Source organism: Oreochromis aureus, linkage group 7 (genome assembly GCF_013358895.1).
Source record: "Oreochromis aureus strain Israel breed Guangdong linkage group 7, ZZ_aureus, whole genome shotgun sequence".
Lineage (NCBI taxonomy): Eukaryota > Metazoa > Chordata > Actinopteri > Cichliformes > Cichlidae > Oreochromis > Oreochromis aureus.
Genome location: NC_052948.1, coordinates 17,289,106 through 17,432,237, shown reverse-complemented (window position 1 = coordinate 17,432,237; position 143,132 = coordinate 17,289,106). Strand labels below are relative to the sequence as shown.

At 40.4% G+C, this 143,132-nt stretch overlaps 7 protein-coding genes across 10 annotated transcripts in view; 6 read left to right on the top strand and 1 right to left on the bottom strand.

Annotated features, from left to right (window-relative positions):
- LOC116332717 overlaps positions 1–294 on the top strand; it is a 3,881-nt gene extending 3,587 nt beyond the window's left edge. The window contains exon 3 of the mRNA XM_031755764.2: positions 1–294. This exon is cut by the window's left edge and continues 869 nt beyond it. The gene's annotated coding sequence lies outside the window, so the exon portion shown is untranslated.
- An 8,077-nt stretch (positions 295–8,371) lies between these two features.
- Positions 8,372–17,870, top strand: LOC116332711 (neuroepithelial cell-transforming gene 1 protein-like). The gene is made up of 12 exons (XM_031755759.2): positions 8,372–8,704; positions 10,194–10,260; positions 11,112–11,171; positions 13,158–13,265; positions 13,345–13,509; positions 13,600–13,662; positions 13,759–13,855; positions 13,946–14,022; positions 15,354–15,611; positions 15,702–15,872; positions 15,964–16,150; positions 17,359–17,870. The coding sequence occupies exons 1-12, from the start codon at positions 8,541–8,543 to the stop codon at positions 17,688–17,690; spliced, it is 1,749 nt and encodes a 582-aa protein (XP_031611619.1). The 5' UTR covers positions 8,372–8,540; the 3' UTR covers positions 17,691–17,870.
- A 4,290-nt stretch (positions 17,871–22,160) lies between these two features.
- asb13b (ankyrin repeat and SOCS box containing 13b) lies at positions 22,161–30,445 on the bottom strand. The gene is made up of 6 exons (XM_031755717.2): positions 30,167–30,445; positions 29,292–29,491; positions 29,019–29,169; positions 26,622–26,756; positions 23,518–23,709; positions 22,161–23,428 (listed from the first exon to the last, which is right to left on the bottom strand). Exons 1-6 carry the CDS (start codon positions 30,207–30,209, stop codon positions 23,280–23,282), a joined length of 870 nt encoding a protein of 289 aa, XP_031611577.1. The 5' UTR covers positions 30,210–30,445; the 3' UTR covers positions 22,161–23,279.
- Positions 30,446–35,865: 5,420 nt separating this feature from the next.
- Positions 35,866–64,999, top strand: tasor2 (transcription activation suppressor family member 2). 2 transcript variants are annotated; one of them, XM_031755642.2, is made up of 22 exons: positions 35,866–36,608; positions 36,926–37,074; positions 37,364–37,459; positions 37,547–37,619; positions 38,880–38,971; positions 39,062–39,199; positions 40,493–40,626; positions 40,747–40,763; positions 42,088–42,187; positions 42,295–42,389; positions 42,477–42,583; positions 42,839–42,911; positions 43,018–43,089; positions 43,228–45,318; positions 46,459–46,750; positions 46,904–47,363; positions 48,382–53,157; positions 54,943–55,065; positions 55,144–55,297; positions 55,394–55,499; positions 63,511–63,692; positions 63,896–64,999. In XM_031755642.2, the coding sequence occupies exons 1-22, from the start codon at positions 36,575–36,577 to the stop codon at positions 63,991–63,993; spliced, it is 9,462 nt and encodes a 3,153-aa protein (XP_031611502.1). In that variant the 5' UTR covers positions 35,866–36,574; the 3' UTR covers positions 63,994–64,999. The 2 variants fall into 2 exon arrangements, with proteins under 2 accessions (XP_031611502.1, XP_031611501.1); XM_031755641.2 differs by having other exon boundaries at positions 46,027–46,750.
- Positions 65,000–74,718: 9,719 nt separating this feature from the next.
- taf3 (TAF3 RNA polymerase II, TATA box binding protein (TBP)-associated facto) lies at positions 74,719–83,316 on the top strand. Its single transcript, XM_031755665.2, has 7 exons — positions 74,719–75,090; positions 75,464–75,706; positions 77,301–79,135; positions 79,240–79,322; positions 80,091–80,364; positions 80,894–81,000; positions 82,278–83,316. The coding sequence occupies exons 1-7, from the start codon at positions 74,925–74,927 to the stop codon at positions 82,390–82,392; spliced, it is 2,823 nt and encodes a 940-aa protein (XP_031611525.2). The 5' UTR covers positions 74,719–74,924; the 3' UTR covers positions 82,393–83,316.
- Positions 83,317–90,131: 6,815 nt separating this feature from the next.
- Positions 90,132–119,540, top strand: LOC116332657 (CUGBP Elav-like family member 2). Of its 3 annotated transcripts, none has more exons than XM_031755692.2 (14): positions 90,132–90,460; positions 101,375–101,571; positions 104,992–105,074; positions 106,804–106,852; positions 107,279–107,413; positions 108,346–108,425; positions 109,649–109,810; positions 110,718–110,781; positions 111,813–111,950; positions 112,520–112,648; positions 112,767–112,943; positions 113,098–113,241; positions 114,540–114,719; positions 115,657–119,540. In XM_031755692.2, exons 1-13 carry the CDS (start codon positions 90,390–90,392, stop codon positions 114,665–114,667), a joined length of 1,557 nt encoding a protein of 518 aa, XP_031611552.1. In that variant the 5' UTR covers positions 90,132–90,389; the 3' UTR covers positions 114,668–114,719; positions 115,657–119,540. The 3 variants fall into 3 exon arrangements, with proteins under 3 accessions (XP_031611552.1, XP_031611551.1, XP_039471032.1); XM_039615098.1 differs by having other exon boundaries at positions 90,133–90,460; positions 113,095–113,241; XM_031755691.2 differs by having other exon boundaries at positions 113,095–113,241; positions 114,540–119,540.
- Positions 119,541–122,944: 3,404 nt separating this feature from the next.
- On the top strand, positions 122,945–139,429 carry dhtkd1 (dehydrogenase E1 and transketolase domain containing 1). The gene is made up of 17 exons (XM_031755666.2): positions 122,945–123,426; positions 123,689–123,841; positions 125,665–125,876; positions 125,963–126,157; positions 126,325–126,594; positions 127,486–127,657; positions 128,508–128,706; positions 130,721–131,033; positions 131,122–131,206; positions 131,313–131,452; positions 131,532–131,682; positions 131,773–131,879; positions 133,769–133,933; positions 134,491–134,573; positions 134,734–134,900; positions 138,457–138,542; positions 138,631–139,429. Exons 1-17 carry the CDS (start codon positions 123,255–123,257, stop codon positions 138,730–138,732), a joined length of 2,772 nt encoding a protein of 923 aa, XP_031611526.1. The 5' UTR covers positions 122,945–123,254; the 3' UTR covers positions 138,733–139,429.
- Positions 139,430–143,132: the final 3,703 nt, after the last annotated feature.

Genomic DNA, 143,132 nt, shown 5'->3' with positions numbered 1-143,132 from the left:
TTCAAAATACATGAAAAATATAGCAATATTGAACTTTTAATGTGTTTCTAAGCCTTTTGCTAATCAAATCAGTTATTAATATTTAATTTAATGCCATTAGCATACTTGTTTGGCCTCCTGTCTGAATATCTGTAATCTGCATTAGTTTAATGTTTGCACCTTCAGGCATGCATTCAAGTAGTGTATGTCAACATGGACTTTCACAGAGAGACAGACAGTATGTAAAGGATGTTTCTTTGAATTTCAAATAAATGTGATTTCATTTATGATACTCTTAATAAAGGAAACCTGTTTGACTCCTTTTTAATCTTGTAGAGTAGCTTTGCGAGTTATCAAAGTGATTTTCAAGTTTTCTAGTACTGGGTCATTGAATCAAATCTTGGGGTACAGCAACAGAGAGGCACGAGCCTTTGGAGAAACTGCTTTGTATTTTCTTATGATAAGCTGACCACAGACTCTGATTGTTGCAGTGAGCGTTGTTCTTGAGCCTGTGAACAACCATCCTGTAAAACGACTCTTCTAAACATATTCTTTGCTGTCTGTGATAATATACAAAACCAATCACAACGAGGCAATTAACAAATAAAGACCTGGAAGTAGAGATAGAGACCCGGAGGCCATCACACACACACGTGATGTAAACATATGTACGACTAAACAGTAAAAGTCAGCGCAGACAGCTGTTCATCACATTACTTTTTTAAGTCCACTTGTACATATGTTTAGAATGAGGTGGGAATAAAACCTTTAAAGACTTTAATCAGCCCACTCCTGCACCCTGTAAAGCATGAAGGTCTAAATATCTATCAAAGAGGCTCATTGAAGATCAGCTGATTTCTACGGGTTAAAGAGTGCTGAAACTACTTATATCAGCCACTGTGACCATTGCTCCAGTGCAGAATGAACTAGAGTGATGGCGGCTATGAGGTTACTTTGCAGGATCAGTGAGTGTCTATTTAAAGATAAACATCATCAACAGAGTTATGTTGATGATGTTTATCTTTAAATTGACATCGCCATGGAGCAGAAGCTTAATGCATCTACAGGAGCACAGAATTCTGATCGCAGATCTTCATCCACCTTTGGAAAGGTAAGACCATAAAATTGTTTTTACCTATCTTTTTATCTTTTTTCTTTTTAAGTCTTCCTTTATCATGCTAGGTAAAGACTAAAATTACTTTCCCAACATTAATTCTTCAGTAACATGATTTTTTTCTTTTAGTTACTCCCCAAAAAACATATGAGATATTTTCAGAGACTTGTCAGTTTTTTTTTCAAATCAGTTTTTTTTCTTACACTAAATAGCTTTAATTTGTAAATCATTTTTTTTTAAAACTTGGTACATGTTATATGTCTACATAGTGCAATTAAAAGGGTTTCCTTTGTAGTACTCAGGCTAGTATTTTAACTGAAGGGTTGATGTTGATACTTTTGTGGGTAAGTAAAAGAAAAAAATTGTTTGCACACAGTGCATTTTGTTAATATGTGAAAAAGTGTGTTAGGCTTTTGTTTACAGTTTCCTGATTTATCTGACCTTTGTGATTTTTGCTAATACAACTTGAAGCAGAAGAAAGGCAGCTGGTGGAACTGCATCAGAAGACCGGACGTGTGGAGGTGCATGATGAGGGGAGAGAAGACAGCAGAAAGATGGAGCAGAGCTAACTGTGTATCAAGTAAGAGTACGAGAGGGCAGCTTAAAAACCGTGAGTACAGAAAGACATAACACACTGCTGTGAAAAAGGCTAATCTGTCATTAGAAACATCTTTTCAGTAAGTGCATTGGCAAGACAAAACTATTGTGCTGATAAAAAGAAGAATTCATTTAGTTATTTTAACGCCCTTAAAATAGGATGATCCCGATACTAATGTTGACAAAAGTGATTGTTTCTTACTCAGCACAATACTTTTGGCCAATACTACCGAAATTTGAAGAGAGGTTTCTTGTTTCTTCTCAATACTTAGTGTGTTATATGTTTAGTAACTCCTCAGCTTCCTTCAGTACTAATAGGACTGTTAATGCTGTAATGTGTTCGTCAATTTAAACGTCAGCTTTAATTAATGGAAGACACAGCTGTGCTATTGAAAATTAATCAACAGGTTGCCAGGCCCTTGTAGCCATTCCAGATGAAAATAGCATAGCTCAGGTTTTGCAATTGCATTTCAGAAACTGAAAAACATTGTTCTCATCAGAAGAAGCCTTAAATTTAGAAAGATTGGGGTCCTGATAAGAGAAGATAAGATAAGATAAGATAGGATAAGACTTTATTGATCCCACGGCGTGTAAATTTTTGTGTTACCTCAGCTCAGGTACAGATAGCAGAAGGAAAATACAAAAACATACAAATAAAATACAAACAAATATAAAGTAAGTAAGATAATACATTATATACACAGAGTTTATCTGGACTTAGCGTTTTCAGTGTCATCCAAGTGACTTCTTCGGCCTGAGTGACTGAAGAAGTCACTTGGATGAGTGACGAAACGTTTCTCCCATTGCAAACACTACATCCAGATGGGTCCAGTTAGATTAGGAAGAGAAAATCTGATGATTCAGACGCCATTGATGCAAAACTGATTCTTTCTTTCATCACTATAGTCATTTTAATCTGTGCTAATATCTTTGTAAAAAGGTTTTTTGACTGAGAAGTTGGGCTGTACACATGAAAAACTGACATTAGATAAGATAATGTACCGCTGTAACACAGGAGCTATTACTGCTGAAAATGGGCCTCGGGACACCTGTGTAGATATTCCATTCAAACTCATTCATGATTTATGATCAATGTTACTGTTAAACATTTACATTTCTTGACATAATTAGGAGCGACTAAACATCAAACCAAATTGGACTGTATTTAGCAAACAAGACGTTTCTGATTCACCTCAAACTTTTGAGCTGTATGGTTTTTGATGACAGCAGATGGTATCAGAGTATCAGGACAGGGAGAGACTGTTAAAAAGTTATGAGCTGTCTTGCTGCAGAGAAAGTGGAGTCGGTCATCCTGGAAATGCTACCAGGATAGGCAGCTGGCAGGATGAATGATGCTCTGCCTCTGTGGTCAAGTGCAGACATAGGCTTTAAGCAACCATGAGCCACTAATAAGAGAAAATTCATCAACACACAATAAAGTGGACTTGTTAGGGAGAGTTTACCTTTAGCGTTGGAACAGTTCAACTCAATATTTCTTAACAAATGCTCTTAAAAATTCAGTCTTTGTTATAAACTGGTGACAAAATCCTGATCAGACACAGTTACATACATGCATACAATACACACTACTGCTCAAAAGTTTGGGGTCAGTCAGAAAACTTCTTGATTTTAATGTCAAATTTGCTTTTATTGTTGAACTTTATCAGTAACATTTTTTCACAGATAGTTTTGATCAAATCATTCATTGTAAATTACTTCTGATGTTTAAGGAAATATCTACACAGGTATGCTGAAACCCACTTTTACTAACAATCACTCCTGTATATTGTAATCTTAGATTGTGATTCTTTATCCAAGTTTATCAGGTCAGATGGATAATATATGAGTAGAAAAACCTTTCTACAAAGAATAAGCCATTCCAGATGAAAATAGCATAGCTCAGGTTTTCTGCAATTGCATTTCAGAAGCTGAAAAACATTGTTCTCATCAAAGGAAGCATTACATTTAGAAAGTTTGGGGTCCTGAGCAATGACTTTTGGCTTCAAGAGGATGGAAACCTATTGGTGTGTGTGCTAATGTCTATAGAAAAAGGTTTTATACAACTGGATGTGTCACTCTCTTTTCAGGACAGAGCAAATTTGATCTAATCATATTAGAAATGTTGTGTTTCAGACACAGATGTTGCTACATTTACTATTTTTGGAACGAGTATAATATTTTGTATAAGGATAAGGGTTTTTATGTATGAAACTTGGAAGACAAAGTGAAGATTTCTTACACTGTGGTGTGTAACTCGCTTTAAACAAAAGTGCAAACTGGGTCCAGTTATGTCTTGATGCATGCTCAATCATCCAGGTACCTAAATCCTAAAAGGTTGATTCTGTTACATATGATAAGATAAGATAAGATAAGATAGGATAAGACTTTATTGATCCCACGGCGTGTAAATTTTTGTGTTACCTCAGCTCAGGTACAGATAGCAGAAGGAAAATACAAAAAATACAAATTAAATACAAACAAATATAAAATAAGTAAGATAATACACTATATACACAGAGTTTATCTGGACGTAGCGTTTTCAGTGTCATCCGAGTGACTTCTTCGGCCTGAGTGACTGAAGAAGTCACTTGGATGAGTGACGAAACGTTTCTCCCATTGCAAACGCTACATCCAGATGGCTCCAGTCAGATTAGGAAGAGAAAATCTGATGATTCAGACGCCATTGATGCAAAACTGATTCTTTCTTTCATCACTATAGTCATTTTAATCTGTGCTAATGTCTTTGTAAAAAGGTTTTTTGACTGAGAAGTTGGGCTGTACACATGAAAAACTGACATTAGATAAGATAATGTACCGCTGTAACACAGGAGCTATTACTGCTGAAAATGGGCCTCGGGACACCTGTGTAGATATTCCATTCAAACTCATTCATGATTTATGATCAATGTTACTGTTAAACATTTACATTTCTTGACATAATTAGGAGTGACTAAACATCAAATCAAATTGGACTGTATTTAGCAAACAAGACGTTTCTGATTCACCTCAAACTTTTGAGCTGTATGGTTTTTGATGACAGCAGATGGTATCAGAGTATCAGGACAGGGAGAGACTGTTAAAAAGTTATGAGCTGTCTTGCTGCAGAGAAAGTGGAGTCGGTCATCCTGGAAATGCTACCAGGATAGGCAGCTGGCAGGATGAATGATGCTCTGCCTCTGTGGTCAAGTGCAGACATAGGCTTTAAGCAACCATGAGCCACTAATAAGAGAAAATTCATCAACACACAATAAAGTGGACTTGTTAGGGAGAGTTTACCTTTAGCGTTGGAATAGCTCAACTCAATATTTCTTAACAAATGCTCTTACAAATTCAGTCTTTGTTATAAACTGGTGACAAAATCCTGATCAGACACAGTTACATACATGCATACAGTGTTGGGAAGGTTACTTTTAAAATGTATTCCACTACAGAATACTGAATACATGCCCCAAAATGTATTCTGTAACGTATTCCGTTACGTTACTCAATGAGAGTAACGTATTCTGAATACTTTGGAATACTTAATATATTATCATGCTGTTTACAACTACATGAATGTCCTATTGCTGTGATTTATTACTGTTACTGAAGGTCCGCGGCTCCGAAACGTAGTAAAGGGACCTCTGGCTAATACGTCGGGTTCGTGTCGGGCTGGTAGCCGAAAACTAGCTTTACTTTGTTGTCTGGGTCAACTTTGCTTGCGGGAGACAGAGAGAGGCGTTGAAAGGCTTCTCCAACGGAACTTATTTTTTCCGGAGGAAAACACGAACACAGTGTACAGTTGAGTCTTAATAGCTTACTTACAGCTGGGCTCCTCAGGCACTCTTCTTGGTTGCTGTGGTTATTATTATATTTACATGCTTCCAGCTCCCGTTTTTGCTCCGTGACAGCTCTGACTTTTCCTTTCTCTCCCTCCCTCGCTCACAGACACATAACGGGTATGGTAGTCCATTCTCCCTGCAGCACGGACTACACTGCCCATCAGGCTACATGCTTTAGGGCCATGCCTGTAGCATTCTGCCTTTTAGCTTAGCACAACAACAACAAAAAAGCGCTCTCTCACCCAGGAAACACGCAGAGAGAGAGCGTCACCCTGTAACCATGGCAACCGTAACGCTGCCGCCTGGAACAACAGAACGTAGCTGTCAAACAAACCCAAACAGTCCTGACCATGACAATATGAAACAGGGAAGTACCGCCGTGTATTCCATTTATTTCAACAAAGTAACTGTATTCTGAATACCACCTTTTTAAACGGTAACTGTAACGGAATACAGTTACTCATATTTTGTATTCTGAATACGTAACGGCGGTACATGTATTCCGTTACTCCCCAACACTGCATGCATACAATACACACTACTGCTCAAAAGTTTGGGGTCAGTCAGAAAACTTCTTGATTTTAATGTCAAATTTGCTTTTATTGTTGAACTTTATCAGTAACATTTTTTCACAGATAGTTTTGATCAAATCATTCATTGTAAATTACTTCTGATGTTTAAGGAAATATCTACACAGGTATGCAGAAACCCACTTTTACTAACAATCACTCCTGTATATTGTAATCTTAGATTGTGATTCTTTATCCAAGTTTATCAGGTCAGATGGATAATATATGAGTAGAAAAACCTTTCTACAAAGAATAAGCCATTCCAGATGAAAATAGCATAGCTCAGGTTTTCTGCAATTGCATTTCAGAAGCTGAAAAACATTGTTCTCATCAAAGGAAGCATTACATTTAGAAAGTTTGGGGTCCTGAGCAATGACTTTTGGCTTCAAGAGGATGGAAACCTTTGTCCATACTTTGTTGTGTTCATCGTTTCACTGTAAATAAAACTCAGTGTACATCATCTTCAGAGTCCTGCGTTTGGGGGCCTACTTTCCAGCAAATCCACGGTCTGCCATCGCAGCTGTGACAATTTTTGGAATAAGTACAAGAGTTTTTATGTATGAAAATTGGAACAAAAACTGAAGATTTCTTACACAGTGGTGTGTAACTCCCTTTAAACAAAAGTGCAAACTGGGTCCAGTTATGTCTTGATGCATCCAGGTAACTAAATCCCAAAAAGTTGATTCTGTTCATCTGGATGTAGCGTTTTCAATGGGAGAAACATTTTGTCACTCATCCAAGTGACTTCTTCAGCCTTGGTTCCTCCTCAATTGGACTATTCTGAATAAAAAATGTTTTTTTTATGCTGCTAGATGAGTTTTCATAGTTTAAATCAAATTCATCATCTCTCGTGATGTCCCAACTTTTCTGCTGTTTATTGTATTACAGTAATAGCATCAAAGGATTGTCTTGTAGGTGAGACCAGCATCACTGAATAGTATTTCAAGTTTAAAAACTTTTATTTGAGTGTAAAATGAAACAAAACTAGTCTTTTGTAAACTTATTTGGATCCAAATAAAGTATATCTGTGCAAATAAAATCTATTTTTGTGGGACTTTATTTTGTGAGAAGATCATATCTGAAGCATACCTGCTAGGTCAATGAATAATGAAAATAACTTTAGTCGCTACCCTTTTGTTAGTAACAGTGCAGAAATTTGATTGCGCCAAATGGTTTAATTCTCCCTTCACAGCTAATGTTTTTATCTTGAACTATAAAAAAGAACAGAGATCATCCTTCGGTTAAGATGCTCTTTTTCTAGTCATGTGGCTGAGTCACATCACTTGTGTCAGTATGATCAGAACAATGGTCACCTGATTCATGCATATGTGCCAGTTTGAGTCAAAACGCTAATCTGAATCAAAGTGAATGTGGTCGCTTTTGAAAAGTAAATTAAAATCAGCAATCTACAAGTCCAAAAGGCCCGTGACTTAAAAGAAAAAAAAACACGCTGCCATTCATACTACACTAAAGAAGTTAAGTAATAGATAAAAACTGAAAGGACAGAAAAGTTCCTGTTTTTCACTGTACTAAAGATATTTACATTCGGGGGTCGAGGGCCATTTCCAGGTGTCCAAAACTCAATTTATTTTCAAAGGTGGTTGAAAATTCAGTCAGTTCTACTGATTTTATTTGCACACAGACATCCTGACACCATAAACGTGGATTAGGAAAAGAGAGTCCTGTGTAATAATATATGTTGATATGATTAACTCTACTTAACAGTCAAATTTGTTCTGCCTGAAGACGATAAAAATCTACATCTCTGCTTTCGTTCTGAAACTGTTCTGAGAATACTTAATGTTGGTAATGTTTTCAGTGGCAAGTTTTCAATTTTCCCTAAGTGTCATTTCTGATAGTGTAAAGTTTGTCAGAAATGACGCCATACAAGGTTGTAGGGTCAATGGAGGTTATCTGAGCTGACCACACCCCAGACACTTTGCCGGTCCATCACAGAGCTAACACAGAGAGTCAGACAAGCATTCACCTTTGGCCAATTTGGAATAACCAGCTAATCGTCTTTGGACTGCGTGAGTAGGCTTTCTGCCTTGCACAGAGTGGACAGTCAAACAAACTAAATTAGCATAAATCAGTATTGATGGATTAGTATGGATCAGTATTGTCTTGTCCCCAGTCAATTCATACAGCAGGTTTTGTGCACCCCGCTAACTCTGATAGGCTGGTTTTCATTATCTTTCATTATGAAACGTATTCGGACGAGCTCAGACTGGCCCCTCCCACCTAGTCTAGCAGCGGAGCTCCGAGACGTATCCTGATTGGTCCATTTCCAAGAATCCGCCATATTCAAACTTCCGCCGTGCTGTGTGTTCTGTTGTCATCGATCTTCTGTTTTCTTTATACGTATAGGGCCAGTTTTATTACGTTTGGTTTTTCTATCTTCTTCGCTTAGTCATAAACAATTTCGGGTATAACTCATCTCACAACGTACAGCCACGGGAAATGGACGAAAACGAAGAATTTAGCGGTAGCGCGACGGAAAACAAAAGACACAAACTTCGCAGGGTGTCATCGAGGACGTCTACGACCAGTATAATCAGCGCTGCGGAGCCCTCGCCTCAAACCTTACGAAGAAACAGCTCCAAGAAGCACATAACTGCGAAAAGGTGATAGCATAATTATTTATTCGACAGCCCTTTTGCAATATAGTCCGACTATAGCAAACATTTTATCCATTACCCGGTCGGCCAACTGTGACGGGCAGGGCTGGTATTGTAACTGGCAAAAGGTGCTTTCAAGTGCACCTCGGAAGCCAACCAATCGACTGAAAATACCCATATGTCTGCTTATCTTGTTTTAATAAAGAGAGAATTAATTTAATTTTTACATGCATATGTGTGTGATTTAGAATTTGTACAGTTTCCTGCGCAGTAGACATCTTCATATTAGGGCTGTAATAATGTTATCCTCTGTAAAATACATCTTTATTGGTTGTGGGGAGGGAAAAAAAGAACTTTGTTTACTGTATGTTCCTTTCTTTTATTGCAAATGAATTACTGTCAAAATACAAAAGGTGGAGAGACATTGTAATGAGACCTGTGCAAAAGTTTGCAAAAAGAAAAATATTTGTTATATCATTTAGGGTTGAATAATTTTTTCAAGTTGAAATTGCAATTTGTGCATTTGGTAGACGGGAAAAGCTGCAGTTAGTCTACGCTTTATACAGCAAATCTCATCCAGGCTTGCAACATGCACTTTTCTGTGAATCTCCAAATTCTTGACCTTTTTCCTTATGTGAGAGTCATGTTCGCTAATCAGAAGTGACCCAAAACAACTGCATATACACCCACCAACAACATACATGTGGGTTAAGGTTAGCCCACATGAGTTCATGAGATTACATCTTTTTGGTCATAGCATTACATTCTAAATATTAAACTGAGCTTAACTTAAAAAACATAATATTATATGTGCATTATAAACACTATATAGATGTTTACGTTATAAAACACTGTTATTTGATCACCCTGCTTTGTAATGCTTCATTTTGATTAGTGTACTGTGGCTTTAATTTGGTGGCCATGCACTGTAACTGTATTTGTACTTGCAGACTTTCAAAAGAATGCAAACAGCATAATATCAGATATGGATTACAAAAAATGTGATTGGCTCCAACTGAGTTTTCCCAGAAAGTGGTGACTGTTAACAATGGTTAACGTGACGTCAGTAAATCAGATCCCATGACTCTCAACAAAATACAACTTTTACAGTACTGGTTGTACTCATGCCTCGGAGTCATGAGCACTGTTAGTGGGGTTTTGCAGTAGTGGGTGCAGCTGCCCCTTGGCCTCGACCCTGACAGAAACTGTGTAGTTTCATTGTTTTGTCGCCATAATTGACAAGTAGCACAACAGAACCCCACAGCTCCTTAAATGGCTTCAATGTGCTTCGGTCATCCCAGAGCACATATTTGAAAAATAACTGCAACGTACAGGGTCACAAAAATGCTTCCATGTAATACTGTAAGCCTTGCATATTGTTGCTGACCATGTTGATAAGATACCAGAAAATGAAAAGCTGCCATTGTGTAACGACCATGCTATAAATGTGTTTTCATTGTGCAAGGCCAAACATGATTTGTTTAATTTCCCACAGACCACCACTGCAGAGAGGCAGCTCCTTCACCTTCCTCACTCCTGGGACTCCGTGGGATTTCAGCCTAGTGAGTTCATGTTAAATATGCAACAGCATCATGTTTTATTACAGTGATCAGGCCCTCACACAATTATCTCTTTGTAAACTGAACAACTCTCTTGATCCATTTCTTATATGGCTTGTATATCATAGTTTTCCAAAAACTTTCCCAGAGAGGTTTTTGGTGATTTTATCCAGCATTAAAAATCACAAGCATCACAGTAATAACATTTTAAGAAGAAAAAAATCAAGCACACAGTGTGCGTCAGCCCCCCTGGCTTTGTCCACACCTGCACATTTTACACAGACACCAGATCAGCCAACCACCCTGCAGTGTTTTGATTCTGAAAGGGTTAAACTTTTGTACTGTCTGCGGTTTGAATGCTCAGAAGTAAATGCTCTAGGAGATAAAAGGGAGTGTTACATCCAGAGGGAGAAGGGGGAAATTCTGTACCAATATACACTGGTGGAAAAAAGCCAAACTGTGTTTTTGACATTCAAGAATGTGAAATCAGTTCTAGTAGTTCTCCAAAAGGTTTGAGCCTTTAAACGGTTAGTTCAATTTTTAATAAAGTTGTGCTGCGGCTTATTTTTACACCTGTCACAAACAATGGGGAAATGCATAATTTTCAGCCAAATAATAACACAACATGGACTCATTGTGTGTCGACAGAGAACACTGCCATGGGTAGTCTCCCCTCAAAGTCCCAGTCTGAGCCAGGAAACCCCCGTATATGTACTGCATCTGGTCATGGGTAGCAGGATAACTTTTCGGACTGTTGTTGTTATGTTCATATAAGAGATGCTGCTTCTGATCTGTTGTTTAAACACTCATCGGGCTTTTAAAAGTAAACACTGTCTTATGTTTTGTTGCTGCAGAAAAGAAAGCGCAAAGAGAAGGAGGATGATACTGTCAGCCTGTCCAGCTTTGACCTCAAGGTGAGAGTTAGAAAGCCTCCTTTCTGTACAACCCACTTGAATGCATCCCTACAGTAAACTTTAATCCTTCTGCATGACTCAGGTTGTCATCACAGACAGCCTGAATCATGCAGGCTGAGGATAATCCTGCTATGCCTCAGACCGACTGAGGAAATAACTATGAAAGAGTATACAAGCAGTGCGTCTCTTAGTGCTGTGATTGTCATAAATTCAGGGTTCAGTTCAGCACATCAGAGTAGCATTTACACTCTCTATACAACATCAGCAACTAATATTACATTTGATCAGATAACATTAAAAAGTACGTGTGTTAAAGAACAGTCAACCCCTTTAAGTAGGTTTTATGAGACACTTGTTTGAATTTTGTGATATAATTAAGCAACAATAAAGTCAATCAGTCATGCCCGTTTTTGGTAAGCAATCGTGTTGTTATTTTTAAAACCCTTATTACTATTGTTAGCCTTGCTTTTATTGTTGTTTTTAATACTAGTATGTAAGGTTATTAAAATGTTTCAAAATACAGTCTAGCTAGAGTTTTCTTGAGATATAAATCTTCTCCGTCTTATTTTAGACAAGTAACAAACGTGATAAAGAGCTGTCCCAGAAGCTAAGAGGAAAAATAGATCAAACCACCAAGTGGTTAATAAAAAACACATGTGCTCCATATTATCATCATCACGTTCATGATACAGCAGCAAATGTTTCTGTGCTGTAGAAGCAAGAGCAAAGTTCCTCTACTCGGATATTTGAAAGGAAGATCTGAGAAAGCTGAAATTCTCCCTCAAATGTGTAGGAGAACCGTATGAAGTACAAGAAGAAATCTAACCAAGCAAACACTTTGTTCATGGATATAACTTCGCAGTGTGTGTTTCACTGGAGATCACATAGTCAGACTGTAGATCTAAATGTAACACAAATACATCTGCACAGTAAACAGTCCAGAGACTAAACTGAAACTGTTAAGAGAGGAGATCAGTTTCATTTCATCCAGGTGTTTTACTGCTCTGGGAACTGTTAGGCTATGTTCACACTGCAGGCGAAAGCGCATCAAATCCGATTTTTTCGCCCCTATGCGACCCGTATCCGATCTTGGTATGACAGTGTGAACGGCACAAATCCGATATTTTCAAATCCGATCTGGGTCACTTTCGTATGTGGTACTGAATCTGATACGTATCCGATGTTTTAGAAAGCGACTGCTGTGTGAACGGTCAAGTCGCATTAAATCCGTCTTTTACGTCACTGACACAAGACAGACGCCAATTATCAGCGCCGGAGAAGCGCCCGATAGGACATCGCGAACGATTTCCTACCATCCGGTGAAACTGTTGGGAAGACAACGTTGGAGAAATGTGAACATTTTATTTTTACTGTATTTTCTGCAGATTCTGACAGAAATCTGCAACTATCCTTTGAAGCACCGCTCCTCTAAAACAGCAAAAAGGATCATTATTAGGTCATCTACATTATTATGTAAATAACAAAATAACTTAAAGCAAAAATCTGGAAACATAAAGTCCGAAGTCTTTATATTAAGGGCAATCAGTCAAACAATATTGTTTGCTCTGGGTCTAAACAGAGCGAGTTGTGTGTGACATCTTCTTTTGCGCATGCGGGCCGCTTTGAGCGTTCACACTAGAGCGCGTTTGATGTCGCATTTTATGTGTAGTGTGAACAAGCAGACAAAAAAATCGGATTTGATCAAAAAATCGGAATTGAGCATTAAGACCTGCAGTGTGAACGTAGCCTTAGATTTGACCATATAACTTCAATCTATGATGTCCATGGTGTACCCTGCCTCTTGTCAGATGACAGCCGGCATACACTTCAGTACCCCATGTTGCTAAATAGACTAAGCATTTAAGAAAATAGATGAAAGGAATGTGAGTAAATTGTGTGTGAGGCTATTTAAAAATGCCAATAGCTTCAATTATAAACAAATCCTACAGTTTTAGTTAATTATAATTGTTTTGGGGGTTTTTTTAGGAGCCCAGTAACAAGCGTGTCAGATCACTTGCCAAAGTTTCATCCCTCGTCAACTTGATATCTCCTTCGAAGAATGGAGCAGTGCGGCGCTTTGGTCAGACCATCCAGGTGAGCGCTGTGCTGTGACACTTAAAAACAACACTTACACTATACAAAATTCAATAACAACAGTCTTTGTGTTTCGTAGTCAATGTCATCACGTGATACCAAGTCACCAGGGATGTCCCTCAAAGCTGGCAGCAAAGCTTCAGGCCCGACTCCCACGAAACGGAGAAACAGCACGCTGTGGTCGGAGACGCTGGACGTCCATCAGAAGAGCACGTTCTCAACAAAAGAGATCAAGAGACAAGAGGTCGTGCAGCTCAGCCTTAAGTCAGGAGCAGCATCTTAAATGTGCTGAGAGCTGAGAAAGTAACCCCTCCGGCTTTTGTTTTATTCTCAGGCAATTTATGAACTGTACAGGGGAGAGCAGGACCTCATCGAAGATCTTCAACTTGCCCGAAAGGTTAGTAGAATATTTGAGTAAAAATAGAGGAATCCAACATTTGTCCTCGTTTAATTTCAGCTTCCTTATTACTCAAACTGCTGCTTTTGCGTTTAGGCGTATCACGATCCGATGCTAAAGCTTTCCATCATGACTGAGGAGGAGCTGGCTCACATCTTTGGCGACTTGGATGCATATATCCCTCTACACGAAGGTGAGCTCTCACTAACTTGGATATAAAACTGGAAGCTGTTTGTTTTTCGCTAACAAATGTCTCTCTCTTTTTTTTTTTTACATTCTGCAGAGTTATTGATAAAGCTGACGGAGGGAACTGGCCCTGATGGAACAGTAGCACAGATTGGGCAGATAGTGATAGACTGGGTATGAATACAGTAACGTTATCCTGAGAATATACACTCACCTGTTACAGTGTCAGGTACATCTGTTCAGCTGCTTGATAACACAGATATTTAATCGGCCACTCATCTCAGTGCATTTAGCCAAGTAGACATGGTCAAGACAATTTTCAGAAACACTCCCTTGATCACCCAGGTGTGACCACTCTGGAGAAGTTCAGAGGTCAGAGGAGAGGGCCAGACTGCTTTGAGCTTATAGGAAGGCAAAAGTAACTTAGCTTCATTGTAGCTACAGTAAAATCTTGAAGCAGATGGTCTACAACAGCAGAAGACCACACTAGGTGCCAGTCCTGTCGGCTAAGAGCAGACAACTGATCCCACAGTTCACATGGCTTACCAAAATTAGACAACAGAAGATTGGAAAAATATTGACCGGTCTGACGAGTCTCAATTTCAATATAAAAGCATGGATCCATCCTGCCTTGTATCACCGGTTTAAGCTAGTGGTGTTGGAATATTTTTGTGGCACACTTTGGTTGCCTTAGTATCAACTGAACATTGTTTAAACACCACAGCCTACTTGAGTATTGTTGCTGACCATGGCTATCCTTTTATGACCATAAACCCATCTTCTGATGACTGGTTCCAGCAGGATAACATGTCAAGTCACACCACAAAGCTCAGATCGGCTTAGATTGGATGTGTTTGAACAGGAGATTATTGTTGTGGATGTGTAGCCAACAAATCTGCAGCAACTGTATGATTGTTATCATAAGTGTTTCCAGCATCTTACTAAATCTGTGCTACAAAAGGGGGTCCGATCCCATAATTTGTACGTCATTAATACAGCAGTGAGTGTATTTAGTGGATGTTTATTCTGTACAGGCTTTGCCAAGTTAGGATATTTTAATACAAATATTATATTATAAAAATTCTTGCTAAACTCACTAAAGTTAAAATATTATTTGCTAGAATTGGTACTTATTATATCATTTTTTAATAGTTGTTGGCTGTACATGACAATAATTTGCCATTTTTAATGTTGCAGATTCTTATTTAATTTATTCTCTCACTCTAATTTTAGCTTTTGTTGAACAATAATCTTCATAGCTACTCAGGGTGGCAGTAGAGATCGCGTTTACTTCAGAACTGATGATGCTGACTGAAACTTCACAGCCTGCCATCAGCTAATATTCATATTTAAGATGCTTTTGAGGAAACTGAAAATCCTTTTTAAAAACCTGAAACTAATCCGACAAGCAGCCTTTGGATATTTTCTTTCTTTTTCTTTTCTTTTTTTAAAGACATGAAAAGTGCACCGTGTAAATGTTTTGCCTCCAACTGTTTTTCTCTCAGCTGCCCGGTCTGAACGCCTACAAAAACTACTGCAGCAACCAGCTTGCCGCCAAAGCCCTGCTGGACCAGAAAAAGCAGGACAGGCGGGTGCAGGATTTCCTGCAGCGCTGTTTGGAGTCACCCTTCAGCAGGAAGTTGGACCTCTGGAGCTTCCTTGACATCCCTCGTTCACGTCTGGTGAAATACCCGCTGCTGCTGCGAGAGATCCTCAGACACACTCCTCCCGATCACCCAGATGTGACCAGTCTGGAGACAGCAGTACGTTACCTGCATGCCACATAACTTTCCATCAAACCTGGCAATTTGCAAATAAAATCCTTCATTTTATGATAACTTTTTATTATCCAGATTACTATAATCCAGGAGATCCTGTCCGATATCAACGTGAGAAAGGGGGAGTCTGAGTGCCAGTATTACATTGACAAACTGGAGTTTCTGGACGATAAGCAGCGGGACCCCCTCATAGATAACTGTAAGACACTTCTGTGTCACGGCGAGCTGAGGAACAAGAGCGGCTCGGTAAGAATGGATGCTTCTTCTCGTTGTTACAGTATCTGCACGCCGTTTGTGTCGTTTTGAAGTTTCACGCTCTGTTACTGTGCCGCCTCAGAGGCTGCACGTGTTCCTCTTCTCTGAGCTGCTCGTTCTGACTCGGCCGGTGACGCGCAACGAGAGGAGCTGCTTCCAGGTGTATCGACAGCCCATTCCTGTTCGGGACTTGACCCTGGAGGACCTGCAGGATGGAGAGATCCGCATGGGCGGGTCCTTCAGAGGGGCTTTCACCAATGGAGAGAAAGGTGGGTTGACTTCTGATGGCTTCAATAATAGACGGGAGTTCATATCAGTGTAAACTTGCAGAGTTTGGGGGTTTTAGACCATCAGTCAGACAAAACAATTATAAGATGTCACTTTGGGCACTTTCTTTTTCTGTGCTTTAACTTTTTGTAGACTAAATTATTAGAAATGCATCTTTTATAGTAAAAATAATACTTTTATAACTGAAAATGTCTTAGTTGTAACTCCACAAATATTCAGTATGCATGGATGCATGAATCCAGTAAGTAGCTGGGTCTTCCTTCCTCCCTCGCCAACTTGCATTCACAAACCTCAGTCATATTTTCCTGCTAGAAGGAGGGGGGACTTAGTAGTGGTCCACTTCCAAAGTATGCTTTTCGCTAAAATGGTGAAGCCGAGAGAAATACACAGTCACACTAACCTGATATGACAAACTACACATGTTCATCCTTACGTCACGCTTTTACCCATTGGCCAGAAGGGCCGATGGCGCGATATGGCAGCCTCGCTTCTGTCAGTCTGCCCCAGGGCAGCTGTGGCTACAACTGTAGCTTGCCTCCACCAGTGTGTGAATGTGTGTGTGAATGGGTGGATGACTGGGTATGTAAAGCGCTTTGGGGTCCTTAGGCGGGGCTAGTAAAAGCGCTATACAAATACAGGCCATTTACCATTTACCAGTTTTTGATGGTAAATTTTGGACTGATATGTTAAACCCACTCCGAAAACATCCATTGATGGGTGTTCCTTATTTTTAATTGATATTCTTTTTCATAATTATTAGTAATGTTAATTAATATTTATTTAAAAAATAAATTAACTGGTCTGTAGGTTCAATAAACACTAGAATTCTCTGGTAATATTTAATAGTTTGGGCTTTACAGGGTTAAAGTACACTGCACACCAGAGTGAACCTGCTGAGTCATGTTTTAATTCACACTTGGCTTGCCACGATTGGCAGCCCTTTTTGTATTTGCTCACAAGTTGTCTGTACCATTGTGTTGACACACGCTTTAGAAGAAACATGCAGAGGAGGTTGGGTGGAGTGGGAGATTATGGATTCTTATAGGACTGGTGTTTATAATGCTGAATGGACTGGCGAAGAATTCTTTTCTTTTTTTAAGTGTCATTAAAAAGGATTTTCCAGAATCCTGTAGCTTCAAAGCATCAGTATTATTTTTCTGACTGCCGCTTTTATTCTCTTCCTCTCTAGCTAAGAATGTTTTCCGCGTGAGCTCTCTGGATCCTTCTCACGGCCAGTCCCACACGCTGCATGTGAGTGACGTCTACCACAAGCAGCAGTGGCTCAACTGCCTCCGCACCGCCATGTCCCAACAGCAGGGGGCTCCAGCTAGAGTTCAGCGGGGGCAAAACATCCCAGCCAAAAGCCACTCCTCTGTTTCCTCAGCCACAGTCTGTGAGGAAGAGGAAAATGAGAACTGTCCTCCTGTCTCTGGCCCCAAACTGAGGCCCCAGACGCTCTCCAAAACCAGACTGGACCAGAAGTTACAGGGATCACTGAAGAGGAAGGAAACTGGAGTGTAGATATTTAGAGGGTTCCTCTTACATGAATTTGACGTGTGTCCTGTTTAGCCACATTTGCCAGCTTTTTTTTTTTTTTAATCCATCTGCACTGAAAAGGCTTCCCCAATCATCACCGTCCAAATGTTAATCCAACTGTAGCCCTTAAAATGTGTAATTAGTTTACAAAAAAAAAAAAAAAAAGCGTGCTATTTGCATATGTGTTTACAGCAGCTACATGTTGATGTAGAGTTTTCTGTCTTGTTGCTTTGAAAACTTTTTCAGCTTTGGTTTTTGGTTAAGGCTTTTTTTTTTTTTTAACCGTCTCTGTCTTGTGTTATGATCAGGATGTGACTGTGTGTCTATAGAACGAGCAGCAAGTGTCAAGCTGTCCGTTTTAAGTGTTATCTGTGCCAAGATAAGGGACCAAGAAACTGTCTACCGAGGAAACAAGGCTCAAAGTGTTTCAGATCAGTGTCAAGATAGGGAGCAGAACATGAGTGACAGCACTGACCACAGATGTATTAAGATTTTTTAGGGGGGGAAGGGGGGACATCAAGAATTCATCAAATATTCAGAGGAAATTTGTTAATCAAAAAGGAAAAAAATAAAACATTTACTAAAACTGAGTTTGAGACTTGTTATTGCAGGTTACTAAGATCCTCTCGATTGTACTTTGAGTTCTCAGTCACTTCCTTTTACTGTTAACGGGGCAGTTCAACAGTGTCGCAACACTTTTAAAGCAAACAGAAGCTGGAAAAAAAACTAGACACTGGTTTCTTTCCACTTAGTGTTCAAAAAACGACTCTCTTAGCAAACGTGCTAAGAGAGTGTTTGTGTCATGTGTTTTCAGAAATGTCAAACTGGAAAAGGCGAAATGTAAAAAAAGACAGGTTATTGGTAAAAATCCTTTTGAGTTCAGAGGCAAGTTTGACTTTTGTTTTATTTTAATTGCTGTGAAATGCCCATAGTAGCTCTTCAAATCCAAAATGATTTGCATTGAAAATGACATATTTACACACCTGCAAAGCCTGATTTACATGTAGGAAAATTTTACCTCAATATCTGTTGTTGCGTTTGTTTGTTTTCACTGTAAAACATACAACTGACAGAGTGTGCATCAACAGATACGTCAATATTCGGTATTAAGCAGTCATCGAAAAGAGCGTCACTGCAAAACTTACAGATGTACTCAAAGGATTTAGGGAAACAAGCGTCAGTACAAAGTACATTTCAAATGTATTGTCACAAAGAGTCAGAGAACAGCTCATTGCTTTGCCAACTTCCTCTCTCTCGTTAAACACAGATTCTTTACTCCCTATTTAAAAACAGGAATCTGTTCTTTTTCATTTTTATATGCTCGAAGGATCATTAGAATTTCAGTTGATGGATGTTTTGCTTAAATCAGTCATCGATTCGATTACACGGCCACACAGCAGCTTTAGCACATTTTACTTCCACTAAAACCTTGGGGGGGCCTCTTATACAGCTTTTGATCAGTAGTATTTATAGTTGATGATGCGTGAGATGCTTCACCACAGCCTAACCGAAACCCTCTTCCTCAAAGATGCTTACAACTGCCAATGTTGAGCATCATGTATTATTTCTGGAAGACTTATAAAAGCAGTAGTCGGCGTAAAGCTTAAGGGTAAGCTGCCACACCTCCTTTTATTTGACTTGACCGTTGCCCTGATAACACAAGCCTACACGGCGAACACCTGCTTCCCCTAGAACACAGCTGCTGAGGTCTAGGTAGGATCAAATGGCCAGCTTGGGGAAGTGGAAAAAGTTTTGAATTCTCAGGACTTGACTTTCCATTAAATAATGACTCACTGTTAAGTGTCTGCTGAAGGTAAAAGGATATCCACAGCTTCAGGAGTTAGAGCAGGTCGTTGTTTTAATCTTTGTTTTCTTAAGTGCGACTTCACACTGTCTGACTGAACTAACACTCAAATGTTTGTTCAAATCTTTATTAGGCACACAGACTGAATATTAACAGCCCAGGTTGGAAAAAAAATGTACAGCGAGAACAGGGGATGTTTCCTGCAACCGTTTATAACTTGCACATTTCCTCCTAAAAATGCATCAGTTTCAGTTTATGACCTGATTCACAAGCCCTCTTCTGATCGCACTACAACATTACAAATTGGGTTGAGGTTAGGACTCTGGTTTGTTCATTCCAAAACATGAATTTCTTCTTTTGCAACCGTTCTGCTGTCCATTCATTTGTGTGCTCCGAGGGTTTTATATCAGGTATTGCTGCCCTTATAGTCACCATTCATTGTTCCCCCAGTTTCAGTGCATTCATGCATCTGGAAAGCAAAGAAGCTCAAACCCTGATGGTTCCTCTGCCGTGCTTCCAAGTAAGTATAACGTACATCTGTTCACAGAATACCTGATGTTTCGCAGACCATCCAGTTAGCCTTTGACAATCTTAGGCAGCACCGTTTTGGTTTATGTTTTCTTCTCAATGTCATTCTATTACCACCATTATTATTTGATAATTTTTGTTATTGCAGTGTTCTCCTGTCACTTTGGCTGCTTCATCACCTTTTTCAGGACTACGGGTCTTTCTGTTGGTATAATCTTTGCAAGATGTCAGTTCCCAGGGAGAGCAGTAACACCTTGTAACACCACATTGTATCTTAATGCAGACTGATGAACATCCTGGACTGGTCTCTAGAATTGCTTTTGTAGTCTTTTCTGAGCTTTATGAACCTCTAAAATGGTTCTTCTGAGGTCCTGTGAAAGTTGTGCTTGAGGCAAGGTTCCAACCAATTCATCTTTTGGTGAGAAAATCACTAAGAGTCAATAATAAGCAACACTTCCAATTTCATCTCCTTAATTGTAACCAGCCCTTAGATGATTCATTCATATGCACTTTCAAATCCAGACTGAGTAATTATTCAGCGTGGTAAAAAAAAAACAACAAAAAACCCAAACACATCTATTAATGTGTCTTGGATAAAGATCAGACTACATTTATTAATAATCAGAGTAGAAATGCAGATGATTCCAAAGGGTTCACAAACACGTTTCTTCTAATCCTATCGCTTAACTTTGGAACTATCAGTTCTGGATACAGAAGACACTGACAGCTCGCTAAATCTCATCACCATCATGCAGTTGTTGGTGTGCGTTGAGGTTCTCCAGAGTGAAGAACATGCTGGTATTGTTGAGTAGAAAGAAACCAGTTTTCAGGCTACTGTATTCTCTTAAGTTAGAGAGTAAATTTACAAAAACAAGGCGCGTCCAGCCTGGAAGAAGCTGTGGTGTCATGGCGAGCTTAAAATACTCAAACTGTGGGTAATGACATTAATTCGCTTTGACACTTTGGCACTAGCTGAGCTGTCTCCAGGTGCACTGAGGTTACATTTAACGTTTTGGTTTTTCTTTTCACTTCCTGCTCACTGTTTGCATGTTTGGTTGCTAACATCTCCCCATCTCAGGGCAATTGTTCTAGTTTTGACACGTTCTGGTTTTAACATCCTCCAGATGAACGTTCACATGTCATCTTTGTTGTTGGCAATATAAATTTGTTTATCACTGACGACCAAACTTTCAGCAAGTTGTGATTATACCAGCTGAGTTTTTGGCTCAGTCCACAGACAACATACTTTGTATTTGTACTTATCTTTGCTGTAAAAACAGTTGGTTAAAAAAAATATGGATTTTACAGTGAATATTAGCCGCTTTGTGGTTGTTACCCATGATGCTCTGTAACACAAGCTCATGTTCAGTCATGCTTTAGTGCAAGTCGGGCACAATGAATGCTTTTATTGTCTGAGTGTAGGTGTAGGTTTCAGGTTCATTTCAGGCATTTGCTGCTTCCTTAGTCTTGAACAGAATGAAAACCATGTTATCAGAGCGACCCTTCAAAAGGGCTGCAGAGAGGACTTTTCCTTTGTGCTTTATGGTCACATTTAGTCATTCACTTTTTGTCTCACCCTAGAGTCTGACTGACTTAAAGGGATAGGGTGCTATTCGAACGACTGCTGTCCAACCACCTACAAGTTGTTTATTTGCAGCTGTGCCATTTTGAAAGGACAACGTGTTTTGGTTGAGCCCATTTTAAACAGTTTTGCACAGAAACCAATAAACTGCCATTAAGATAATACTTGTCTTTCAAAAAGTTTCCATGTTAAGATACCAATGATGTACTTGAGCTTGCTTTGTGACTGAAAGATGCAATCTATATATATATACCCTTTCACAATATTAGTTCCTGAAAATGTAATTTCAGATCATTTCCAGCTAAGCATTGCCAACTGGTGTAGCTTGGTTTCCAAACCCATTAGGGAACTATAGGGGTTTTTTGTTGTTGTTGTTGTTGATGTTAATGTTTCTTTTTAAGTGGATGTGTCTTCCAGTGGAACTTTCCATTCATTTTCAAGCAGTCTGTCAATTCCAAAGGAAGTATCTTGTAAATCTAAAACAGTTTTGAGGAGGGTGTTTTAAAAAAGACGCTTGAAATCCAATTAAAACAACAACAAGTTATTTTTAAATTCATCTGGTAGTCATCTGGTATTTATTTACACAGATTTGATAGAGGTAGAACTATCTGTATTATGTACAAATTTACATTAAAAATAAATACTTACAGAATATACACAAATTCATATAATGATGCAGTCCTAGTAATCAAACCACATGTTCCCAAAACAGTTAATGTAGTATTACAGAGTATTGCAGGGTTTTAGGTTTTTTTTGGTTTTCAAACTTACATCCACACATACTTGTTCAAGTATGTGTGAGTCAAGAACAAGACAAGTATTTTCTTACTATGTCAAACTCCACAAAACAAACGGTGTTATATCAACAGCGACACAAATTATTCCAAGAAATGTGAAATGATGAGTGGTGCTGCCAAAGCCTCTGGTGCGTTCCGATACGGATACCAATTCACAACTTCTGCTTAAGTGGACCCAATATTAGGAGGGGGAAGTACATGAAATCAAAACTACTAATAATGGATATTAAAGGTGGAACTTGGCCTGTTGCAACAAATGCACACCGGGAGCTTACCAGACAAGTCGGCACACACCCCCACAGTTCTGAAAGGAGATCTAAAATATGGAAACCCCCTGTGTGAGGTTGACACTTGCTGCGCATGGCCTTAAAAGGCAAAAATTCATCTTTCGGTCTTCCCATATGGCAGCAAATCGCTTGCCAAAATTGTGCACAACCTGGCAAGGACCAAAGCCCTGAGCAATAGAAGGTGCGGAGATTTTTCTCGGTATTGGGTGGAGGAAATTAGAGGAAAAGGGCATTTAAAAAAAAACAAAAAACATTGGACCTAACATTCATTTGATGCAGAGGCTGCAGTTTGCCAACTACGTCGAACATCAAGGCTAAATACTGCAGGGTTTTCTTGCAGTTTGTCAAAATAATTTGTTGCTGTAGCTATGACCTTAAAAAAAAAAAAAAATCCCATTTTCAGCATGCTTTGACAAAAAGTCATCGTATTTAACTGAAAAAAATAAAATAAAAATCTATACACCCATCTAGTTTGGGAAATGTTAAGACATCTGTGTGGTATCGCTGCCAGCTCCAGCATCCTGTCACATGACTTTCAGAAGAAAGGGCCACAGGAACAGCCGATGCAACCAGCGATTAAATTTCAATTACTGGAGCCGGAATGTAAGAGAGGAAGCTTATGATACGATTGGGCAAGTCCAGCCTAGAAACAACTTTATGCGCTCTTCTGCCGAGAATCCTCCTCACTGCCACCCTGCTGAGCTGCTGTAAACTCAGGGGGTTATCTAAGACAGAAAAAGCCATCTCAAGTTATGCGTCACTAGTGTTCTTAATGGACTAAAATAAACAGGATGTACTCTAGGTGGATACTCACTCTCAAAGAACTCGAGGCAGAGATACGATGGGGATCCCAGAGTGGTGTAGTGGATAGGTTTCTTGTTCAGGTTATCCCTGGCGTACACATTCCCCCCAAACTCCACAAGCAACTCAATCAAATCTGTGTTTTTTGCCTTGGCTGCGTGATGAAGAGCTGTCTCGTGGAGCTTGGCTGCGTTCACGTTTGCCCCTTTCAAGAAGGAAAACAAACTTCTAAGAGTGAGGAAAGTGCTGCTGATGCCCAAGGTTGTGTTTTTTTATAGAAATTATCAACATCATAATCAAGCAAGAAATATATTTGACACCAATTATTACAGTAAAAAAAAAAATATATATATATAATAATAATAATAATAATATCTATATATATCTATCTATATCTATCTATCTATATATATATATATATCTCTATCTATCTATATCTATCTATATATATCTCTATCTATATCTATCTATCTATCTCTATCTCTCTATCTCTCTCTATCTCTCTAGGTCATGGCTGCAGGTCCTTTTCAGTAAGTCCATTACTATCAATGTTGTTTGCTGGTCTTTTTAGCCTAAATGTATTACAAAAAACACATCAGAAGCTATAATTTGCTGCAAAATTGTTTTAACCTTCCTTTAAACTGAAATCATAAAAACAGACTGAGCTAGCTCTCTGTACAGACAAGAGAGGAAGCTTCAGATGCAGTGGGGTATGCTTGTAGCTGCTGACAGACGTTGGAACAGTGAAACTGTGGATGGATCCACTAATACAATTATTATTATAGGATCCATACTGAAAGACAAGGTCCACGCTCAAAGTCTAAAGTGCTGCGCATAACAACGAAGAGAAGTCAACTTCCTGTGTTTAGATGTTTAGATGATGTGTCCTGTTTGTGGTTAAGCTGTGATGATAAAACTTGACTGTACCGAAAATTATTTTTCAGCTTATTCAAAAAAAAATGTGAACTTTCATTAGGATTCTTTGCTGGTACCCTGCATGCCATGCCATTTTAAGTTTTAGATTAAGAGTTACCTACATGCCATTAACATGTTATATGTACAGCAGATTTTATTATGGAACAAGCTATGATATCATGGTTATAATGATGCCATGTTTTGTTTCTGCTCTAAAAACAGCTGATTAGTCTTTTTTTGTGTGTGTGTGTGTGTGTGTGTGTGTGTGTGTGTGTGTGTGTGTGTGTTAGCATAGTGTGATATGCTGTCTTATCTCTAATCCATGATGACTGAATAGTACATCATAACTGTAAATTTCATAAGCCCTGGTGCGCAGAGGAAACGACAGAGTCGAATGAGATCATTTTCAGTGATTTGAATTCACTTAATCTTAATATCGACAACACATGCAGTCACACGAACCTTGTTATGAACTGGCAGCCAGGCGGTTCATTTTTACAGAGAGGCAACTATACTAAAGTAAAAACATCAAGATCAAACAAAGTAGCTGAGTGAGCAGAAAAATTACCATACAGTAGTTTAGTACTAAAAGTCCCATATGAATGCATGAGTACTGTGCAAAAGTCTCAAACCACTCCTCAATTCTTCATATTTTGCTAGAAAAATGGGGTAAAGTGAGGCAAGTAGTAGGTGGAGTAATTTAAGCAGTCTTCAAGAATAGTTTCCAGATTTGTGAAGGACATTCAAAGCTCTTCTTTGGATGTCTATGCCTTTTGTTCCAAATTCTGTTGAGGTGATCCCACATTGTTTCAATATTGTTGATGTCCGGGCTCTGGGGAGGCCAATCCATGACCATGGCCGTACTCCATTGCGTGTCTTTCTGTCGAGGTATGTTTTACTGCATCGGCAGTGTATTAGGGGTCATTGTCATGTTATCAAGCAGCTGCCAATCAAATGTTTCCCAGATGGTATTGCATGGTGGATCAAAATCTGATGGTAATTTATTGCATTGATAAATCCATCAAGTTCAAAACAATCTCCAACAACACAGGCTGAAATGCAAACCCAAACCGTGACACAGCCTCCACCGTGTTTTACAGATGGCTGTGGACACTGTTATGCCTCTCTCCTGACCTCCTCTGTATATGTTGATGATTCAAACCAAAAATTACCAATTTGGAATTGTCACTCCATGAGACTTGTTGCCCCCAGTTTGAAAAAATTGATCACCTGAAAGGCCAGATCCATCTCTCATATCCAAAATACTATATTATGTCTATCAAACTGTTATCTTTAGCATTTGACACAGATTCATATAAAGAAATATAAAGAAATTATGTGTTTTACCCAACAAGGTGCTGGTAACAAAGTCCTTAAAGATACCAAAGTTTTCAGGGCTAACAGGACACTGGACACTGTTTCGTCTTTTTTATGCTTGAATGATTCATAGTGTTCAGTGGTTTAAGCAAGAAAATATTCCCATGAAAAAGGTCAGAAACAAGGACTGGGCTGAAAATGAGTGAAAAAGCAACCAATATCCAAAGAAAAACTTTGAAAGGTCTTCGGCAAGCCTGGAGAACTATTGTTTAAGACCACTTTACAAAAAGATAGTACAAGAATATCTGCCTAATTGGCAGAAAAATATAAAGAAATAAGGAGTAGCCCAAGACTTAGTCCCATTAATGTATTTCATTAAACTATTGTGTAAGAGAGAGTTGCAGTCCCAGTGGTGTTTAATGGTCTGACAGTAAAGAATAAATATAAAAATAGAATCCAAACGCTGGCCTAATCTATGTAAACGTGATATAAAACCATAAGTACAAAGAGGTGCTCTGTTTTAGAACAACAGATTATTACTAAAGCTACAGAACCTTAAAAATAACTGGAAAAATGTCAAGAAATAAAGTCGCATTCAATAATCTATAGTCATTATAGATTTTGTGAATGCAATTTATTATGCTCATCAGGGAAACAAAAAAAACGATATAACATCAAATAAAAAATAAAAAAAATTACAAAATTTAGAACCTTCTACTATGTGAGCACACAGGTCTGATCTTCCACTAATGTGATGCTATTCTCAGAGAATTCAGGTTCACAGGTTAAGTTAGCATGGCGACATAAGCAGGTAATAAGTGAACCACCCTGAAGTTACCCTGATAAGCCCAAATCCTGCTTTGTGGTACAGGCCTCTGGACTCACCTGCATTGAGGAGAACTTTGGCGCAGTCATAATGTTGCCTGGCACAGGCTACATGGAGCGGTGTCCCATAGTGGCAGTCATGGGCCTCCATGTGAGCTCCTTGATCGATCATGAGCTGAACACAATCTGAATTCCCTGATATTTACAAAAAAAAAGAAACACAGAAAATAACTAATTCCAGTTGTAGAAACCTAAAAGGTTCGGCAGTTGAGCGAATTTTGGCAATGGAGGTAGGTACATTTGGGATTTTAGCAGCAATAATTATTAGTATCAGAAGAAATAGTCCTTTTCGGTGTCCCTCTCAATGCATTTGTAGAATAGAATAGAATAGAATTCAACTTTATTGTCATTGCACATGCACAGGTACAGGGCAACGAAATGCAGTTTGCATCCATCCAGAAGTGCTTTAGTGATATAGATATATTACAATATATATTAGCAATAATATAGATATGCAAGTATATTACAGAAATGGGTCTATTGTGGTATGTTATAATGTACACGGTATGAAGTATGTTGTGAATATTCTATAACTATAGGTATGTACAGGCTGTAGTGAGTACAAGCTATGTGCAGGATATGAACAGGATATAAATATGAAAAACTATACAGAGTATGAAATAAATAACTTTACAGAAATATGAGATATACAGTTATACAGAAATGGGAACTATGCAAGTTGTAAACAGTTGTAAGGTTAAAAATTATTGTATGTACAGAATGATTATTTACACAGAGCTATACAGTAGTGCAGTTAAGATAAGTGAGGGTGTGGATAATTTCTACAGAGGCTGTCAGATGTCAGGAGGCAGATGTAACGATGTGTAACACCATTAAGAGAGTCACAGCTGGACTTTGAGTACTTATCCTCTAGCTTGAAAATCCTTTATAAATATTAAGCTGAAAATAGTTGTGAAACTCAAGGCGACACAGTCTGTAAGCGGTTTGTTCTGCATCCTTCCATCTTTCTACAGAGAACATGAAGGTCACAAAGACTTTTTCCCCAGGACTACTTTCCAATTTTGTCCTACATCTTGTAGTCGTTCTGATCCATATGAACTACATACCTTTAACAGGTGCATGCATACAGTTCTCTTTTTGACTTGGGCTGTGTGGTGAGCTATCTGAAGCTTTGGTGATTCTATGACAGATGGATTGGGAACAGTAAATTCCACAAGAGCAAAAAAAAAATAAAATAAACAAACAAACAAACAAACATCTCTGTGTCACTTTTGTAGTTATTATTGTAAAATGAGTATGTCACAAACCAAGCACCAAGCCTCAGGCCTTGGATGCAGTTTCAGTCACGTTGACAAGTTACATCATTGCAAAGCTGCGCCCACAATCACCGTCTGTCTTAACACTGGTCAGCGAGAGAGTCGGTGAACCTGCTCGTCTAGTTTTTGTTTTTTTTTATAAATACAATGGAGTGGATTTGTGCAGGTGGAGCTACAGCTTTAAGAACACTGATTCCCATTGTATTCACCACCGGAGCCATAAAGGCCTCTGTTACAATACAGCTGCACCGTTTCTCCACTAGAGAGACCATCTTGCCAAAAGTGTTTGCTCATCCGCCTGCACACCCAATTTGAATTCGAGTTACATCCCGTTCTTAGTCCATAGGATTTAATATAATGTCAGCCTACCCTTTGCAGCTATAACGGTTCGACTCTTCTGGGAAGGCTTTCCATAAGGTTTAGGTGTTTATGGGAACTTTTGACTATTCTTCCAGAAGTGCATTTGTGAGAGACACGTAAGGCCTGGTTCACAGTCTCCACTCGAATTCTTCCCAAATGCCTTTTATCATGTTGAGGTCAGGACTCTGTACAGACCAGTCAAGTTCTTTCACAACAAACTGGCTCATTCATGTCTTTATGGACCTTGCTTTGCGCACTGGTGCGCAGTCATGTTGTAACGGGAAGGGCCGACCCCCAACTGGGGTCGAAAACCATTGCATGAAGCTCTCTACACCATGTTCTTGAGCTAATCTGAAGGTCACAGCATCCGCTGACCCTGCTCTGTGATTTTTACAACTCCTACCACTTTGTGGCTGAGCTGCTTCCACTTTTTTATTATACCACTAACAGTTGACTGCTGAATATTTAGTAGCGAGGATATTTCACGACTGGACTTGTTGCACAGGTGGCATCCTCTCAGGGATATCACACCAATTCACTGAGCTCCTGAGAGTGACCCATTCTTTCACAAATGTTTATAGAAGCAGTCTGCATGCCTAGCTTCTGGATTTTATGAACCTGTGACGATGGAAGTGATTGGAACACCTGAATTCAATGATTTGGAATTGTGACTGAATACCTTTGGCAATATAGTGTATTTTAATCAACTGACATGGCTTAAAATATGATTATGCACAATGTTGTGTTGTACAACACACACCTCCCATGCAGGCTTCATGAAGAGGTGAGAAGGTGAACAGTGGGGGATTTACAGTTGCTCCATACTCCAGCAGCAGCTTGACACAATCCAGACTGCCAGCTGCACAAGCATCACACAGTGGCGTGCTACCATCGATGTTACGAGCGTCCACCTGAAGGACAGGGCCGTAATGACAGCACACATGCACCATGTTGAACTACCACCTAAGCCACCAACTGTGCTTGATTCTCTAGTGACGCGCCAAAGTCAGGTAGCACCACAAAACCTCCTCACCTGTGCGCCAGCATCCAGCAGCAGTCTAACACACTGGGCCTGTCCCTGTATACAGGCCTCATGCAGGGGAGTGATGGAGTCCACAGCCACTATGTTAACTGCGGCACCTCCCTCGATCAGCTGCTGCAACTGGAAGGCCCTGCCTTGTGCAGCAGCCTCGTGCACTGCTGACCGGTCTGTCCAGAATCCAAGGCCGTGTGCTGCAAAGATGTGAAACCAAACAAAACCTAAGAGCGTCTATTCACAGTCAAGGGAAGGGGGTTGGGGGGGTGTATGAGTGTTTATACTACTTCTTTCTAAAAGAAGAGCCAGAGTGTTTCTTCTCCTCATAAAACATGCAGCTCTTAATCCCATGTCGATACAACTTTGTATAGAGTTACACACTAAATAACATAAAGTGATGACAAACGCACAGGAAAGGAGAAGAGGTTTGGGAACGTGACAAAGTGGGAGAAAGTGTTTTCTCACAACCTAAATACAAATCACACAGATAATACTAATGCTCTGCACGTGTGCAGCAGGGCCCAACCCATCTGAATAGCACATGTATTTGTCTTACATGGTGTGAGGTTTGCGTTATAATAGATCCACTGCTGAACCAGTTGCACAATAAGAGAGTTCAATGCCTGCTGGTTTCAGCAACGAGCTTAAAGTGCGACGTCATGTTCTCAGATGAACGTCAACCAGTTTAAGATACCATGCTGGTTTAATGCTAGCCTTGGTCAGCATCGTCAAAGGAAGCTGAAAGGGGGTCTCCACGAAATGAAAAGCTAATAAATCGAGGATCTGCTGGCATCATCGGGCTAATAACCGGCAGACTCCTTATTGAAACTGCTGTCTTGGTTACTGTTAGTCACCAACTCTAAGCTACTTACCGATTTCTCCATACAAAGACGGTCTGGCCCGTGTGATCTCCATTTCATGTTCCTGTTTTTGTCTCTGTCAGCAACGCAGATTCAGCCGAGCATGGTTTTCATTTTAAAGCAAAGCAACAAAAATCGAAAGGACTGCATTACTACGAGTACTACCACACACACCGTGCAGCCCCGTGCAGAGTCTGAGCAGCTGAGGTTTAGCCTAAATAAACAACGCCGGGGAATTCTGGGATATGTAGGCGAAGGGTTATGATTATTACAGATAGATAAAAATAATAAAGGACACACACACACATTTATATAATTATATACATTTGTAGATGTTGTGGTTCTTTAGTAATGCAGAATAATAGGACATATGTATTTATTTGCGTAGCACATTTTTAAAATCCATTTTGTGGATTCTAAGCATAGACTGTATGTAAAAGATGGACAGAGCAATGGGAAGCCTTGGTGTTTTTCATTTTTGGAAGCATAAGTTGCTATTTGTGATGCAACATGGAAAAAAACCCACCAAAGATGTAGACCAAATCCCAGTGTCATCATAGAAAGTGTATTCTGGTTTTTGTCAAAAAAAACCCCCAAAAAACAAAGAACCCGTAAATATTGAAAATGTTGGTCTATATTCTGTCAAACCTATCTTATGAGATACTTATGAGTCTTATGATTCATTTTGAGCCAGAAAGAACATTCCTGACACACTGTAGAAGCTGCACTCAGTTTTTTGATTGTAGCTTTTGACTGACTATAATGTAGAACACAGAGAACAAAAAACATATAATTTCTTTATCTTCTTTTTTTATACAACCCCTTCACAACTCCTGTTGACTGCAGCCTATAAGCAAAGATTAAAAAAAACAACAACACGGAAACATTGGAAATCACTTTTTGGACACCACCGGCTGAGCACAAAAGCAATAATGCAATCAGGAACAAGATGTTTGTCATCTTAGTGTCACTTAGTGTCACTGTCTGCAAATATCTCTCCACACACTATATCCCAAAAAATGTAATTTATTGAACTGTGTCTTATGCACAAATTGTTAATAAACAGTGTACTGTTCTGCCTCGGTTCCTCATCCGGGAAACCTTTGGCTGACACTGTGTCTGATCAGGGGTTTCTTAAAAGTAAGAAACAGTTTACAAACAGGAGACTAATATCTGTTTACACAATAACGTGATATCTATCAATCCATTATCCTGTTGGATGACCTATAAAAATGTGTAAATTGTTTTTTGTACTAAAGTGTAAACATGTTTTGTAATCCTTTAAAAATGGTGCATTAACATAGCGTGAATTGCCTCACTTCTGGAGTCAACCGCAGTTTTTCGCACTTCCATGTTAGCTTCCTTTTTCAGTTTCTCTACTTTATCTAATGACTTTACCTAGTGAATAACAAAGGTTTACATCGCTGTCCATAATGTGGCATGTAAAGAACTGTTTTTTATTCATTTATGGCATGTGCCTGTTTAGAGCTAGCTTGGCGAGCTTTAGCTAGCATGACACATTAACTCATGATTTCACTTAAGTGTTATGGTGGTTGTACTATTTTATATTTCAATTGCAACTCCTAGGTTGGATAAGGTTAAGTAAACAGGTTACCTGTGGGATGGATTGCACCCTATACTTCATGGTTGATGGTAACAGTGGTTATTAGTGGGTTCATTCTGGTAGCTATTTGTATGGCCACAGAACTTACCATTAGCCACCCAATTACCACTTCCCCACAATGGAAAGGGAAAAGTCATTTAACCAATTTTTTTAGATTTTAGTTTTTTTGTTTGTTTGTTTTTCTGGAGACACCCTCTTGAAGCATTAAAAATTAAACTTCCTCTTTCAGCTTTCATCTCTCTCGATCCTATCGTATCCCCAGCATCGTCTTCTGTCACACCAACCTTCTGCGTGTCCTCATTTGCTGTAGTCTTCCTCTTTTTGTCATGCCTAGAAACTCCATATTTGACTGCTGAGTTGAGCATTAATAACTAAGCACTGCACTATAGTAAATCTTTTACACAGGAGGTTGTAGTAAAGGTGGAACATGTAAGATTTTTGGCCTTCACAGTTAAACAAAAATTATCAACAAAATGTGAAGAAAGATCAGACTCCAGGTGAACTGTGTTGGAAAGATTTTTGCTGAAGTGAGCACGCTTGCTAGCTTCTCATACTTACACGTTATATCTAAAGGCAGAGCTTTTATAGAAATATAAAATTAGCGATCAGGTTGTGTTTTCCATTGCCAGACAATGTCACACCACTGCAATCATTCACCAACCATCATGAATGACGATGTGACGGAGAAGCTACGTTGTATCAGCTTGCAGTGACAAGGCCTCCAGTTCTTGTCTTCTTTAAGACCGTGAGCACACAGACACGCACTGTAGCAATGTATGTTTGTCAGCGCTTGTTGTTCCTTAAACAAGCAAACCATAAGCATCAATCAGCAACCACACAGCAGCGTGTTTTGAAGCCGTTTATCAGACATGTACACTTCTCACCATCGTGTGACTCTTCTTCAGAACACTTGTCACCTCCTCTCAGGCTTAATGGATCACATTTCCCAAATGCCTGTGAGACTCTGCTTATTTCATATCTGTTTTTAGATGCATGTCATTATGCTGTTTGTGCAGCCATGTCCTGTGATTATGACACTGCATGTCGTTCTTCAGAACGAGCTGAAAAACTTCTGATATCACTCTTCTTCTTCTTCTTTTTTTTCATCTCCGTGCTGTGCATTCATTTTTACTTTATTATTTTCTGTGAACAAAAACACAATTTCACTTATCAAAAGTTTCTCATTTTGTTTCATCTATCCAAAAGATTTTCTTCTAGAAGCATTGTTATTTGTCAATATATCTTTAATATCTTTTGACTTTGTTAGCGTCTGTTTTTCCAAAGTTAGGGTTTCCAAGGCTTTTTCTATAGAAATCACTTACCTTTACAGAGTGCTGTAATCAGACACCAGTGCATCTTGATCATGGAGGTCAGCTTTTATACTGTGGTTCAAGCATTTCTTTATTTGTCATTTCACAATTAGCTTAGCCGAACAAGCTACAAGTGACAGCCATAACAAAGGCATAGCTTCTCCAATTGTGTCATTCTCCCATCCACTCACAGGCTGGGTTCATCATGTAACTTCTGTTTGTTCCTTGTAGCCATGTAGATTCCGTCATGGTTACTTACCTGGAAAAACGTGCATACATGCTTTTCTGCACATCACTAGCCATAGCTCTGCCTTTGCTGGCCGCTTTCAAGCCATTTGTCATGTCTAAGAAGACAAGCAGAACACAAAGAATAAATTAACACAAGAGAGGAAGTCAATGTGACTGTTTATTTCCTGTAAAACCCTTGAATCAAAAATGTTGCAAGGTGGGGGAAGATTATTCTTAAAGACCTTCTTTTTAAACATTTAAACATTTGCAATCAACAGTAGCTTGACTTGAAACTCTAAGCCCAAGATCAAGAATCACCAAAAATTCAGATTTTCAATGTGGGAAAACGAGGTACAGAGACCAAAACTGTGCTTGTATCAGGCTGTAAACAGGTATTTCTGTAGTAATGTCAGCACTACAGCAGAGTTTCTGTAAGTATGGGGAGCTAGCAACCTAGTGGTCAAAAAGAACTGTAGCTTTGGCCATTTTAACATTAGCTTCATATTTTAGCCTTGGAAGTTTCCATCTGGTTAATACAGCTTCTCTGCTTTTTATTTTCAATATCTAACAATGAAACTTTTGCAACATCTTCCTACTACTAGGGTGTAATGTAATACTATGTAGGTTGACATATGACATTGTGGTAAATAAAATAGAGGGCTAGGCAACCAAAGCCTTGAATGCCCGCTAGCAGTGAACCCTCTGTGACAAAGTGATGCATGGCAACCAAATTGCTTTCTGTGTAAAAACCCATTTACACACTTAGTGATACAAGCTGCTAGCCAATATATTAACCAGACTATAAAATATTTGCTTGTATGTTGATCATAGACAGTATAAAAGACATAGCTACTCCTGCAGTTGCCAACTGGTTTGTGAAGTCTTGTTTTGAAGCCTTGTGATGAGCATTTTTGCCATTTTGGTGTTTTGAAACCCTTTGCTATGAAGAGGGGCAGATCAGACTGAAATGGAATTGGCTAACGACTTGTCAATCACAAATCATTAGCTCGTGACATTATTCTGGACAATATACTTTCTGGCACTTCAAATGGCAAAATTATTCATGTTTTATACAGTACAACCCAAAATGAGTGAGTAACATAACCGTGGTTGCCATTAATTTTTCATGTACTACAAATATTTGAAAAAAAAAAGAAAACTACTGAAAAACTACTAGTCCAGTGATAGTAAAACCTGAAAAAGTTTAACGCAAACCTGAAATTTAAAAGGTTCACCTTCAGAGTAAAAGCTGTGCCTCAGTGCTGCCACCAGTTTTTTTTCAAAAGGCACAACTGGTTTACAACGTGTCCGTAGACGCGTCTGTCACTCCCATGCAAACTGGGACAACAGCAATATGCTAACAAGGAGGATTTCTTCCAGCCAGTTGGGAAATACTCATTCTTCCCTCATGAGTGGGTGCTGCCAGAAAGTCACAGATAGGCCTCTAGGCCTGTGTTCATATTTACTTGATTGACGTCACATCCACTGTCACAAGCCACCACTTCTGCCAGTGCTGCATATCTCAATTTTTGCAACCTGGCATGTTGTGTTGCTGCCACCAAAGGTTGGCTGAAGACACGGCTGTAAAATTGTGTCATTGTTTATCACTGTTTTAATTCTATATCAGAACAGAAGCTCAGAGATTTACAGATTATAAAGAGGGAGATGTTGCAATGGTCAGATGTGGGAAGTCAGAATTTCTGAGTTTCCAATCAAAATTTGAACTTGACGTTAACAATCCAACATGGTGGCACGGACCATAAACAGTAGCAAAACTGTAAAACCAGGCTTTATCCATGGATAGGTGTAGCAGTGTTTTTAGGGAAAGTAAGTATTATGCCATATTTATTGTGATATCTGAAAAAGCAAATACTGTTTTTTCTTGCTTTTTCTGGAATACGCTAACTCAGGAGTGATGCCATTCCCGAGTTCCGACATCCAAGATCTAAGTTATTTTGAATGCAGCATAAGTGTTTTTGGAACCACAGCTACCACCCCAGGTGGCCATTAAAAAGAATGCAGGTTCGAAGCACTTCTGCACTGGCTTCACTTTTCAAACTAGGAAGCTGTGCCTTTATCCAATATGCAGAAAGGCTATTTCGAGATAAAGGCAGATATCAAATATTTGTTTTTGTTCAGCTCACAGCGTGAACTTGCACTACACATGCTCTTAGTATAATGAGAGGAACAAACAGATGGGCAGAGGAACTAGGCTGTCATGTGTCTCAAAGGGTGAACTATGGACTTGCAATGTCCCACATGTAAAAAAAACCAATCACAATGAAGTAGGGTACTCAAACCAGGTTACTAGTTAGGTGCTGTAACCTTTGATAGTGATATAGGCAAAGATGGCCAACATAACATAGCAGTCAGAGAAAACCTTTTAAATAGAGTCATGCAGACCATGACCCCCCTCCCTTTTTTTTTTTTTTTTACTAAACAGGCAGCTACACATTTCCACTAGTTTACGGAACAGTTCGTGTAGTTTTTATAGTGATTAGTTAAGTTACCTTGAGTTTGCCTGTGCATTTGGTAAACAGGTTTTTCCGGGAAACTAAATTTCATGGGAACGTGCTAAAGACGTGTTATCACTAATCTCCATAACTACCACCGCACCTCATGTAGTTTATCTAAACTGTGCTACGGTGTTCAATCAGTCATATAACCCATCAAACCGGTTGATAACGAGTTAGCGTTCAAACATAACCCCACGGTGTTAGCTTGTTTGTTGTTATAAATCAGTATTTCTTCGCGAAGAGGAGGGAAAGGGACAGGAAAAAAACGGACACGCACACACACAGGAGAAGTGAGCCGCAGGCGCAAACTAGCTTCAGCATAGCTTCAGCAGCTGCCTCGCCAACACAGTTCGGTGTAGACTTTCAAGATGGATGCTTCACCTCGATAGGTTTCTGTTTCCTTTTCGAAACCGACGAGAGTAACACCGAGTCCCCACGCGAGGAGGCATATGGAGGACTGAGGGGCTTTCATGAGTAAACAGACGCGTTGTTTATGAAACGATAAACGTGAACCTACGTGGATATTTTTGCTTCTACGTGCTGTGGACAAACAGCTATTTTCTAACTTCCTGGTTTTCGCGTTAATATGTGTATTGAAACTGCGGCGACAGGAGCTCGGGTGACTTTGAAAGGTTTATCTGACGTGGGATACATGGGATTTAATCACCGAGTTGGGATGTTTGAATCCGGGGAGAGCAGTTTTCAGCGAAAGGAAAAGGGAGGCCGACAGATTTCATAAGCAATGGAAAGTGGGAATGGTGGTGCCTCGAGTAAAGGTGATGAGCCCTTTTTCCACACCAGCACCACTTATACGACTTCCACTTCAAGATTACAAAAAAAAAAAGTCGTGTGGTGGGAGATTTTTCTCCTGCTTTACTCGACACCTGCTAATGTTATGTGTTAAAACTGAAAATAAATGCGTAGACAAGGGTATCAAATGGGGACGGGCTGTTCCAGGATTGAGAAACAGCTCGGAGAGTTTTTTTTTTTTTTTTTTTTCCCCCTTGGTTGAAATCCATCACGCAGTTGCCTGTAATTTTCCAGTGTCTCGTGGATTTTGCGCTCATGTTTGCATTTTGTCCACTTTCTTTAGGTGTCTTGATACCTGTGCCAGACTCTTCTGACATCTTTAAAAACAGTATCTTGGCTCCACTTCAACGTGCATACTTGTATGATGAGTCGAAGCAGTTTTTCAGATACAAGTCTGCTGTTTTGATAAAGAATCCAACTTTGGAAGAAAAGGTTAGTCTAAGTCTTGACCTAGCATTTAAGTAGATTTTTATATAGCCCCAGTATAACCACATTTAAACAACATGCGGTTGTTAAACCCCACCAGATGGTATCTTATACATATGCAGTGGGTTTTGTTTTTCTTTTATACATATAATATTGAAGATTTCTATTCTTTTGAGCTCATAAGAAATCCCACATGGGTAAAACCTCTCATGCCTGAAACAGGAACTGCTCTTACATGAAGCACAGCCTTTATTCTGATTTCCTTATTTCTTTTTTTAAATTTGTTTTGTATCAGTACAATACCTTCCGAGCAAAAAGGAGAGACGTTGGGTATTCAGACGAGGATCTAGAGGAGTCCTATGGCTTTTTGCTCTTTGACGATGTCAACAAGGTACAGACTAGAGGTCACAGACACAGCTGAGAAAACAAACACAATCAACCGAATCCTCATACCGTGCTCCTTTTTTTTGTTTTAAAGGCTAACGCACTCCGAGAAACCGGTGTGCTCACTGGAAATAGCACATGTACAACTCTGGGAGATCCTTCTAAAGGTATATATATATATATATATATATGTTTTTTATCCTCCGCCCTGTCCTTCCCTCCCTCACTCTGAGCCTGATATCATATGATATCTGTGTGTAAAAACTCAACGTTAAAATCTTATTCTAATAGATTCCTTAGCTGTAAACCTATAAAAATATTTATTTTAAAGCAGGATTTTACCTTAAAGGCCGGATATAAGTTGTCCTTCATGTTTGCAGATCAAGCTAAAGAATAGTCCATGTTGTTTGTCCGGTGCTGCCTTGTCTTTGAAAGTGAAAGCAAATTAAAGCACTGAATGTATACAAATGAAAGTGAAAGAATGTGTGAAACAGAAACTATACGTTACATGAGGTTTTCGGGATATTGGTGTTTAAGGAAGACTGTGGCATTTCTTTCTGTTTTGCACTGTGAATTGTATTCTTGTTAGCTCTGTTTAGCCTTAAAACTCCCAGTTTAAAATGCTGCTGTGACACCCGAGGGCCCCAGTACGGACTGTGATAAGGAGTAGCAGTTATCAAGAGCAAACTTTGGTCAAAGTCAGTTTTTATGGAGCTGTTTTGCAGTGAACTGTAGGAGAAAATGGCACCGGCGTGACACTTTAAAACAACAGCTTCAGTGTGTCACATGTTATCGACTCAGCCAGTGTTTTTTTTTTTTGCTTCGCTTCACATCCGTTCCTGTGCAGACTTGCAGTTGTGCAATAGGTTTTTTTCATGACCTTTCTCTCATAAATGTTGTAACTCTTCACATTATGTTTGTTACTTGATACTCCTAATTTAAAAAAAAAAAGTCTAAAAAGTACAAGACGCAACAGACTTGTTAGACTAGTTTGTGGCTGTCACTATTTTTCAAGTATTTTCTATGAAGTTTTCTTCTTTTCTTTTTTCAAAACTGACTCAGTTACTTGTACCATAAGCAGGAAAACACATGTTATTGAAAGTTCATTGCATTTTAACTATATAACTAGATTTTATTTTATTCTAAACTGATACATGTCACCGTTATGGTCTGTTGAAATTTAGTGTTTACTGCAGTAACTAAGGTAATTCAGTCAGTGTTGCTCAATGCGAGGTGTGCTCTTGGAAGTGTGAGACATTCATTTTCCTAGATGTGGTTGTATTACTCTGGGAGTGGCAGACAGTGGCTTCAGAGTTATGACTTCAACATGAGAGTTGTCTATGAAGTCCTGTTACAAATAATTGAACTTCACTCTGTTTATTTTTGCCTGAAAACATATTAAGTTTAAATTTTCTGTGTATTTAAAGGTGTTTACATATCAATGTACTCGGATTGTTTGGATCTGAATCGTTGGTATCATGGGAAATCTGGTTACATCGCCATCATCAGGCTGACAAAGGTACTGAAAAAAGAAATGTGGGATGATTCTAGAAGGATTGCTCTTGCTGTTATAAACACAAAAATATTTGTTATTTTCTGTTATTAACAGGGTAAAGTTAAAAGGGTTTTTGAAAACTATACCCAGAATTTCACTGCACCCACTGTGGGGTTTGACTGCCATGTGTCCGAACAGTTCCCTTCAGTATCTGCACAAACCAGCTCCTTCCTTGCGTTTGAGAGAACCCAGGTAAACAAGTTTCTGTCTGTATACATATATATATATGTGTGTATATGTGTGTGTGTGTGTGTGTGTGTGTGTGTGTGTACTGAAGGATATATATTATATTTTAATTAGAATATAGCATCAAGTCAATTAAACTATTGATCTGGGTTGTTAATCAGTTTCAGCTGCTTTGGTGTTAATGAAATCAACCACAGGTGCACTAGAGGGGCAACTACGAGACAATCCGCAAAGAGGAATGTTTTACACATGGAGGCCACTGATGTTTTTCCCTCCTCATCTTTTTTGACTGTCTTTTTTCCACCAGTTTTGGGTTAGGATAGGTCAGTGGCACTACTGGCAGCATGAGGTGATACTTGGATCCCACAGCAGTTGCACAAGTAGTCCAGCTCCTTCAGGATGGCACATCAATACATGCCATTACCATTTGCTTTTTCCTCCAGCACAATCCCAAGAAGGACCAAAGTTTCTCTAGTGGGCCTTGTGCTCACAGTGTTGGTATTGTATGCCAATTGGGCTCACCGATTGGCATTTTCCATAGTGCAGGACAATGCCTGGCCTCATGTTCCAAAAGTATGTGGGCAGCTTTTGGATGATGAAGGAATTGATACCATTAGGTGGCCCACAGGGTTGCCTGACCTAAGTCCAATTGAACATGGACATTTGGAGCATTTTGTTTCGGTTGATCCAAAGCTGCCAGGTTGCATCTCAGATTGTCAAGGAGCTCAGTGATGCCTTGGTCCAGATCTGGGAGGACATCCTCCAAGATACCACCCATCTTCTCATTAGTAGCATGCCCCAACATTGTCAGGCATGCATACAAGCGTGTGGGGGTCATACAAAGTATAGAGTAGCATTTTGATTTTGCTGCAATGAAATTTTAGCACAATAGACCAGTGCGTTGCATCAGTTTTTCACTTTGATTTTTGGGGTGTCCTTGAATTTAGCAGTCTGTTGGTTGATAATTTTCATTTCCATCAAAGGATGTGGCATTCCTTTGTTCCTTACACATTACCCAATCCATATCTATATAGATATTCATTTAATGTTTTTTTTATGGCGCACATTCCAAAAAATGTTTAATTTGCTAACTGGTTTGCCTGAGGTATATCATTGATAAATGTCAACTTAACAAGTCCTCTATTATTAGTATTGTAGCATGGGGTGTTTGTTGTTTTTTTTTTGTTTTCTTTTTTCTTTTTTTAACCTTGTTTAGTTACTTCCTTTTATGCATCAGTTCAAAAAGAAAAATGAAAGCATACCAGGCTGTTCAAGTACCTGTTTTGTTTTGTCTTGCAGTGTTACATGTATGAGCTGCTAGATGGTGGAAGCAATGCTACAGCACAGTCTCCCAGTGCTGCTTGTCTGTTTGCTATTGTATCTTTTTCATATACGGATACCAAAGCAGCAATAGCATCACCTCAGGAGAAATGGTATTTTATTATCACATATATACATTTGTTTTTTAAATCTTTATGTTCTAGTCTGATACCATTCCATGCAATATGAGATTATTAAAGTCATACTGACTTTTTTCTTTTTCTTCTTTTCAGCGAGGAGAAAAAATTATGTAAGTAAAGGCTGGGATTATGATTACTCATAATTTATATTCTTAAGGAGCTGAAGGGTCACTTTTATGAAGGTTCTGTTTAGTTTTTGTAGAATATGTTTTGTTACATATATGTTACATTTATGTAGTTCCCCTACCCCATTTATATCCCCATATAAATCACCTATGAAAACCAACCTTAAGAGCACATTTAAACAACAGAGTTGACCAAAGTGCTGGACATAAAATAGGAGGGTCACAGAATAAGAAGATTAAAAAAACTGTAAGATCCAGTGTATACAGACACACCCACAAAAGACCAAAAATAAGAACATAAATGCAATCGCATCATAAGTCTTGACATTAGGACAAGAAAGGGTACTAGTCTTTTGACCTTTTGATGTTAAAGGGACCAAAGGTGTTAAAGCATTAAAAAAATATTTAAATGTGTCTTAACCTAATGCAGAGAAGATATCGGCAATGATTATTATTTGCTTCCCATCTTTCTGGGAAGGGATTTAAGGTGATTTCCAATTGTACATTAAGAAAGATTATTCAAAAGTGGGAAGCATTCAAGACAATGAGCAGTCATTCCAGTGGTGGAATCTTTCCACCAAATTCACATCAAGGTCAGACAATGCAATGATCAGAGAGACTGCAAAAAACAGAAGAGCTACATCGCAGACCCTACAGGCCTCAGATAGCAAGTTAAATGTTATTAAGGTTGTGACAGTGTAATTAGAAAAAAACAAGTAGTGGCTTGTTTGGAAGAGTTGCCAGTATAACCTCTTTCAAAAGAACATGGTAGCATAGCTTAGGTTTGCAAAGTTGCATTTGAACAAACTACAAGACTTCTGGAACGTTGTCCTTGGAACGTACATAAAAATGGAGATGTTAAGCCATAATAAAATGGGGGGGAAAAAACAAACATAGTGTCTCAGTACAAATACCTCATTAGCAATCATCAGGGATGGTGGTGGCAGGATTATGATTTTTGAGTCAGCTGTGAGGCCAATTCTCTGACAGCTAAAGCTTGACCACAATTAGGTCAATCAACAGGACAGTGACTCCAAGCACAACAGTAAATCTACAACAGGGTGGCGGAAAAACACCTCAACTTAATTAGCTAAGCTAGATAATATTTCTATTATGATATGTAAAACCTTATAATTGACGGAGGGTGAATATTTTTAGTTTTTTTATATTTTTTTCATACATGACTAAATAACAACAGATATGTATTGCAATTTTCAAGTGAACGTGTTTTTGTTGTTTTGTTATCATTACTGAAAATATGCACTTTTTTCATGCATAACATTTTTGCTGTTGTATTAAATCATTTCAGTTTTTCATTACTTGCCTTGGAGAGGTGAGCTTCAGATCGGCAGCCAGTTATACAGCGTTGGGCTGAGGTCTAAAGCAAGGGCCTTACTACCTGCCAAGCTGTAAGTTCAATATGCACATAGAAAAGGGAGATTTTCTTCTTATTTGGCTTTGAACATTTAGATTTCATAAGCTATTTTATTTGCTTGCCCTTTTTTTTCTGTTGAAGACCACCAGTGGTGAAAGTTGACTGGGTGATTTCCATGTTAGATCTACGACAGCTATTACCAAGGGCTGTTTTTGAAACCTGCTTCACTGGTGAAGGTGTGCTGTTGTTATTTTTTTATTTTTAAAGGTTAAATCTTGGGGAAGTAAACATATTAATAAATGTGGCATTTTGCTGTCTTTCAGTCTTTCTGGATGGCTTATACTGTAGTCTGTATGAGTTGGTTTCTACTGAGGCAGAAGAAATCAACTCACTTGTTCAGCTTCTGTGGGACATCAAAGAGAAAGATCTTGTGAGTTTTTGTTTACTATCAATCTAATATGAAACACAGAAGACCAAGCAAACTTTTTATGAAATTACTAAAGCAATTAATTGAGCGCTAAACTGTACACAAACTATTTTATTGTTGATAGACTAAACTGTGAATGATTTCAGCGGTGGAAATTTCCAGTGCAATAAAATATTGGGCTCTCTTATATGCAGCTGACAGTATGTTGTTGAGTTTGACTTACCTAACACCCAAAAACCATTACTCATTTACACATAGGCTCTCGTTGTTTTGCTGCAAGATGGTGGATTTTTTATCCTCCTGCACTCGTCCCATTTTCTCTCATATGATGGTAAGACTGAAAATGGTTTCAGTATACTGTTTTGTCAGTTGTATAACAAAATTTTGTCTTTGTCTAGAAAGCTACATATCATCCACGAATTTCTTTTCTTCCCTAGATGCTTGGTCCTGTGCAAGTGAAGTCCTGCAGGGCTTGTTTGTGTTTCCAGATTCTCGAGTTGTAATGAGAGGTCATTGTAACATTTATTAAACACTGAATATAAATCATAAATTTTGTCACTAGCATTGATTAGAGCTTAATTTTCCATTAATGCAGTTTAATTAAAAGAGCAGATACTAAACAAATACTCTGGCTTGATTTCTCATAGATACCAAATTCGGACAGAAGAACCCTTCTAAGACATCAGAAATCCTCCGGATTCTGCCTGTACTAAGCTATGCAGAGGGTGAAGCTGAGAAGACGCCCATTGACCCAAGTGAAGAACTGTGTGAAGTCTTGGCTCAGCATATGCAGAGTTACACTGCACTGATAAATCCTGGGCTGGCATCAAGTCCTTCTCGGGAAGTCAGCATGTTTCCGTTTCAGTATGATGTGCCAGATACCCACCTGTACTCATCCCCTGAATGGACTGATGGGGCAATGCAGAGCTTCAGGTCATATCTGAGCAGACCAACCTCATTCCAACTGCCAGTATCTAGAGCTTCAGAAATTCTTGCAGCTGGACAAGAGGAGCGGAGGAGAGAAGATCTTGATGATGATGTCTATATCTGTATATCGTCTCCTGAGGAGGCACCTCAGGAGTTCACAGACCCTGTTAATACAGTGTTGGAAGACACATTATCAGACCTGAACTCTTCTGAAAATGTTGAGACATCTGTAGAGAATGTTACAAGTACCGGGGCACAAGATGATTTAGGAGTTGTGCCTCATAATGTGGTACCAAATGATTTGCAACTGGGACCTTCCTCCAAAGACAATGAAAAATCCAGTGACCTCAGTGAACTGAACAAAACTGATGATGTGGTGGCAAATAATCTCACTCCTACATCAGATGACCTTCCTGCAGAGCTGATTGTCAGCATCACTTCTGCGGAACAAAGTGTCAGCAATGAGACTCTAAATCTAAGAGCAAAATTACAAGCAGCAGAAGTAAACTCTCTCTGTGATGAGACTGGCTATACTCAAAAGCTTTTGAATATCCCTCAGGTCACTAGCTTCACAGAAACCAAACTTAAACTACACACAGGATGTTCCGGGGGATCGAAAAAAGCATCTAAAGCTTCTGTTGTGCCGTCTACTTTACAGACCGTCAAAACACCAGTGGAGAATGACAGTGTAAACAGTCTGAAGGATGAACACACCAAGGAAATACCAGATCACCCACAGCTGAGTAATCCTTCAAATTGGAGGAAATTACAACGGCGTAGGCGCAAATGTGGAAAAATATCTGCAAAAAATAGAAAACTAAGATCAGCTATGGTTGCTTTACCCATAGCAGAAGAGAAAAAAACAGATCCTGAGCATTGCCCTTTAAGAAGGAAAACCGAGCGCTGGGACCTTAAACCAATCATCAGTGAATGTGGAAAGATTTTGGTGCCTCACGGCTCTACAGACTTTGCTGATCAAATTAAATCTTTGAAGGATAAGCTCCAGTCTAACAAAAATGAAGAGTGCTCTGAAAAAATGTTGCTTGATGCCCCAGTGAATGCTGATGACGCAATCAAATCGGATCCAGAGTCTTGCACTGCTCCAGAGACAGCAGTGGAAGACATGCAGGCTGCTAACATAGTGGAGGGTGGGAATGATCTTCAAACCGTCACTGTTAGTGATGTTAATCCTGAGCAGAAAATTTCAAGGGAGTCAAATGATGGTAATAGTTCATTGCCTTTGAATCCAGAAAGTAATTCCTCAAATAATGAACCCACAGACAGTGTTTCGTCACAAGAAGTTCAGGAAAAACACTCTGAGAACCTCTCCCATGAAAAGTGCCCAACTAAGAGTGAATTTCTGTTGAGGAAACTAAAATCAGTACTTTTAAGAGGAAAGAGAAAAACTGATCTTGTGACAGAGAACACAGCTCCAAATACTCCTCAAGACACTGAGCCTTGTCTCAAGAAGAGCAAAGAAGTGGACACTAAGTCTGAGGCGCTGAAATGTAATAATAAAAATACCCCGAGCACCAATCCTGGGGTCACGGAAGATCAAAAGATGCAGCCAGTTGACCCTTTGTTTGCGTTTGCCCTTGGGCTGACCCCTAAAGTGATACCGGAGAACTTGAAAAAAGCAGAGGATCAGGACTCCAAGCAAAAGATGGACACCGCAAAGACACAGGAACAAATGATTCAAGACAAGCAACCTCAAATCGTGCATAGGGCTCCATCAATTTTTACAAGACGGGGCAGGATAAAAACACTCAAAAAGCACCAAAGTATCTCTGCAGAATGTATTAAAAAGAAATGTAAGTTATGTTTTGTAATTTTAAAGTTTGGAATGCTTGTTTTTTGTCTGATATGTGCAATCTCTTCTGTCATGTGCAGGACAAACTAACCCCTTTCCTGACTCTGTCATTCCCATAACTGTCCTCTGCACGCTACTTCTGCACTTTGCAAAGCCTTTGCTAACTTGTGAGCTGTTTTCACACATGCACAGCAACCTTGAACTTTTGTCACAATTACCTAGTTGAAATGCATGTGAGAACACAAATGCGTAATGTAACAAAACATGAAACAATCTTTAACCTGCCAGGTGCCTCATGCGATATCTGTATATAATAATATGGTGAATTTAAAGCTAGCAAGTGGTCACCCGGTGTTTTATCTCCTGTACATTGTACTTGGGCACCTCATTGTATAAACCACAGTAGTGAGAATGCAGCTGATGCGAATGTTTCCTCCTTTGTGCTTTGTTTAATAGAGGATTTGTGTGAAAACAGCTAGTTTGCTTTTGCTCCTTTTTGCTTGTGCTGCATTTGTGCTAGTCCTATCAATCTCCAGAGGGTTGACATTATTGGCTAAATAAACCAACACCTTTGTTCTAAACAATGGCATACTTAATATGTTGGTGACAAATTCGTAATGATAATAGACGTATATTTCAAGTGCTTTCAATGTGCTACGTTTTATTTTCATGCTGTTTCTCTTGTTTCTTCTCTGTTTTGTCTTCACAGGGTGGTTGCATTTTCAAACTCCAGCTTGTTTTGCCAGTGAAAAACTCAAAAACAAAGACTGTACTAGCGATAATTCTGTCAGGAAGACTGAAAAAATGAACAGTGCTTACTCACCTGCAGATGCTTTGAACTTACTTGCTGACTTGGCACTCAGTGCCGATAATGACCAGGCCCCTCCACAACCAAACCCATCATTTGAGAGAAAACCTGAGACAAGTTTGAAGAAGTCTGACCTTAAAAAAGACCTTACCAGTGCTGAACAAGAGTCAGTTCTTCATGCTCTGCTTAGACAGCCTGCTGATAGATCCACTCAGCCACATGAGTCTCCTGCACCAAGCCACCTTGTAGTAAACCGTGAACTCATTGGTTTGGTATCTAAAGAACATGCTTACTCATTGCCCCCATCTTCCTCTCTACTATTGGGTTTGCCAGGTACATCCCCTGTAAGTGATTCTTCTAGACTGCACCATGACCAGACAATGTATGGATTTCAAACACTACAGCCCTCTGTTGGTCAAGAAGACGGAAGTGAATATGACAAGACACCAGAATATCTGAAAAGGCGCATGGCTCGCAGACAAAAGTTCAGATACTCCCGTACTTTTGTTAACACGGAAGGATGTATAAAGGTCACAAGACACTGGCAAGAAAACTATGACTTTAATCTGGACAGCAAGTTTACAAGCGATCCAAAAGACAAAACTATTGTTCGAGCTTTGCATGGGTATGTACAGAGTTATTTATCCAGTAATATATCAGCATAAAATTAAACATGTTGACAAGATTCAGAGTTATTCTTGTTTATTTTGATAGCGCTGACATTTACTTCAGATGTCATTATGTAGCTAACCTTTGTACAATTTGATATCTTCAACAGGCCATGGGATTTCTCCATTCAAGACACTAATGAAGAGGTGCGGCTAATTGTACACATGTGGATAGGCTTGTTTTACAGTCGGTCAACACCACGCTTTTTTCACGTTGAGTCAAATTTTGCGTACTCCTGCTCAGAAGAGAATGATTCATTGGAAATGACGAGTGGAGTTGTATCTGGCTTAACTATATTTGAGCATAAAGACACTGCTGCTTCTTGCCCAAGTGTACCAGACACTTCAGACCCTTTGTTGTCAAAAGCTTTGGACCTCAGCAAAAACGATGACACCATATTGGATCAAGATTCTGTGGTTTTGGATTTGTCACTGAAAAATTCCAGCGCCTGTCTACAGTCAGTCACTTCACATCCACAAGTCCACAAAAAGGGGTCGCTTGATTCCAGTGAACAGAAAGAACCCAGTGAAACACTGAATTCTTTAAAGCCACTGGGAGAGCTTTGTGAGGCAAGTACATTTAAGGTTTGGTTCTAACATCACTATTACTTCAAACATACAAAATGAATAATATATGAATTGATTTCTTTTAATATTAAATGGTTTTCCAGTTTCAGCAACACCTCAGAAATTATAGGTCTAGACAGCTAGGATGTTTGGATTAGGGATCTGTGTGACTAGTTGACTAGCTGATTAATTGTCACTGTTGTCACTAATCAGTGTCAGACTTACTAGTCATTTAGTCTAATTGTTAGAATTTTAATTAATGCCCAATGCCAGTAAATTCTGTCCTAAATGTTAAGAGGCTATCTGTCACCAGATGGTGCATTGTTGTTGACAAAGGCCATACATCTGTTAATCTAAGCATAATTTGTTACTAACACTATGAGAATGAGATCACAGACACAAAAGAAATAAGCTTTCTCCAAAAGGTAAATGGGCGCTTCCTTAGCGATAGTGTGAGGAATTAGGTCATTCAGGAGAGGTTCAGAGTAGTATTCCTCCATGTCAAAAGTAGATGGCTAGGGCTGTCGCCGCTTGGGCAAGGTTTTTGGCCAGGCATATCCTACTGGGAGCAGGTCCCTGGTACATCTTTCGGATGGCCTGGGAAAGACTCTAATCATTTAGTCTAAATTTTTCCTCCTCGTTTAGTCAGCTAGGGAATTAGTCTGCAGGAACATCCCTAGTTTGGATGCCAAACTGTCATGACGTTATAATTCCTTATGTTGCTGAATTCAAAATACAACCAAGTATATACATCATGAAGTGGTATTTGTGTTCATTCTCTTTGGAAGCTTCCAAATATCTTTACACTCCTAAAGCTCAATAACCTGGATGATGCGAAACAAGGACATTTCAGCTCTTACCTTGGAGCAACAAAGAAAAAGGCTAACAGTAGCTGCTGTGTTGTATAAAATGTTTTACCATTAAATGCAAAGCACTCAGTCAGAAATGAACATATTGCATGAATTAAATTGATATTTTAGTGTGAGTTGTTTATATTTTCTGTTAACTCTTTCTTTTTCAGCCTTCTGAAAACATGGTTAATTCCAAAATGATTGTCACTGATGTGAAAAATTTCATAAAGCCTCATGAAGCTAAGCAGACCAGTCCTCACGGTAAAACTATCTGCCTGGAGAAGATTGACGTTCCATCTTTTAAAGGTGATGGGACAGGCGTTCCTCTTCAAAAAGTGGCACAAAGTGCATCTGTCAAGGTCACCACTGCTATGGCAGCATTTGGAATTGGTCAAGTGGTACTTGGATGCGGTGAAGAGGGGAAAAATATGCAAGAGAGCACTGAAAATCTAGGAGCTAAAGAGATGGGCTTAGTAAAACAAGGTACAGTGGATTCCTTTTCATTTGTGACACCTGAAAAAGGAGACCTCAGTATGGAAGTAGAAGGCGTGGTTCAGACAGATGAGCATGAAAAAAACAAATTGAAAAAACTGGCAATATGTGAAATGAAGGAACACCCAAGCCAAGAAGGTAATGCAGAGCCATCTCAAAAGGTCAGTCATGCAGGTGATGATTCTGGAAAGAAATCAGATATTATTGTCTGCAATGGAAATTGTTTAGAAAGTGAGAAGCTGTTATCAAAGGAGGAGAATAAAGGAGTCTCACAAGAACAGCGCGGACATTTTAAAGGGTTTCTGGCCTGTGATCTAAGGCATAAGGCTAAAGTGATGAAAGAATATGGTCACTTGAAAGAAGATGGACTATATGAGAAAGAAAACTCTATTTCTGCTGGAAAAGCTGGAAAAGATTTGACTGATCAGCCATTACCTGTAATGTGTAATGGTCCAGACTTGGTAAACGACAACAACATTACACGCAGTAATCATCAAGCAGAAATGAATGAGCAACCACCAGTAGTGAACAACACCAACAATGTCTGCCATGACTTGCCTCCGATGCTTCGTGCAGATGGTATTGCATTGGCAGATGGCTATTTCATTTCAGAAAATAATTCTCACACTCCATTGGGAATTAAATCCATATATAGGGAACCTGCAACTAAGAAATTTCCCCCCAAAAAAAATTATTTGAGAGATGAGGCATTTAAATCAGCAGTATTACTTGTATCTGATGTAAGCTCGTCTATGCCTCAGGTAAATGACAATGTTGAAATGGAGAGCCAAAACAAAGAAATAACGGACTGCAATAGTGTTCAAAGTAATAATGATCAAGAAGATCAGAAAATTAAGTCAACAGAGGAAAAGGTAAAGGATGACAAAGAGCAATTTCAGCACCAGGTTCATTCACTACTGTGTGAGGCTCCAAAAACATTTGATGGACAAGTGGCATTAACTGAAGAAGCAGATTTCAGGACTAATAAAACAAATGAGGGTCTGAACAAAGGTTGCATTGCATTTGAAAGTCCTTTTACTGGAATGAACCCTTCAGAAAAGGTCATAGTACTGGTAAAGGATGACAGTGCAAGTCACAAAAACACATTTGGTCAAAGTAACAATGATCATGAAGATCAGAAAACTAAGTCAACAGAGGAAGAGGTAAAGGATGAGGAAGAGCAATTTCAACACCAGGTTCATTCACCTCCATGTGAGGTTCCAAACACAAGTGAGGTAAAAGTGGCACTTACTGAAGAAACAGATTTGAGGACAGATGAAACAAACGAGGGATTGAACAAAAGTTGCATCTCAGATGAAAGTTCTTTTACTGAAATAGATCCTTTAGAAAAGGTAGAGCCAATGGATGACAACTTACATAACACATTTGAACCCCAGCCTCATTCACCCCAGTGTGAGTTTCCAAAACTATGTGAGACAGAAGTGGCATTTACTGAAGAAGCAGATTTTAGGACTAGCGAAACAAATGAGGAACTAGACAAAAGTTCCATTGCTATTGATATTCCTTTTGCTGGAAGAGACCCTTCAGAAAGGGTAACAGTACAAGTAAAGGATGACAATGCAATCCACAAAAACACATTTGGTAAAAGTAACAATGATCATGAAGATCAGGAAACTGTGTCAACAGAGGAGGTTAAGGATCTCAAACAACAATTCCAACACGAGGTTCATTCACCTCCTTGTGAGGTTCCGAAAATATGTGAGGCACAAGTGGCATTTACTAAGGAAACAGACCTCAGAACAAATGAGGGATTGAACAAAAGTTGCACTGGGGTTGAAATTCCTTTTATTGGAATAGATAGATCAGAAGAACTTGTAGTACAGGTAAAGGATAACACAGCAACATTTCAACGCCAACTTCGGTGGAAGATTCCAAAAGTGTGTGAGGCAAATGTGGCATTTGCAGAAAAAACAGATGTTGGAAGAGACAAAAAAAATGAGAGACTGGACAAACGTTGCACTGAGGATGAAATTCCTTTTATTGGAATAGATGCCTCAGGAAAGGATGCAGTACTGGCGAAAGTTGATAATGCAACTGGCAAAGAACAAATTCAATGCCAGCCTCAGTCACTTCTGTCTGAAGTTCCAAAAATATTTGAGGCACAAGTTACATTCACTAAAGAAATAGATCTCAGAGCAGAGTGCAAAACAAATGAGGGATTGGATAAAAATTGCACTGGTGTTGAAATTCCTCTTATTGGAATAGATTCCTCAGAAAAGGTTAGTGTACACTTACATGGCTCACACCCCCAAGGCAAGTCTGGAGAAGTGGTACAAGGCCAGGAACAAATTCCATTCATCAGTGACTCTAGCTACTCTAAAGCTGCCCTGACCAGTGAGATATGTAGTACAACTCAAGCATGTAGTGAAAAAGAAGAACCTTGCAAAATGTTACTTCTTGATATAAATGAAAGCTACGGGCCAGTAGACTTGGATATTGAGTCAGATGACAGATGCCCTACTCCAACTATAGATGAAAAACCATATGGGTACCCATCTTGTTCTAGCCCAGGCAGAAGCAATTCTGCATTAAGTAGTAGTATAACTGGCAAAAACTTGAAACGTAAACGCCTCAACACAAGCTCAGCACCTGTACATGGTAAGCTGCCTTGTAAGAAAAAACCCTGTCAGAGTTCCATTGTTAAGACTGATTCTAGCCTTCACCAGATTCTCCATCCTGATCTTGAAGCAAGGACTCTAAGAGTTCTACAAAGTATAGACAAGTTCCTGTCCAAATCAAACCACATTGACAAATCCTGTCAGATCGAAACACTTAAAATGAAAGAGTCTGTAGCTCAATCCCCTGAACCTAGTAGCAAATGTACCCCAAGTTCTTTAGCCTTTGACCAACCTACAGTTGACTTTAAGGATAACAATGAAAAGTCAGCTCTTGTGTCATCTTCCACCTCACAGGATCTGCACACAGAATCATCAGATAACCTCCTTGTATCACCTTTTAAAAGTAAATTGGAAGAAGTGCTTGGTGTCAAATTGAATCTAAAGAAAACTGACTCGGTTCCTCAGGAATATTTTGAAAGAGTCAGTATACAAGAAACCTCGATAGGGCAGAATGGCCAGTTCCCCAGAACTTGTCCATCTGAGTTGTTGCAAGTCATTAAACCAAGTTTAGACCAGGAGAGACCTAAACCAACACTGCAGTCCAATGTAAATCAGGAATCCCGTGCATACAATCATCGTCCTGTCTTGGCTGTCAAACCATCGAAGAATGATGAAAGTCCAGCAGATTACTTCTTAGTAGATACAGAAATTGAAAAGTCTCTCAAAAACAACCCACCTAAAACCCCTAAACTAGAATATAGTAAGCCAACATCTGTGCTCTCAGAAAAGAGGACAAATGCAAAATCTAAGGGATGTTCTGAAAGACTAAATGATAACCAGGAGGCCAGTCAGCTTTCCTTCAAAACTACTTGGCTTCCAGATGTTGGTAATAGTAGATCAAATTCGTTTCCCTCATATCAGTACCAGAGAAAGGATATTTCAAAATTTGACATGAATCCATCATCGCCACCACCTATGGAGTGTTTTGAATCTGCAAAAAGTTCCTCAAAACGTGTTGATGAAATCCAAGATTTCTTAACAAATGGTTTAGCTGAGAAAGTTGAGCAAACTGTTAAAAAAAATATTGAGATGGATCTCAAAGACCCCTCCAGTGCAGCAGCTTCATTTATAGATCAAAGAAATAGTGACAGCATAGATAAAAGTCTGGTCTTGGGGCCTCGAAGCTCACTTGTATGCACAGTCTATAACAATAGTCAGAAGAGATCTTATTCGTTTCTGGAACAAGTTTCTCGGAGGTGCATACAAGATGATCTCACTCAGGCGTCAGTTGAACAAGAATCCCTCATTTTCTCAGAACAAATGAAACAAGTTTTGAAAAAGAGTGAGAGGAGACCCACCCACCAAGAAGACAGTCATGACAAAATAAGGCTGTCTTGCACTAGTCCTTTGACTATCAACTTCTCTAATCTAGACGAGCAAGAGGATTCACTGGATTACTTGGGCGCCTCTCTTATTGGACAAAAAATTAAGGTAGACCTGTCCAACAGGAAGGATCCAACTGACAAAAATGAAGAAAAGATGATTTGTCCTGGAGAACTTTCTGAAGGCAAATGTGTGAACACTGTGGAACATGACTGGGTTTCTGATGTGACTGTGGAATGTGCCAGACTGTATGAAGCAAAAATGCAAGATGTTTGTGCTTTCAAAAAAGTCTCAGCTAGAGCCAGACGCTTCCGAAGGAGTTGCACTAAGACTGAACCAAGTAACCATTTTGACTTCTGTGAACAAATGAAGAAAGAAATGGATAAAACGTTCCGGACTAGTCTAAATTCAGTTGTGAAGAAGTCCTGTAGAACAAAGTATAGGTTCTACATACTAGCAACGTCAGAAGATGTCTTCTTTGAACAAACCAAGGTAAAACACTTTTTTAAATAGTGTCCTCAGCCATATAGTGTTTATAAGCTATATCTCAGACATGTCTGATCAAATTAATGTGATACACAAGATGCTTGTATATGAAAGGTACAAGAAAAAAGTTACTCATTGGTCAGAAATGGATATTGAATACAATAGTCAAGACAGATGTTGATGTAAACTACTGGGCCTACTCCCTCAGTATAATCAGTTAATATGATTTCCATTAGTATGTTCAGTATGCTGATTACCATCCTAACCCTAACCCATTCAAAACGATCTAGAACCACCAGAAGGATTGTTTTGAACCTGGCTTGGAACAATAGCAGCAATGGGAAAGAAATCCTTTCTTACAGAACTTTTTTTTTTTTTGTAATGATTGACTATTCCCTGACTGGTTTTAAGTGGTTGCTGGCTGTTGCTCTAAAATTGATTGCTAAGGACCAGTGGGATTTACTTACCTGGATGATTGAGCATGCATCAAGACATCTGAACCAAAACCACTTGTGATTGCTTCTGGTGTAGCAGGTTGTCTGTAGTATGTGTGGAACTTGCTTAACGTTTGTGAAACTGTGAAGTGTGAAGCAAACACAACAAAAACAGGTTGCCTTCAAAGTAAAAGTTGGGCCTTTTGAAATGTCTTGGGTTTTAGCATTAAGGTTTCCTGTTTGTGTCACACTTTTTCAAGTTTCACTACTTGTCAGTGGTTAGTTAGCAAATGTTTGCTGACAAGTCAGCATCTTCTGTGAAGACTTCAGGCAACTTTGGCATTCTGCTAACAGCCAAATCAATCACAAGAGTTTGAGAGTTTCTGATGTAGCACTGTTTGTTTGCAAGAAATTTAGCCTAGCAACAGCTGTAACCACTCACCAACCTATCAGGGAATAAACGTAGTGACCGGAGGCAGATATCTTCTCTTCACCGTATCTTCCTCTCTCTCATCCAGCATCTACACTGATCCACCCCAGTATACAGCCCCTTACCTATTCTGGACTGAAACCCATCCAATTTGGATTTTGCTCTTTATTTGCTAGGATTTGTTTTCACACACTCTGGACTCAGTTCAGCTAAGGTTTTCCATTGCCATGCACCAACATCAAACTGCCGGGTTCTCAAACATTCATTATGCACTCTGCTCCACTCTGCCTAATATCTCATCACTGTTTTACCCTGCCTTGTCTTTAATCTAACTATAGTCCCCTATATACTCATCCAGCCATTTCATGTAGCTGTCTCTGATTCATGAAACACATGCCTTCATATCAAAAAGTGTGTACCCTCCATACAGTGATTGTTGACTGCACCATATTACATTGTTTTCTTTGGACATCAACATTGTGTTGATTGTGTAGATAACTATCGTTGATTGTGTAGATAACTATCGATAGTTCCAGGTATGAATGGTGGTAATTTTTTTCCCTTTAAACCCCCAAATTTATTATATGAGGAATAAGTCAATTTAGAAAAAGTAATGAAATAAGAGATTGTGGGGTTTGAGCCACAATCATGTAACAGAGTTACATGATTTTAAAATGCCAAATGGTTCAAAATAAACCTTCTGGTGGTTCATTTTGGTTCTAAGTTAAGGGTCAGATTCAAATGTAACAAAAAATATATACAACTTAAAATGAATTGTTTATTTCTCACAAGCTTGTGCTTATAGTAGCCGTTATTGAGGTGTGACAGTAAAGGATATCAACTTTTTTCATAACCCTTGTACATATAAAATATAAACTTGCCATATATTTATAACTTCTCATTGAGTAATTATTTTTATTTCAATAGGCACAGTTAGAGGCAGAGGGCCACACTTCTGTACAGCCATCTGAGTTCTTCCCTGGTGATGATTGTTCTTCATCTTTGATCATCATCCTCAAGAATGAAGACATTGCTGAGCATATTTGTGAGGTAATGGTTCTATTGGTGCAAAAGATCACAACAAAACTTAAATAAAAGTTTTTAAAGACTCAACTTTCTGCTTTTCAGGTCCCACAGTTGCTTGAGCTGAAGAAGTCACGGCATGTGCAGTTTGCTGGAATTGATGAACCAGATGATGTTTTGAATCTCACACATCAGGAACTCTTCATGCAGGGTGGTTTTATAATGTTTGACAGAACAGCGCTGGATGCTCTCAGCCTTTGTATGTGCACTTCTATTGGGCACTACTTTTCTGTGTTTGGAGTATTTTCATGAACACTAATTTAACTAATTGCTTGAACCTTTAATGAATTTATAGGTAACATGAAAAAAGTGTCTGAAATCTTGCTAGAGCTAAGCAAAATGGGAAAATGGAAATGGATGTTGCATTACAGAGACAGCCGTCGACTAAAGGAAAATGCAAGGTAAGGACCAGCCCACAAAGAATAACTACAATAAAACTTTCCAATTTGATATATTTCACCTGCACAAGATGAAATTTTTTCTTTTTCACTCTTTGTTTGAAATTTATGATATTATTTTTTTATATAGTTCTTCTAAAAAAGATAAAATGTAGTAATGCACCACAAAATGGCATAAAACAGGAAATTAATGAAGAAAACATGAGAACAAATAAACATGGGCACATAGAAGTAGTACTAGTAATATAACACAAACCAGTAAACTAATAGAATTACGAACTCTACCAGAGACCTGGGTGCTTGAGGGTTCTGCACAGTATCTTTGCTGTTCTTAGGATTCTTAGGACTGTTCTCTTGACAGAGATCCTGGGTGTTGTTCCTGGGATCTGCTGGAGCAACTTCCTCAGCTTAGGGGGTCACTGCACTGAGTTCTCGAATTACTACTGCAGGGCTCTAGACTAACTTTTTGACATGGGCGCACCGGTACGCCTAACTTTAAAAATTTAGGTGTACCGGCACAAAAGTTAGGCGCACTCAAATTTTTCAACCGCATCGCTTAACACCGCAGTTTTACATGTGCACTTTATTTGGGGGAGAAGTCCATACAGACAATATTCATTTCTAAATTATTAACTAACAAACTTGTGCTTAAATTGCTTTGTCAATATTGTAGAAAATGTTAAACTTAATCATCATCTTGGCCTCCTCTGACGACCTGTTTGCTGCTGCCTGCTGCTGAAAGGCAGTGGGGAGAGGGGACACTTGGGCAGTGCATTTATTGCAGCATATAATGTGTTTTCTGGATACACTGCTGTTTTTTCAGCATTCAAAGATTGATGGCACCGTGTCAGAGCTGGCTATGAATTTCAGACGGATCAGGCCTTAACTTAACACAAAAGTTATCAATAGTTCTTTTCTTATTACCCACAGCTACATCCACTTCTGTCAGGCCTAGGCTGCTCACTAGGGCTGGGTATCATCACTGATTTCTATAATCCATTCGATTCCGGTTCTCAAAGTCCTGATTCGATTCAATTTAGCCTCAGACAGTCAGAAATATTATAATTCTGATCATTTATCAGTACTGATACACATGAGACTTCATCAGAATTGTGAACATCACAGCAGATGCCTTTGTGTCAAAGTAACTGAGAATAAAACAGAAAAACATGAAGGAGATTTTCCTGGTCTGGCGTTTTATAGCAGATAACCTTAAAAATACTCTGCAATATTCTGCAATATTCTGCAATTTTGCATAATTTTAAGAAGTTTAAATTTCTTCAGTATTGAACAGCAGAAATTAGGCTTTCTTGTCCGAGGTCATTTAAGTGAAAAAAAGAAAAAGAAAAGAAAAAGACAGCGGCCGACAGCGCTGTAAACAACGGTAGACTGGTGGGTAATAAGCGAATGGATAATGCAGAAAACAGAGATTTGAGATGGGAAACTGTTCTTGATGTACAGAGAGAGAGAGAGAGAGAGCTGTGCATGAAGTGTGATTTTTATCGTGGTGGAAGCAAAACAGCAAAAGTCAGAGGGAGTTCATGACGACGTTGATCAAATGTGAAGCGTAGTTTGCTGCTTCTTTTGCTGCTGGCTCGGTGAATTTTGGTTGGAGAGACAAAACCTGCAGCTCAGAATCTAGCGCAAAAAAGACGGAAACACAGCGCGGACCCGACGCATCAGAATCGCTAAGCTCCGACAGCGTGTCCGTGTTCGGGCCGTGGGGTGAGAAAGCCGAGAAAGACAAAGCTGATTCTGATGCGTCGGGTCCGCTCTGTGTTTACGTCTTTGTGTGGAATCCGTTAATGAATTGATATCGCTTTATTCAAGCTACTCACCTCTCTCTTCCACCTGCACTTTCAACTGGACCACGGCCAATCAGAGAGGTCCCGTCCCTGACTATCTCTGATTGGTTTAGTCCACGATAGGGGCATAATGTGTGTCTGTTGTTGACCACACGGAGAGTTGCAGAGATTTTTTTTTTGTTGTTGTTACCTGAAAATATTTGGTCGCACTGGTGCGACCAAATATTTTTTTTAGTCGCACCACTGAAAAATTTGGTCGCATTTGCGACCAAATTGGTCGCACTCTAGAGCCCTGTATTGGGACCACTGTTGTGTTCACCTTCTACATCGGGGTCCCCAACTAAAATAGCAGGAGGTCTACTACCTCCATCATCCAATCAATGTGGGGTCTAAACATGAACCAACAAAATATATTTTCTTTTATTTTTATTTAACATTTAATTAACAATATAGATTTTGTCTTGTAACTACTGACTAATTATTCATGCTCATTAAATCATCTTCTGAACAGAAAAGTGCAATCCAGTTCAAGTACTAATATTAAATAATTTAACAATGAAATTATGCAATAATCTTTATTACATCTATTGCACAAAAACCAACATTGAGCATGCATCAAGACACCTTAATCATCCAGATAAGTAAATCCCAAAAAGCAGATTTTTCTCATCTGAATGTAGCGTTTTCAGTGGGAGAAACATTTCATTACTCATCAAAGTGACTTCTGAATTAGTAGGTGAAAAGGGAAAGACTATCTCTGAATTGAGGAGCAGGACTAATGGTACATCTTTCAACATTTTACAGTGCTGCGATTGCAGCCGTTCCCTAACTCTTTGTGAATGGTACTCATAGGCATTGATCAATGGTCTTTGATCAATGGTCAATGGGCTTTGATCAGTGGTTGTTGGTTAATGGTCATGAGAGTTTGCATATTAATGATCAAGAAACTGATCCTCACAGCCCATTTTTCAGTCAGTGGGCTAGTTTCAGTCATTATGCAAAAGTGCTGTTCATAAGGTTGGGAAAACCTGCACTCAGCTGAGACAGAAGAAGTCACTTGGATAAATAAAAACACTACATCCAGATGAACAGAATCAACCTTTTGGGACAACATTAAGGTGTAAACACCAAAACCCCCCTCAATATTCAGGAAAATTAAGAACCGCTTTAAACTGTTCAGTAAATATGTTTGACAAACTCAACACAATGCAACTTAAAACAGACTGGAAGTCAAACAGGATCTTAAGTAGGTCAATCTCGACCACCCTAGGGGGCATGTTCCACTTTGACCTTTTTGATACTTGGCACAGATATTCCTGTATACTGTGCCAGACACTTGGTCCCATGTATGTCCTACCTGCTAGCATCTTTCACCTTGCTGTTAAGTGCTGGATTTTCTCAGGGGAGTCTTTATATAGGTCGTGTCCAAATTCATGGGCTGCATCCTCCTGAGGCCGCATTTGTAGACCGATTACGTCACAGCGACGCGCCGAAGGCTGTCCAAATTCATAGACTTCTCCGAATGCAGCCGACAAATGCGTCCTCCTTTTCCCCAAATTTGAAGGATGGGTCGGGTGTGTCCTTCTTGGCCCACCATATCCCAGAATTCATAGCGCGGCCCAGCCAAACTCCAGTTTCCTGCAATGGCGGCCGCTACTAAGTTTTAAAATTACTTTTATTAATCTTTCTGGGTCACAAAATAAACTTTTAACATATTTTCAGGCGAGAATGTAGCTGTGTAAACTTCAAATATCTGCTCGGTTTATCAAGGTATTGCATATTTGCAAAAGTGCTTCGACGTTTTCGGAGACGTCTGTTACCCACCAGCTTGATAGCTAACCGATAGTTAACCGAGAGCTCGAGGGTCACTGAAGCCGCCGAGAACGGCACAAGTCCCGGCACATCATTTTCAGATCACCGCGGACTTTCACTACTGAGGTTAAACGTAATATATAAGTCACTTAGACAACCTAAAAATGATATTGTTTGGCTTTTTTCAGTGTTTTATTTGTTCATGAGTAAATCGGTTTGGCTGAGATTAAAGATATTAGATTAGATTAGATAAAATAAAACTTTATTAATCCCCTGGGTGGTTTTCACACAGCTGAATAAACGTCAAACAGAAAACCGATTAAACAGAAGTGTGAGATGGTCGAGAGTTTACGCCAGTGTCCTGTTATATTTTAGATAGCAAGGAGCAGACGGCTGAGTTTATTAAACTCCACCGAGACGGCGGTGACGTTACTCAGAAGGCTAGACCTTCCAATTTCACAGCCGTTTACTTCCGGCCTACCCGACCTTCTGAGGACCCGGCCCACGTAGACCGCGAAGGCCGGGTCCTCAGGAGGATGCAGCCCATGAATTTGGACACGACCATAGCCTACACATGGGATTTTACCTGGTGTGGTAGACACCAGCCTCTATGGACCTCTATGAGCTTGTTCCTGTGCTGCCATGATTAGTTACTCTGTGCTGTCTTTCGGTCCAGCTTTTTCCAGCCACTGGTAGGATTTCTGGATGTCAGCTATTACTTCTATCTGCTGGTGATACATACATGGAGGGGCCTGTCCTTCCATTATGGTTCTTCTCCTGGCTCATCTTCTTTCTCAGGTTTGTGCTGCCTGAGGTATTCAACAAGTACACGATTACTTGTGGCTATCTTCCTGATGTACTCATGGATGTTTATCGTCTCATCCTGGACAGTGGTACTGACACTCTCTAGTCCTTGGCCTCCTTCCTTTCACTTAGCGTACAGTCTCAGTGTGCATCTCTCAATGCATGGTAAGGCGCTTTCTTGTATTGATGTCAGTGACTTCTATCGCCTCCTTTTGCCAGCTTATTATCCCAGCAGGGTATTTGATCACCGACAGGGCATAGGTGTTAATTGCCTGGCTCTTGTTCATCCCATTCAGCTGACTCCTCAGGACTTGCCTTACTCTCTGCAGTATTTGGTGGTTGCAGCTTTCCTAGCGATTCCCGGTTACTTGTAGCTGTCCTTGATGTCTGCAATGTTGCCTTCTGGAAGTACAATCCCCTCAGTTCTGACTACCTTCCCTGTCTTTGTTACCATCCGACTATTCTTCTTCAGTCCGAATGACATTCCAATGATGTTACTGTAGATCCCAGTGGTATGGATCAGTGAATCGATGTCTCGCTCACTTTTGGCATACAACTTGATGTCATTTATGTAGAGGAGGTGGCTTTTCTTTATTCTTTTGTGCCTAGATGGTGGTCAGCAGGGGAGGTTGTCCACAAAGCCAGTACGTCGCTGTGGATGCCGTAGGGTTTCCATCTTGGTCAACTGTGCATTTCCAGGTCTTGCAATTTGTAGCCTTGACCTACGCATCACACTGTTGCTGAGGAGTGATGAGGGTGATGTTTGTCTTCTTCCAGACGCACCACTGGAGTTAGGCGAACGCCGCCGCTTGACCGATTCTTGAGTGTATTTCCTCCATTGATGCTACTTTGTTTTCTTGCACCAGAGAGCCGAGGTATGGTTGAGCATATTGGGAGATTTCGTGTAGGATGCCTGTAGCCTCTCCGAACATCAAGTCAGTTGCAGATTGGTCATCTGGACTCCCCTGCGGGTCCTGCGCATAATTGCATCAATCACTATGTTGAAGAGCAGGGGGATACCGCATCACCTTGTCTAACGCCAGTTCTGATTTTGAATTCTTCGGATGCGCAGAATCCAAAGACCAGCCTACCACTGCTGGTTGAGCCGTTGTAGGTCGATTTGAGGAGGGTAATGATCTTCTTGGGGACATGTTCGGCTTCTAACGTTCTCCACAGGATGGTCCAGTCGATGCAATCAAACACAAACTTGAAATCAATGAAGGTAATCACTGTATGCTGTCTACATCGAACTCTTCGCTCGTTCAGCTGGCGAAGAACAATGATCTGACTGCAGCATCAAAGGCTGGCTTGCTCTTCTCTATTTGACTGCTCGCGATGCTTTTGTAGGCACGACTGAATGATTTTCATGAAGACCTTACCAGTGATGGAAAGGAGGCTAAATCCATGGTAGTTCTTGTATTCACAGGTAGGGCTGGTCGATATAACGATGTATATTGGATGACAATATAAAAACATCTATTGTTTCCTATTACGCTATCGTTTGTTTCATGGTGTCGTAAAATAAACTGTTTACAGCAATATTTTTTCATTGTTTTGATGGTCACTATAGTGGCTATATTAATTTCTTAAAGTTCTTTCTCCTATATTTAATATAACCACACTATGGACGGACAAGCACCTGTTTTTACGTGTTGTCGTTAGCAACAATGATGGTAAAACCATTGCGTGGCTCTGCTGTCCGCTTGTTTGTTTTCCACTTTCACAATGAAGCTCAAGACTTTTCAAAATAAACTGAATCACGTGAAAGAGTATGCAGAGAGTTGAGGATGAGAAGCAAAAAGAGCCGTCAGGTACTAAAAAATAAACGTTAGACTCAAACTTTGAAAGAAAATGGTGGCCGTTACAACTTGTGTCTAAAAATGTATAGTTTCATGCATCAGTTAAAATTTTGGGAGGCACAGCTGTTGGGCCCTGTGGCACATCATGTAGAGGCCATCAAATAATTCATTCCAACAATGCAGGCATTCAGTTGTTGAGCGCACGAAGGTACTATCAGCTTTCTTGATGTTGTCATTGGTTGACTTTTGCCACTTAGACAACGCAATGTGCAGTAGAGTCTGTAGTATTCATGTCTCGACAATGCTTGTTCAGGATCTTCAGCCACTTGGTCCCAGTAAGCTTCGTGGTCCCTCTTTATCATCCTGCATACTACTTCATCCACATTGTCTGGATCATCCAGCAGGGCAAAATGATTCAACAAGACGAGATGGAATTCTTGGCGATGTCCATCATCTGTGAGCAGCTTCCAGTCCAGCCGGGGCGACTTAAGTGACATCCGCTTGGCGTGCTGGAGTTTCAGTTGTAGTCGTGTGCGAACAGTCTGGGCCCCTCATTTCATGCTCATCTTGAAGAGATGATGGGAATCTGGCGTTTATTATTACATAATCCAGCATCGCCAAGTCCTTTCCACTAGGATTTCTTCAGGTGAGCTGGTGGTTGGTGGGGTGCTGGAAGATGGTATTCCTGGTGACCTTATTGTTGGTTGCAGCAAAGGACGGAAGACGAAGTCCATTGTTGTTGATCTCTCCATGGCTGAAACACCCTAGGGTGGCCTCCTATCCCGAGTCATTCGGATCCAGCGTGGGAGTTCAGATCGCTGGCAATAATGATGAGGTTGGTCTTTGGAGTTGTGTCCAAGATAAGCTCAAGGCAGTTGTAGAATTTATCCTTGGCTGCATCCAAGCCTGTCTCTGTTGCTACGTTGGCAGAGAGGATGTGCGTTGTGATCATTCCATCAATTGTGAGGATGGCAAGGCGTTCTGAGATGGGTTGAAAGGTGCGGACACTGGTTGAGATTCTGCGGTCGACCATGATGCCAACGTGTGCTTCTTGCTTATCTCCCCCAGAATAATAGTGTCATCAGTTTGTTAGTGGAAGAGGGCTTGACGTTGGTGGTACCTGATCCCGTTAGATGAAGTTCGGAAAAGGTGGCAATTTGGATATTGCAGCGCTGGATCTCTTGCACGATGATCTCAGCCTGGCCAATGTGATGTCTCATGTAGAAGTTCCATACACTGGTGTTGATCGCCACTTGATCTGTGAAATTCTAATGTTACCTTGGCCAGTAGTCCACTTCTCACCAGCATTCTGGGTCCCCAGTGCTGGTGCATCGGCTCCCCTGGGTGCAGTAGCTTCAACGTGCAACATTGATCAGTTTGGATCCATATGTGTGGATCCAGAAGGAGGGCGACTACCCTCCTTCTTTTGCTCCCAGGCTTGGGACCGTCCTTGGCGGACATAGATGCACTAGTTTGCCACAGCCAATAACAGTTCCAGTTTATGACTTACTGAGCTTACTATATTCCACAGAGTGCTACAGTCATGAGCCATGCCAGTTGTTTTGATGGCATCCAAAGGGCCAACAACATATTTGGTTGGGATGCAGAATGAAACTGTGCTTTTCAATTTATTATCATTATTATTATTATTTTAACAAGGAAACGGAGACCAGATTTCATCAGACAGAATTTGCTAATTTGTATTTTTTTTTTTTTTTTCAACCATTTGCAACATCTGTTTTTATTTTAGAGTCTTAACTTTCTGAACATCAAGTTTGTTCCTCTCAAATCCAGGTTGAGTGCAGAGGCAAAGGAAAAGAAACACTTTCTATACTGGGGCCAGGAGGCTGGAATCCTGGAGGTTTTACCTTACCATGACTGTGACCAGATGTCAAAAGATCAGCCTGACTATCTCACATGTTTGGTCCGCCTGCAGGTTCAGAAAATATCATCTCGCTTCCTTGTTTTTATAACTGGTGAGACATGAATATACTAATACCTATGTTCATTGCGACATTCACTGAGTGCTGTTGCATTATATTCTTGTTTTGAAGTTGTACTCTGGAGGATTTTATAAATATAATATTCATTAAGATGCTAAAATGGCCTCAAACAATGTCCAGGTTAAATGGACAGAAGTCCATTTGTAAAGGAATAACGTAGTGTTCTCTTTTTACAGATACAGCAACAGACGGCGCCTTTGAGAGTAATGGGATCTTGACAATGACTACGGAGTCTTTCTTAACAAAGCCTTTAAGTGAAATGTTTACAGTGTGACCTAAAAAAAGTCAGCTGGACGAACTGATGTTTTGCTCATTAAAGGATGTATTAATAAACTCACTAAATGTGAGGAGAACCCAGTAATACACCAGTAATTGCTATTTAAAGTGTACTACATTGTGTTATTCTTCAGTCCCACCAGTTTTTTTTCTTCTTCTTTTTTGTATCCAACAATAATTATTGATTTTTTTTTTTCCCCACATTGTTCAAATGTAAACCTAGTTCTCATTCAGTTTATGGATAGAGGTGGCAGTAATGCCAGTATACCAGCAGCTGTGCTGTGTGTTGATTTTGTATCATATTTTTATTGTAAAGTGTGTTGTAAACCTGGTTAACAAGTGAGTTTTACATTGTGAATATTTTATCTTTTTCCTCACACTTCTGGCCTTATACATTTGCAGCACAATCAGCATAGTGTTTGTTTGTTGATGGCTTCAGGCAAAAAAGTTGACCAGCCGTCGTCATGCTCTGGGGCTTCAGACGAAGCTAAATTAGGCTGTTTTCAAGTGCTATGTTACATATTTATAGTACACACATGTACAGCAGTTGAATGTTATTAGTTAATGCTAAGTAAATTATCTTTAGTTTTGGTTGTATTCTGTACAGCAAACTGACTGAAAATAAAGAGATTTCATTCACAAATTTTCTTTAAACAACTAACATGGTTGATGGTCCTGAGTACCTACACTACATTAATGTGTTTCACACAGCAATAAGACCCTCGGCACTGTGCTCATGTTGAGGAAGAGTTTGGCCTCTATTTTCCTGTAAACAGAGTCATCTCAAATGAGCAAATGCACTGTCTGTACTAAACATGAATAAAAAATATTTAGTTTTCTAATGAGAATCAACCATTGAATGAAGTGCTTTAAAATGTTGGTTTCCCATCTCCACCTCATCATTTCAAACTGTTCCATACATAGTGCAATTTCTTCTATTGTGGATTTTCTACTGCCTTGTTTTCTGTTCAGCCTTGTTCCCAAAAATTAAAACTGACATGAGAGAAAACTGGAAGGCTCGGGTTTATTCATATGTTCTTGATTTGGGAATCTAAGAGGACATGGATGGAGGTATGACTGTTAAACGAAGAGAGGACCAAACCTAAGGAAAGGGTCTTAAGACAGAGACAGCAGTGACGCCAACCTCAGGTTACAAATTGCTGAATTAAGCGGATATTAAACATGTTGAACAGATCAAGGAAAGACTGCACATTTGGTGAAGCAACAACATCAAATTTGTTGAAACATGATTCATTTGCTTGGCTGCTTATCCAGGTGGAGTTCCACAGGCACTGGAGCCTGTTCCAGCCTGAAGTATTTCAAAACAATCCACCCATTTTCTCTGTCCTCTCCAGCCTTTCCCAGCTGTTAAAAGGCAAATGGTGCTTTGTCCTATGAGGAAACCAGGTGCATGGTATCCCATGGCAGACCCTCCCCAATTCACTGGTGTTCAATAGGTCTCCCAGCAGGGTGGAAACTGGGAAGTCTGAGCTGTCTGCATCACCTTTTTGTAGGAAAACACAATCTGCAAGAGTAAATATAATTATATAATGATAACAGCATGATCATATGCAGTGAAAGGTCTCACAATTATAGATGTGAAACAATATGTTAAAGTTCTGGAAAGTTGGTCTCCCTTCATATCCCTCGTAGTGTCTTAGTCCCACACTTTTCAAAAGATAACTTTACAGAGTGTGTAAGAGATTTTTTTTTTTTTATATCTGCTACTCAATGAGAGAATATTATTTTTCAAAGTTATGTTGTAACCAGATTGCATGCTCTTTGCTCAGTAATTGAGCAGTTGAATTTTGTGCTTTAATGTCGTTATGGGAAGCCAAGCTCCCTAAAGCATAATTAAGGAGAACAGTGGCCTGTCAACAATTAACATTATTAAATCTTGCAGAACGTTTAGCCAGTTTTCAAATGATTTTAATTGGTACTTGTTTCAGATTGAACATTTGGGATTGACAAGCGATTAACTGGGCGATAAACACAACAGGAAGGTGTTGACAGTGACAAGTCCCAGAGCTGGTTTCCTGTAGACCAGGGGTGTCAAAGTCAATTGCACAGGGGGCCAAAACTCAAGGTACACTTTAGGTTGCGGGCCAAACAAGATAAACATTTATTGAACACACTACAACAATGTTTTTTAAACATAAATATGAATTAAAACAGACAGGAATATTATTCCAGATTAAATTAACTTAAAAAAAACCCAAAAACTTTAACTTTAAATATTTTGCTCCTCATAAAAATATATCCTGTCAAAATTATGTAAGTTAGAAATATGAACATGCTGCCAAAACCCCCAGAAAAAATACAGGGAGTGCAGAATTATTAGGCAAGTTGTATTTTTGAGGAATAATTTTATTATTGAACAACAATCATGTTCTCAATGAACCCAAAAAAACTCAATATCAAAGCTGAATGTTTTTGGAAGTAGTTTTTAGTTTGTTTTTAGTTTTAGCTATTTTAGGGGGATATCTGTGTGTGCAGGTGACTATTACTGTGCATAATTATTAGGCAACTTAACAAAAAACAAATATATACCCATTTCAATTATTTATTTTTACCAGTGAAACCAATATAACATCTCCACATTCACAAATATACATTTCTGACATTCAAAAACAAAACAAAAACAAATCAGCGACCAATATAGCCACCTTTCTTTGCAAGGACACTCAAAAGCCTGCCATCCATGGATTCTGTCAGTGTTTTGATCTGTTCACCATCAACATTCCGTGCAGCAGCAACCACAGCCTCCCAGACACTGTTCAGAGAGGTGTACTGTTTTCCCTCCTTGTAAATCTCACATTTGATGATGGACCACAGGTTCTCAATGGGGTTCAGATCAGGTGAACAAGGAGGCCATGTCATTAGTTTTTCTTCTTTTATACCCTTTCTTGCCAGCCATGCTGTGGAGTACTTGGATGCGTGTGATGGAGCATTGTCCTGCATGAAAATCATGTTTTTCTTGAATGTATCATTACACTGCAGCTCCATCTGAATCTGCACAGGTGCAGTTCAGCAAAGTCCGCTGACTTGGTTCAACATTACTTAGCAACAGGGAAAGTGAGGCAGGTTGCACTGGTGCATTTGTGACAGCTTCACTTGAAATGCCTTCACCGCATCATACATGCCATGTCCATGAACTGACAGATTTCCTTGCTGAGCTCAAAAACTCAATTGAGAATTTTTATCCCAACTCAGCCAACGGACCTCTGTATGATATGGAATGTCGGCAAACTCTGAATCTATTTCCCACATAAAAGACTGAAATTGACGTTGATTTAAACTTTTAGCTCAGATAAAATTTCGGTTTGCGTTACGGTGATCATTACATGCTCCATTTTTAGGACTTTACCACACAGCGTTTCCTGGTGTATGATGCAGTGATATGCTGATAACTCACCGTTACAGTTCTCCTCCTGCATCTTTACTCGCATCCTGCTGACTAGTCCGCTTTTTTCACCGCACAACACCGGCACTCCATCTGTTCTAAGTCCAACAAGTTTGTCCCAGGGCAGTTTCATGTCGGTTACACTTTGACATACGTTTTAAAAAATATCTTTTCCTGTCATTGTGCATCGATTTAATGTTCAATATTTCCTCTCCACGGATGAAGATGGCCAGCTGTGCAATGTCCATCATGTCTATACTTTCATCCACAGCAAGAGAGTATGCAATAAAGTTTTTGCTTTTTTAACACAACTGTGTTCTTAAATCAGTGGCCATCTCACAAACCCGATCAGCAATCGTATTTCTCCTCAGGCTCACATTTGCCAAAATCTGGTTTTGTCTGGACACAAGACGTCACACACCTTCATCATGCAGCTCTTAACTTGCTTTCACAACAGCTTCACTTTGTGATTTTGCTCTGGTTAAAAACGTCTGCTGAAATGTCAGATTCTTCTTTAGCTCTTCTACTTTCTGTAGTTTCTGCATTTAGGTTTTTCAGCTTATCCTGACGTTTTGTCTCGTAGTGCACGTCTTAAATTAAATTCCTTAATTACAGCCACATTAGCTCCACTAATAAGACACACGGGTTTACCAGCAATGTCTGTAAACATATATTCAGTCACCCACTGGCACTGAAAGGCTCTGCTTTCAGAATCAACTTTTCTGTCCACCATTGTGAGCAGCTAGCTTCGCAATAACAGAAGTTTGAGTTGAGCAGGAATGTTCCCAGTTAGCCTAGCGTTCAGCAAGGAGGCTGCAGCGCTGCATTATGGGATCTGTAGTTCGTATATTATTAGCGCCTCATATCGCCGGACCATGCATAACAATAATAGTACATCTATATAAAATGATCTCGCGGGCCGGATATAAATGTACGCCGGGCCGGATGTGGCCCGCTGGACTTGACTTTGACACATGTGCTGCAGACTTCTTTATCCCCAGAAGTCTTTTTTTCCCCTCATTTTTTCTTTTGCAAATAGAGAAGGCCCTCTGCTGGTTATTTAAAAAATTGAGCTGGGTTTAAGGCACTACTGCATTTGCTTCAATTCAATTCAATTCAATTTTATTTATATAGCGCCAAATCACAACAAAAGACGCCTCAAGACGCTTTATATTGTACAATAAATCGCACAATAATAAATACAGAGAAAAACCCAACAATCATATGACCCCCTATGAACAAGCACTTTGGCGACAGTGGGAAGGAAAAACTCCCTTTTAACAGGAAGAAACCTCCGGCAGAACCAGGCTCAGGGAGGGGCGGGGCCATCTGCTGCGACCGGTTGGGGTGAAGAAGGAAAACAGGATGAAAGACATGCTGTGGAAGAGAGACAGAAATTAATAACAGATATGATTCGATGCAGAGAGGTCTATTAACACATAGTGAGTGGCTGGAAAGGAAAAACTCAATGCATCATGGGAATCCCCGGCAGCCTACGTCTATTGCAGCATAACTAAGGGAGGATTCAGGGTCACCTGGTCCAGCCCTAACTATATGCTTTAGCAAAAAGGAAAGTTTTAAGCCTAATCTTGAAAGTAGAGATAGTGTCTGTCTCCTGAATCCAAACTGGAAGCTGGTTCCACAGAAGAGGGGCCTGAAAACTGAAGGCTCTCCCTCCCATTCTACTTTTAAATACTCTAGGAACAACAAGTAGGCCTGCAGAGCGAGAGCGAAGTGCTCTGATAGGGTGATATGGTACTACAAGGTCATTAAGATAAGATGGGGCCTGATTATTTAAGACCTTGTATGTGAGGAGCAGGATTTTGAATTCAATTCTGGATTTAACAGGAAGCCAATGAAGGGAAGCCAAAACAGGAGAAATATGCTCTCTCTTCCTAGTCCCTGTCAGTACTCTTGCTGCAGCATTTTGGATCAGCTGAAGGCTTTTCAGCGAGTTTTTAGGACATCCTGATAATAAAGAATTACAGTAGTCCAGCCTGGAAGTAATGAATGCATGAACTAGTTTTTCAGCATCACTCTGAGACAGGATATTTCTAATTTTAGAGATGTTGCGCAAATGGAAGAAAGCAGTCTTACATATTTGTTTAATATGTGCGTTAAAGGACATGTCCTGGTCAAAAATGACTCCAAGGTTCCTCACAGTGTTACTGGAGGCCAAGGTAATGCCATCCAGAGTAAGAATCTGCTTAGATACCATATTTCTAAGATTTTCAGGGCCGAGTACAACAACCTCAGTTTTATCTGAATTAAGAAGCAGAAAGTTAGCGGCCATCCAGGTCTTTATGTCTTTAAGACATTCCTGCAATTTAACTAATTGGTGTGTGTTACCTGGCTTCATGGATAGATAGAGCTGCGTGTCATCTGCATAGCAGTGAAAATTTATGCTATGTCTTCTAATGATGCTGCCTAGGGAAGCATGTATAATGTAAATAGAATTGGTCCTAGCACTGAACCCTGTGGAACACCATAATTGACCTTAGTGTGTGAAGAGGACTCTCCATTTACTTGAACAAATTGGAGTCTATTAGATAGATATGATACAAACCACTGCAGCGCAGTACCTGTAATACCTACAGCATGTTCTAATCGCTCTAATAGGATATTATGATCAACAGTATCAAACGCAGCACTAAGGTCTAGCAGGACAAGCACAGAGATGAGTCCACTGTCAGAGGCCATAAGAAGATCATTTGTAAGCTTCACTAAAGCTGTTTCTGTGCTGTGATGAGCTCTGAAACCTGACTGAAACTCTTCAAATAAGCCATTCCTCTGCAGATGATCTGTTAGCTGTTTGACAACTACTCTTTCAAGGATTTTTGATATGAAAGGAAGGTTGGAGATTGGCCTATAATTAGCTAAGACTGCTGGGTCTAGAGATGGCTTTTTAAGTAAAGGTTTAACTACAGCCACCTTGAAGGCCTGTGGTACATAGCCGATTATTAGAGATAGGTTGATCATATTTAAGATTGAAGCATTAATTAATGGCAGGACTTCTTTGAGCAGTTTTGTAGGAATGGGGTCTAAAAGACACGTTGATGGTTTGGAGGAATTAATTATTGAAGTTAACTCAGAAAGATCAATTGGAGAAAAAGAGTCTAACTTAACATCGATGGTACTAAAAGTAGCTGTAGATAATATTACATCTGTGGGATGATTATTGGTAATTTTTCTCTAATGATAAAAATTTTATTTGTGAAGAAGTTCATGAAGTCATTACTAGTTAATGTTAAAGGGATTGTTGGCTCAGTAGAGCTCTGACTTTTGTCAGCCTGGCTACAGTGCTGAAGAGAAACCTGGGGTTGTTCTTATTTTCTTCAATCAGTGACGAATAGTAAGATGTTCTGGCTTTGCGGAGGGCTTTCTTATAAAGCAGCAAACTATTTCTCCAGGCTAAATGATGATCCTCTAAATTTGTGACACGCCATTTCCTCTCCAGCTTACGAGTTATCTGCTTTAGGCTACGTGTTTGAGAATTATACCACGGAGTCAGGTACTTTGGATTTGAGGCCTTAGTTTTCACTGGAGCTACAGTATCCAGAGTCGCATGCGTAGTGAGAAGGTAAAATTATTAACAAGATAATCGACCTCTGTTGGAGTAGCGTTCAGATAGCTGCTCTGCTCTATGTTGGTACAGGGCATTGAAGAAGATAACAGTGGGTGGATTATATTCTTAAAATTAGTTACAGCACTTTCAGAAAGACATCTACTTTGATAAAGTCTACACTCCATTGCTGTGTAATCAATTATTGTAAATGTAAATGTTATCAGGAAATGATCAGACAGCAGAGGGTTTTCAGGAAACACTGTTAAATGTTCAGTTTCTATGCCATATGTTAAAACAAGATCTAGAGTGTGATTAAAGTGGTGGGTGGGTTCTTTTACATTTTGAGAGAAGCCAATTGAGTCTAATAACAGATTAAATGCGATGTTGAGGCTGTCATTTTAGCATCTACATGGATGTTAAAATCACCCACAATAATTATTTTATCTGAGCTGAGCACTAAATCAGATAAAAGTCTGAGAAATCAGAGAGAAACTCTGTGTAAGGCCCAGGTGGACGATAGATGATAACAAGTAAGACTGGTTTCTGAGTTTTACAGCTGGGGTGGACGAGGCTAAGCATCAGGCTTTCAAATGAATTAAAAGTCTGTCTTGGTCTTTCGTTAATTAATAGGCTGGTGTGAAAATTGCTGCCACACCGCCCCCTCGGCCTGTGCTTCGAGGTTTCTGGTAGTTAGAATGACTCGGGGTGTTGATTCATTTAAACTAACATAATCATCCTGCTGCAACCAGGTTTCTGTAAGGCAGAGTAAATCGATTTGTTGATCAATTATTAAGTCATGTACTAACAGAGACTTGGAGGAGACAGACCTAATATTTAATAATCCACATTTCATTGTTTTACTCTTTGGTTCAGATGTGGATACTGTATTGTTCTTTCTTTGTGATTTTTTATGTTTAAGTTGTTTATTGCTGGTTTTAGTTTGTTTTTGTCTGTTTGGGAGCTGACACAGTCTCAATGGAGATGGGTTTTGGGGGGTAGCAGGAGGAGAGAAGCTGCAGAGAGGCGTGTAAGACTGCAACTCTGCTTCCTGGTCCCAACTCTGGATAGTCATATTTTGGGGGTTTAATAAATTGGTCCATATTTCTAGAATGAGAGCTGCTCCATCCAAAGTGGGATGGATGCCGTCTCTCCTAACAAGACCAGGTTTCCTCCAGAAGGTTTGCCAATTATCTATGAAGCCCACATCGTTTCTGGGACACCACTCAGACAGCCAGCAATTTAAGGAGAACATGCGGCTGTGGGGCTCTTCACTTTTCAGAACCAGAAGTTATATAAATGTAGTCTTGGGAGGTTGAAAAAAGGAGGTTTTTGAAGATATTTCACCTCTCATACAAGAGGTTATTCAGTTCTATAAACAGGCCCAACTTGTAGAACTTTGGCAAGCTCATCCGAGCCTTTTTGATGTGGCCTCACAAAATTAAAACGACCGCAACAACAGTGAAAAGAGTTGGATGGACATTGCTGCTCAATTGCAGCTGCCTAGTCAATGTCTTTCATTAGTAATTTAGCAAAGTTGATGGTGGTGTGTGTGTGTGTGTCTGTGTGAATGAAAGACAGAGAGGGAGACCAAGAGACAGATTTTGTGTTATAAGCTTCATGTTATCACTTCACTTAATGGACGCACAGTGTGAGCACTCAGGTCACATCAGAGCATCGGGCTGTATAGTGTGAGACCATGCATCGTGACCTACGAACTTCTAACCCCTGCAATTCAATCATACAGTTTGAGCAGGAGCTGAATAACGCAACTGAAAAAAATCGCACAGTGTATGCCCAGCTTAAGCTATCCAATGAAGTGAAGCAAACAATGTCTAGATGCATGCTCAGTTATCTAGGTAAGAAAATCCCAAGAAAGGAATTGGATCCTGGATTGCCTGGAGCAAAGGACAATTGCTGCCTAAATGAAAACCTTTAGTGATCCCCTATGTCAGGAGCATCCGAACAGATGAGAGACATTTTCTTTAAACACAATGTCTCTGTGCCTTTCAAACCCCAAAACTTACTACACCAAAAAAATTGCTTCACCCCAAGGATCGGATTCCCCAGAACAGACAAAGTAATATAGCGTACATAGTGAAGTGCCATAGTGAAGTGAGTTATACATCAGGAAAACCAAACAACCTCTGGCTGGCTAAGCAGATGGCACAACACAAACCAGCTACCTCAACAGGCCAGGACTTTTTACACCTATAGACCAGTGGCAACTCTTTCTAGGCTGAGATGTACGCATCCTGGCAACACTGGTTTTAAGTAGGGAGACAAGCAGGCCATTCATGTAGGGAGTGACTACAGGAACAGATCAGAGGTACATTTTTTCACCATCTTACAGCCTTTCTCCCACTCTCTGTGAATGGTACTCAAGGCCATTGGTCAGTGATTGATCAGTGGTGATAACCATTTGCATATTAATGATCACGAAACTGACCTCACACCCATCATTAATCAGTGGGGCTAGTTTCAGTCATTATGCAAATATATTGTTATAAGGTTTAGGAAATCTGCAGTCAGCTGAGACTTAAGATGTTCCTTGGAGGAGTAACAAAGCATTTCTCCCTCTGAAAACACAAAGTCGAGGTGAAGAGAATCAACTTTCTGGAATCCAATCAAATAACGACTCACAACAGTAGGTAAGTGACTCTCAGGACAGGCCAGTCTAGGGCTAAATACCGAAGACTCTCCGGTGGTTAAGAGGAAGCTTCTTGGATAAAATGGCGAAACTTCTTTGAGAACCTAAAGAAGTCCCATTGACTTATTTTCCAGCAGTCAAGACTTCTGGATTGACTGAGAACCTACACAGACACATTTGACATTTCCAGCATTCGCCACAGCTAATAAGCTTCACCATCACCAAATCTACAACCAGTTTTGAGACCCATGATAGAATTTGAGACTTCGGATTAAACAGCCATCTCCAGCACCATTGTCACAGAACCAATACAGATTTTTTTTTTCAAGAATGGTCCTTAAGGGATCCAATAACTTAGGAGAATCATTGCAGAGGTGCACTGAAGCTTTTGTGGTGGGCACATGGTGACCAGACACATTGACACTGGCTTTCCTTTGATGTGACTGTCAGTTTGTTATACAAGTCTGGAAATATATGGAGATAAACTGAAATTCGACTGGTTAATAAAGGTCTACAGCTGCAAGGCGGTGATCATTTTTAATAATCCAGCACCACCCAGTGTGGGGAATTAAACCTGCAGGCAAACCACGCTCTATTTCTCACACAAACTCATGTGGTAAAGTTTACGTTAGCTTTCCAAATTTAAGAGTCACCTAGAATTAGCTTTAGTCTGACAAAATGAATTTTAAAAGCCACCCTGCAAATTGGGATTTTTTTTTTCTCAGACAGTGGGTATATTTTTCTTGAAATATTCTACTTTTTACTTGGGCCGGAAGTGAGAAACAGTTACTTCGGCGTCACTCGGCGGTGAGAAGCTAAAACCGAAACTGACGGCTGGCGTGCCCTGAACGTTGTGAATGTTCCTGCAGCGTCAAAAAAAACGCGCATAGCTTAGTTTAGTTGAGTCATGGCTCTAATTTAAAGCCATGTTTCATCTACGGTAACCAGTCTACATTCAATAGCCCAACTAGTGACCATTCCCAGCCTGAGTAAAATCTAGCTTCCTGTATAACCCACAGAGAGAGCTCCTGCGCCTGTGCAGACAGTCACGATCCGCTCGAACTCCGCAGAGCCGTGTAGGCGGAGGCTCACTGGCGCGCATGCGCGGACTAGATTCCGGGGATGGGTCTATCGATGGAAACAAGATGGCGACTCTGGCAAAAGCGCCAATATATTTACTGAAGTAGATGTCCATATTTAACCGTGGTAGTGGGTTTTCCCAAGCCCTTCGGGGCATTCCGCGAAACATGAAGAGCGGGAGCATGTTTTCCAAGAGGAATTGACCGGGATTAATATCGTAACAAAGTCAGCGAGATGTGCGAGAGCTATGCCCGCTCGCTGCTGCGTGTCTCGGTGGCGCAGATCTGCCAGGCTCTGGGCTGGGATGCGGTTCAGCTCACTGCGTGTGATCTGCTGTCCGATGTGCTGCATCGGTACATCCAGCAGTTGGGTCGGGTCTGTCATCGATACTCTGAGTTGTGTAAGTGCTTTGTTTGGTTCTCTTATTACTTTTTTTAGCCTGTAAACTCAAAAGTAGTCGATCACGTTGTTGTTAACTGGCTCTGCAGCTGGCGCCCCCTAGCAAGCAGTTAATGTGTCAGAAAGTACAGTAGGAACAGCAAAACGACTTCCCCAGTACTATTATTATTATTATTGGGACTATGCTGCTTTGCATCTGTTTTCAGTGCTAAAAGTAGCCGATCTCACGAGTATTGGTTACTTAATTGCTGTATAATCTATAAAATAACGTCGTATGCCGACTGTAAACCTGTTGAGCATCACTTCTTGGTGCAGGAAGAGTGTGTGCAGAGTGTGTGCTGTGGTTTAATGACAGCATTTTTTATCCATTTCAGATGGAAGAACAGATCCAGTCCTGGACGATGTCAGCCATGCTTTCAGACTGCTAGGGGTGAGTCTGAGCGAACTGGAGGACTACGTCAACAACCTAGAGCCTGTGCCCTTCAGCCACCAAACACCGCTCTACCCTGTTAGCAAAAACAATGTCCTGCAGTTTCCCCAACCTGGAGTTCGAGATGCAGAGGAAAGGAAGGATTACATTCCAGAGTATATGCCACCCCTGGTCTCCTTACAAGAAGGTCAGTATAATAACTTGTATAGTATTAGCTATATGATCATTACTTTTTAGTGTGCACAGGCTGAAAGTTGAAAGCAAAGTCGAATCAAGTCCTCTCTAAATACTTTGCAAACAATATAGCATTATAATTAAGTTTATTGCAGGGTTGTTACATTAGACTATGATGTAACACAGCAGATTCGTAAAATAGTTTTTTACGAATCATCTTTTTGCTTTGTAGACATTTTATTGTGTTGTAAATTTTTTATGTATATTTATATTATATTTTATATTTTAAGTTGCTAAAAATAAGTGTTAATGCATCAATTCACACAAAGTGAAATACTTTTTTTAATACCCAAATATATTCAGTCAAAAGTCAGTCAAGTCAAAAGTTTAAACTAAAGTCATATGTAGGGATGGGTACCGGGTGCTGACATAAACGGTAGTAACCAGACCGAAAAGCAGCGCACATTTCGGTGCTTTATTTCGGTGCTTTTTTTTCCCCTGAGCCAATTCTAGCCAATCATTTTACGTTTCCGAGGATAGTAGGCGGGGCCAGGTACGTACGTTCTTTTAGAGCAGAGCTACAGATTAAAATGCCCAAGGCGAAGCGATCAAAAGTCTGGCTGTACTTCACAGCAAAGATGCAAACTCAGCAGCCTGCAACAAGTGCTTTAAGCTGATACTGTGATACTGTCAAAGGAGGTAACACCTCAAATCTGATGAAACACCTGGCGACGCATAGCGGTTTTTTAAAGCCGAGAAATAAGCCGTGTTTGATAGCTTGCTGCGAGACCTCACACTGCACATCTACTGCGGGTGTGGTGCCTGTTATCGGACCCGGAGTTAGCAACATCCCCCAATAGAGAGTCCTGGCCCCTAGCCCTGTCAGCGTAGCAGAAATGATGACGGATGATGATGGCAGCAGCAGCCGTTCTTCTCTGCGTGAGTAGCTTCATGTTGTTCGTGTGTAACGTTGAGTAGGCTAACCACATTATTACATTAATGCATGTAAGGTGAACTAGCAAACACCGTCGTAGTTACATGCAGCTGTCTTCTTGTTTGATGGCAGATACTCCTTCACCCTGGCCAAAAGGTAGCCCAAAGAAAAAGTGGAAAACAGTTAAACATGAGAGGTTTTTGGACAAAGTTTGTGTTTTTTCCATTGTTTAAGCACTTCTTCCAGCCAAGAGTGATGCCATATATGCCCTATAGCTGCAGAAAAGGCTAACATTGTTATCTTTTTACAAAAAAAACAGCTGAACATGAGAGGTTTTTGGACAAAGTTTGTGTTTTTTCCATTGTTTAAGCACTGCTTCCAGCCAAGAGTGATACCATATATGCCCAATAGCTGCAGAAAAGGCTAACATTGTTATCTTTTTACAAAAAAAAGCTGAACATGAGAGGTTTTTGGACCAATTTTGTGTTCTCCATTCTTTAAGCACCGTTTTGAGCACCGTTTAAGCACCGGCACCGTTTCAAAAGTACCGGTTTGGCACCGGTATCGGATAAAACCTAAACGATACCCATCCCTAGTCATATGTTTATGTTGTAAATGTCATGTTGTTATTGTCAAAGTTCTTAGTTCTGTTTTTTTATCTCCTTTACTCTAGAAGAAGAGGAGGAAGAGGTCCCCCCTGATATGGGTACTTCAGCTGAAGCTATGCAGGTGGCACTGGAAGAGGATGAGGAGGAAATAGATGAAGATGAAACGGTCAACGATGAAAATCATCCACTAAAGAGGCACCTGGATAGTCCTGATGCAGCTATGGGCATGATGCCTACCTCCAAGAGACCTCGGATGTACCCTGGCCTCAGCCCAGAGTGGGGTCTTGAGCCCAGGGAGCCCCTTACGTCTCTCAACCCTCAACGTGTTAGTCCAGGTATTCTGCCTTCTCATGACAGCCTGGACCCCCTGTCACCTGAAATGCCATCTGGTACCCTGCCTTCCTTTAGACCTCAGCCCGTAATACCAAAACACTCTGATCAGAAGGCCCTCACTGCTCCAGCAAGAAAGCCTAAGGTCTCTTCCCCTGGCAGACAAAGGACTAAGTCCCCTAAAGGGGTTATTCCTGTTCCGGTGGTTGGCAGTCCCATAAATTCACCAAAACCATCTAAGGAAAAGAAAAAGTCTCCAGGCAAGACAAAGAGTCCTAAAAGCCCCAAGAGCCCTAAAATGGCCCCTGCTAAAGCCCCCCAACCTCAGAGCAAACCAGATGTCATGCAAAAGTTACCGTTGTCCACACCGAGTGAGAGCATGGGCAAAGACAATATTCATTTGCGTCAGAACATAGAAGAAAGGGAGCTAATTGCAGGCCCTTTCAAGAAATTAGAGCCAGATAATAGAGCAATTGATGATTCTATTGACGCTGTGATAGCTAGAGCATGTGCTGAACGGAAACCCGATCCATTCGCGTTCTCCTCGGGCTCTGAGTCGGATAGCAATGGATTCTCCAGTCCCAGGAGACTGACTATTATGGAGCCATCTACACCTAAAGGCCCAATTGGTGCTGGCATCTTGTTAAAAGACACGTCAACACCACTTCACCCTCCGCCACACATAGGCCTGGGGAATTGGACGATGGATGATTCAATCAACGAGGTGATCCGAAAGGCCAACCAGGGGGGGCCATCTGCCCCCGCTGCACCCCAACCGGCAGCAGATTACGTGTCATCCGGATCAGCTTCACCACCTACCCCTGAACCACTCCTCAAGGTGTTTGAGGAGAAAAATAAGATTGTGTCATCAATAGATGTCAAGAAGAAGCTAAAGAAGGAGCTGAAAACTAAGATGAAGAAGAAGGAGAAAGACAAGCCAAAAGATAAAGACAGGGAAAAAGATAAGAGTAAGCTGAAAGAGAAGAATAAGGACAAGAACAGGGATAAAAACAAGGAGTTTTCTAAAGATGGGAAGATGCCCTGGAAGGAGTTTGGGGTAAAGGACGAGGAACTTTTTGTTCCACGAGACTTCGCCCTGGCTGAGGGCTCAATCAAAATGAAGTCAAGAGATGGGGACGGCTCTAAAAAGGAGAAGGAGAAACATAAAGACAAAAAGAAGGATAAAGAAAAAAGTAAAAAGGACAAGGATAAAAAGGACAAGGGGAAAGATAAGAGCAAGGACGACAAGCAGAAGCAATCTACATTATCCCCCTTTGGTCTGGGTGATGTCCCGCCACTGTTTAGCCCCTCTACCTGTCTGCGCATGCCCTCAATGCTGCCTCCTTTGGCCCCAATCCTTCAGGAGAAGGAAGTAAAAACCAAGGAGAAGGACAAGAAGAAAGACAAGAAAGAGAAGAAGAAAAAGAAGGACAAGGAGAAAGACAAGGAGCGGGAAAAGGCCAAAGAAAAAGAAAGGGAGAAAGAGGATAAGAGGAAGGAAAAGGAGAGGGAAAAGGAGAAACGAGAAAAGGAAAAAGAGAAAGAAAAGGAGAGAATTCGACTGGAAAAGGTCAGTTTTTATTTACGTCTAGCATACCTTTTGTTTATTGTTTTTTTTTTCTTTTCTGTATGTTGGCGCCACTAATATTTATATTATCCTTTGTGTCTCTTTAGGTCAAAATAGACACTCCAGCACCTTTACCGTCTCCGGTCATTCCCAGACTGACACTCAGGGTGGGAGCAGGTCAAGACAAAATGTAAGTACTGATTAAAGCTTTCTAGTGATACCTCTGATAATGTGTGTTTATGTTACACAAAGAGTCTTTACAGTTGACCCCCGGTATTCACGGGGGTTAGAGTCCACAACTGCCTATGAATTACTGAAATCCATGAATACTTGAAACCCTTTCTAAAAACGCTAAGTATACCTTCAAAGTCATCTTACAACAAGTCTTTTATGAAGGTCTCAGGTGTTTCGCAGCCGCTCCTGTGTCTGCCGATGCAGATTTCCCAGTGCAGAGAAATATACTCTCTTTTTTTTCATTCATAAAAAATGTATTTAGTCACAAAAATAAATGAAAATAATTGAATAATAATTATAAATGAAAAATATTTTAGATATACTCTACAGAAAAATTCCCCGAATAGGTAAATTCTCTGGGAATATTTGGGAGTTACTTTCCACAAAACAATCTGTGCATACTGAACCACAGATAGGCGTGTGTTTACTGTACTTCTTGACCTATGAAATCTTACTATTATTGGCCTCAGTGCTTTTTGGTACTGTCTGAAACGTATCTGTTAAAGATCTATTCATGTTTATACTCCATTGTCTCTTTTTTGATGATATGAATTCTGCTTCGATGAAGTTTTATCAGCTGGGTGGGTGGGCTGCTGTGCTCACAGCTGCAGCTGTTTACCTTTGATGATCACATTAAGTTAATTAAGTTACCGTACAGAAGACTCTTACACAAAGAGACAGTATGAACAGAAGACATCTCTAACTTGTAACTCTCTATCAACAGTGTCATCAGCAAAGTGGTTCCAAATTCAGAGCCCAGCACGCCAGTACCCAAGACCCCTGCTACCAAGTCAGGACCTGGCAATCGCCCTCGGACACCGCCGCCACCGCCAATGCTGCCGCCGGTCATACCCACGCTGCCGCCGGCTCCCTCGCCCCTTCCACCTGCTCTACCCCTGTCATCGTCTTTAATTTCCCCGCCCCCTATACTCCCTCCTGCCGCCTCCGTCAAAACACCGGTCCGCAGCGTGGTAACTGAGACCGTCAGTACTTACGTGGTAAGTGCTCAGGATAAAAATATTTGTGCATTTAAAAGCTTTAGCTTCACCGGTCTTTGTTTAGTGTCCATGAAATGCAAATTAATAAGAAAAGTCTGAAATTACATACCTGAATATCAGGCTGCAAAATCTATATATGAGTTGAATCCCTGGATCCAGCTCATGAAAGTTTCTTAAGAGTATAAAGATGTTGCTCCTGTTTTGGTTTTTTGTTTTTTCAGTTTAATCTTCAAATATTAAAGAGGGCTTTAAAAGTGTTTTTTATGGACTCCACAAGCTCCAAAAGCACTTCTAATGTTACCTAAGCACCATCTTTTGTTTTCATGAATATGTCTTTTGATTAACCCCACTAACCAGACACACATCCTCCTTGGCGAAGGTAGTTACACTCAAGAAAAAACAGACTGTTGGGTTATTCAGGGTTTTTGGGGGGATTTTTTTCATCATCTGTTTGTGTCATAGCAATTTTCTTTTCATTTGATTGCCTTTGTCATGTCACTAAAGTTTTCTCCTGTGTGTAACAATCAAGATTCGAGATGAATGGGGAAACCAGATCTGGATTTGCCCTGGATGTAACAAACCTGATGATGGCAGTCCCATGATAGGATGTGATGGCTGTGATGACTGGTATCACTGGTAAGAGCTTTACAACCCTGTATTTTTTCAGCTTTTCATGACAAAGATGGGTGCTTGTACTAATTCTTAATGAGCTCTTCCACTTCTGGGTTCTTATTTGCATTTTTTAATGCTTTTATATGTAATTCACTCTTGTCACTTTTGGTTAATCTGGGGAAATGTGGTTTCTGGGCATCTGTAACGGGACTTTTTGATCAAAAATATCAGCACACCCCCATTAAAAATCTGTGAAATACTGTGTATGATTTACAGCAGCTGATTAAAGGTATCTGTATGACTGAGACATAGTGTGTTTGCATCGTAAAAAACAAAGAAAAAATTGTTGCTGCTGTTGAATCATTTTGTCCTCATGCTAACATTCCTCAGAGGTTATGGTCCGTGTTGACACGATAGCATCACACAGTTGCCTCAGATTTGTCTCCCAACAGATTTATCTCCCCACCACATCCCAACGGTGCTCTATTAGATTTAGATCTGGTGACTGTGGAGGTCATTTGAGTACAGTGAACTCACTGTCATGTTCAAGAAACCAGTTTGAAATGATTTGAGCTTTGTGACATGGCACGTTATTCTGCTAGAAGCTAAAAGCCGTCTGGCCATTCTCCTCAGATCTCTAGCACCAGAGAACTCCCACTCATATTTTCTATTTTTTTTGGACCACTCTCTCTAAACCCTAGAGATGCTTGTGTAGGAAAATCCCAGTAGATCTACATTTTCTGAAACACTCAGACCTGCTCATCAGTCACCAAAAAACATGCCACATTCACAGCCACTAAAATCAGCATTCTGATGCTCCATTTGAACTTCAGCAGGTCATCTTAACAATGTCTGCATGCCTAAATGCAATGAGTCGCAGCTACCTGATTGGCCGATTAGAAATTTGTGTTAATGAGTAGTTGAATAGGTGTACTTAACAAAGTGGCCAATGAGTATGTAATTAATGGGCCTGGGTCCACATTACAGTTTGTTTGTTTGTTTTTTTATTTAAATGCATCTTTTATTATCAAAAAGTACAACAATGACTGAATGACCTGATTTCCAGTAATGAATGGCATCCCCTCACATCTCCTTGGCAAGTCTGTAGGTGGTTGAATTTATTAAATGCCAGCAACCTGACAGGATGAGGCCTTAATAAACAATATGTGTTCCTTTTAATTTGACATCAGTGTCAAACATAACGTCTTCTAACCAAATGGGGTTAAAGCCTCATAGGAATATGACTGCCTTCTCACCATTTCCTCACTAACCTCAACTCTCTTCTTCTGTTATGTGCTCAGGCTTTGTGTCGGGGTCGTCACAGCGCCCCCTGAGGACCAGCAGTGGTTCTGCGTTAAATGTTCCAGCAAGAAGAAAGATAAAAAACACAAGAAAAGGAAACACAAACCGCATTGAGACTATGCAAAAGCACATTTTGGACTGTTTTGGACTAAAGCCATCAATGAACACTCATGGCACTGCTGTAAAATTTAAAAAAAAAACATAAAGAAAGCTAAAATTATGGCTGATGCAAACTTCTGAGGATTTTTTTTAAAGATGTCAGCCACGATTCGTTGTGAGTTGGTAAGAGGATTAAAAAAAAGGATTTAACCAGCACATAATCAGCCTTAGTTCTCATGTGGTCCCCCCTTTTTTTTAATCTATAAATTGTTTATTTGTTGCTTTTGGTTGTCCAGTCTTGGAGATCTTGTCTGTGTAAGGAGACCATAGCAGTTTCTGTCAAATCAGAGTTAAATTTTCTCAACAAAGTGGAAGAAAGAAGAACAACTGTCGTCTTTTTTTCTGTTTTCCCTCATGTTGCCAAGAAAGGGCATGACCTTTGTGTCAAGCCTTTCTACCAATTTTCTGCAGTATCACTGAAATGTCATGTATATAAATGATTGCATCTGGCATGTATAAATGTGTAAATACCAACTTCCAAGCCAAATGCATTTTGTTCTTAGGATTATTGACTCAAAAATCCATTTTCAGATATTGCTTTTTAAATCTACTGATTTTTCTGTAATTTCTGTACATTTTTTTAAATTTAAAGTTTGTATTATTTTTATTTTTTTTTTCCCCTTTTTCCCTTCATATGGAGTAGTCCTGGAGTTATACTGTAGCTGTGCTTGTAATGTAATTAATTTCACTGAGATTTGAATATTAAAGACTTTAACATGTCAATCTCATTACCATCAAAACTGTACCCAACTCACCTGTCCAACCCATCCATGCATCCTTGATTTTTTTTTTTTTTTTTTTCAACAAGTGCACGCTTTCAATTGTTTTGGGTTTTTTTGCATTGGCTTTATAAAAATAGACTGGAAATATTTTATCAAACCCGGTCTCGTATGTTGAATTTTGTCCGTGTTAATTCACAAATCTAGGATCCTCCCTTGCAGCTGTGTTACCGTTACCGCTACCGTTACTCTTAACACTGGAAAACACTGAAGGTTAACTGAGTGATTTTGTGTGGATTATGATGAACTGACTTCTCAGTTTGTCTGCTACAAATGGGGATATTTGTAGACTTGCTGCCTTTCCCCGAATGACCACACGGTGTCAATCTTCATGCACAGAAACCGGCGCTCTGCTCATGAGGCGTGGACAACAAGACAGCCTCGTGCAAACCGTGTTTCACCACATCATAAATGTAAAAAAGCTATAACTGGTGCTATCTTAGGTAATGCATTTGGGATCTTCTCAAACATGCCTTGAAAGGAAATCGTCTCTAAAAGCACTGTCCCTTGTAAGACACCCTATAAATGACAGTAAAATTTACAGCCATTCAGAAGCTATTAAGGTGGGTTTCTGTAGGGAAGGGGGGGGGGGCAGGTAGTAAAACATCCTTTGCAGAATTATCATTGGATGGCAATTTTAGAACGTGGGCTCTGCTTGTCTTGTGTCACTTTTTCCATTCTTTGAAATGAAACGTTGCAATGAAGCCTCTGAAGGAGGAGAAATCATATGTAGCAGAAGCTGATTACCAGTCATCAATGACTTTATAATATGAAGATGTGAAACATCTTCATACATATCTGCTGTAATGTGCTTCTGCATCGTATATTTCCGGGAACAAGCAATACCAGTGCTGTCTTTGGTGTTTTGGTGCACAGGTCATATTTTACAGAAAAGTAATAGCAAATGAAAACCATTGAAAGGGCGTAGAGAAATTCTGAGGTCTGAGCTCAGTGAGTCTTTTAAAAAAATTTTATTGAGCATTGTGCTGGCAGTTGGCTAATGAAGGCTGTGTTTTTGAGGTGGATACCCCAGCGTTTCTGTTTAGCATCTGCAATTGATTCATAGACTGAATATTTCAGTTCAGTCCTTATTTAAGTGAAGAAGAAAGTGCTACACACATTAGAAGAGCATCTCTGAACACACGACAAGTAAAAACTTGAAGCACATGATCTATAGCAGCACAAGACCACATTGGGTCCCACTCCTGTCAGCTAAAAACAGGAAACTGAGGCTATAATTCACACAGACCATTGGCATTGGTCATCTAGTCTGATGACTCTCAACTTCTGCTGCAAACTTTGGATTTTAGGGTCAGAATTTCATGTAAACGACATGAAACTATGGATCCATCCCACCTTGTATCAATGGTTGAGGCTGATGGTGGTGCAATAGAGATGGGGATGTTTCTTTTAGTACACCCTTCACTCTTTAGTTCCCACTGAACATTGTTTAAATGCCAGTTTAAATGCTTACTTGACAACTGTTGCTGACCATATCCATCCCTTTATGACCAAAATGTACCCATCTTCAGATTGCTCATTCCTGCAAACTATTGCTGCAAATGAAGCTGTACTCAAACGGCCTAAACAGTCACCAGATTTCAGTCCAATCAAGCCCCATTAGGATGTGGTGGAACGGCCGTTTTTGCGTGTATTTCCATGCTGTACAGCATTTATACTCTTTAAATTAGATCTACATCCTTGATGTTTTCTGGACATAGAAAGCACGCCTGACTCATTCACCTTTAAACGTGCAAATATTTCCTCCTACTTATCCACTCCTTTCTCTTTCTTGTTTACTCCCAAATTTGGAAATCTACTCAACATCTTCCGATAACATGGAATGAAAGAGGAAATGGAAAAAATGATGCGTGACAGAAGAAAAGGGAAGTAGAATTACTTCTGTCCATGCAAAATAAGCTGACATTTCAATGTGGTGTAGCGTTTTTAATCACACCAGGCGCGTCCACTCATGCAGGTCGTCGTGGGAGGAGAACTGATGTGTGCTAAATCTGTAAAATCAAAGTAGTCAAACTAAACAAAAATAAAAAGTGATTGTTGAGATGGAAAAATAAAAAGACCAGACTGTATATGAATAGGAATTTCATTAACAGTGTCTGCCTTCAGCCTGTAGTCAGCTCCACTAAAATGTCAGCTCCACTCAGGTTTTGGGTGTCTCTTTCCCTCATCGAGATGGTGTCAGGTCTCTTGCTGTCAGTGCCTGTTGCTAGCATCTGTTGGATCATAAATTTTATTGCCCAGTGCCTGCAAACACAGAACTTTGCTATTAAAAAAAGGCCTAAATCTCTATTTCTTATTATTAGATATTAATATTTTCACTGTGTCCAGGTGCATAGGCAACATAAACAGGTTATGATGCCGGGGGGTACAAGATCTGCCCGCTTGTAACCGTTTGAAAATTTGAGTGTCAAGTGTGACTTTAAAGTCATGCTGCCAGCGTGTGGTGTTTGCACTCGAGCACAGTGTTCACCGAGCTGTGACAGTTTCAGTTTTAACCTGCAAAAACACAGACAGAATTTGTCTGTGCAAATGGTCCCGAGGGAGGCCAAAAGTGGCAAAAGAAGAAGGGAGAAAAAATGAAAGTTGATGTTGCTTTCACTGTTCAGGCCACCTGCAGTGCTTTCACCATGTGCTGTTATTCAACTTAGTACATGTCAGGCATGAATGCGTTTTGTTTTTCAGCCGCAAAATGCAGCGAAACCCAATAATGCTCCCTTTCACAGCAATACTCTTTGTTTCATATATCATTCCCATGTTATATTACTACACCTCTGTCACCTCTTTTCAGCCGTCAACGATTAGCACGCAGGCATTATCGTACTGTACGCTTACTGTAGGTGTTCATAGCAGAGCAGCAAGAAAATCTTTCAGTTATCCTCGTGCTCGGCGGCTCTGACTAGTCACGCTAAGCAGCATGGCATCATAAAGGCCTGGATTTCAACACAAGTGTTTAAAATATTCAGCAGAAAGAGCGGGGCTGAGATGAAGAGGATTTCGTGCCACGATCAGAAGAAGCAGAGAGCCCGTTCATGCTGCTGTACTCGACTGTGATATCAGCACACACTGGCATGACCCTGTTTCAGATGACTTTCCTACTTAATGTCATATTACCCAAGCGGGACACAACACCTATGGGAGGGGAAGACCTAGATTGAGTTCCTCCTGGGTTTTGGTGAAAAGAATATTGCGGTAAATTAGTTTCAGATATTTCACCTGATTGGTCCATGCAGCACAAACATTGGCTGCGAGAGTACGGGAATGAGAGAATGTGTGCAGGGGCTTTAAAAAAAGCTGCCTTGACTTGTTCATTTTCCTATCTAGATGGCTCCCAGCAGAGTGGAGTGAACTTTGTGCCATGCAAATGATAAAACTACACACTTTTGATAAAAAGCTGCTGGGTCTTTTCGACATGCTCTTAATTCTCATGGTTGGGGTTTCTGGTTTTTAAATGGACTGTGGAGAACCTTTGTTTTGTAGAATTACATACCGGCACATGTCATTTGTGCGTCGGTGTTTGCATTATAATCTAAAACACGGTAGGACCACAGTTTCGGGCTGCTCAGTGAACTTCTGGAGGTACACTCCAGTACCTGTAGTGGACAATAAGGGGAGTAATGTCATCTGTTCTTATTTCACAAGTACCCACACTTACTTAAGTGTTTGCTTATATTCTGGCAGCCTATCTTTATCTCTATCTACTCAATTATAGTAATGATGCCAGGCTGTCATAGAAAGCTCTCTCGCTGTCACAAACAGGTCGGTAACCAGCCAACTCATGCATAGTGTGATATGCACATGCTCTCACTGCCTGGAGAGTGGTTATAACATTTATCTATAGTATCTGCAGGTGCTCAGACAGAGCATTTATTGATAAAATGAGCTGTGGTGGGCACAGGTGTAGGATGCTAGGCTTGATCAACCAGCTGGCCTTGTTTTGGCTTTTATTTAGAGCAGTTAACTGACTGAACTACATGGCAACATCCAAAAAAAGAAGGGAAAAAAACCATGCTACAAAATCAGGACTGGAACAGAATGAAATTCTGTGGCAACTGTGTTGATGTTTCATCTAATTTCCCCTTGTGTGACAATGGGAATAAATCATCCATGTCCAATTTTCTAAAGTTTCCCTAATATGGGTGTCAATTAGTAGAAGAGTGCTGTGGACACAGCTTTACAGCCTGCAAACTGCGCTGCCGCAGGCAGCACAATGCATTAGCGCACGATGAGCTGTCAGAGAGGATTATTTCAGCCACCACAGCCAGCGAAGGGGGTGGGCGCCGCTCTGCTGCACTAAACCAAGGAGAAAGAGTGGGCGGGAGACACAGAAAGGGAGAGAGACACACCGAGGAAAGAGGGAAAGAGAAGAAAGTGTCCGTTACACCGGGTGGATTTTTCCAGAGCACCGATGTTGGAACACTCTTCTGAGCTGGCCCTGGTGCAGAGTCTGTATGCCAACAGCATGCGCTGTCCCCCCTCTGCGGCCGGGATCTCAGTCAGGAATGAGGACCTGCCTATGAGGTACGTTGGGTTGGCCCCTCATTCAAATTTGGGCTAGCTTTTGTGGAGCAGCCCGTATTTGGACTGCCTCTTTGTCTGGGCTGGATATTGTCATAGGATGTATTGTTTCCAGCTGAGTCGTTCTCCCATGCTGTGAGAGTGTGCCTGTGGGCAGGGTAGTGTTCCTCTGGTGCGCCTATATGGTTTTCTTTTTAAACAGGAATCTAGAAGCCATGTTTAAATTGAACGCATTTGATATTTTACATCTCCTCAACTTTCCCAAGAATGATGTATCCCTAAAATGGAATAAAAATGTACCTCCCTTCTTTATTTTTTCAAACTTCCTCAAGGGATTGTAGATTTGCATGAAATATAAATGTTTTAAAAAAAGGTGGAGGTGTCAGTGATGTAGGTGTTTGTCTTCGAACTGCACAGCCCACTGAAGAAGAGCAGTACGAGTGACTGGATGTCTGCTGAAAGCTACCCAGGCCTCACTGTGCTGAGCCAGTCAAACACAACTGAAGATATCAATTATCTTTAAATGCAAGAAGAGGAAACATTTACATGTGCATTTGCATACATTCATTGGAACTTTACACTGATAAGGCAGCGCTATATTTATTTAGTACATCTTGAAACAGTTGATTTCCTCTGCAAAGGAAAGATAAGATGAAGTTCACTCTCTCCATTTTGAGAGCACTTCAGCTGGTCGGCCATTCGACAAATGATTTCATGAAAGGCAGAGCTAAGAATAAGTGCACTTTCAAGTTAAAGGCGTCCTGCTTAAAAACACACGATGTGGCCTCTTTTTTTTTCAGTTGAAGCTGGCCTATTTTTACACCTTGCACTTTTTTTTTATCATGAAAAGGTGCACATTTAAATCCTGGGTGAGTGGGCTCTTCAGCTCCCACTGCATGAGGGAGAAAACATTTGATGTAAACAACAAATGGATGGCACATGTGGAGGATTATGATAGGATTAGAGTAGTAATAATCTGAGATTAAGAAAGACAGTCTAGTATTAGAAGGTGCCAGCAACTAGACATGACATTAGGCATGTAAAATCCAATCTATTAAACATCTTTTAGAAAAAACAATAGTACATACCAATACAGGGAACAAGAGTGGCCTTCTTTGCAAAGATTCTTCTCCTTTTGCAGCAAATCTATTCAGCAACCCCCCCCATCCCACAGATCTACCTGAATCAAAGGAAATGTATGGATATGCTGCAGATGCCTCCGTCTTAATGAAACCCGAATCTTCAGAGAGGTTTAGCGTACCTTTTTATAGCAGCCCCTTAAGCTAAAGGTGATGCATGTTGCACAGTGGGCTCGTCTGCACTTATGGAAAAAGAGTTTGCATTATCACATTATGCACACAAGCCTCTTTCAGGCACTGTTTAATAGAGCAGACACGACACTGGTGCCAGGTCGCCTTGAAATTGCTATGGATACAGGGATTAAGTAGGATTTCATAAATGGGATGTTTCTTAATGCTCACTATGAATAATATTTTAGGACTGTGCAGCTGCTGAAGCAGTAATGAGTGGTTTGATAATTAGGCTAGCCCCCCCAACTCGTCTCTCAAACAGCACTTGACAACAGTCCACTCACCCCCACTCCCTCTCGTCCCCCCCCTCGGTCCGTTTACCTTTCCCTCCACGTGTAGAGGCCTTACCCTGCAAGTCCGGCACAACAAAGGAAGATGGGCTCCCCCTCCCCCCTCTCCCCCACCTTCTAGGAGATAACAGTCCAGCACAAAGGGGGAATATGACCTATGACCCTGAAGGGAATCATGGATGAAGGCAGACAAGAACAGCTACATTTTTACCCATCTAACTTTTTGACTGGGAATTGATTTATGGATCTATCTGCAGTGCAAGGCAATAAACAACCTGGAAATAATCTTATTTATTTAAGTAATCCAATAAAAACAAAAGGCCCGGTTGCCTAATTTAGAGTGCTGGGAAGATATGGAAACAGGAGTGGCATTAGTGTGATTGATAGTAATGGCCTGGATGCTATATTTAAACATTTTAAATCGCTCACCAATTGTGATTATTAGATCACTGATTCATTCTCAGATAGACTCATTTCACAATAAGGCTTGACATGATCTGATTAATACGTTTTGAGGGTTTTTTTTGTTAAAGGGTTGCAGAATGTGGGTCATTATTGGAATGCAATGGCGATGCTAGAGCCGATAAAAGATTGTAAACTAGAAAACAGGTTAGTAAACTCTCCATAGGGCACCACGTGTGGTCTCTAAAGGGACATTGCAGTCATTTAGATAGGGGCAGAAGCGCTTGTTGAGCAACACGCAGCGTGTCTTTCGGACTTTTGTTGACGAGGCCACGCCTCTGGTTTGCTGCAGCTCGGTGTGCAGTGTTGACGGCGGCTCGCCTGAATTTATTTCGCTCGGAGACAGTGAGAGAGAGAGAGAGAGAGAGAGAAACAAGAAGGAAGGAATAAGGCGGATACCGGTGCCCTCGCGCTCTCTCTATATATCTCCCTCCCTCCCTCTCTGCAGTTTTAAAGAAGACGCCCCCTCCCAGCACCTGCTCCGCTTCGTCTTCTCGCCGTCTCGCAGGAGTTGAGCGGACGTCGCTTTTCGTTGTTTAGACGCTGTGTGTGTTTTTCTTTTTTTTTTTTGGAGTATGACTTCGGCGTACAACCTGGATTTCCTCCCTCTCACCGAAAGTCGGTTAATGACTTCGAGCGACACAATGTAAGTAAATCAGCTAAAGACATGTGCCGAGTTCCTGCCTCGCCTCTTCCACATCGTAAACACCGACTGGCATTTTTATTTTTTTAAGCAAGCGAGGCGAACAAAACAGTTGAGGGCTAGTTGAGAGTTAGCTAACGCTAGCTAAACGAGCAAACTGGGATGCTAACGTTGCTAATCACGCAAGCGGTGAGGATACGCTCACCTGGAGTTTAAGTTGCTAGCCTAACTTGGGTAATATAGGCATGTGACCACAATAAATTGCAGTTAAGTAAAGTGTGGCCCTGCTGCTAACCTCTTATCTCGTCACTTTGAGTGGAAACGCAGTTTGCTAACAGCGGTATCCGACGCTTGGGCGCGCTACAATAGTCAAGTGACATGTGCTTCCGGAGATCACACGTTCAGTATCAGTCCAGAAAAAGAAACAACGTAGCTTTAAAAAATATGCAAATAAATAAACATAATGCCCATTTTGTGCCCTTTACGTTGCATTAATTGCACAAACATCTTTTTTTGGTTGTTTGTTTTTGCTCTGGCTTCGGGTTACAGCTGATCAAGTTCTCGTTTTAAGTGCGGTCGATCGAAACAAACGGATGTTTAGACGATCAATTGTCGGGCTTTGAAAACAAGCGCTTTTAGCAGACGAAGTGTGGGAAGTTGCTTTAAAGTTCCTTAACACTATATGTCGTTGCCAAGCCGTTACTAATGTGGCTTGAGTTTCTAAAGTCCAGCAGCGTGCGTGAGCCTTGTTTGCAGGCAGGACACGGCGCACTCACTCCCGGTCCCTCCCTGTGTCTCTTGCTAGCAGCCGAGCCTGCTAACATGGTTAGCTGCAGCTCACATGCATCTGCCCCCCCCCTCCTCCCGTCCATGTTGGTTATAGAGTGCTGACTTAACGATAGAAAACACGTGGTTTGCTACATTATTGAGCCATTAATGGAAATCTTGTGACAGGGCATGTAAACAAGTGGGAGGAAAGGTATTTATGAAGTACAGAGGTCCATATATAACTCCCTCACCCCGAAAGTAGTATCGACACAGAGTCAGCTAATCCTGTTTGACAAAAACATTTCCAAAACCACCGCCTGCTTTACGACACTGTTTAACATTTAAATGTTTGCAATTCCAGCAATGCTCTCTGTAGTTTGCAACAAAATGGCTGTTATTGCATGCTCTCACAAATGAGGAAACTCAACAGCTGAACAAGGATTCTTTAAATGTTTTAATCACGTTATCCTTTGCTTGTTGTTGTTTTTGTTTTTTGCTTTACAGTAAACCAAACATTTAAAAAGATTGAACAAGAAAATATTTTTGCTTCTAGTCTAAAATGTTGCACTATTTCTAAATGATTTGCTGATTGGGTTGTAAAATGCTTCATATTAAGTAGCCTTCTAAGCTTTTAGAAGCTTTTTAAACGTGCCGGTAAACTGCAAATATTTACATTTGTGGCTTTGATCAATGGCCATTTACGTGACAGTGATGTTGTAGTTCCACCTTTTTGATATCCTGTTTTCTTGTGTAAAATAATGTGTGAATATTGTAAGGGGTTTTTTCCCTCTAAATAAATTTCCCTCCATCCATTCTGGGCTTGCACCAAAGGAAAATGACCAGGGATATGATAAGAAATAACCAGTTCAGCCTGTTTTGTTTTGTTTGTTGGGTTTTGTTTTTTTTTTTTTTTTGGTGTGTGTGTGTGTTTTTTTTTTTTTTTTATGTTTGTTTGTTTGTGACTATGTTGACTGCATCTTGACTGAGTTGATTGATTTGTGACTAATTGTTGACGGCGAGAATGGCTTTTGGGGCTTAAGCATGATCCTTTGGCAGCCGACGCTGCCATAGTGCTATGTCAGTTAGCTAAGTGTCACAGTGATCCCTTTTTGTTGTGGTCAGGGAGTTGTTGATCTGTGTGAAGTCTCAGATCTTGGCGCTGAGTTGGATGGCTACTCGGGCCAATTGTTCACTCTCCTTGCTGTCAGGGTGCTGGTGGATGAATGCCCTTGTAGCCAGATGTTAAAGGCCAAAAGAAGGACCACTCTGATCTGGATTATTACTTTTTTCTTTTTTTTGGTGCTGCTGTTGCTGCTTGCTTGAGCATGACAGTAACTGCAAGCCTGTCTGTCCTGGAGCCACAAAACACTCAGTGAGATCCCCTATCTCCACTGTGGCGTGGTGTGATCGAAGGTTGAGCAAATTCTTCTGCAAGCTTTGCAAACAAAAGATGTTGAGGCACAGAGTGAGTTGCATAAGACCACAGTCACCCACTATGTCCATGACTCTATCAATAGTTGGCTCTGAAGTGATTAACAAAGAGGTAAGAGGTCTGTTTAAGCAGAAAACTATGGGATTAGTTAGAGTAATGGGTTAGATTAAAGGCATTTGAGAATTACAACCCTCATTTGGTCTGATCTTTTGCATAGCATTGAGTATCTGTGCTTTAGATAAATCAATCATTAGCTTATAATTTATCAGTGATCACAGTGCAAGTTTGAATTTTGTGCATAATTGGAAGCCTTGTTTTAAAGTATTGTTTCTTCAATGTGCAGTATTTTCTGCAAACTCTCCATGGGAGCCTGTAGGGGTGAAACTGAGACTGAAACTGAAACACATCTGCAATATTGTACAACGATAGCCATGTAGTGCTATTAATATTAGTTAAACCATACTAGTGAAAGCTGTGATGTTTCAAGATCATTTCCACAATTACTGAAGTGGAAATGGTTACATTAATAGCGTGTGTGTTTGTTTGTTTTTAAGTTCATGAGAACACACAAAGGCGTATTCATCCATCCCCAAACCAAGGTATGGGCCACAGTGGTACAGTAGTTGCCCCAGTTGTTGTTGCAGTTTTTTTTTTTTTTTTTTTTTTTTTTTTTTAAATGTAAAGCATTGAAAAATAATGGATTTATCTGATCAGCTTTTAGTGTGGAACTGTTTTTGGTGGAAAATTACACACTGACTAAATAATTTCTTAAAACCAAAAGGAGGACTTATTAAAGTGTGGTCCAAAAAGTCGTCTGGCTAGTTGGTACCAGAAATGCTAGTCTGCTTAACTCAGCATTTTTAGCTTATTTATGTACAAAGGCAATATCTGTTGGTTCAAACATGTTCCGACATCTCTCGGGACAGCCCTGACAGACGCTGGCACCTCTCTCCCAAGCTTCTGCAGTATTTTAATTAAAAAAATGAGCAGTTGTACTCGGACTGTCAGTGACCTGATCTAACCACTGAAATTGATGTGACTACATTCTGTAACTAATCTGACATGTGTGCTTTTGATGTACACACATTTCAGTTATACGTGGAGCACCATTTCACCATCACACAACAGAATTGATGACTTGAGATATCTTGGGTATGCATGCAAATTCATGTAACCAGGGGTTTTCCCTGCATTTTTAACCGGGGGGGTTGCAGGTCTGTGTCGAAAATAATGTAATAACCATTATTTTAAAATGGGCTTTTGGTAACTGAAGTTTATCAGATAACTAGAAATAACAGGAAGATTTGTACCAGCTAAGGTAACAATGCCTTATCTATATGTGGAACGGTTGAGCTTACACGCTCCTCCTCAGAGGCCCATTTTGAACAAGGAAGAACCCTGAACAGGTAATAGTTAACCTTGTGCACTTCCCCATCCCACATAAGCAGGAACATCAGTAGTAGCAGTGCATTTGTGTTCGACCTTCTATGCTCTATTTTGCTCCTGATGATGATGATGATGATGATGATGATGATGATGATAATAATAATAATAATAATAATAATAATAATAATTAATAATAATAATTAAAAAAAAAAAAAAAAGGACAAAGGTTAGATAATTAAAACAGGGTTTATCTTGATCAAATCTGTTCTGTTTTCTGTTACAGGTTAGTGTAATGAATGTCAGAGTAAGTCACCACATTCAGGCAAATTGATTGAGCTTGATTGCTGCATTTAGTTGGCTGTTGGTCTCTTCACTTGAGATTAATTGTTGACGCTCCGTCTGACACTAACTGAGGAGAGTTTGTAGTTGCACGTTTTGACTGTTCATGCAAGCTTTACTTTAGCATCGCCATCTATAACCGCTGGGGACTCTTGGTGTGATTATGTAGCTAATGGGGCGGGCCTTGTCATCAGATGCTGGCCGTCTGTTAACACGCAGCCCATTCAGAGGCTGATTGAACACGTCTGTCTTCATCAGGGCAAATGCAACAATGAAATTAGGCCATTTTGAGCTGAATTGGAGTTAATGCCAGGAGAAAAAATATTTCAATAATTTTCTCATCAGAACACAGTGTGCTGATTAGGTCAGCCACTTGGTATGGAAATCAAATGACACACAGTCCTCCTGTTTCTGCCTTGAAGTTATAAAACAATTTTTTTATTTTTTATTTTTTTTTATTTTTTTTTGTTTGGGACAAAAAACAAGGAGTTGTATTGATTTTTGATAACAACAGTTATTCTGTAAATCCCGTCGTCTGTGGACAGTCTTTTAAGTTGCATCTTCAAGCCGTCAGGAGTTTTTAATTATTTTTTTTTTCCCCAGGCTCATTAAACTTTATTGAAGTTGTCAAAGAATATTCTGCCTTTTTTTTTTTGGTAGTGTTAGGGAAAATAAATGGAGTTGGGAGGGAGAGACAGAGAGAGTCTTTATGTTCTACTTGACAGCTGTCAGAGATATTACTGAGGCATTAGAGGCATTCTGTGTCTCATTGAATCAGCTTATAAGGCCACTGGTTTCCTAAAAGGAAAAAACGGCTCAAGATTTCTTTCTTTTTTTTTTCTTTTTTTTTTTAAGGGTATTACTAGCAAACAGCTGTTTCAGTTGACTGATTTCTCTCTTTTCTTTGAAGCAGCATGTTCTCTGTGTGAACCTTGACTTTATTTTATCCCCAATAAAGTATTAAAGTGGTGTGCTGCTGATTGCCAGGTGATGAAATTAGTCTGTCACTCAAACGGGAAGAGACTCATGGCAATTTGTAACATGTCTTTAGTAAGACTTGATCAATATTTTTATTAAAGCAACACTGTGATGGTTTGACATTGAATGTACCACGTTAGTGATTTTCTAGTAATGATAAAATGTTAGCTGGTATTTATTTTTAATGATTGATAATAGCAGGCAGTGAGATTGGTTTCCATCAGCAATGGTGGAAAAAAACCTCTACATCATCATGTGACATGTGGTGTTGCTGTGACCCCTGAGGGTTTGGGAATGAGTAATGTCCAAATACACAACGCTGAGCTTTCACAATCACGAGTATAACCAGGCAAATTGGCTGGCCTTCTATTATGGGCACAGGAAAAGGTGTCGCTGGCATACTTGCGCGGTCAGAGCTCACCAACAGGACAGACACATGGTCCAGATAAATCACCTGTTTTTATGGGTGGCGCAGCAGTGGGCATGCAACTGCCGTGGCTCTGGATGGCTCGTCAGCTGCTGCAGGGCATCTTGGAGCGCGACGAGCTGCCACAACGCAGGGCTGTTTGTGGAAGCTCAGCAAAAGACTTCATCACTGCTGTCTGGGAATACTCTGGCAGGTGGTGCTGGGAGCAGAGCTGGGCGGTACTGACAGAATCAATTGCAGTATTTATTTTAACCGGTACACTTGTAGTAAAGTGTCGACATTTTGTGTAGGTCTAGTAGTTTTATACAATGTTTAAGGGCCTGACATAACTAGCTTATTATAGTTACAGCCAAAAACCGAAACCATGTCTGAAAAGGCATCAAAATAGAAACTTATATATAAATATATACAGTAAAGGGCTTTGGTTTTAGTCTTGTCCCAGTTTGGTTAAATTTGTCAACACAACACACCTGAGGAGGTCCGCCTGCTGAGGCTTGGGATCACTACATGACAGAGTCAACAACACCCACAGCGTTGTCTTATATTGCATGTTTTGAACTTGATAAATTTTAGTGAAATTCAGCTCAGAGCCTCCGCTTGTCTCAACAAACACACAGATAACAGCAAAGATGATGGCGTCATAGGTGCAATTTAGACTTGAGCTGCAGCCTTGAGACGGCAAACAAAGATGGTTTCCTGTTTTCACAATCTAAACCCGTGCAACACGATCAGAAGTGGGAAAAAATGTTTTTCTTCTTCTCCTATCGACAACCAACTTGATTTAAAATTGTGTGGCAACAGCATGTTTAACAAGTTGTTTCATTTGCCAAGTCCTTCAAAACTGTCAGATTTCTTGTAAACTTTGCAGCAGGCTAACAGCTGCACCACCCAAATTGCAGTTACTTTGAAAAAACTTGGGTTTTGGCGCTTCACACAAATCAAAATGTACAATGAGCCTGAGAAACTTTTGATCTTGGGGTGGTCAGTGTTCAGGTTGACACTTTGTGATGTGATCAATGAGTGGGAAAACAAAGCTGCTTATGTAGCTATGCAGTAGATAATGGTGTTTGCGGTAGATGTTGTCATCATGGGCAATCGTGGCTCAAGAGTTGGGAGTTCGCCTTGTAATCGGAAGGTTGCCGGTTCGATCCCCGGGTTGGACAGTCTCGGTCGTTGTATCCTTGGGCAAGACACTTAACCCGTTGCCTACTGGTGGTGGTCAGAGGGCCCGGTGGCGCCAGTGTCCGGCAGCCTCGCCTCTGTCAGTGCGCCCCAGGGTGGCTGTGGCTACAACGTAGCTTGCTCGACCAGTGTGTGAATGTGTGTGTGAATGTGTGTGTGAATGTGTGTGTGAATGGGTGGATGACTGGATATGTAAAGCGCTTTGGGGTCCTTGGGGACTAGTAAAGCGCTATATAAATACAGGCCATTTACCATCATAAGGTGAGCACGTGGCTCTTGCTCTTTGTACGTGGCATTGCATCAACTTTGCGTTTACCCTTCATCCATATTTCTTGTGGACTTCAAAGGAGTATAACAGGAATAACCACTCATCTGTGTCTGCACCTGTCTCTGTCCACAACATGGTTAAAGAGCAGCTTAAGATATATGATCTTCTTCTGGGTGCTCTGACAAATTCAGAGCTATTTACCATTTGTAAGTTGTAAAATGGCACATCCTTGTAAAATCTACATTTAAAAGTGTTTTTATTTTTGACGCTGTAGCTGTCCAATGAATCAGATTTTAACTCCAGTTACTGTTTTGTTTGGCTTTCAGTCAGTATTAAAACAAGGTAATTGGGATAAAATGCCTATTGTCACATTCGGTTTAACAAGGATGGTCTTGTTTGGTCTTCAAGTGCCCCATTTTTTTGCTGCTCCCAGGGCCCAAATTTTCTGAATGACTATTAAAATTGACAAAATTATGCTATTTCTTTCTGAAAGCATAATCATGCTTTCAGAAAGACATAACTATTATAACGATTATTTTTGCCATAATCGAGCAACCCTAATTAGCACGGTATAAACAATGTTGCTGTGCCTGTCCATACCGATAGCAGTAATTGAAGTTACCAAGTCTGTCTAAATGTCTTGATATTTCTAATGTTGCTCCCACTACAATAAAGTTGATGAAATTGCAATTATAGCATTTGAATATGTATTTGTTTAAAAAAAAAAAAAAAAAATATGGAAAGAAATGCCAACAGTAGTATGTCTTTACTTAATGCCCCAGTTCTTCTGACCTTATTGGACCCACGGTGAAGGGATTTCAGCTACATGTTTATTTGGGGTTTATGCCAGCAGGTTTTTTGTTTTGCAAAACAGCACTGCAGCCTATGACATCACTGTAAACTGGTTTATATGTGCAATTTTAAATGCTTAGTTCGCAGCAGTCACCTTTGTAATATTCAAAGGTGTCTGTACAGTTGTTAGCTCGGTTATGCTGTATGATGCAACATCATCTTGAAGCAGACGGTTTCATAATGGCTTTTGTTTACTTGAATTTTGCTTCCTTGAATAATGTCCTAATGTGTATACTTTTTTTTTTTTTCTTTTTTTTTTTCTGTAACTAAAAATGCAGCAGAATCATGCCCGAAGAATGTATTCTCACAGTCGCATAGCAGAAGAGCTATGCACAGCTGCAGTGGCTTTGAGAGTTTAATGAATGTAAAGGAGACGGTGTCATACGCAGCCTTCATGTTTTTGAATTCTGACACAAATCCAGTATTTTCAAGTGAGGTTTTCTCGTTATGCGCTGTGAGATCTGAGCAAAGTGCCTATGGCAAAATGGCGTCGGAATGCCACTGGCAGAAATGGACAAATGGTGTCACACACCAGTACTGTGGCCTTAGCAGACGTAGCCTTCGACGTGTTCCAGTGCGTCTGTATGACTTGGTCCATTGTGCCGCAGAGGAACGGTGAATAGTGTTCTCCAGCATGGGGGAACAATATGTGATTGTTCCCCTGCTGTGGCAAAGAAGCTGTAGGTTACTCTCTGTACCATCGCCAAAGCGCCTGAGGAGATGCACCGCAAAATCTCGGCCTGCTAACCACCGATTCTTGGAAGTTTAGAGCTCTGCGGTGCTGTTTTTGAGTAGCCGTTACATGCTAGTGGGAGGGGCCACAATCCCCTCTTTTGGAGAAGAGAGGTTTTTGTTTCACTGTAGTGTTTTTCTTTTTTTTTTTTTTTTTTTTTTTTTTGAAAATTTTCTTTGTCATCATTCAAATGTATTGAAAGCCTTCAGAGGGAAGGGGCAAGGGCTAATTTGGAGGTGTGGAGTTGGATTTCGGGAGGAACAAGAGCAGAAGTGTGATTTGTTAGCATGTCATTTAAGTCCCTCAAGGAGTTTGGTGTTTCTGCAGAACGGCTGGGCTCATTTTGCAAGAGATGGATGACTCGTGTTCAGAGGTTTGTGTGTAAAATAGTTATTTTACATGTGCAAACATTCGTATAATTTTTATATATATATATTTTTGTCAGACTAGTACCACAGTGGTGTCTTTTTTTTTTTTCTTTCTTTTTTTAAAAGTTATTTTTTGACCTTTGTTTGAAATATTACATATCTGTAGTGTGCGTTGGAAGTCTTAACCTGTTGCAAATTATTTCTTTTCCCGTGAAGGGCTGTTACTTCACCCTCATTCATAATATCCAGCGCCTCTACCCCTGTCAGGAACTGTTTGTGTGTTTGATTCTGTGTGAGAGTGAGACAAAGATGCTGTAGTCACAGGTACACTGGTGGGTATTGATTCTCTGTCCCTAAGGCTTTCCCCAGAGGAAGCTGGCAATAACTTGTAAATGATATATTGTTTCAGCTTGCATTTGAGTAAACGCGTGTTAAACGGTCACACTGCAAAATCATTTGACTTGTAGGTAGGAATTCTGAAAACGCAATACATACTTTTTATAATACTAAAAACACAGTGTAACCCATTTATTAAATCTTGGTATTGTCTCAGTATGTTTAGGTGACTGTTAAATTGTGACACCATCTTTTATTTTTATTTTTATTTATTTTTTTAAATCTATAAATCAGTGGTTCTGAACCTGGGTTCGATCGAACCCTAGAGGTTCGGTGAGTCGGTCTCAGGGGTTCGGCAGAGCCTCCGCCGTGACATGCACGGCATGCACATTTTATGCACCAGTAGATAGATCTTATTTTGAAAGTATAAATGCGTGAAGTACTTTCTCAGGAAAGCACTTCACTTAGCCTTTCAGAGAATAACTGATTCAGTATGCTGTTTGTAGTGCCTTTTTTTTTTTTTTTTTTTTTTTTTTTTTTTTTTAATTGAATGACCTTAGTGACTTTCTAAATTTCAGCCTCTAGAAGAGAGCAGCATTATGGTTGTTTAAATCTGGTGAACTACTGGCACTACTGTGACATCGCCTTTTTGCTGGAAGAATAACTCATTGAAGCTGATCATTTGCCCAGGCCCTTTCTGTGCCACTCTAAAATTTGCATTAGATATTTATTGTAGGGATGGGAATTGATAAGAATTTAGCAATTCCACTATCGATATCGCTTATTAATTTGATTCCTTATCGATTGTCATCAGGTGCTCTTTGGCTCAGTTTTGAGAGTGAAAACCATTGCTTAAGCAGCAATAAAGAAATGACATTCATGCAACTTAATTACATGATGTGGGTCAAATGTTCAAAGAGGTATTTCCTCTTTGTTGTAATCAGTGTAGTAATGCAGTACATTACTTAATTACTCCCAGGAAAGAGTAATTTGTTATACTACTGATTACATTACTTTCACGTTACTCGGTAAAATAGCTGAAACGCACTGTTTCATAATCACCATTTAACAATACAAACCTGAGGCTACAACCCCACACACCAATACAAATCCGTAATGAGGGCACATCTAAGATTTTTCTCTTAATAGAAAACAAAGTGATTCTGCTTTAGAAAGGGAGGCTGCTCATCTGCTTGTTGCCTGTTGAAGCTAAGGGTCTGGCTGCTGGGGTCGGTATTCTCTCGGCTTTCACTCTGGGTTCTTGGCTAGCTTAGCAATAGCATGCTGTTTTGGCAGATGCTTGCAAAGAACCAAAGTTGTGTTAGCGGTATTATGCGGTTATTTCTGTCCTGCATACATTTTTCCGCCATTTATCTTGTCCTTTTGTGCAATTTTAAACAAAAAAAAAAAGTACATATCCATCCTCTAGACAGTCCTGCTCGAGAACTGAAATCAGCTGGTTGTAGTGAGTGTGAGAGCAGATAAGGGGGATCCATGGGTAGAACAAACAATTCCAAGAAACGGGACTACTAGGAACCGGTTTTCTGCAAGAACCTGTTCTCAATTCCCATCTCAATTTATCATTATGTGACGCATTCCTCTAAGCTAAGCATGAAAATGAAATGAAATCGTTAGCTGCCAAACGGGACAGTCCTTAGAAGTGAGTGCAAGTGGTTCTAAACCAGATAATGGTAATTGTTCCTTTACTTTTTCCTGACTTACTGAAGCAGCATGCGTTGCCTGCAATGACTTGAATTATGATATTAAATTTGTTTAACCTCTGGCATACACATTACAAAAATTGTTTTTCATTTCTTTTCTTTTTTTTTTTCTTTTTCTTTTTCTTAGCAACGGCAGCAGCAGCAAGATGAACGGGTCGCTGGAGCACTTGGACCAGCCAGACCCTGACTCCATCAAGATGTTTGTTGGACAGATCCCCCGCTCCTGGTCAGAAACAGAACTTAAAGAGCTATTTGAGCCCTTTGGAGCCGTGCACCAGATCAACATTCTTCGTGATCGCACTCAGAATCCTCCTCAGAGCAAAGGTACAGTCTGGGTGAAAGTTCACTTTCAGGAATAATTTGTTCTACCACCTTGCAGGCAAAATTTCTCCTTAGTGATTTAGATTTCAATATAAATGATCTGGGATATAATTTATTTTTATTTTAATTGAAAACATTGGATTATGTATCCATCCAGATTAGCTTAAAAACCTGTTTTGTTTGTTTTGCCATATGTGAGGAGGAGTGCACCAGTTGCTAGTGGGGGAAACTAGTATAGCATGTAGCATGCTAACAGCAGTCTGCAGGTATCTGAGTCGTGCATTGCAATCTGTTTAAATGAAGTGACACAACTGAAAAGCTCAGATGATACTTTCAGTTTCTCTATTGTTCACTTTCACTCTATATACTTTCTCTATGGCCAAATAATAAGAGATGGACACTAATTAGGTGTGAAACTTGCTGGAAAACCTTCATTGCTCATACATAAAAAATAACTTGGTCTCATAGTTGGTGCAAACCCCCTTCTCTCCTCATCTGCTTTCAGATTTTAGCGCTTAGGCAATGCACTGCCTGTCTGCACACGTAGTGCAGCTGTTTGTTAGATCACCTCATATGCAAGCAGTCTTTTGTTTCAGGGTTAAATAATCTCTCTCTTTTTTTAATATTCATATATTCTAAATTTCTTCTTCTTTGTACAATGCAGCTTTAGAAGCAGCATTGTACAAAGGGAGTGTTACTTGACTGCAATTTTCCATTAAGACATCCATTGATGCGCTCACCTTAGAAATGGTGCTCGAGTTGAGCGATTCAGTTTAGGCTGCAATTAGAGGAGACGGTGAAGTGGAAGCCTGCTGTCTGCAGAGAGCTGCAAAGTGCCACTGGAAGTGCTCTGTCTCCCGTAACTAACTGCAGGTGAATAAAGTAACGACAGTTTCCCTGATGTAACAGTCCTGGGTCACCCAAATCTCAGTTCCCTTGATGGTTGGATGATTCACTGTAGCTAAAGGCGCTAATCCACTCTTGGCTTTTAATGTGGTGGGACTATACTTGATGCTGAGCTTGAGTCTAAAAGGAACCATATTTGTGGTACCAGACACCGCCCTGGCAATCCAGGCCAGATGTAGTTGTTGTGAGGTGTTTGGCTGTTATGAATCACTGACACTACCTGGCTGATTGTGTATGTGTTGCCTTTAACAAGCCAAAGACAGGTTGACAACAGTTGCACCGTCTGGAGAGAGAAATGTCTTTCTGGGATCTCCTTTTCTAGTATTCTTGTAAACATCGGCTGCACAACTGTAATTTAAAAAGAAAAAGGTTATATTATCTTGTAATGTGCAGACATTCTGTCTCAATTCATTGCAGAGGTGGGTTTTTTAATTAATGAGTGTAACTTATCCTGTCTTGTGGGGTTTTATTTTTTTATTTTTTTTTATTTTTTTTCCCTGGGTTTAGAGCAATATAGGAACAAAATAAGCTTGCAGAGCAGGAAAGATGCTAAATAGATGAAAATATACTTGTGACATGGCATTATTAGCTCTGCACTAAATTCAGACATAGCACAATTTCACCATTTGTTCTGAAAGAGCCTTGAGTATCAAACATGTGACCTAAAGGCACACTGGATATCTTTTGACTGGCAACAACTGCAGTGAAGTGTGTAACTTTCTACATGTTAGAAATTGCACTTTTTTTTTTGAATAGATGTCTTACTTTGATAAAATATAAATACTATTTAAATTAACAGAAAGGGCGGTTATATTGGTCTGGCTCACTTGAGATCAAATTGGGCTATACATGGCCCATTGACTAAAGCGAGTTTCACATCCTGTCTTTAGTTTGTCAAGGCCAAAACTGCAGCACAGCATGCCACCAGGAGAGCATTTGAATTCCCATGATAAGGGCCTTGGAACAGATGTACACACATGTAACACCACTAAATAATCCTACGAGTGTTTACAGGTGTACCAGAAAGTCCCCAGGGTTCTTATAATGCTGTGTGTGTATAAATATACACACAACGCTGTGCAGTTCATTTGGGAGGCTGAAGAGTTCAAAGCTCCTTATTGTTTAAGCAGCACCCCTCCCCTGCTCTATGCAGAGTGTCAGCTGTGATGGCCTATGGACATGTTAATGCTATGTTAATATATTCTATTAGATAATCAGGCCTGATCACAGGAGGTTTTTCACCCAGCCAAGTGAAGTTGAATGTGTTTTGCAGCGACACCTCCACACTCAGTTTCACTGTAGGCCTCCTTTCACAGTAGTTTTGTTTCCTACTGCAGTTTCATCAATGACCTACTGATAGTCTGGCTGTTGTTTATTTGCATGCCACACAATGCCACTCTCCAACCAACTCTTATATAATCATGTTGCTTTGTTTGATTTATTTGTTGGAAGTGCTGTAATCCCACTTCCATTTTTGCTTGTTTACTTGTGTGCAGATCAATTGACAAGCCACCAGATTTGCACTAGTTTTTTGTTTTTTGTTTTTTTTTTTTTAATATTTTTTTTTTTAGGTCATGTCTACTGCAGGTCATGAAAAAATCATCTGATGACTATCACGCCTCTCCGGATGGTTTATTTAGCTCCAGTATATCAGAGAACGGGCTTAGCAGTAGAGAAAGGGAGAGCTCAGCTGGTTGTGTGAGAGAGAGAGAGAGGGAGATAGGGATAGGAGAGTGCAGCTTGATGCATATTAGAGTTCAACAGCCCTCCCCGCGGCCTGGGAGCTCCGGTAACAGCATAATACACACTATGTAGGTCAGAGACGCTGCAGTGCTCCACTTCCCCAGCCCAGTGAAACTGACAGGCTGGAACGCCACTGGCGGTCTACTGGGACGGAAGGATGAGAGGCTTTTTTTTTTTTTTTTTTTTTTTTTTTTTTTTTTTTTTTTTTTTTTTCTTTTCCTCCTCCCCTCCTAACGCTCTTTTCTCCATTCCCCTCCCCCACAACCTCTATCCTCCCATGGTTTCTCTTCCTTGCTCTCTCCCACTCCCTCTTGTTTCTTTGTGCTGTTTTCATGCCTCATGTTTATATGTATGCACACATGTATGGGACTGGATTCTTATGTAATGCAGCAATACTCAATGTAATGTGTTGGCCTGGGCTGAGTTGACCTGCCGACTGCACATCAGTGCCTCCTGACAGCCGTCTAACCCTGTGGTACTCTCCCTGGCTGTGTCACAGCCTTCAGCTGTCTCATTACTCCTTTGTCCTCGCTGTCAGCTCCTACATGGTGTATGTGCACCATCTAACAGTTGGCGCTAAGAATATCCTGTCACGTGCTTCTAAAATATGATATGCGGTGAAAGTACTTTCATCCATTTAGCATCTTTCCTGTTCTGCAGCAGTCATGGTATTACATTTAATGTCTGTGTGCTGTGTTTTTAATGCAGTTTTGTCTCCTCCCTCCCTCCACCCATTGTTTGTCCCTATTTTTTTTTTTTCTTTTCACTCTGCAGGATGCTGTTTTGTAACTTTTTATACAAGAAAAGCTGCACTGGAGGCCCAGAATGCACTGCACAACATAAAGACCTTAAGTGGGGTGAGTAGGCACAGCATGGGCTGCTTTTAGCTGCTTGAGCCCCTCTACATCCCCGATGCAGGCTGTGAGCTGTATGCTGGCCAATAATGAGCTCTCGGTTCACTGAACGCCTGTCTAGCCTGAGAAATGTCTCAACCCCCACTATCACTTACGCGACACTTAGGACCGGCCTGAACCTCGGCACACTGAATTGCTAAGCGCGCCGGTATCGGGTAAAGCCTGCTTGACCAGGCTGCAGGTTATTCACTGAGACACAGGACCCGATTGCCACAAAGTGGAACAAATTATTAATGCTTGTATTCATGAATTATTGATGCACATCTACATTTTTATTCCCCAAAATTAGAAGCAGGAAAGGAGCTGAAGGCAAGTTGAAGTCTTTCTTTTCGTCCTGTTTTTTGTTTTTTGTTTCTCCCCCCCTTTAACAATGCAGCCCAGTGAGACAGAGTGTGGTCCCCTAATACTTAACCCAGTCTTCTAGTGAGATTAAAGTCCAGCCAACTGGAATAAGTGCAGTGGCTTGTTTAACATCCACAAAACTGTCTTGTCTATACATCATTCTGTATTGCCGTCTTTCCAATCAATTTAATCTATACCCAACAACCCCAGCTGTCGATGAAACCAATAGTCCAGTCTATCGGTAAAAAGAGCTACTGTCAGTGAGCTTGCAGGTAAATATTGAACCGAGTTGATAAATGAGTCTAGCAGGCTGAGAATAATGTCCTAGCTCTCTTCTCTGGAAGACTATCAATCAGGCAGACATTTCAAACAAAGTGTGGTCTAACGGCTCAGCTCTCAAATCCCATTCCTGGGTCCTACTGTTACTGGCATTGACTGCAGGTGACTGATTTTTGATTTGCGTGATAGAGGAAAAGCTTGTTTCTCTGTTTCTGTTTTCTCTCCCTTCTGTGCCTCTCTCAACTTGGTCAGTGACGCTAGCCAGTCCCCATACTGAGCAGGCCATCTGTCTGCTTCTCCTTAGTGCTTGTCAAAAACAAACCCACCACTTTTCATAAGTACAACCTGCTCAGACATCTCATGGCTAGATTTATTTCTTCTTTCACGTCACATGGCATGCAGTGTGCTATAGATGTAGTCACTTGAAGTTCAGTCTTCTTGGAGAAAATTGTTCATTAAGCGGCATGAAATGACAGATCCCACAGCATTTGCTCTGCCTCCACTTTCTCACATAACAAGCTTGAGAACAAGCGTCATGTTCAGAGATGTTATGCTGACTGAAATGAGATTTTTCACAGCTCAGATTTGCCACACCTTGTTCTATTTGTATGTGATCCAATTGTGTATTGGGTGTTGACAGACTTGTATCTGGAGGAAGGAAAAAAGAAACCAAACCTGAAGCTCACTGTACATTTCGAAAGCAATACCAAAGAAGCTTGCTTGTCAACCAGTGTTCTTCTATAGAAGATGAGGGATGTTGTCAGTAGCAATCGATAAGTTCAATCGCGAGTCTACACTACAGCGAGAAGTGAAATTGGATACCGGAGAATTTGATCCCTTACCAGCAACTCTTAGACACTTCCTCCTGAATCTGGCGGCGGTGAGGGATGATGGTCTTAGAGCGAAAGAACAAAACAAGAGATGGGGAGAAATGCTTGAAGATGGAAGGATGAGTGAAGACATGAGGCCTTTATGATGAGAGATAACAGAGTTTATAATGGTGACAGATGTGAATGGTTTCCCTACATTTTATTTTTTTATTTTTTCCTAGATGCATCATCCTATCCAGATGAAACCCGCTGACAGTGAGAAAACAAGTGGTAAGTGGATTCATGCAGGATGACGTAAGCCATGAGATGGAGATGTTGAGGAAAACCTTTAAGGAGAAAGCTTAGGTAAAGGCAAATAGGGTTTGAGATTTGAAAAGGGTAAAATTGACAGCAGTACACAGCATCTATATAGTGCAGTGGTTTAAGAGCAGAGCTGGTACAGGATGATATACTTCTGTGTCTAGAGAAGTAGACACAGAAGGAAAACAAAGCAGCAAGTTGCAGAGATTTGTGCAAAAGGCTGGCACTCTGAGTGAGAGGCAGAAAATATGGCAGCATGACAAAGAGAGAGCGCTTGCTTGAACAAGGAGAGAGAGAGAGGTGCAAGATTTTTGCACCTAATGTAACTGCTGCTTTCACATCGCCATAATTGTTTGGGTTTCACTAAATAGCTTTCCTATTTTCGTCTTCCTGCAGCGGTAGAAGACAGAAAACTCTTTGTCGGCATGGTTTCAAAGAAATACGGCGAGAACGAGGTCAGAATGATGTTCTCGTCTTTCGGACAGATCGAAGAGTGCCGAATACTTCGGGGACCGGATGGTCAGAGCAGAGGTAAGCCTGCCTTCGGTGTGAACATGATGTTCAGCACCGCGCATCCGCCATGTTCAGCACAGCAGAGTACATATTCTCATCAAGTATTTATACAGGGCCCCTCCCTGATTCTTCATTGCAACCCCTGCACCCTCAGATCAAGTGCTATTCCCCTCCAGTGGCACTTTTTCTATCCACATAGTGTATCCTCCCATTACTGTGACACTCGGCCTCCACAACTCGCAGTGAAGGGCCACTGCACTTGCTGTCCGCCACAATGGCCCGTCGCCTAGGCAACCGCTGGCTGCCGGTGTTCGTAGGCTCAGCTGGCAGGCGGCTCGGCTCAGCTCCTCCTTTACCGCCTCCTTCATCACACTCTACAAAGGCTGGAATTTGCCTGTCATCGCATCTCCTACATAGCACTCTGCTGAATAAAGCCTCAGATAGCAGGCAGCACGAGGCTCTAGTGTCGATGCTTATATACGATTAAATCCCACAGAAGACACGGCCAGCCATGAATTTCTGCTCTTTTTCTAGTATACGTATGCAGTATTCCTACAATTTGAAACGGGCCCTATTAGCCTTTGATGTTTGCAGGCCTTGCATATTTTAGTAAATCAAAGCCGTTCAGTGTGTATTTATGTGTGCATTTTCTGTGTATATAATCACGTTGACTGTCTCACCATGACATCACGTAGTCGAGCCTCTCTGGGTGGCAATTTAATCCGTCGATCACCGCTCATGTGACACGTGTTACTGTTCTCCTTGTTGTGTTCTTTCTTCATGTGCTAACCAGTGAGGGTGGTTCTGTGTGCTTGGGAGTTGCCATTCTCTGTACTGTAATGTCTTTTTTTGGGGTTCATAACGAGTTGTCCAAACCTTTTGTCTTGTTTTTGTTTCTTCTTGTCCCTCCCTTCCCCCCCTCCCCCTCTCCTATTGTTTCCCCCCTACAGGCTGTGCGTTTGTCACATTTGCTACCAGGGCAATGGCACAGAATGCAATCAAAACCATGCATCACTCTCAAACTATGGAGGTACTGTACCCCTTAGCACCTATTTCTCATTTCCCTCTCCCCCCCCCCCTTCCCCATACATTTTGCTGCCCCCTTGTGTTGAAAGATGAGGAACCTGTCCAAGCAGATGGCATCCATTCATCACAAAGCATGAGTCATTTCCAAAACCACTCTTGCTAATTACAAAATTACATTGTCATCTGCAAAATAATTGAATAAAACTCGAAACATTGCCTTTTACATAGCTGCTGAGTTCAGAACTAACAGGACACAAAAAGTGCTGTCATCCTTTATTTTGGGCTGAACTAAATGCATTTCACTTATTGATTCTGATAACAGAGCCTACCCATTAGTGTGCCATTATATTAGCCTGTATTTTGGACTACAGGGGAAAAGAATCCACACTATCAAATATAGGTTATCAGGAAAAAAATTAGACTGGAACAGCTCCCCTATTAGACTTCTTCAAAAAAGTGGGTCTGTGTACTCATATAGCCAATGGAGTCTTTGTGGAAGTAGAGCAGCAGTAATTTGACAGCTAGCAGGTCAGAGGCTCCCCAGTGAAGCATCAGACCAAGTCTAATTAGGAGTCCAACCAAACATAACACTCCTCCTACCAGATTAAACTCGGGGGCCCCAGTAGCGGCGCCACCTATTTTGCCCCCACAATCACGTACTCCCCGATTCTCAGCTGCTGTAGGAGGTGCTGCTGGTGCAGAAGCCATTTTCCCTAACCAGCCTGGTCCCCATCTGGCTCTCAACTCTCAAAATACTTTTGCACCGCATGCCTCGTCCATGCGTCTGTCTGAACATGTGACTGTCTGTTTGCGAGAGTCTGCGTATTGTAATGCATTTTTCTTAATGTCTGACACATCCCTGTTTGAATGTTATTTATTGTTAACGTTGTCCATCTGTTGTCTGCCTATTTGTGGACTCGATTAAACTCTTTAACGTCCTTAAATGATTCACCGTCTGCACCATTGTCCTGTGCTTTTATATATTTGGAATGTGGCCTGGCTCAGCTATGCATGGCACATGTCCTCTCTTTTTGCTTTGATATGAATGCAACAGGCATACAACTATCTTGAGGCATAGAGGAACCAAACCCACCCCACCCCCCTTTAAAAACAAACAAAAAAACAAATTCAAAAAAAATCCCTATGCAGTGACTGTCCTTGCATGGGTAAATAAACTTGGTGTGCTTTTGAACCGGTCTAACGTCCCTTAACTCTTCACCGCTCCAGGGCTGTTCCTCACCTCTGGTGGTGAAGTTTGCCGACACACAGAGAGATAAGGAGCAGCGGCGCCTGCAGCAGCAGCTAGTACAGCAGATTCAGCAGCTCAACAGCGCCTCCACCTGGGGAAACCTGGCTGGGCTGGGGACTCTTTCACCGCAGTACCTGGCTGTGAGTTTTATTAAAGAACACACAGATTAGCCTTCATGTACCTTTATAGTTTACACTTCATATATTTAAATAGATACAGAATAAACTTGGTAGAGCGCACTGAACCACCTGATAATTATCAATCTATCTCGTGGGTGGGGGGGGGTGTGCGTGCGAGCGAGCGCGTGTGTAGGAATTTTATCAGTAAGCTTTATGAATGTGTTCCTGTGTCAGGATATTGAGGTCAGGTGATCCTTTTTTGTTTTAAGTTTTGGTAACGACTGTTCTAGCTGGAAACACAGCTGCCATTTTGTGTATGATGTATCCAACCATATTGTTCTAAATAATAAAATGATCTGTTGTTGAAAGCTGAAAATGTATAAGGTCATTGTGTAAGCTGAATATTGCACAATACTTTGACCAAAAGTACAAACTGAAACTTGGCTCGGAGTAGAATAATCTTCCTCCTCGAACTGTTTTCTGGCTAAAGGACACTGACATGTGACTTGCATATGCCTTCTCTAATTCAGAGCCAAAGAACATGTGACTTAGATGGCAACAGCTGAGTCGTTTTATGTTTCTGGGAAGAAAATGAGACATTGAGCCTGTTGCATGTAGCTGTAAAAGCTGTTGTGCCGTTTATTTAATTTAAACCTCACATAACTTTTGCCTTCTGGTCAAAATGTGTTTGCCACTTGCTGATATATTGCTAACATTGTCAAAGTAATGACATGGAGTATAAATCTTGGTCCTGCACATTAGATAATTTTCCACAGATTAGACAAACAATGAATAGTTTAGTTTTAGTCCTCAATTTAAAATGAGGATTTAATCATGTTAGGCAAAAAAAAAAAATTATATTAATTATCATGTCTGATCTAATTTTGTTTTCTAGATTTGACTTTTGTTTTCTTTCATATCTTGACAGCTGCTCCAGCAGGCCACTTCTCTCGGTAACCAAGGCAGTCTCAATGGTATTCAAAGGCTAGGAGGTGAGTTTCAGAAGATCAGTCTGCTGTTTACGAGTCGTAGGAATGCAAATGAACAAGCTGTGCTTCTCATGTCACCAGCCCTCTGTCTCGCTGCGCTTCGCCCACATGCTTTTAAGTACCTTAAATTACATTACTCTTTTCACATCAGTGGCATGCTAATCACCAGTAATGCTATTCTCGGCCTATTCCAGCTGCTTGAAGACAAACTGCTCATCCTTGTGCCGTGGTCATATTAAAAGCCAATGTGAAGAGCTTAAACTACAGATGGGGTGCTAAAACTAATGATACATCTTCAAGTTGGAATTCATATTAGATAGATTTGATAGATCAAGTCTGCTTCTTTTGTTGGTCATGCTAAAATAATATACTGTATTTAAAATGTTAAAATAGCTTCCTGGTCCAGGTTTAAGTGGCTTGAATTTGCACTTTCCCTCGTGACCAGCAGGGGGCGACTTCTCGTCGCCATTTTATCGTTAAGTGTATAGGGACCATGACCCCCACTGCTCTCTGCATTTATGTCAATCACTGGTTACAAATCTTGTTGAACTAAGCTTGATCATTTTATTGTGCCAGCATTAAAAAAGCAAGGGGTTTTTTTGTTTTTGTTTTTTTGTTTTGTTTTTTTAATGCGGCCCTACCCTGTAATTGACAAGTAGCTACTGTATGAGGATGACATTTGTCACTCAGTCAGAGCCAGCCTGGTTTTAAATCTCCAAAATGGTAAATGGAAGAAAAATGAGGTTTTACAGCCATGTCCATCTTGCATACAAAAGAGAAAACATGGATAAAGAGAATCACTGAGATCTGAGAATGTGATTTGGTGATGGTAAATTTCCAAATGTCCAAGCAGTTTAATATAGATGAAAGTTTTTAAATTAATGGCAGCACATCCTATTTTAAGCTTTTAAAAATTCCTTGTTTGTTCTTTCCTTTTAAAATCTATGTATTCCTTCCATGACTACTTTGAATGTTTTTTGCATACAGCGTAAATTTGAAAGTCTTTGATAACTCGTGTGTCTTTGTACTCTCAGCGGGTGTGAATCCACTTCAGCTGCAGAACCTGGCCACATTAGCTGCCGCTGCCGCTGCAGCTCAGAGTTCTGCCAGCCCAACTTCCACCAGCGCTCTGTCTACAAGCAGCGGTGCCCTGGGAGCTCTTGCCAGTCCAGGTAATTAAACACAAACATGAGCTGAATTTTGAATGCTGCCTGTACAATACATACAACAGTTCTGTGAGTCAAGCCCATGGCAGCATCGTGACTAGTTTTCTTTTGTTAGTGGTGTGTTTTGGCATGGCCTGGCTGTAATTGCTTGAGTCGCCACCTCTGCTCTTTGTGTACTAATTCATGTATAATATATTAAGTAAAGTATAAAGATTCACTCTCCTGCTGATTGAGACGTACAGTGTATGTCCACAGTCGGGCCGCTGCTCCTCTGCAAATCTCCCTCATCTGCTATTTGCCTAACAGCCCTCAGCCATTCCTCATTTACTTTATGGGAGTTAATCACCCACATATAAAAAATTTTATGAGAGCACCCATTTCCCTTTAATCTGTGTAAATATACATTGGCTCCATCTGTCTAAGTTTAACATATGGCTGCTTTGGTAATGACCACTCCTCTTTATGAGACAGATTTTTAACTGCCTCATCTCTGCCATGTCCTCCTCTATAACCATAACAATGTGAGGCAAATGTAAGATTTTAAGAATATCTTTTTTTTGGTCATTTGTCAACAGCTGGGTCAACTGCAGGGTCCAGTGCTGGTGCTGCCGTGAACCCCTTGGCATCTCTGGGGACTCTGCAGGGTCTCACTGGGACCTCTGTGGGCCTCAGCAACCTTAACGCTCTCACCAGCAGCGTCAGTGGTGAGAATCCTTTTTATTTAAAAGCTTGGATACAAGCCAAAAAAAGGATGATGCCCAACATGGACCGATGTTGGGTCCCCATGCTCAATGGGAGCTATTAAACTTTTGCTTCTTACAGGTATGGCGGCCATGAACGGGGGTCTGGGAGCCTCCATGGCCAACGGGTCAGCAGCCAGCTCTATGGATGCCCTAACCCAGGCTTACTCAGGGATGCAGCAGTACACAGCGTCTGCCCTGCCCGCCCTCTACAGCCAGTCTCTCCTTCAGCAGAGTGTGGCTGGCAGTCAGAAGGAAGGTGAGAAGATCCCTGGCACACATCACTCAACTCACACTTTTTCTGAAGTTTTTTTTCCCAAATAGAATTAACTTTTACGTTTACAGTAAATGTTTTGTGTGCATTTGAATTCACATCTAACTAGAGTATCTGAATTTCTTACCAAATGGAGTAGGGCCAGAGGGCGCCAACCTGTTCATCTATCACCTGCCCCAGGAGTGTGGGGACCAGGATCTTCTGCAGATGTTCATGCCTTTTGGAAATGTGGTCTCTGCCAAAGTTTTCATTGACAAACAGACCAATCTGAGCAAGTGCTTTGGTAAGTGTGGTAACACTGCTGGCATTTTCCTGGTTACATCAGTTAAGATGTTTTGGTTTTTTTCCTTCCATTTGCACTACCTTAATTGCTTCAATGTTTCACTGCAGATTTAAAGTTTAAATGCAGTCTAAATGCTCTGTAAAGATAAACATGTTGATACTTGTATTTTCTGGATTAGATACATGTATGAAATGACCGGAGGTGGTATTAAATATCATTTGCATTAGTGTTTTACTGAGTGCAAGTTGATGGCTAGAGGCTATCAGCAGTACACCAGTATTGTGATGTAACGCCACCTCAAATGCAAATTTAAAGTAGTGAGTGAAAATGGTGCAGAAATTGAAGTTGAGTATGTAATAATGCACATGCTTTTGTGTTGTACATTAAGATGGCTAAGTCACAGTTCACTAGCCAAGTGGTAGAATAAAGGTAACTCTGACTCTAGTTGAGGGGAGCTGAATGGTTTTATGGCCTTGGGGACAGAAGATTGTCAGTCTCTCTGTCAGAGCAGGTTTGAGACAGCAGTCTGTTGGACATGCTCCTCTTCCTGCCCTCTACATCTCAGATTCACAAGGCAGTATTTTTAGTTGTGACCCTTCTCTCTGACATTAACTGGCAGAGAGAAAAATAAGAGCCAGCTTTCCTCTGCAAGCCTGTCCAGCCACATGGTGTCCCAATGTGTGTAAAACTAATGATGTTATCTTATTTGATTTCCCCTTAAAACCAAAAATAAACTATACAATACACTTTTAAGGTATAAATTACAAAAGCACCCAATGCAGCAAATATGATACACATGTAAACTCTGATATGGAAATTATTATTTTTTTTTACATTTTGTCAGAAGTTTCACTAAACACTCAATTTACCTAAAATTAGAATTTTCTGGTAGTTATTTCATTGTTTGTGCTTTTAAGGGGTTAAATTGCAAACTCTCCAGTCACTTCCTCATCCTGTGGATGGACTCCAGCTTTCCTGTTGTGAACTGCAGGTAGTGACTGTAGTCCTTGTTTTGCTCTGCTGTCTCAGTTTGATATAGAGGCACGTGAACCAGTACTCCACCTGCTGGAGGTTCTGGTTGGTGGCTCTTAAACTTTTAGTGGATTTCTAGAGCAAAAAAAGAACTACAGTCACCATGTGCAATCCATGATGGTGAAGATGGAGTCTGTCTGGCCACAGGAAGGGAGACGCCAATGAGAGGGGGTGATGGTCAGCCTGGTGATATGGAAATGAAATGTTGGCATTAAGTTGCTGTTTTGTAATGTATTCAGTTTGGTTCTTCTTTTTTTTTTTCTCAGGGTTCGTCAGCTATGACAATCCTGTGTCTGCACAAGCTGCCATCCAGGCCATGAATGGTTTCCAGATTGGCATGAAGAGGCTGAAGGTTCAGCTGAAACGCTCCAAGAACGACAGCAAACCCTACTGATCCTAGCCCCGGGGCCTTCCCCCTCCCCAGCTCTAAAGCTAGCACTGCTAGGGTAAGTTCACCCTCCAGCCAAGGTCACCAATGCAGAGACTCAGTGGGGCAAGGGGACAGAAGCCCATCACAGGAGGGAGACTTGGCCTATTCCCTAAAAAAGAAAAAAAAAAAATGTTTGCAATGATCTTTCCACATTTTTGCTGTATTTCATTCCTGCGGTTTTGTCATGTAATTTGAGTCTGATTTAGTATTTTAATGTATATGATTATTTATGACTATCACTGGAGTCAGTGTTCGCTGGAGGTATTTTGTGTCACTGTATTTAGTGGAGAGCATCAGATGTTTCCATGCCATTTCATTGCCTTCAGGTCAAGCTAGACAGGTTGACTAAGGATCAGTTGTTGCTGAAGCCAGGTCACAAGGACCCCCGAGCCCAGAGCTTCAGCCTGTGTTTGGCTGTTTACGCGCAGTTTGTCTCATCCGTATCATTGTCAATGTGAAACTCTTTTCTACGCTAGATTTTCCAGTCTTCACCACACCTCTCTTCTACCCCCTCCCCTCTGTTTCTCTCTCTGTCATCTTTCATTATCTAAGCCATGTTGAGCTAGGCTACCTCTCTGTGTCTTTATTAACAACCTCTTCCAGTCATTCCATCCATCCTCCAAGTCTCCCACAGGGGACTGGCTCTAGATGGATCTCTTTGGGTGCCAAGTATACAGTTTGTGCATGTTGGAGTCTCTGCCATATGTCCTGGTGGTGTCACTTCCTTAAATCTGTGTATTGTTTTTTTTGTGTGTCGGGAGAGGGGGGTGGGGGTGTTTGCCCCTCCCCCCCTGTTGTCCTTACTGTATATGTGGTGACTGGCATTATTTTTGTTTTTTGTGCCTCATGGCTAAATGATTCTTGTGCTGTGCCCCTAACTTTCTCTTCTCTCCTCTTTGTCCTCTCTCTTTCTCTCTCTCCTCTCTTCCTTTTGTGTTTTTGTTCCTTTTTAGAACAAATCTCCATGCCTGTTTGCTCATCATTAGCCTAGCATGTCTTCATGATGTTGAAAGCCAAGCCAAACTCCTGGCCCACATCATCCCACCATTGTCTGTGATGTCTCTCTAAGCTCGCCTGACCAATACCTGGCCACCCACTGACCTTGACCTTAGCTCAACCTGATTTTTCTGCATGTATATTCATTTTTGTTTTCGTTTGCTTTTTCTGTATAGAAATGTGATGGGTGGGAGAGAGGTCAAGCAAATCAATGTGAAAACTTTACCTAGGTTAAGTTCATTTGAGTGACCTGTTTTTTTTGTTTTTGCGAATGTTTTAAAAAACCTGTGGGATTTCTTACTTTTAATTTAGCTTTGTGGGACTTTTTTTTAAAAATGTTTTTTTTCTTTTTACCTCTCTCAGTAAAGCTCACTTGAAAGTTGAATACAGGGATTGGCACACAGCTGTGCTATTTGGTGCCATTAGCAATATGTTGGCTTCTTAAAAAAATGCTACAGACCACTTTCCAACACTTTTGAAAGTCTGACCATTAAAATCCCTCTCAGTGCTCTGTAATGATCTCTACATTTTGCAGGCAGTGTGAAGATTTACACCAAGGCTATTTAAAAAAAGAAAAAAAAAATTCATTTATAAAAATATCCAGTGTTTTTCTTTTTCTTTGATTTGTTTTTGGGTTTTTTTGTTTTTGAACTATTGATGGCACAATAAAAGGTACATTGCTCTGTTGAGAGAAATGACTACCTACATGAGTCAACTTTTTTAGAACTGATTCACAAATAGACAATCTGTGGTTTAAATGCACACTTAGATTAACTATATTTTATACCATTGAATCTATAGAAGTTTAACTAACAGAACCCAGGCAAAAACGTTGGGTTTTTTGTAGATTACGTTGTAATGTCATCTGTGTTTGGGTAGGGAGGGGGTCAGGGGCGGGAGGGTCTTCAGTGTACTACATTTTTAAAGAGGACTAAAAATCTGTTTGATCAGCATGACCATTTGAGGGTCATTTCTAGTAAATTAAAAAGTTCAAAATTCCTCTGCTTTAATTGTAATTTCGTTTTCTGGTTTAAATTCTTTCTTTTTTTTCTTTTAAGGGTCATATTTTGAGCCTTTCCCCCCCCCCCCGATTTTTTTTTTTTTCATTTTTATATCCCTGCTAAACTTCCATGGTACGTACATCTTGTCAACTTTCTGTGAATTTCTCCTTGCTAATTTAATTAATGAATTTTTCACTTTGGTTTTGTTTGGATGCCTCGTTGAGAGATGATTTACAATGTCTGTTAATCATACAGATGCCAGACAATGTTGTTCTGTTGTATTTTGTTGTTGAAGTGCCCATGTGTCAAATATTTCTTTCGCTCTTTTTTTTTTTTTTCTTTCTTTTTTTTCCTTTTTTTTTTTTTTTTTTTTTTTTTAAACACCACTTTGTTTGCTGTAATATTACATAGTTTTGTACACACACACACCCACACACACGCTGCAACACATGCAAACACACACAAACACTCTTTCGTGGTTGCAAATGTGGGAGCCCCTGAAGAGGAGATTACTCGGACACAACACGCAACCTGTGGGTCTCTGCACATTTTGTTTTTCTTTCCTCTTTCTTTTAAAAACACGCACTCGTGTGACGCTCAAGAAGTCACACAGCACATTAAATCGACTTAATCCACCACAGTAGTGTTGGTTTACAAATAACATTCCATTTTTCTCAGCACGAAAGTTTACACTTTTTTATCAGGGTGGCATTTTTGTGTGACGACCCTGGTAAAACAACCACTTCACCCTCCCCTTCCCCCAAAGAAAGGGTTCCCTAAAACTGCGTACCTGATGGCGCTAAAGAGTTTTCAGCTCAGGGCTCTTTTTTTTTTTTTTTTTTTTTTTTTTTTTTGTGTGTGTGTGTGCGCGCGTCTGGGGAGGAAACTAGACACTGACGCAGGATTACCACACAAAATGCACCGTTAACCACCATTTGACTTTCTTTTCAGTTGGGATTTTTTTTTTTCCCCCTTTTTCTCTAAACTTAAATATTCCTACACAAAAATAAATAAACTAAAGGAAGGTACCAAATTTGAACCGGTGCTGGAGGGGGGGAGTGTTATAGTTTTGTAAGGAAATGTTAAGCACAATTGTGGGAGCTAATCACTTTTGCAGAATGTCGTGTGTATGTGTGGTTACGATCCCAAATTTTTCCAAGGTACCACTGATTTCTCTTTTAATATGGGCATGTGCTTTTTACAGTATTTTTGTTTTGTTTTCTATCCAAATGCAATACAATATTCAAAGTGCCATATATACGTCTAGAAACTGCCTACACATTATTAGGCCTTGGTTTAGAGATTGCTGCAGTTCGCCTTTCTATTTTTTTTTTTTTTTTTTTTTTTTTTTTTTCTCCTGTTTTTTGGTCTATTTATGCCAGTGTCATGAAAGCTCTTATCACCTGCTAATGTCTCCCCTTCTCCTTCGCCTTTACTGTGTTGAGTTATTGGTAAATGTGTATTGTGATGTACTCAATTTGAACAGTTGGTTTAAAAAGTTGTAGATAAACAATAAACTTCCCTATACATTTGAAGGTTAAACGTCTTTCTTAGTGAGTGCGAGCGCGTGTGACACTTGGCGATACAAACCGCGTGTTTTGGTGGTGGAGTATTTTTGAATTTAATAAAACAGAGGTACAGTGCAGAAGAGTCAGCGTGGGTGCCATGTGTCGGTCACTGAATTGACTGCAGGTCTGTGGTGATGCAGTGCATGGTGAAGTGTTACTCTGAGTGATTTATTGTTTAAAAAAACTTAAAGGGGGGGGGAATAAAGCACAATGTATAGTCCACAGCAGTCCCAACAGGAACTCGACTCACTTCAGGGGCTTCCATCACAAATCCTGATTAAGCTCTAACAATCACGGTTTCTTCTGTTGGTTTTCATATTCTGAAGTGCTTTTTTTTTCTTTTCTTTTTTGTTTTTGACCGTGTGGTAGCTTTGCATCTCTATAGATATTGTCTTGATCTATAAGGAAAAAGAGTAGAGAAAAAAAACAAACAAACTTTTTCTGTGTTATTTTTCTTGTCTGATAATCGGTAGGACTCTGTTCATGTTCCACCAATAATTTAATAGATGTTTTTTGTCTTGTCTTGATGAAAGCCAAAGTGAGTGCATCTTGATGTAATCTGTATTATACACACAGTACAGTTATATATAAATATATATATTTTTCGTTCTGTTCAATTACAAATTTTTGAAACTGGGTGGGATTTGAAAAAGACAAAAGACAAAAAAAGACATACATAGGCTGTCCAATTTCTACAACTGGTGGTTCATATGTATTTTGTACCAGTGAAGCTTTTTATATTGGAAATTAAAGGAGAAAAAAAAATCTATATTGGGAAAAAAAAAATTGTCTGGCCTCTCAATGTGGCCTTGCCTTGACCAGTTCTTGAGTCTGGCCTCTTGCTGGTGTCAAGCAATTTTTTTTTTTTTTTTTTTTTTTTCTTGCTTTTGCCACTAAATGATGCCTGATTTTTGATCTTCTTTGTCCCCCTTGGATCTCTGTGTTCCTCACTTCATGAATCAGTTTCAGGGGAGGGGGTGGGGTTGGGATCCTCTAAATTGTGGTAAGTTTCATGTTAGTATATTTGTGCTGTCCACATACTTTAATGGTCATCAGGATTTTTGACAACTTGTGTGGATAATTGTCTTAGTTGAAAAGGTAACTGTTTAGTTTGAGCCTTGCTTTTTACCTGTGTAGAGTTTTGTTCTTTCCCATAGTGGAGTGCGTAGCTGAAAGACTGTTCTGTTTTTGTTTTCTTTTTCTTTTGGGTCAATGTTTGTTTGTGTGGTGTGTTTCTTTGCCTCTGTCTCCGAATTAAACCATTTCCCCTAATATGGACTGTGTGTCTTTGTGTGTTGTGCTTGTCCAGTGTTGTAAAGGCATTGTACAAACCTCCACCCCCGCCTTCCCCAGTGTGTCATGTCTCGCTAACTTGTTCTCTTTGTTGTGCTTCTTTCTGCTTTTACCTGAGCTGTAACAGGTGGGGTGGGCAGGACGAGCCATATCGTATTGTGTTGGGTTTTATCGGTAAAAGTACTACTCATCTGTGAACCTGCACCCAAGAGCCAAAGAAATGCAGGGACTTTAGCTGCATTTGCACAAAACATCAGTTCAAACTCAGATGTTGTGGTATAAAGAATGAGCAAGTCCAATTAAACTGATATATATATATATTATTATTTTTTTTTTTTTTTTTTAAAGGCACAATTGCATTACATCAGCTCAGTTCTTAAAAGCAAAGATCTGAAGCAGTTTGCCTGAGATAAATGCAAATCTAGTTTTGTCCCCTCTTTTTCAGCTTCTCGAAAGGGGGTTATTTGCTGCTCTGCTTTATATTGATTTGAAATGAATATACACTCGCCACTCTGTCAGGTTCACCCTTTTCATTGCTATTTGGCTGAGTAGATGTTTATATCAATCTTAGGGAAGCAACTTGATGCTTTTAGGCATGTAGACTTGCCAAACAGTATCATTGATTTTAAGTGACTTTGAATGTGAGGTGGCCAGTCTGAGGGTTTTTGGTTTCTTTCTCCCTACACAAACCTGTCCAGTGTTTACCAAGAGTGGTCCACAAAATACCCTATCCATTGAGAGGCAGTTCCTTGGGTCAAACTGCATTGGAGAATTTCCATACTGCAATGAAGGGAAGGCAACTGTAGTTCACCCTCCTGTTAGAACCAAGGTATGCAGAAGAGCATCTCTGAATGCACAGCACGTCAAACCTTAAAGCAGATGGGGTTGTTACAGGAGACCCTACCAAGGCCCACTCCTGTTAGCTAAGAACAGGAAACTGATTGTCCAGAATTGGACAATAAAAGACTGGAAAAATGTTGCCTGGTATGACGAGTCTTGATTTCTGCTGCAACATTCAGATGGTAGGGTCGGAACTTAACATAAACAACATTTAAAAGCATAGATGTCTTCTTCCCCTCCTCTTATGAACAATTCAGGCTGCTGCTACAGTTGGTGTAATTATGTAGGGAATATTTTCTTGCCACACTTTGGACCCTTTTTTTTTTGCAGATGAGCTGATGTTCACTGTGCTTAAAAAGCCTCCACAGACTCCAGATCTCATTCTGGCACAACTCCTTTTTGATGTCATGGAACAGGTGCTTGGCGTCATGAAAGTTACTGCAGATTCAGCAGCTGTACAGTGTGGTGCTAACATGGACCAAAATCTCTGAGCAATGTTTCCAGCAGCTTAAGTCAAGTCTATTGTTGTACTGAGACTGCTCCGAAATCAAACGGGGGTCCAGCCTGGTAGTGGCAAGGTGTACCTAATAAAGTGACCAGCAATAGTATGTGATTTGGCATTCTATTGGACAAAATATCCAATTTGAAGATGAAACCATGGAATTTTCCTGTTTCCTGGTATGTTCTGATAGTTGAAAAGATGAATACTTGAGGCTAAGTTAAAACATACTGACTTTTTTCTAGAATGTATCTCCTTTTAGTAAGTAAAAAAACAACTGACCACAGACAAAAGCTATTGTTTCTTAAAAAGTCTCATCTCTAAGATTTCCCCAACATCAGTAAAAGGTCACATCTTAAATCCTCCTTTAGTAACAGGACACGTTTATTTCCCAGAGTGTATGAGAGTGGATTTAGCAGCATTACATTAGCAGTCTAAAGGCATACAAAGAGAAGAGGGACGAAGAACCTCAAGATCCAACTTGTTCTGCAATATTGCGAAAATGGTGTGAGAGGAGAAACTGGCATCTATTCCCATGTGCAGGCGTTTCCATGTTCTCAGTCATCAAACACACAGGATGTAAGGAGGTAGGATGTAACACGTCTCAGTGCTGAGATGTAATGTGACTTAGGAAAGCACTTTCTGTACAGTGTAGCAAAGGTCTTTTCTATTTAACCATGAACTTCTGAGGATTTTAAAAATGGAACTTAAGGTAGTACAATACCGCCACCCAGTGGTGGAGATCCCTCTGCAGAAAATGGCAGGCAGCGAGGCGATACATAAAGATGGTTTGGCATTAACACAAAAATAAGGGAACTATAAGCTTAACACTTTGCAATTAAACTTTACATTTTCAATCATGCTTTGGTTGCTCTTCGGCTATCAGAAAATGTTGGTTCTTCTGTTGTAAAGTAAACCAGGCCTTTACTGTTCTGTAGAAAGTGTCTATGAACTGTTCGAATGTTCTAATGCTGCTGGCGAAAAATGTAGGCTGTGTATAAAATGGACTGTTGTTAAACTCAAGAGCTCTGGGATCTTTAAATCTGATCACAGTGTATGGGGGAGATCCTGAAGTTTGTGTCCTGGACTAATGAATGGTTGATTAATCCTTATTGGTCATTATTAATTTAACATTAACTAACACAAAACATCAAAAGTTGCCTATTACAAACTACTCGGTGCATGCAAAGCGGTCGCAGGAAACCTGTGTGTGGGACTTGTGCATGTGTTTCATGCACTCACTGAAATGGGAGCTCGGGTGTTGTTTCACTGTTTGGAGATTTCCACATGATCCATGAAAGACCAGCAGGTGTGGGAGTCTGGGCAAATGTGGTGGGAGCACAGACTGTTACAGTGTCAAGGCTCACCTTGATCTCTGTCACCACTGGCCCTTAAAAATACACACAGACATGGCATACGGTCTCACCGTTTCAAAATTCCCCCAAACCACCATTTTCATGGATTTGACCTCAGAACAGCCTCAGCATATTTAAAATAAATAAAAAAAATAAAATGTAGCAACAGTTTGATTTTACTAGTTATTATTTTCAGTTTTAGTGTTGGTGTTTTTTAAATAATTTTATGGTTAAATATTTTTCAAACCTTCCAAGAAGGTTAGAACAGCGATTTCAAAATGTACTTTTTAGTTTTTCTGACTTAGAACATTATAGACCTTCCAGTCTGTAAATATATGAAACAATAACTTTTTTTCACGTGGTGTGGTGACAAATTCGACTATAAAAACCCAGCAAGTCTTCTATATTTTGTTTTAATTAGTTTTCTAAGTATTTTTCCCGCAAAAGATTAAAAAATCTAAAATAAAATAATAAATAAAAAAATAAAAAGTAATTTTTACTGAAATTTTTCCCCACACCTCTTTTCTTCTCTTTTTCTTTATTTTATTTTTTTTTAGTTATTTCAAAGTGTTTTTTATGCCTTCAATGCATGCTTTTAATTTTAAGTTCAGTTTCAGTTAATCATAATAATCTTGCTCTCCAGTGGATAATTACGGTGTTTTAAGGAGTCCCTGAACTCAGCACAAACGTCGTCGCGTGGACACCTGTTGCGCTACTTCACTTGCTACTGAGATTTTTATCCATCTTAAAGATAACATAGCGCTGGCCCGAAAAGTATAAATGTAACCTCGTGTCCTACAGATTCAAATCTTGTGTTTAAGTAAAATTAAATACCATTTACTAGACTTAAATATCGACCAGATAAGCTTCAGCCAATCGCCTGCCGATGCGACATCTCCTCCCATTAACGTGTCACTCCTCCGGGCAGTATGGCCGCCGTCCTGTAGCCTGTTCTCCGATGTGTGCCGCTATCTCATGCGAGATTAAAGACCTGGAAACATGTCTGCCTTGATTTTGCTGAAAAGCTCGCTGAGCAGACTGCCGCAGAGCGTCGCTCGGCAGGTTGTCGGCTGCAGTTATCACACCGAGAGAGGTGTTTACGGGTACCGACCCAAGAGGACCGAGCGGGACCAGAAGTGGCAGAGCGAGCGGGTAGCTGCATTAAATCAAGGTCAGTATGGAGTTAAATTACAGTACGGTCCCCTTAAGTTACCGTCGTTTAACATAGAGGCTCGGCAAAGACAGTTGCATTAAGGCTTGTTTGTGGGGTTATTTTATTCCGCAGTATTTTTATACGAGTTTAAATATATTCTGTTTAGGTGGCCCATTGTTGACTCTGGAAGCTGTTGTAGCTGTTAACTGCTGTTCAGTGAACGCGTCATTCATTTAATGTGAGCTCGTTGTCATGCGTTGTTCTCTTCTCTTGTGTTCAGATCATGCTCTCGCTAGACTGGTGGAGGCATACAGAGCACACGGACACAAGGCTGCTAAAATTAACCCTTTGCTACCTCAAAAGCCTGTTGTTGACAGTGTCCCGGAGATTAGCATGCTGACTGGGAGCATGAGTGGACAACTCAACACCTCAGGTAAAGGAATCCTGCAGAAAGCACGCACCTGAAGTTAGCATACTCAGACTTGTTTACCTTTTTAACCTTAATCTTACAAATGCAGCTGCTTTTAACTGGTCGGGCCTCAAATGTGGTCACGTGGGTCATCCAAATTTTATTGTAACTGTACAAGAAGCAATGAATTAAAATAAAATTTGCTATATTAGTACACATAAAACGCCCGATTGATAGTGAGATAATAATAATATTTGTAAGGGGTTCAAACTGATCACAAACCACCTCAAGGAAATAAAATTAAATTGCTCTTATAGTTCAGCGGGACCAGGAATATCAGTAGCCTTCAACCTGAGTCTGATATTTATGTAAGGCTAACTAAAGAAGCTCTTGAAAACCAAACATACCTGCTCAGGGATTTATTTTTTATTTTTTTTGCTTGATGTGAAGAAGCAGTGTTTTTAGTGGCTCCGCAATAAGCGGTTTACATATTCACCTAACAGCATAGAAAAGATTACAAGATGATAGTGAGGTGTGGTTTGGAGATGGTGGCCCTGATTAAGATTTTCGTTGGGGTGACCTGGATGGACAGAATTAGAAATTAGTGCATTACAGGGACAGATCAGGTGTAAAGACAAACTTAGGGGAAAAGAGGAAGACCACAGAGAAGATTTGTGGATGGTAGTGAAAGAGGAAATACAGAGGTTTGGTATTACAGGAGGGAGCTAGGGATGGGGTGAGATAAAGGAAGCAGCTGAACGAAGAAGAAGAAAGGAGCAAACTTAAATCAAGTCTAAGAGTTATTTTATACTATACCACACTGAGAAGTGTTAATCTTTTTTTTTTTTTTTAAACTATGAGGAGAAAATAACACCCACAGTGTTATTTTACTGAGTTTTTAAGTGTTAATCACGTCCAACTCTCTACTTTTTGCTGTTTAAAAAGTGTTAAACTTATATGGCGTTTGCCTTTCATTATGAAATCCTGCCCATCCCAGTATTTGCTGCTCCCAGTGTTGATGTTTAACTGAGGACTCTGTGTTTGACAGAACTTGTATGTACTTGTCAGTTTGTGCTTTTCTTGCGCAACACCTGGTTGATCATCAGTTGTCTCTGAAAGTGAGGAGTTCTCTTCCAAAAACGGCTGTAGGGGAGAAAAGAAAACAACACACAAACCATTTTATCCATGACTTAATGCTAAAGCATGAACTCTTTAAGGTAGACGCACGTAAAATTGTCTTTATGTTTTGTTATGCAAAATTTGAGTGGTTGCATCTGTTACTACACCATTATTACGCCTAATTATGAGGTTGAAAAAATGAAAAGTTGTCTACAGGCTTATGTAAAGCAGCAAAATTTGATCCATTTCACACAAAACGTTGTGCTTTTTTTTTTAACTTGTGACATGGTGTGCTGTCCAGTCACAACGAGCCATCAGAAGATGACTACACGGCGGTCATAAAAGGACATGGTCAGCAGCAATACGCTGGCAAGGCAGGATGGCTCTTTATTCCAGTCTGTTCACACCTGAGCTGTGTGAACTGAAGCCTCGGTTTCCTGTTTTTATCTGCCAGTAGTGGTGCCCGGTGAGGTCTTCTGCTGCTGTAGCCCATGTGCTTCAAAATCTAAAGAAATTTTAAAGTATGTAAGGTTTATTATTAAAATGTAGTTTGTTCTCATTACTTTCTAGCATATTTTCTAGCTTCATATCATTTGTGAAATATACAGTGTTTATTCATCTGTGAATACAGAACACTAAAAAGTACTTATTAGGGCTGTGACCCTCCCCCAGCCTTATAATTCACAGGTAGGTGTTGCTTGCTTTACTCATTACATGTGATTCTGCAGGTTTGCGCCACTTTGGGAAAGCGCAGGCTTCGGTGGAAGAGGTTCAGGCCTACCTGGAAGAAGCCTACTGTGGCCACCTGTCAGTGGAGACCGGCCAGCTAAGCAGTCTGGATGAGAGGGAGTGGTTCGCTGACCGCTTCGAGGAGCTTAAGAGAGAGAATTTCTCTACAGAGGAGAGAAGGCAGCTGGCCAAGATCATGCTAGAGTCTCAGGCAGGTTTCAGAAGAGTAATGAAAAAGGATTGTAGCACGTGATCTCAATGACATACACTTTTTAACATTTCTCTTTCGATCTGCAGGAATTCGACCACTTTCTGGCCACCAAGTTTGCTACTGTGAAGCGTTATGGAGGAGAGGGAGCAGAGAGCATGATGGGGTTTTTCTTTGAGCTCTTCCACCAGTCCGCCCACAGTGGAGTCACTGACATTGTGATTGGCATGCCTCACCGAGGCCGACTCAACCTCCTGACAGGCCTGCTCAAGTTCCCACCTGAGGTTTGGATATTTAATCTGACCTGTATACTTCATTTTAGTCACGATCTTCAAGATTATTATTTATTTTGTTTAACATCACTGAACAGCTTTTGTTCACCTTTGCCGCACAACAAACAAAAGCGAGACGGTACCAGATAACGCTGTGCTTCCCTCATTTTTCTCTCAAGCTTATGTTCCGTAAGATGCGCGGCCTCAGCGAGTTCCCTGACACCTCGCCGGCCATCGGTGACGTCCTCTCTCACCTCACCTCTTCGGTGGAGTTGGATTTTGGAGCCAAACACCCCCTTCATGTCACCATGCTGCCCAACCCATCTCACCTTGAAGCCATCAACCCCGTGGCTCAGGGCAAAACCAGAGCCAGGCAGCAGCTCCGGAAAGAAGGGGACTACTCGCCCGAAGACGACGCCCAACCAGGGGACCAAGTCATCTGTCTGCAGGTAACACAGCCGCATGCACGTGTGAGGACATTTTGTTAGAACAAGTGATGAGTCTGTTAGTGTGGAATTTAAAAAAAACTAACACAAATAGCTCTATTGGAACAAATAAAAAAAATTGTTTTTACTTCTGTGTGCTGAAAAAGATTCCCTCTCCCTTCCAAAATATTTAAGAAATTGCTTTTATGAATTAATGGTGAACTATTTTTACTTATAATTTGACAATTTTACATTTATTAACTCTACCTCATGTTAATATGGTGACTTACAGACATCACAACTTGAGTAACTTGAGCTTATTATATAATATTATACTAACTAACCAACCAGGAAGCTCATTCTCTTCGTCTTCAAAACATTTCCTTTAAAGGTAAAATGCTTTTTGGGGGCACCTTGACAGAAAGGCAGATGCGAAATGTAAAAGTGAGGTCAGAGGTCAAATGTGACATGATATTTGGATGCAAACCATAGTGCAATACTTAGAATCCCCATATTTCCTTCCCATAAATGCTTATATGTTGTCAATACAAACAATAGTGGTAGGAATAATAGTTTTAAATAACTCTGTATTGCATTATTATCAATTTGACCTTCAGATGATTCTGTTGACCTTGAAGGAGAGGTCGGAGGTCAAATATGACATATTTTAAATCTTTATAATTGTACTTTCTGCATGTTGACTACACACACCACACTTGTAAGAATCATAGCTCCTAAGTTTTTGGTCAATTTTTGACCGATAAGTAATTAAAATGACCTTAAAGACCTTTGAAGATGTAGGACACATTTTACTGGATTGTTAACATACGATCAGGTCAGTATAAAACAGCAGGATTTGTTAGATGATGTTTATTTGTACGATGAGATAACTTCTTCTTTCTTCCTTCTCCACAGATTCACGGCGATGGCTCGTTCACTGGTCAAGGGATCGTTCCTGAAACTCTGACCCTTTCAAATCTTCCTCACTACAGAGTGGGTGGGAGCATCCACCTCATCGTGAATAACCAAGTGGGCTACACCACCCCGTCGGAAAGAGGACGATCGTCTTTGTACTGCAGTGATGTCGGTCAGTGAAAGCTTCTCATCAGTATTCCCGTGTACAGAGAGAATACGTTATTAATAAGTCATTTATTTGAAAGCGCTCTGGGTGTATAAAAAAAGACTTTGGGAATAGGCAGACACGAAATAAAAAGCGTGTGAGGAGAGTTGCAGATTAACTAAATATAAACTTTTAAAATGTCACAGCTTCAAAGTTTTTGGAGCTCATTCTAAAGTATTTAAACCCAGTGTTTCCAAGATCAGTGTCAATTAGAGGTACAGCGAATGTCAAAATGTCCTGTGACCTGACATTGTGTCTACTGTGTTTCAACTTTATCAAATAGCAGGCTTTAGTCGGGCAATCTTTCCAGTAAAGCCTTTTTTCTCCTGATGTTTTCATACAAGATAATTGGTGAGTCGGAAAAAGAATCAGTGGGGTGCTGCTTTAGCTCAGTGGGCGAGTGGGTGACCACATGCCACATGGCCACAGAGTGCAGCAGCCTGTATTTGAGAGTGACCTGTGGCCTTTTGCTGCCCTCTGCTCTCTTTCCAACTACCTGCCTGTCTTCACTGCTCCACTATCCAATAAAGGCAAAAATGCCCCAAAAATAAAAAAAACACTTCACATTACACGATGCTGCATTTATTTCTATGCAAAAATCCAATGTAATGGGGCTAAAAATGAGTGTAGCATGCAGCCTAAGTCAAACAGTTTCATGAGGGTTTTGAATATGGATTATTTCCTGTATACGTCTAATATAATACACTCGGTGAAATAGGATATCTGAGAGGTCTTTTAAATTAGCCAATGTTAGTGTAGTTTTACTTTGTAAAGTGGAACCTTCATCACGTTGTAATGGGCGACATTTCTTCCACAGGTAAGATGGTGAACTGTGCTGTGATCCATGTAAACGGAGATGATGCCGAGGAGGTGCTGCGAGCCGCTCGGCTGGCTGTCAACTACCAGCGGCACTTCAGGAAAGATGTCATCCTGGACCTGATCTGTTACCGTCAGTGGGGTCACAATGAGCTGGACGAGCCTTTTTTCACCAACCCGGCAATGTACAAGATCATCCGGTTAGTTAAAGCTATCGCTTTTACTTAGCAGTTTGATTTGAATTATTCTTGTAGGTGCCCTGATGCATTTACATGATGGGTCTACTTGTGTAGGAATGGCTGATGCTTAATGGTGTATTTGGGTAATTGTGGAATTTTTACTTCTGTGTGAAAGGCAAGCATAACTTGAATTGTAGTGTTTCAACTATTAAACCACTACAGTGCTTTGAAACTATAAAAACTCTGAATTTCAGCACAGTAGAGAATATGCAGTTGCTTCACAACAACAGTCATTTTAGTATGTTGCTTTGGAAGTTAAAGACCCTGCAACATTAAAGGGAGAACTGCAACAATTAGCTGAGCCTCTAAAAGCAAGCAATTGGCAACCGTGGCGAGAAAGAACTCTCTTAACAGGAAGCGACCTCCAGCATGACCAGGGAGTGGGAAAGTATACACTGACTGGTTAGGAGGATGAGGGGGGAGGGAAGATGGATGATGAACAACAAAGAGGACAAATCATTAACTGCCAGAGAGAGATTAAAGTAAATGCAAGAGTGGTGTTTCAACACATGGGGAGTGAAAAAAGGTGCTAGTTTTTTTGTTTTTTTTTTAAAGATGCAGTTCCTAGGTTAGTTTTTTTTTTTTTTTTTTTTTAAATGCGTTTGTACATCTGTACACTACCTCAATAGATTTTAAAGCAGTCGATATGTGATTTAATTCAAGGGGTTTAACTGTTTAGGAATTACAGCCATTATAATAGACAAGCCCCAATTTTGAGAAGCTCACAGTTAATTGGACAAATAAACATCATATTGAACTACTGGGATTAAAATCCTTGGACATGAGGTGATGTGTTTCCGTCACTGAGATGCTTTGCCAGGCCTTCCCTGCAGCTGCCTTCAGTTTCTGTTGTTTTTGGGTCTCTGCCTTCAGTTTTGTCTTCAGTAACTGGGAAACATGCTGTTTGTGCTGAGATCAGGTGACCGACTTGGCTTTTTAAGAATATCCCATTTCTTTGTCTTGAGAAGCTCTTGCTTTCTTTTGCAGTATGCTTTGTGTTATTATCCATTTGCACTGTGGAGTTCTGTCTCATCAGTTTTGCAGCGTGTGGTTAAAGCAGACAGTATAGCTGTGTACAATACATAATTCATCCTGCTACTTAATACACAGAAGCCCTCCTGTTCGCTGGCGATCATACATGGCCATACCATTATATCATCTCTGTATCCGTCCCTCCTCCTTCATAATTTCCTCTTCCCATCACTCTGGTACAAGTTGACCTTGGTTTTAAAGGTCCAAAAAAAGTTTTTTTCCCCCACATCTGTGCGATCTTCTTTTAGATGTTTTCTGGCAAAGTCTAATCAGGCCTTGTTGTGTTTGTAACAAGTGTTTTTTCACCTTGTTGTAAACCCTCTGTAATTACATTCATCAAGGCTAGACCTTGACAATTATACGCCTACCTCCCTGTGAGTGTTCTTGACTCGGCTCTGTGCTGCAGAGGGCTGTTTCTTAACCAAGGAAAGAATTATGTCACCATCCACTTTAGTTGTCTTCTGTTGTCTTCAGAGCTTTTAGTCTTGCTGCCATAGCCATCCTTGTTAAGAACAAACCAGGATTTTGGTTTGATCACTCCAAAGGTTTTTGCGATCTCTCTCATTGATTTATTTGTATTTTTCAGCCCGTAATGATAATATAATTCACTTACGTCAGCATCTCTTTGAACCTCCTTTAACATCATAAGTCAAGTGAAAAAATTAAAAATGCAATTTGTATACTTTGAATCACTTTCAGATTTTTATTTATTTACTTTGTTATGAACTAATAAACAGGCCTAACCTGGACAAAAAACCATCTTAGTCAACTGTCCAGTTCGTTTTGAGCATCTGAAGGTGGCTATAATATCCAAACAGTTAATGCAATGCTTTTGTCGAACCCCTTGAATTAAAGCTCGAGTCTGCACCCAGTCCCATCTTGGTTGTCTGATTTAAAAGAATACAGGGTAATAATCAGATCATCTACTGTTTGCTCCTTGCAGGTCTCGAAAGAGCATCCCAGACGCCTACTCAGACCAGCTGATATCAGAGGGTCTGATGACAGAAGTTGAGCGTGACGAGATCAAAACCAAACACTACAGCATGCTCAACGACAAGCTGTCCAACATGACCCTGTACAGCCCTCCACCCACCAACCTGCAGGGCCGCTGGGGGGATCTTGTTGAACCCCAGGCTAGAGTCACCACCTGGGACACTGGTGTCCCCATTCCCCTGCTGCAGTTTGTGGGAGTGAAATCTGTGGATATCCCTGAGCAAATCCAGCTGCACAGCCACCTCGGAAAAACCCACGTACAGGTACCGGGATCGTTGTTTCTAACCCCTCTGCCGCGTTGTCTTGTACAAACATCACAGCAGTTAAATTATTTTGCTTTTGTAAACTCAGGCCCGGCTGCAGAAACTGGAAGAGGGAACCAAACTAGACTGGTCGACAGCAGAGGCCCTCGCTTTCGGCTCGCTCCTCTGCCAAGGTCTGTCACGTTTTGTCTGGTGTTTTTAGCAGTGAGTAAAAATGACTCATTCCCAGTTTGTGAATTCCTGGGGTTTCCTTTAAACTTTAAGCTATTCTCACTGCAGGTTTTAATATCCGCATCAGTGGACAGGATGTTGGAAGAGGTACATTCAGTCAGCGGCATGCCATGGTTGTGTGCCAGGACACTAACGACATGTACATCCCTCTGAATCACATCACCCCCGAGCAGACAGGTTTCCTGGAGGTATTGCCCTCGCAAAGCAGATAAAGCCATCAGTGTCAACATTTAAAAACAAAAACACAAATTGATGTCTTGTTTTTAGGTGTGTAACAGCCCGCTGTCTGAAGAGGCCGTGCTCGGATTTGAATACGGCATGAGCATCGCGCAGCCGAAGCTTCTGCCCATCTGGGAGGCTCAGTTTGGAGATTTCTTTAACGGAGCGCAGATTGTCTTTGACACCTTCATCTCGGGAGGTGAGCTTCTCACCCCTCTGCCGCATTTGCTAATAAACTTGGTCAAAAAAAAAGATTATTTCATCAGAGGTGAAACTGTCGTGTTTCCAGGTGAAGCCAAGTGGCTGCTGCAGTGTGGGATGGTGATCCTGCTGCCTCATGGATACGATGGAGCTGGACCTGAACACTCCTCCTGCCGTATGGAGCGTTTCCTCCAGGTCAGTGAGTCAGGACTGTGTCAGTGTTTCTGATCTGGAAATCGTGTCATATCAGTATCAATCGCTTACGTTCACTATTGTTTATTTAACCTGCTACTTAATATTACAGAAAGACATGAAAGTCTTAAAGCTACTTAAGCTCAGATTTGATGGACTAGCCATATGAGGGCCCAGGTGAAGCCTTTTATTCAGGCTGAATGTCTGTGCTGTCCTGTTGGCATCTTCATTACATTATTCCAACCACTCTTTCATTTGTCTACACACAGAACATATTTTTCCTGATAATTCCTATCAGGAATAACACAGATGTGCAACCAATTCCTTATGCACTGCACCAACAAAATTAAAGAAACACTTGATCCTAATAGTAAAAGCAAAGTCAGCAAGCGTAAACTATCGTGAATCCATTTTACCTGTAGCCATCAATCTGGAGGGATGAAGAGAGGACAGAGTTATCACTTCAGTTTGCACCAAAGCAGCTGAAATGGATTCAGAATGGTTTATGATTCATAACAGGACACAGTGATATCCCTGAAGCTTAACAGACTTTGTGTTATACTGTGATAAACAAGTGCTCTGTCAGTGTATCATACTACTGCAAAGCCTGTTCACAGAGATTATGAAACCATTTTGTTAAAGCTACAGTTTAAACATCCCTTAAATGTGTCGTATACAGGCAAGCAAGATGATGATTTGAAACGAGGGCAATAATAATATGCTCGGGGTGTGTGTGTGTGTGTGTGTGTGTGTGTGTGTGTGTGTGTGTGTGTAATGAGCAGATTGTGGGTTGCAGTTTTTGTTGTGACTCATTCACCAAAATGGTACAAGTGCGTCAGTGTAGTGTGTAGTTGTTCAGGTATCTTTGTGGGAGTTTAATCAGAGTAATAACTATTTATTTTTTTAAGTAGGAACTTTTTGGCCGGCTCTGTTTGAGGATTAAGATCAGCCACTCAGGCTAAGGACCTCAAATTCAGCACTGAGCTTACCCCACCAAGTTTGAAATGAATCAAATGAACAGCTGCCGAGAGAAGCAAAGTTAGTTGGATATAGGGCAAAGATTTCACCACATAGTATTCTCTAACCATTACACAACTTCTTTTGCAGTAATAAAAAAAATCTTAAGCTCTGCTAAAGTCAAAGACATGGGAGAAAGACATCCCACTTCTCTCTTTTGGTTCTGAAACAGTCACGACATAACTATCATTTCAGATCCTGCAGATTCATCAGTTGCTTGACAACACATAAAAAAAAACACCTGAGTAGTTTCCATGGAGGTTTAATGTTTTACCTCTGCCAGGAAAGAGATTATCCTTTCAGTCCTGCCTTTGTAGAGTTGAACTGTAATAACAAATGCAGTGTCACGCAGAGAGCTTTATCCATGAACCATGAATAATACCATAATTTAAATAGACAAAATGGTAACCACATAATGAGAATTAAAGGTTCTATAGGTGAGATTTTAAACATTTATATAGTCCGTAGGACTTTCGATCTAAATGAAAAGCTTGTTGTGTGAAGTTACAGATGGTTTCTTCGGTGCAGAGGAAGGCTGTGTAGTCAGGAGCACATTATGTACAGATTTGATCAATGGCAAATCATCACAGATAATGTTTCTTAATGGGCTGCAAGCAATCAGCAGACAAATTGCATCGGATTGAGGCTGCTTCTAAAATCATTTCCTCGATAATAGACGCAATTTATTGAACACCAAATTGAGATTTTGCATACTTAACACTTACTTTGTGTCATCTTTGGCAGGTGAGGTATAAAAAAAATCATTCATATTCATGTCACAGCTTTACAAGAGTGGAAGCTACTCAAGCTAATGTTTAGTTACACATTACCTGAAATATAAATGAATGCTAACTTTCCCTCTTTTTGTCTCGCAGATGTGCGACAGTAAGGAGGAGGGTGTGGACGGCGACACTGTGAACATGTTCGTGGTCAACCCCACCACCTCCGCTCAGTACTTCCATCTGCTCCGGAGGCAGATGGTTCGAAACTTCCGCAAACCTCTCATTGTTGTGGGACCCAAGACTCTGCTGAGATTTTCCGTGAGTACTTTAGGCCTCGCTCAGTCGGGCTTAAATGCCTGGAAACCGTTGCTAGGGAAAAATGTGAAAATTTCTGTGACTGTTTTGCGAGTGGTATTTGAAGGTTGCTGGCTGTTGCCGTGAAATCAACTATTAAAGCCCCAATCACACCAAGATGCAAAATGAAATTGGTCACAAACAGGTATACGGTGCTGCACCAAAAAAAACACCAAAACAAAACAAAAACTCTGCTTGCACTTTTCAAAGTAAAAGCTGGAGCTTTTGAATGGTGTCGGGCGAGTACTTCGCAGTCTTCCATGAAACTACCAGTCTGCTGGCAACCAGAGCAATTGCAAGGAGGTTTTTTGTGCAGCACCCTCTTTGCAATCAATTTTACCTAGCAACAGCCAGCAGCCTCCAGTAACCACTTGCCAACCAGTTCAGGAATATAATTTTTTTTCCCTAGCGACCAGTAGTTGCCAGGAAGTCACCGATCGGTCTCTAGGACAGATTTGACACATCCAGCACCTCAGAGATGCTTCCATCTCGATGCTTGAGGACATATTCTGTTTTCCCAGGGGGCTGTGTCCAGTCTGACTGAGATGGCACCAGGAACATCTTTTAGGCCAGTGCTGGGTGATACTTCTGTGTCAGCAGAAAGGTAGAGAAGATGTTATATTAAATCTGCAGTGTGGGTGTGTGATTGTTTCTGTGTGTTTAAATGAAACTGCAGGAGTTCAGATGTTTGAAAGAACCATAAAAACCGGTATGTAAGTAGCCCAAACGCTGAGCCCAATCCAATGTTTTTTCTTTCCACACAGTGTCCAGAAGGTGGTGCTGTGCTCTGGGAAGCACTACTATGCCCTGCTGAAACAGAGGGAGACATCAGCAGCCAACCAGAACACAGCGCTCATCCGCGTGGAGGAGCTGTGTCCGTTCCCTCTGGATGCCCTGCAGCAGGAGCTCAAAAAATACCCCAAAGCCAAAGGTAGTGTGACCACTCACTAACCTCTGTTTTCCCACCTACAAGCCTACTTCATCTTTACTCTCAGCAAACACACCAGCTTTATAGATGGAGGTGCACTAGCAGTTTGCCTTGAGTCGTAGTTGAAGTTTAATCCGATCAGTTTATGAGTTTTGTTTCGTTTTTCAGAGTAGATTTGCTTGTTTCATTTTAGTTTGTGTTGTTTAAAAATGTTTTGTTTTATTAGTTTCAGTGTTAGGGTGGTGTTTGTCCTTTCAGAGCAGTACAATAATACATTTAAACATTACAAACACTTATGTTCTCAAATCTAAATGACTTTTTTCCACTTAATTACAACGGTACTTTATTAAGGAGTCAGAATAAGAATCACAAGTTTTCTATCGTGAAATCTTTTTCCAGTCTCTGCTTGAAATCCATTTCTCACTAAATTATTTTAAATCAATCTTTTAGAAAATCCAAACATGTTCTGTCAGTAGATATTGGTTGTAGTTGTTGGTTTCAGTCAGATTATTTGTTGACAGAACAGAAAAAAACCTCAGAATAAGTTCAATTTACTACATTTGCAACCCAGAGGTTTCAGTATACAAAAAAAATGGTGTATGAACGATTTTTTTCATCAGTGCCACCATGTGGCTGACCGATATTCTGAGGTGCTGCTGCAGCCTCGCATGTCCATCAGAGAAAGTCTCTCATCCCATTGAGCTTGGTGGAAATCTCATGAGACAGATATGAGTAATCGTGCCAGGCAGTGGTGGCTGCTTAAGCAGAACGGTGCCGGTTCCCACACTGCCAGAATAGTGCAGGCCTTTCTGGATCAGGAGAGTATTCAGACACTTCCTTGGCCTTTTCCTTTAGTCCTGATGTGTTTCTTGCTGAACATGCCTGGGTGGATGCGTTCATCAGAGGCAGCTACAACCAGTGACCATTGCATAGCCAGCTGTCAGCTGCACTCATTCAGGAATGGAGAGTAATTCCGATCCAGACAGGTGACGGCTTGCATCACATCCAGAAGAGGTCATACCTCGTATGAAGTGTCTTCTGTATAAGTTATAAACGTTAGTGTTGGGGTTAACCTTCAAGGGTTGGTCTATAAAATCTATTTAACAAACTACTGGGGTTTTTTGGGGTGGGGTTTTTTGGTTTTTTTTGGACTAATACAGTGGTTATTATTACATTTAACAGACCACCTGTCATAAAAGAAAACACAGATACAATTTAGCAATCTGTCAAAAACTTTCGAAGGGTGACTTTTTGTCCGACAGAAAGGGTTACAAAAGCGGGCCGCCGAAGTCTGAGTCAGAGTAATTTAAATGTGATCCAGCTGAAAGCAGAAACGACATTCGACCGTTTAGTTGAAATGCCAGATCAAACTCTTACCTACTGCACAGGTGTTGTCTCACAGGTTTCTCTCACTTTATCCTTTACTGTCCCCGTGAGCGTCATTCAAGACGTGATGGACATGCTTTCCATACACGAGAAAATTTCCTTGCCAACATTGTCTTTTTTTGCTTATTCACACCATCCTTACTCGTTTAGTTTCACAAAAATTCATTTTCTTAAACAGCAGTACAAATACTGCGTGTGTGTTCAACTGGCAAAGTTTAGCTGAGGACTCAGAGTAGATCAAAATCTTGAATTGCTTTTCTGAGCTGGCCTCTGTTATTACCCTGTGCCCACAGCCTTTGAACCTTCAAAGCGGTGAGTGATTTGCATACTTTTTTTAGGTTCCTCTTTTTACTTTTTAGGCACAGACAGCTTTTGTTTTAAAGGTTGTTGTGCTAAATGCAGCACAACAACCTTTAAAACAAAAGCTGTGAGGATAAGAAGACTTCAAACACAGCTAAGGGCTGAAAATATCTTCACATTTTTGGGGGTATAAATCATAGGTTCTGGTCTTACAAAGATCCTGATTATTATTTAACAGTAATACAGCAAAGGACAGTCAGAAATATTTGTTCTGGGTTTTTTTAAAAGAAAATTGGTGTTTCAGATAATGGAATTCAGACGGTAACTGAGGGATATGACGAGGAGCTTTTTGACCAAACCGCTCAAATTATGACACATGGCACATTATGTCTGTGTGCCGTGCCCTTAAACTAACTATACCCTTCCTGCTTCTACAAGAATTGTGAGTATAAGTAGTAGCCAGGAGCTGATAATCAAATGCATTGTGTCCATAAAAGCAGGAGTTCTGTGAGTTTGCTGGTTCAGGTGTGTCTTAAAACAACGGCAAGGAAGAACGACATCAGCAGTGACCTTAAAGAAAGAATTGCTGCTGCCCATCAATCCAGGAAGGGTTAGAAGACCATTTCCAAACAATTTGAAGCCTATCATTCAACATCTAATGTTTTTCACTTGTATTATTTACAAGTGAGCGACATTCAAGACGGTAACTGGTCTTTCTAGGGGTGGACATCCCAACAAATTCACCCCGAGGTCAGACTGTGCAATGCCCAAAGAAACTGCAAAAAACCAAGAGCTACGTCTCAGATTCTGCAGGCCTCAGTATGTTAAATGTTAAAGTTCATGACAGTACAAAAAAAAAGACCTTAAGAAATATGGCTTATTTGGAGTGTGGCTACGAGAAAGTGTCTTCTCTCGAAAAACCAGAAACAAAAAAACATGGCATGTTTGTAAAGCTGCATCTGAGCAAACCGCCAGACTTTAGCAACAGTGTCCTTTAGACAGATGAGATGTGTGACCTTAATGCACAGCACCACAATTAGATATCAGCACACACATCTCATATCGTGTCAAGCACAATGGTGGAGGAGTGATGATTTGGCTTTGTTTTGTAGCCACACCAGCTGGGTAGTTTAAGGTCATCGAGTCAACCGCGAACTTATCTGTATACCAAAGTATTCTAGAGTCAAATGTGAGGCCGTCTGTGTGACAGCTAAAGTTTGACTGAAATTGGGTCAAGCAACAAGACAACGATCCCAAGCAGAGCAACAGACCTACAATAAAAAAGACTGAAAAAGAAAAGAAATCAAATTATTACTACCACCCAGCGAAGTTGTATTTAAATTTTTGAAGACCCGATAAAGACCACATGACATTTCATTCAATCCTGTTAGAACTGAAAGATGGCACATTTTCTTTAGCGAATGACTATATGTTTATTTATTTATTTATTTTTTGTACGTATGTTTGTGCATTTGTAAAGTTGGAAGCAAGATCCAGTGAATTATTTGGGTTTTTTTTATTAAAACTGAGAGACATAATTTAGATTGACAGTTGTTCTGAGTGGTCATTTTTGTTTACAGGAGTTATCTAAACAAATATACTGTGAATTCAGAATGAGGTTTTCTCACATCTGTGTGTGTGGATGAGAAACAAAGCTCAGGTTTCACTTCAGTTGTTCTGTACTGTTGTTCTCGCCAAATACTCTACAGCAAACTGGTTTCACACTGAGCTGAAATTTCACTAAACTGCAAGAGAGGAACTTCAACCAAAGTGCTAACCTACATAAATCTGTTGTGGGAACTCGCCTTTTAAAAACACTGAAGTGTCCTGTATCGCTGTAGATTATAATCGCATTTTAAAAATCCTCTCGCAGAGTTCATTTGGAGCCAGGAGGAGCCTCAGAACATGGGGGCCTGGTCTTTTGTAGCTCCCAGGTTTGAGAAGCAGCTGGCCTGCAAGGTGAGCACAGTTTGGAATAATTCTGTCTACACTGTGAACCTCAGTGAATTATATTACTCAAATTGACTCCCTCCTCTGTCCTTGTCAGCTCCGGTTAGTGAGCCGGCCCGCTCTGCCCGCCCCTGCTGTCGGCATCGGGACCCTTCATCACCAGCAGCAAGAGGCCATCCTCACTGCTACTTTCTCCTGAGACTTAAACAAGGCTGCAAACCAAAACATATCAAGTTTGCAGGCATCGGTACAACACTACATGCTGCATCTGCTGCACTACAGATACGCGGGACCCTTACGTGGCGTGGATGGGCGGTTTTTAAACAAATTGTTCAGTAATGAAGATCAAATCAGAGAAATGTGTAAAAGAGAATAGTGTTAATGACTTTATTTGTTCTCTTGTAGTTCTTAAGTGTTTGTTTTTAATGAAAACTCTACTTCTGTTCCCTCCTTTCTGTCATTCAGCATGCCTGTATTTAAGGATGGAGGTACTTTAATCAAAGCCTTACAGACGGCATTTACAAGGTGACTGTGATGAAAGCCTGTCAGGGGGAAATGTACAGATTCCATGTTTCAGGAATCGGATCTGCTTATTCGTCTTGTGCATACAGGCTGCATGAGTTACTGTTTACATCATAAAGTACTGGGAGTATATTTGTGCATTAACCTGGAAACATGTAAGAATGAGAGTGCTGAACTAGCATTACACTTGAAGATTTGAAAGTCTGTCGTGATCACCAGGAGGAAGTTACCATTGAAACTGCTGAATGTTTATCAGACCAGTTTCATTTCTTATCTTGCAAATATGAACTAAAGTAAAAAAAAAATGTTTTTACCATTTCTGAAGCTTCAAATCAGAATGATGGCATTAAAGAATATATTTTAAAATAAATCTGTTTTCATGTTTGTGTGTCTATTTCTTTTTGACCAATAACGTGCTTCGTTCTAGAAGAGTAGTCGCTCCTGAAGTTTGTAGCAAGAAGCAGGATCCGTGCTTATTCGACTAACTTCCGGTTTAACCCTGGATTTTAATTTGTTTTTAAAAAGGCCGTTCACTTGTTACTGGGCTATGCAGCAGATATAACCTGCTCCAGATTACAGCAGGTTAGATTAGTCTTACATTAAAGATCAACAAGTATGAAATCACCACCTACTGACCAATCAGTTCTCTGGGAAATGGTGCCACCATTTGGACTGAACTGAATCTTATTTAGTGCTTTTCTACTCAAAGTGCTTTATACAACTTGCCTCATTCACCCATTCATACAAGCACTTTGTTCTATGCTTAAGTGCTTTCTGTGTAACATTCACACTCTGGTGGATGCACTGGTGAGCAACTTGGGGTAAATATCTTGCCCAAGGATACTTTGGCGTGTCAATGACCTGCTGTACCTCCTGAGCTACAGCCACACATTTGTGGAAGATGCCTCGGATCTCTGTGAGCAGGTAGGAGGGTCTACAGCAGGGGTGGGTAACTCAAGGCCTCGAGGGCCGGTGTCCTGCAGGTTTTAGATATCACCCTGGGTCAACACACCTGGATCACATGATTAGTTCTTTACCAAGCCTCTGGAGAACTTCAGGAAATGTTGAGGAGGTCATTTAGCCATTTGAATCAGTTGTGTTGGATCAAGGACACATCTAAAACTTGCAGGACACCGGCCCTCGAGGCCTGGAGTTCCCCACCCCTGGTCTACAGGGTTTATTTTTCCCTCAGCATCTGTGAGAAATACAGATTCTTGAATACAACCCTATTTCTGGATATCTTTTTCCCTCCTGGTTGCAAACGCCACCAAGACTGCAGCTGGAAGGAATAAAAACTAAAACTGTCCTTATGCAGGGGGGCATGCTGGAGTGGAGCGGTGGTTAACGCTGTTACCTCGCAACAAGAAAGTCCTGAGTCTGCATGGGTTCTCACCAGGTAATGCCGCTTCCTCGCAGGGACCACAGCTCCCCTGCGACCCTGAAGTGGATAAGTGCAAGTAAACGGATGGAAGGATGAACTGTCTTTATGCACATTAACTAAACATTAAAGGGATAACACTTGTAATCTATGTGGTTCTCCAGTGTCTTACTGATAGAGCGGTGACGGTGATGTCAAATAATCCTCACAGTGTAAACACCCTGTCCTTCCTTGCTTCAAATACTGCTGTTTGTGATTGGTCAGTGTTACCCCTCTAATGAGACTGGCTTGTAATCAGATTGGGGAAATCCTGTGATTGACTTATCAAGTTTATAACCACCTTCCCGTGCCCGCGTTGCCTGACTGATGATGTTCTGGTGAGTGAAGCCAGATAACTCAAACATATCTTTGGTCTGATGAACTTGATCTGCAGGCAAGGTTTCAAATAAATTAACATTTTTTTCCTACTCTTATTTCTGTATGATGTCATTAAGAGTGATTATTACTTATGTGGTCATATTGGGCACACAGGTTCAAACCATTATGTAAAGGAGAGCAAATAAGATGAAAGCTGGCTTAAAGGGAAAAGAAGTGAAGCAGATTTTTTCAGACAGAGGTTCAACTGAGGGGCATCACCAAGGCTCAGCATGATAATGCTCAGCAACAGTAAAAATGCATAGTTGTAAATGAGTATAATAGATCCCTTTACCCTTTTACAGTTGCGTAACAATACTTCATCTTAAGATAGGATATTGTTAGAGTGGACCCAGAGTTGTAGGGTCCTGCATTCATATTTTTCTCGTATGAGATTTCAATAAAGGCTGACGCACTCTTAAATGGCTGTTTTCCAGTTAAAGAAAGACATGAGATGATCGATACTTTTGGAGGCTGGATTCAAAAATCCAAAAACAAAGTGGGTGGATTTTTCTGCAGACTGAAGGAACAACACCTCTGTGTAAAGCAATGAGGAAAATTAGCTTGAAGTCATGACCTTGATTTAATTAGTAGTGTTTATTCTGCTTGATTGTTCATTCAGTTAAATAAAACAACAATGTCCTCCAAAACAAGTTACACAATCGATCAGAGGAGGAATCCTTCAAATAAAATTACAGCATTCAACAGTTCAACTGAAAACAGGGCACAATTTAAAGTGCTTTTCTTCCCATACAAAGTTCTCAGTGACTAAGCTCCAGCATATCTGAAAAACCTCATAATGGCAGTATATTAGGTCTGGCTATTCCAGAATAAATTCTAGGCTGGATTATTGTAAATCCATGTCATCAGGTTGTCTGAATAACTTCCTGAAAAACCTTCATTTGATCCAAAATACATCAGCAAGAGCATTAATACGAGCCATAAAATCATATTTCAAAATCCTTCTCTCTACACACAAACTCCATCAATGCCCCATCGATCTTAAAGACCTCATAGTACAATATTATCCTAACAAAAAGCCTTTTTGGGTTTCAAAACTAGAATGGGAGGCGGAGCCTTCAGCTATCAGTACCCTGTCCTGGGCACCAATCTCCCATTTTGGGTTCAGGACACAGACACCTCTAATTTTAAGCTTAAAATCACAGGATGTATTTTTTCAACATGAGAGATAAAAATAAAGTCAAATAAATACAGATCAAACCAAAACGACGGCACCTACAAGCTGACTGAAAGGATTAAATAAACCAGGATGACATAATTTGGTATTTTCATTGTGTTCAAGGTGAAAGGATGCAGGAATCTAACACAATTAATACACATTCAGATGATAATGAAACGTTTCTTTACAAGAAATCTTGATCACATACAGTAAGTGAAAGATTAAATGGTTTTGTCACACAGGCCAGAAGGGTGGCACACACTAACACACACTACCAGATAGACAGGATATGATGTAATGTGATAGAGGGCGTGACATCATTAAAGGAAGGTTTTTTTTAAGCTTGTGATTTCATGCTTATAGTTAGGGCAGGATCAGTCGAGCATGAAACATCACTTAACATAGGGTCAGACTGCTGGGGGACTTCCCACAATGCCCTGAGGTGTTTTCCCCACTGTCCTCTCTTTCACTTCTGATGTCTTTATATGCAGCTTTTGCGTGTGATTAACTTTTTTCCTCCTGTAGTTTTGTTTTTTGTCTTCTTTCTCTATGCTTCACTTTTCTTTCTTCTTTTTCCTCTCACCCCCAGCTGGTCATGGGAGAAAGCTGACCCTGTCTGAGCCTGGTGCTGCTGGAAGATTTCCCTTTTTTTGTTTTCTTGTTCACAGAGGATCCTCCAGTTTCTCTCTATAACACTTTAAGATCCCCACCCTACAATGTAGAGAGTCCAAAGACGACTGTTGTTGTAAACTGACATTTTGAAACTCTGTTTCTGTGTTTACTGAAGATGAAAAAAAGGGCCACAATGATCGCTGATGTGGAGCATGCTCCACTTCAAAAGCCAGAAAATGCTTGTATTTTTTTTCAAAATCATTAATTAATGACTGAAGATCCAAGCTTTACTTTACTTAAAAAAAGGTCAGTGTTATTTTTAAAAATATTTTTCTTTGTCTGAATTGAGGGATGGCGTTAGATGGTGCTTTATGTTGAGCCAAATGAGATCGGTTGTCTTGACAACAGGAAATGTACAACAACAGGCCAATGTCAGGCCACCTGGCAAACATTTAGACATTGATTAACCGTCAGCTGACCTTCTTTTCTTCAT

Coding starts and splice junctions, on each gene's coding strand:
- LOC116332711 (XM_031755759.2), top strand. CDS start 8,541: ATGGACGAAAACGAAGAATTTAGCGGTAGCGCGACGGAAAACAAAAGA. Junction 8,705..10,193: donor AAGCACATAACTGCGAAAAG/GTGATAGCATAA, acceptor AATTTCCCACAG/ACCACCACTGCAGAGAGGCA. Junction 15,873..15,963: donor TGAGGAACAAGAGCGGCTCG/GTAAGAATGGAT, acceptor GTGCCGCCTCAG/AGGCTGCACGTGTTCCTCTT.
- asb13b (XM_031755717.2), bottom strand. CDS start 30,209: ATGGAGATCACACGGGCCAGACCGTCTTTGTATGGAGAAATCG. Junction 23,710..26,621: donor CAAAGTTCTCCTCAATGCAG/GTGAGTCCAGAG, acceptor CCTTCTTGAAAG/GGGCAAACGTGAACGCAGCC. Junction 23,429..23,517: donor CTGCCTCGAGTTCTTTGAGA/GTGAGTATCCAC, acceptor TTTCTGTCTTAG/ATAACCCCCTGAGTTTACAG.
- tasor2 (XM_031755641.2), top strand. CDS start 36,575: ATGGAAAGTGGGAATGGTGGTGCCTCGAGTAAAG. Junction 39,200..40,492: donor TTGCGTTTGAGAGAACCCAG/GTAAACAAGTTT, acceptor TTTGTCTTGCAG/TGTTACATGTATGAGCTGCT. Junction 43,090..43,227: donor TTCTCGAGTTGTAATGAGAG/GTCATTGTAACA, acceptor GATTTCTCATAG/ATACCAAATTCGGACAGAAG.
- taf3 (XM_031755665.2), top strand. CDS start 74,925: ATGTGCGAGAGCTATGCCCGCTCGCTGCTGCGTGTCTCGGTGGCGCAG. Junction 79,323..80,090: donor GGAGCAGGTCAAGACAAAAT/GTAAGTACTGAT, acceptor CTCTATCAACAG/TGTCATCAGCAAAGTGGTTC. Junction 81,001..82,277: donor TGTGATGACTGGTATCACTG/GTAAGAGCTTTA, acceptor TTATGTGCTCAG/GCTTTGTGTCGGGGTCGTCA.
- LOC116332657 (XM_031755691.2), top strand. CDS start 90,390: ATGACTTCGGCGTACAACCTGGATTTCCTCCCTCTCACCGAAAGTCGG. Junction 105,075..106,803: donor ACATAAAGACCTTAAGTGGG/GTGAGTAGGCAC, acceptor ATTTTTTCCTAG/ATGCATCATCCTATCCAGAT. Junction 110,782..111,812: donor TGGTATTCAAAGGCTAGGAG/GTGAGTTTCAGA, acceptor TTGTACTCTCAG/CGGGTGTGAATCCACTTCAG.
- dhtkd1 (XM_031755666.2), top strand. CDS start 123,255: ATGTCTGCCTTGATTTTGCTGAAAAGCTCGCTGAGCAGACTGCCGCAG. Junction 131,880..133,768: donor GTATGGAGCGTTTCCTCCAG/GTCAGTGAGTCA, acceptor TTTGTCTCGCAG/ATGTGCGACAGTAAGGAGGA. Junction 134,901..138,456: donor AAAATACCCCAAAGCCAAAG/GTAGTGTGACCA, acceptor ATCCTCTCGCAG/AGTTCATTTGGAGCCAGGAG.